Source organism: Callithrix jacchus, chromosome 12 (genome assembly GCF_049354715.1).
Source record: "Callithrix jacchus isolate 240 chromosome 12, calJac240_pri, whole genome shotgun sequence".
Classification (NCBI taxonomy): Eukaryota; Metazoa; Chordata; class Mammalia; order Primates; family Cebidae; genus Callithrix; species Callithrix jacchus.
The window spans coordinates 61,028,564-61,172,106 of record NC_133513.1 but is presented as its reverse complement, the minus strand read 5'-3'; the positions used below and the strand labels follow the sequence as shown (position 1 = coordinate 61,172,106).

Sequence of the window (143,543 nt, the reverse complement as noted above, 5' to 3'; positions counted from 1 at the left end):
CTCAGTCCCAAATCTCCTTAAACTGATAAGCAACTTTAGCAAAGTCTCAGGATACAAAATCAATGTGCAGAAATCACAAGCATTCCTACACACCAATAGCAGACTAACAGAGAGCCAAATTATGAGCGAACTCCCATTCACAATTGCTACAAAGAGAATAAAATACCTAGGAATACAACTAACAAAGGATGTAAAGGACCTTTTCAAGAAGAACTACAAACCACTGCTCAAGGAAATAAGAGAGGACACAAACAGATGGAAAAACATTCCATGCTCATGGTTAAGAAGAATCAATATCTTGAAAATGACCATACTGCCCAAAGTAATTTATAGATTCAACGCTATCCCCATCAAGCTACTAATGACCTTCTTCACAGAACTGGAAAAAATAAATCTTAAACTTCATATGGAACCAAAAGAGAGCCCACACAGCCAAGACAATCCTAAGCAAAAAGAACAAAGCCAGAGGCATCATGCTACCTGACTTCAAACTATACTACAAGGCTACAGTAGTATACCAAGTATATAATTTGGCTCTCTATTACTCTGTTACTGGTGTATAGGAATGCTTGTGTTTTCTGCACATTGATTTTATATCCTGAGACTTTGCTAAAGTTACTTATACTTTGATTACTATCAAAACAGCATGGTACTGGTACCAAAACAGAGATATAGACCAATGGAACAGAACAGAGGCCTCAGAGGCAATGCCACATATCCATGATCATCTGATCTTTGACAAACCAGACAAAAACAACAATAAGAAAAGGATTCCCTGTTTAATAAATGGTGTTGGGACAACTGGCTAGCCATGTGCAGAAAGCTGAAACTGGACCCCTTCCTTACACCTTACACTAAAATTAACTCCAGATGAATTAAAGACTTAAACATAAGACCTAACAGCATAAAAATCCTAGAAGAAAACCTGGCAAAAGATTCAGGACATAGGCATAGGCAAGGGCTTCATGACTAAAACACCAAAAGCATTGGCAAGAAAAGCCAAAATAGACAAATGGGACCTAATGAAACTCCAGAGTTTCTACACAGTAAAAGAAATAGTCATTAGAGTGGACCGGCAACCAACAGAATGGGAAAAAAATTTTTGCAATCTACCCATCTGACAAAGAGCTAATATCCAGAATCTACAACGAACTAAAACAGATTTACAAGAAAAAAACAAACCCATCCAAAAGTGGGCAAAGAATATGAACAGACACTTTTCAGAAGAAGACATATATGAGACCAACAAACATGAAAAAATGCTCATCTCACGCCAGTTAGAATGGTGATCATTAAAAAATCTGGAGACAACAGATGCTGGAGAGGATGTGGAGAAATAGGAACACTTTTACACTGTTGGTGGGAGTGTAAATTAGTTCAACCATTGTGGAAGGCAATGCAGCACTTCCTCAAGGACCTAGAAATAGAAATTCCATTTGACCCAACAATCCCATTACTGGGTATATACTCAAAGGATTATAAATCATTCTGTTATAAAGACACCTGCACACATATGTTCATTGCGGCACTGTTTACAATAGCAAAGACCTGGAACCAACCCAAATGCCCATTGATGATAGACTGGACAAGGAAAATGTGGCACATATATACCATGGAATACTATGCAGCCATAAAAAATGATGAGTTTGTGTCCTTTGTAGGGACATGGATGAATCTGGAAACCATTATTCTCAGCAAACTGACACAAGAACAGAAAACCAAAACCATATGTTCTCACTCATAAGCAGGTGTTGAACAATGAGAACACATGGACACAGGGAGGGGAGCATCACACACTGGGGTTTGTTGGGGGGGTCAGGGGTGGGACAGTGGGGTGGGGTGAGGAGGTTGAAGAGGGATAACATGGGGAGAAATGCCAGATATAGGTGATGGGGGGATGGAGGCAACAAACCACATTGCCATATATGTACCTATGTAACAGTCCTACGTGATCTGCACATATACCCCAGAACCTAAAGTACAATTACAAACAAACAAAAAAAATATTCGATATCATTAAACAGTAAGAAAATGCACATCAAAACCACAAAATGAATCCTGGCACGGTGGCTCACACCTGTAATCCTAGCACTTTGAGAGGCCGAAGCTTGATGTCAGAGTTCAAGACTAACCTGGCTAACATAGCAAGACCCCATCTCAAAAAATAAATAAATAAATAAAACCCACAAATGATACGATGTCACCCCTCACTAGAATGACTGTAAGTTTTTTTAAAAAACCAATGTGTTGGCAAGGATGTAAAGAAACTGAAACCCTTATACATCTCTGGTGAGAATGTACAATGGTGAAGCCGAAGGTGGAAAACAATTTGGCAGTTCCTCGAAAGAGTTAAATATAAAGTTACCATACAACCCAGCACTTCCCATAGTAGATATATACCTAAGGAAGCTAAACAAGCTCGGTGTGGTGGCTCACACCTGTAATCCCAGCACTTTGGGTGGTCAAGGTGGGCAGATCACCAGATCAGGAGTTCACAACCAGCCTGGCCAACATAGTGAATCCCCATTTCTCCTAAAAATACAGAAAAATTAGCCATGGTGGCATGTGCCTACAGTCCCAGCTACTCAGGAGGCTGAGGCAGGAGAATCACTTGAACCCAGGAGGCAGAGGTTGTGGTGAGCCAAGATCACACCACTGCACTCTAGCCTGGGCAACAAAGCAAGACTCCATCTCAAAAAAAAAAAAAAAAAAAAAAGAAAGAAAGAAAAGGAAAATCCACAGCTAACATCATGCTCAACAGTAAAAAACTGACAGCTTTTCCTCTCAGGTAAGGAAAAGGCAAGGATGTCCACTCTTGCCACTTCCATTCAACATAGACTGGAAGCCCTAGCCGGAGCAATTAGAGAAGAAAAAGAAATAAAAAGACTTTCAAATTGGAAAGAAGAAGTAAAGTTATCTGTTTACAAACGACGTGGTCTCATAAATAGAAAAACTTAAAGCTATTAGAATTAACTAATTCAAAGTTACAGGATTTTAAAAAAATCAGTATACAGAAATCAAGTGTGTTTCTATACGTTAACAATCTGAAAATTATCTCATTATGAAAGCATCAAAAAGATCACATAGTTGTGCTTAACTATAAAAAAAAGCTTTAAGAGAAATCAAATATTTAAGTATAAACTTACAAAGGGGCAAAAGACTTGTATACTGAAAATTTCAAAACACTGAGTCAAATTTAACAAAACACAAATAAATGAAAGCAATCTTGTTCATGAATTTAAAGATTTAATATTGCTAACATGCAATCCCTATCAAAATTTCAATGGCATTTTTTATAGAAATAGGAAAAACTATCTTAAAATTCCAATGGAATCTGAGCCTGGTGCGGTGGTTCACACTGTAATCCCAGCACTTCGGGAGTCGGAGGCTGGTGGATCACTTGAGGCCAGGAGTTCAAGACCAGCCTGGCCAACATGGTGAAAACCCATCTCTACTAAAACTACAAAAATTAGCTGGATGTGTTGGTGCATGCCTGTAATCCCAGCAACTTGAGAGGGTGAGGCAGGGAAATCACTTGAACCCAGAAGTGGAAGTTGCAGTGAGCCAAGATGGTGCCAGTGCACTCCAGCCTGGGCTACAGAGTGAGACTGTCTCAAAAAACAAAAACAAAAACGGAATTCCTATGGAATCTCAGAGAAAAGCTAAATAGCCAAAAACCATCTTGAACGAAGTTGGAGATCTCACAGTTTCTGATTTCAAAACGAATTATAAATCGATAGTAATCGGCCGCCGGGAGAGTCGGCGACGCCGCCAGCTCTGCGCGCGAACTCCCGTCCATGGTATGCAGGGCGGCGGTCATCCGAGCTGCTCGAGTCCCGCCCGCCGCCGCGCCGCACTTTTAGGCGAGTGCGGAGGTCGAGGGCGGAGGGGAAGTTAAGCGCGGAGCTGCAGCCCCCGTCAGCCGCCGCCGCGCGGCGAGAGGGAGTTCCCAGAGCTGCCGCGGCCCCGGCCCGGCCCCCTCCCTGCGCCTCCCCCTCGCGGCGAGGCTGCCCCGCGCCCGCGCCCGTGCCCGTCGCCCGCAGCGATGATCTTCCCCAGCAGCAGCGGCAACCCCGGGGGCAGCTGCAACTGCAGGACGCCCTATCGCAAGCAGACTCCGGTCCCAGCCCACCCCATGGCCCCTCCCAGTCCCAGCACCACCTGCAATAATAACAACAGTAGCAGCAGTAGCAACTCAGGATGGGATCAGATCAGCGAAATGAACCTCTATATCCGAGGACTGCCTCCCCACACCACCGACCAGGACCTGGTGAAGCTCTGTCAACCATATGGGAAAATAGTCTCCACAAAGGCAATATTGGATAAGACAACGAACAAATGCAAAGGTTACGGTTTTGTGGACTTTGACAGCCCTGCCGCAGCTCAAAAAGCTGTGTCTGCCCTGAAGGCCAGTGGGGTTCAAGCTCAAATGGCAAAGCAACAGGAACAAGATCCTACGAACCTGTGCATTTCTAATTTGCCACTCTCCATGGATGAGCAAGAACTGGAAAATATGCTCAAACCATTTGGACAGGTTATTTCTACAAGGATACTGCGTGATTCCAGTGGTACAAGTCGTGGTGTTGGCTTTGCTAGGATGGAATCAACAGAAAAATGCGAAGCTGTTATTGGTCATTTTAATGGAAAATTTATTAAGACACCACCAGGAGTTTCTGCCCCCACAGAACCTTTATTGTGTAAGTTCGCGGATGGAGGACAGAAAAAGAGACAGAACCCAAACAAATACATCCCTAATGGAAGACCATGGCATAGAGAAGGAGAGGCTGGAATGACACTTGCTTACGACCCAACTACAGCCGCCCTACAGAACGGATTTTATCCTTCACCATACAGTATTGCTACAAACCGAATGATCACTCAAACTTCTATTACACCCTATATTGCATCTCCTGTATCTGCCTACCAGGTGCAAAGTCCTTCTTGGATGCAACCCCAGCCATATATTCTACAACACCCCGGTGCCGTGCTAACTCCCTCAATGGAGCACACCATGTCACTACAGCCCGCATTCATGATCAGCCCTCTGGTCCAGCGGATGAGTCATCTGTCGCTAGGCAGCACTGGAACATACATGCCTGCAAGGTCAGCTATGCAAGGAGCCTACTTGCCACAGTATGCACATATGCAGACGACAGCGGTTCCTGTTGAGGAGGCAAGTGGTCAACAGCAGGTGGCTGTCGAAACGTCTAATGACCGTTCTCCATATACCTTTCAACCCAATAAGTAACTGTTAGATGTACAGAAAGGTGTTCTTACATGAAGAAGGGTGTGAAGGCTGAACAATCATGGATTTTTCTGATCAATTGTGCTTTAGGAAATTATTGACAGTTTTGCACAGGTTCTTGAAAACGTTATTTATAATGAAATCAACTAAAACTATTTTTGCTATAAGTTCGATAAGGTGCATAAAACCCTTAAATTCATCTAGTAGCTGTTCCCCCGAACAGGTTTATTTTAGTAATAAAACAAAAACAAAAAACAAAAAGATTTTTATCAAATGTTATGATGCAAAAAAAGAAAAAAAAAGAAAACTTCAATTTTCTGGGTATGCACAAAGATCATGAAGACTTATCCAAGTGCATGACCGGATTTTTGTGGTTTTGTTCATTTTGTGTTTAATTTGTGGGGGTTTTTTCCCAGCTGTATGAAATGGGCTTTCTGGAGTTCAAATAGTCCGACTTCACCCATGGTGTTCTGTGCTTGCAGTGTGAGTGTCGCTGTAATTCAGTGTTGCCATCAGTGTTACTTTTCTTAGCTTTCTGTCTTTCAACGTAGTGTGAAGTGTCTTATCCTTTTCTATGAATTCCAATTTGCCTTAACTCTTTTGATGCTGTAGCTGTTTCAGTAAAAGTTAGTTCAAACTAATGATGTAGAATGCTTTGGCCAAATGAGCTGGTCTATTATGCCTTGTAAAACAGCAGCATAGGGCTTTTAAAAGGTAGTCAATAAAAGTTGCTGAAATTTTGGCTTTTAAAAAAAATTGATAGTAATCAACACAGCACGATACTGGCATAAAGACAAACATATAGACCAATAGAACAGAATACAGAGATCAGAAATAAACTCAGGAATACGTGGTCAAAGGGTCTTCAACAAGGGGGCCAAGATCAGACAATGCAGAAAGGACAGTGTCTTCAAGATGTAGAGTTGGGAAAATTGAATATCTACATGCAAAAGAATGAAGTTGGATCCTTACCTTTAATGAAAATTTACATTTATGTCTTCCATTCATTTTGAGTTAATTTTCATATTCTAAATTTCATATTATACTTTTAGGTCTTACATTTAAATCTCCCATTCATTTTGAGTTAGACCTAAAAGTATAACACTCCTATAAGAAATATATGAGAGGATGGTTTGTCCTCACTTGTAAAGTGGAAAAAATGGAAATCATAAGAGCAGCCAAGCATGGTGGCTCACGCCAATAATCCCAACATTTTGGGAGGCCAAGGCAGGATGATTACTTGAGCCCAAGACTTCGAGACCAGCCTGGGCAACATAGGGAAGCCTCCTCTTTATAAGTAAAAATAAATAGGCCGGGCATGGTGGCTCACACCTGTAATCTCGGCACTTTGGGAGGCCGAGGCAGGCAGATCACAGTGTTCAGGAGATCGAGACCCTCCTGGCTAACACGGTGAAACTTAAAAATTCTAAAAATACAAAATATTTTATATTTATAAAATCTCTACTAAAAATACAAAACATTAGCCGGGTGTGGTGGCAAATGCCTGTAGTCCCAGCTACTCAGGAGGCTGAGGCAGGAGAATCGCTTGAACCTGGGAGGTGGAAGTTGCAGTGAGCCAAGATTGTGCCACTGTACCCCAGCCTTGGTGGCAGAGCAAGACTCAGTCTCAAAATAAATAATAAATAAAAAGAAATCATAAGGAAAAAGTGTCATAAGGTTAAATTGTCCATGATTTCTTGGATTGACACTAAAAGCTCAGGCAACAAAAGCAAAAATAGACAAATAGGACTCTATCCAATGTTAAAACCTATGTGGATCAAAGAACACAAAGTGAAAAGGTTACCTATGGAATGGGAGAAAATGTTTGCAATTATATCTGATAATGTGTTAATATCAAGAATATATAAAGAATTCCAACTGAGCACTGTGGCTCACACCTATAGTCCCAGCATTTTGGAAGGCCAAAGTGGGCAGATTACTTGAGCCCAAGAGTTCTAGATCAGCCTGGCCAACATGACAAAACCCTGTCTCTACAAAAAATACAAAAATTAACCAGGTGTGATTACACACACCTGTAGTCCCAGCTACTCGGGAGGCTTAGGTGGGAGGATCACTCGAGCTCAAAGAGGTTGAGGCTGCAGTGAGCCAAGATCGCAGTACATCACTCCAGCGTGGGCATAGCAAGAGACCCTGTCTCAAAAAATAATATATAAGAATGCCTATAACTCGACAACAAAAAACTTGAACAATGAGCAAAGAAGTTGAATAGATATTTATCCAAAAAAGGCATACATATGAAATGATGCTCAATATCACTAATCATTAGGGAATTGCAAATCAAAAACACAGTGAGATATCACCTGACACCCATGAGGATGACCACTATTGACACAACAAAAAATAATGTGTTCATAAGGATGTAGATAAATGAGAATTCTTGTACAATGTTGGTGGGAATGTAAAATGGTACCGCTGCTATGGGAAACAGTAGGAAGTTTCCTCAAAGAATGGAAAATAGAATGATTATGTCCAGCAATCCCACTTCTGGATATGTAACCAATTGAATTAAAAGTAGGATCTCAAAGACATATTTGACCATCCATGTTCATTGCAGCATTATTCATGATAACCAAGAGGAGAAGCAACCCAAATGTCCATTGATAAATGAATGGATAAACAAAACGTGTCATATACATTAAATGGAATATTATTCAGCCTTTAACAAAGGAAATCCTATCACAGGCCACAACATAGAAGAACCTTGAGCATATTATACCAAATAAAATAAGCCAGTTACATAAAACAGTTGCTGTATGAATCCACTTATGTGAGGTACGTAGAGCAATCAAACTCAGAAACAGGAATAGAATGGTGGTTGCCATGGGGTAAGAAAAAGGGAAATCAGGAGTTATAATTCAAGAGTGTTACAGACCAAATTGTGTCCCTCCTAAAGTCATGTGTTGAAGTCCCAACCTCAACAGGATTGTATTTGCAAAGACCTTTACAGAACTAACTAGGATTAAATGAGGTTATAACTGGCCAGGCATGGTGGCTCAAGCCTGTAATCCCAGTACTTTGGGAGGCCAAGGCAGGTGAATCACCTGAGGTCTGGAGTTCGAGACCAGTCTGGCCAACATGGTGAAACCCTGTCTCGACTAAAAATACAAAAATTAGCTAGGCATGGTGGTAGACACCAGTAATCCCAGCTACTCATTAGACTGAGGCAGGAGAATTGCTTAAACCTGGGAGGCAGAGGTTACAGTGAGCCAAGATCGTGCCATTGCACTCCAGCCTAGGCAAAAAGAGCAAAACTCCATCTCAAAAAAAAAGGTTATAACTATGGGGCCCTAATCCAATATGGCTGATGTCCTTATTGGCAGAGAAAGAAAACACCAAGAATGTACATGAACAGAGAAAATGTCCCGTGAGAATGAAGTCGCAAGACAGCTATCTGCAAGCCAAGGAGATGCCTCAGGACCCCTAGCTCCAAAACTGAGAAAATAAATTTCAGTTCTTTAGGCTACCCAGTCTGTGGAATTATGCTATAGTCACCAGGACAAGCAAACGCACATAAAAAACTATAGTTTCAGGTTGAAAGATAAAAAGTTATTGCCATCTGTGGCACAACAACGTGTTAACATTACAGAACTAGACACTTATACTTTGTCAAGATTGTAAATTAAATGTTTTATTTATTTATTTAAAGACGGGATTTCACCATGTTGGTCAGGCTGATCTTGAACTCCCGATGTCAAGTAATCCACCCACCTTGGACTCCAAAGTGCTTGGATTACAGGCGTGAGCCACCACGCCCGGCCATGTTTCATTTTCTTCTTTTTTTATTGGGTGAAGGGACTCTTACAAGGCCAGAGTCCTTCTGCTCTTAAATGTTTTATTTTTACAATTAAAAATAATTTAAAAAACACTCCCCTTTGGGCTTGAAGGATAGGTGCTTCTTTCACTAGTACCACTCCAGAACTCAATGTGCTTACTGTTCATTCTCCTTTCTATCACACTGATTTTGCATCCAAGGAAAGAAGGCCTGGAATAAAGTCATAATTTAAAAAAATCTTCCTCCTCCTAAATCTGAAGCCCTGGTGAGCTTCCCAGCATGTGGAGCATTATCTGAAAATCTTCACTAAGAGGTTATTAGGTCATGTACTGTCATCTGCCTGTGAATCTGGATTTAGAAAGATGATTTTTTTTTTTTTTTTTTTTGAGACAGAGTTTTGGTCTTGTTGCCCAGGCTGGAGTGCACTGGCGCAATCTCAGCTCACCACAACCTCTGCCTCCCAGGTTCAAGTGATTCTCCTGCCTCAGCCTCTGGAGTAGCTGGGATTACAGCCATGGGCCACCACACCCAGCTAATTTTGTATTTTTAGTAGAGATGGAGTTTCTCCATGTTGGTCAGGCTGGTCTTGAACCCTCGACCTCAGGTGATCCGCCCACCTTGGCCTCCCAAAGTGCTGGGATTATAGGCATGAGCCACCACGCCCAGCTAAAGATGTTATCTTTTCCTAAGAATCTGTGGCAGACAGGAGTTAACGTAAAAGCTTGAGGTTGGCATGGTTAGTCAAGTGGTGTGATGGCTTTTCAGGGGCTAGGGCCTGCGCTGCCACCAGTGTCTGAGTTTGCCCAGGAGATGCAGGTCCATCAGCAATAAGGGACTGGAGACACCCATTCCAACATTGCATAGAGAGAGCTGCGTCTTGCTGGCCCAGATCCCATTATTGCTGTTTAGGGTCACCAAGCTGAGGCTGAGCCAGATTCTTAAACGGCAGCACTGCCAGGCCAGTGTGCTTGTTCCCCTTGTCACCTTGGCATCTTCCTTGGTATGGGGGTCAGAAAGGAGTCTGCATATGTGACAGTCCCACTCATAGAAGTGGTACTATTGACACAAAATTTCTAAGTGTCAAAGGAGGGAGGAGGGTGAGAGCCCTCTCTCTGCACAGCCTGGGTAGGCTAAAGCATCATGATTCCTGGTGCCTGACTCACGTAGCCCCCAGAGGGATCCCAAGGAACCAAGTACATATAGAATGGGAGAAAAACCAGTGCAAAGGACTGTTTGCTGCTGTTTCACTTGGAAGGAGAAAAGGGACCAGAGCTACATGGGGCAGTAGACAGGCTGCTTTGCTCCATCCTCACAGTCACATGAGGTCTCTGACTTGGGCCTGCTGCCAGGGAATCCACAGATCCACCTCTGCTCGAGTCAGGGTGCTGAGCTCTTCGGTTCTGAAACCATATCTAAGACCGGAAAAGAGATACCTAGACATCAGCAGATGTAAAATTTCAGCTGTTTCTCATAATCTGTTAAGCAAGGAGATTATCAGTGTAAGGCCTAATCTCAGGATTATCTGAGGTATGTAAATTGTTCTTCAAAATATACCCAAATTAAGGGTCACTGTTTACTACTTTTTTTTTTTCTGAGACTGAGTCTCACTCTGTCACTTAGGCTGGAGTACGGTGGTGAGATCTCAGCTCACTGCAACCTACGCCTCCCAGGTTCAAGCGATTCTCCTGCCTCAGCCACTCAAGTAGCTGGGATTACAGGTGCCCGCCATCATGCCCAGCCAATTTTTGTATTTTTTGTAGAGACAGAGTTTCACCATGTTGACCAAGCTGGTCTTGAACTTCTGACCTCAAGTGATCCATTCGCCTCAGCCTCCCAAAATGCTGGGATTATAGGCATGAGCCACAGCACCCAACCAGTTTACTTCTGCTTTAAGATGTATTCTCCATTGATTTTCTGAAATCCCAAAGTTGTGAAACTGTATCCATGAATTCTTTTCCCTTTATATTTCTGGAATTACATAATTTTATATTACTCTCATTCTGTGTTGTGGAACAGGTGTTCCCAACCCCATGGCTGCTGAACAGGAAGTGAGCAGTAGGCAAGCAAGTATTCCCACCTGAGCTCTGCCTCCTGTCAGATCAGCGGCAGCATTAGATTCTCATAGGAGCGCAAACCCTATTGTGAACTGTGCATGTGAGGGATCTGGGTCTTATAATAATCCAACTAATGCCTGATGATCTGAGGTGGAGCAGTTTCATCCTCAAACTATTACCCCCAACCCCATCCTTGAAAAATTGTCTTCCATGCCAGGCACAGTGGCTCATGACTGTAATCCCAGCACTTTGGGAGTCTGAGACAAGCAAATCATCTGAGATCAGAAGTTCAAGACCAGACTGGACAGCATGGTAAAACCCTATCTCTTCTAACAAATACAAAAATTAGGCAGGCATGGTGGTGCACGCCTGTAGTCCCAGCTACTCAAGAGGCTAAGGCATGAGAATCACTTGAATCCAGGAGGCAGAGGTTGCAGCGAGCCGAGATGGCACCAATGCACTCACTCCAGCCTGGGCAACAGAGTGAGACTACATCTCAAAAAAAAAAGAAAAAAGAAAAAAAGAAAAGTTGTCTTCCACAAAAATGGTCCCTGACCACTCTTGTACAACATATAATTTATAAATCCTTCACCCTCGCCACAGAAACTGCATGAAATTTATACAAGCATTCATTCCTCAAGACTTTTTCCCCTCTCAACAATTCCTGTAATCCAAATCTACTTCTGGTCAAGATGTTCCTTTCCCGATTTTTAATGTTTTCTTATTTTTTGAGATGGAGTTTCACTCTTGGCATCCAGGCTGGAATGCAATAGCATGATCTCAGCTCACTGCAACCTCCACCTCCTGGATTCAAGTGATTCTCCTGCCTCAGCCTCCCAAAGCTGGGATTACAGGCATGTGCCACCATAGCTAATTTTGCATTTTTCATAGAGACAAGGTTTCACCATATTGGCCAGGCTGGTCTCGAACTCCTGACTTCAGGTGACCCACCCACCTTGGCCTCCCAAAGCGCTAGGATTACAGGCATGGGCCACTATGCCTGGCTCCTTTCTAATTTTGAAGTCAAAATAGTATCTCTGGGCCATATGTGCAGCTGATACATATACAAACACATCGATCAAGGATGGAGGTCATGACATATGCAGCCATGAACTGTAGATGAAATAATACTTTGGCTGAAAAGACATAAGATCTAAAATCTACCTTTTAGCTTCAATGCTGGATCAGGAAAAGAGCTCTCTTGACCAGGCTGAATTTCTCTCTTCTCTACCAGGGAGCACATAAGAACACAAGGCTTCTGAACAGGTATAAGTATGATCATAGATATTCAACAATACAGGCTGGTCATGGTGGCTCATGCCTGTAATCCCAGCACTTTGGGAGACTGAGGCAGGTGGATCACCTGAGGTCAGGAGTTCGAGACAAGCTTGGCCAACATGGTGAAACTCTGTCTCTACTAAAAATACAAAAATTAGCTGGGCATGGTAGTGCGTGCCTGTAAGGAAGTGGAGGTTACAGTGAGCTGAGGTCACACCATTGCATTACAGCCTGGGCAACAGAGCAAGACTCCATCTCATTAAAAAAAAAAAAAAAGAAAGAAATACAAATGAAGGTTTTTAAAGTTTCTGCCTAGATTACCCTATAAATGTGCTTCAGAAATTACTAAAATTTAATGTACACTTAACCACAATCCCCATAATTTGCAAAGGACAGGGATCTTTAACTGGGGCAATCTTATCCTTAACCTGATGGCAGGTCATTGGAAATATTCCTAGACTTTTTAGGTTATTACAATAGCGGGTGGGATGAGGTCAGTGTCTCTACTGGCATTCTGTAGACCCTGGATGCTGATGAACATCCCACGACACACAGGAGAAAGCCCTCATAACTGTCAGGCTGAATCAACACTGCCAAGGCTTAGCAACCCTAACATTGACTCTGTTCTCAAAATATGTCAACTTTCACGTTTCCACTTCTGTCCTGCTATTGTTTCTCAATGTATGCAATGTGATTAGAAAATACATCCCTTTGCCAGACTCTAACTTGCAATGCCATATGTTTACTATCCCATGCCTTTGCCCTAGATCACTGAGATAACCCAAAACAGCTCAAATATATCCAGCAGCATCTCAGGAGGCAATACCACTCCTAGGTAGGCCAAATTTGGTGCCAAAAACATAAAATTTACCTGAATTCTGGATTCTGGAAGGCTGGTTTGTTTAGCCAGTTCTTCCCTGGTAGCAATTCCAGGGAACTGATTCTTCCCAAAGGCTTGAACTAGGATACTGGCTTGAGATCTTGTGATAGATGTTCGAATTCATCCAGCTTCTTTAGCTACAGAGAACATGGGCACAAAATAGGATTTTTAGGCCAGTTTTCACATTCGAACCTGAAAAATCAAATTTTTGAATACCATTCTGACAACCTTTACTTTCTCTGAACATCCCCTCTGGAACTCAGCAGCCAGTCCTGTCCCTGGGATAGAACCCCAGAGATGACAGGAGAGCAGGACACTGCACTGCTCAGCAGCTGCAGAAATGGGAGGTTCAAAACCCTTCTTTCTTTGTGATAGAGTTTTGCTCAGGCTGGAGTCTACTAGCAAGGATCTTGGCTCCCTGCAACCTCCCCCTCCCAGGTTCAACGATTCTCCTGCCCCAAGTAGCTGAAATTACAGGCAAGTGCCACCACACTCAGCTAATTTTTGTATTTTTAGTAGAGATGGGGTTTCACCATGTTGGCCAGGCTGGTCTCAAACTCCTGACCTCAGGTGATCTGCCCGTCTCAGCTTCCCAAAGTGCTGGGATTACAGGCGTGAGCTACCACACCCAGCCCAAAACTCTTCTTGGTAAGAACCTATGTTTCCCCTGAGACAGGAATACAGGGTGGTCACAGGAGAATAAAAAATTCCAGGCAGAAGTTACATGCGAGTAGAGGCTATAGGCTGACTAGACCCTGAAAAACTGGGTGTTGGCCAGGCATAGTGGCTCACATCTATATTCCCAACACTTTGGGAGACAGAGGTAGGAGGATCCCCCTTTTTTTTTTTAATGGAGAGAGTTGTGTTTTTTCAACCATGTACAATGCACGTATAGGGAACCTCCATTTAGGAGCTGGCAGCCTACACTCAGCATTGCACAGATAAAAATATACGACTTTCAACACAGATCCAAATACCTTCACATTTTAAAAATCAGAATATCCTACACAAGATTTAACCTGACAGGACTCAAGTTCTGAGTTTTCATATATAGCTTTAATTTGTATTAAACATACGTTTATTTACAGCGAGAAGAGAGAATAAGTGGCAAATAAGGCCATTTTCTATCATGAAACACTGTAAAATATGTACATAAGTTCAAGACCAGCCTGGGCAACATGACAAAATTAACCAGGTGTGATGGCATGTACCTGTAGTCCCAGCTACTTGCGATGGTGAGATGGGAGAACTGATTGAACCCAGGAGGTCAAGGATGCAGTGAGCCATAATCACGCCACTGTACTTCAGCCTGGGTGACAAAGTATGACCGTAGCTCAAAAAATAAAAATAAAAACCAAATATGTGGCCAGGCACAGTGGCTCACACCTCTAATCCCAGCACTTTGGGAGGCCAAGGTGGGTGGATCATGTAAGTACAGGAGTTCAAGTCTAGCCTGGACAACATGGGAAAATATCATCTCTATAAAAAAAAAATGTGAAGAAACAAAAAATTAAAAAAAAACAAGAAAAAACAGACATGGACAAAGCTGGATGAGGTCAACTGGACCTAACTTGGCACTGGATTTGAGCTAGGTTTCCCCTAGGACCTCTTTGTATGCTCATTAATTCCCTAAATTACACACCCACCAGTGTCATGATAGTTCTGGGAACAGCCATATTTAATGTAAAAAGAGGTGACACCATAGTTCTAAGAAATCTCCACCTTTTTCCAAGAATCTTCATAAATATTCCATCCCTTGGATAAGAAACCCATAAAGGTAGCGGCCCAAACCCCTTGCACACGACTCGAGTACACCCACACTTCCCTTTCCTGAGTGAATACTGAAACTGAAACAGAACAGGGTCTGGAGACATGCCAACTCCCTGGAACTAGATCATAGGGAAAACCCCACCTCTATGCCCAAGTAACAGGGGACCAGAAGCTACTTCTCCTCCATAGTCCCCACCCAACTCCACTGTCTCACAAATGCAAAGTATCTCTGATTGATAGCAGGCCGCTCTTATTTGCATAAGGTGCCAATTCACTCAATCCTCTGATTGGCAGAGGGCTGCTCCTTTGTTTGCATAGTGTGCCAACTCTGACCGCCTCTGGTCAATTCACTTCTGCCTCTATTAGCTGCAGGCCAAATCCTTCATTCACATGGTGGATAACCAACAGAAAATCTCTAAAGGGTGCTTAAATTCCACAGCACTTTGCAATCAGGACTCTTGCACCGGTGAGTCCCACTCACACCCTGTAGAGTATACTCTCATTACAACAAGTCTCTGCTTTTGCTGTTTTATTCTTTTGTTGCTTTATTTGTGCGTTTTGTTCAATTCTTTGTTGAAGATGCCAAAAACCTGGATAACTCACACTCAAGACCTTCCTTCCAGGCACATAACTGCCATTAGAGAATTATAACTGACACAGTGATAGACCTTACCTAACCAACTCCATCTTGCTTCTAACATCCAAGATGTCCTTGTTCATTAATGGGTGTAGGCCAAATTAACTTTGGGAGGAACTTAGTTTATAGTTTAAAACAAAGATGATAACAGCCCTTTCCCAAAACAAACCCCCTTCTTGCCTGGGGACTAGACTGCATTTGTAGAACTAACAAGTTAGCCACAAGATTAGAAATTATGGTTTAGAAGCCAAGCAGCTAGAGGCTACAAGGTTCTGACCCTCCCCAAATTGCTCCTGGGGATAACATCACTATTCTAAAACCTAAGATCAGTGCTTGAGACACTTTGCAGACCCTGTACTTGATGGATCAGCTGGCACCACCCAGATCAATAAATGGTATATATAATGGCTTAATCTGATCCTGTGGCCCCTACCCAGGAACAGACTGACCCCAAGAGGACAGCTTCGATTCCCTAAGATTTCATCTCTGACCTGATCAATCAGCACTCCTGATTCACTGTGGTCCCACCCACCAAATTATCCTTAAAAATGCTGATCCCTGAATTCTCAGGGAGATTGATTTGAGTTAGTAAAACTCCAGTCTCCCACATAGCTGGCTCTGTGAAAATAACTCTGTGTTGTAATTCCTCTGTATTGATAAATTGGCTGTTGAGGAAGTGGGCAAGGTGAACCCATTGGGCAGTTACAAGACTTTTCACTTTGCAATGAATCTTCCTGCTTTTACTATTTTCTGACTCATTCTTGAATTCCTTCATGCAGTGGTGTCAACAGCCTAAATACCTGCTGGGTTCAAGGTCCCACCTGCATTTGAGGACCACCCCCAGGCAACCAGTATCACCCCTACTCCAAATAGAGAGATGATGTCTATATCTCTGACACTAGGATGCCCAGAACTCCTAGTCTAAACATTCTTTGCAGAAAAATGTGAACACACCATGCATAGTTGTTTATACACTCAAGGAGATCCATTGAGGAATTGTATTTGGACTGGTGGCTTCATACCTTGCGTCCTAAACTGAGGATTAGTCTGTCCCTGGGTTTGATATTCCTCAGAGGAGCATTTTAACCCCAGTCATCTCTGTCTTGATCTGTGGTTCCAAAACCAAACCTAAGTGACCCAAGATGATGTGGGGAAAGAAGAGGACGTAACTCAGATCACTCCACACAACAATCCAATCAAACAAAACTGATCTGGCATCTGCCCTTGGGGTAATATTCATGAGAAAAGCAACGTATTATTTTAAGAATGATGCAATTGCCTTGAATTATTAGCATGAAATTCAGGACAGCATCACTACGATCCCTAATTAGCATGTCTTCTAATGGTCTCTCCAGTGGTATCCAAAGTCAATTTTCTTGATTTAAGACACTGTTTTCAGCTAGGCACAGTGGCTCACACCTGTAATCTCAGCGCTTTGGGAGCTGAGGCAGGTGGATCACCTGAGGTGAGGCATTCAAGACCAGCCTGGCCAACATGGTGAGAAAAACCCTGTCTCTACTAAAAATACAAAAACTAGCCAGGTATGTTAGTGGGTACCTATAATCCCAGCTATTAGGGAGGCTGAGGCACAAGAACTTCTTGAAGCCTGGCAGAGGACTCTATCTCAAAAAAAAAAAAAAAAAAAAAAAAAAAGAGTTTTTTCTCTCTCTATCTCTCTCTCTCTCTCATTTGTCAAGTAGGTATTCAACATTTGGGTGGTGTGTGTTGTGTGTGTGTGTGTGTGACCAGCCTGGCCAACATGGTGAAAAAACCCTGTCTCTACTAAAAATACAGAAATTAGCCATGTTTGGTGGTGGGTGCCTATAATCATAGCTACTAGGGGAGCTGAGGCACAAGAATTGCCTGAGGATTAGTCTGAAGATAGGGAGGCAGAATTGGCCACAGAAAATGGCTAGACTAACATATCTTCACACTTATATCTTACTTATTTTATTCCAGAGCCAGCAATAAATAAAAAGACTCCTGGAAACCCAGATACCTAGCTTTGAAATTATTTTCACTAACATAACCAATTGGATTTTTGCTTTTTTCCTTTTTATAGTAGAAATTGCCATGTTTTAAAATTATTTCTGAACACTGTATGTGGATATGAAGGAAATTAAAATATTTTACCCCCAAATATATTTATTTGACATATTTTTAAATGGATGCCATTTGGTCAGCAGGCAGAAGGGGCTGCTGTAAAGAGTGTAAAGATTTTCATCTGTAAAGAGTGTCCATTAATGTAATCATTACCCCTCCCCTTTCTATGCCCTTCCCAGATCTAGGAGAATGAGAGTCTGACACCTTTGAAAGTCTAAAAATAATCATCTACTGCTGAGTGCAGTGACTCGTGCCTGTAATGCCAGGACTTTGGGAGGCCAAGGCAGGCTGATCACTTGAGTTTGAGACAAGCTGGGGCAATATAGCAAAACCTCATCTCTACCAAAAAAAAAACAAAAATGAGAAAAAATTAGTCACATGCATGTGGCATGCTCCTGTAGTCCCAGCTACTCAGAAGGCTGAGGTGGGCAGATTGATTGAACCTGGGAGGTCAAGGCCACAGTAAGCAAAGATCACACCACCTCACTCCAACCTGGGTGACAAACTGAGGTCTTGTCTCAAAACAAAACAAAAAATAACCATTTACCATCTATTCTCTTTGAGGGAGGCATCGTCCATATATCTAGGCCACCTCTCCTAGCCCAGCTTCTTCTCTTTCTTAACCTGTCTTGCCACTAAACCTGATTTACTTGTTTCGGGCCATGCTCCAAATCTATATTCTTTAGTGGCCTCAGAATGGTATATATAGTTTCTATAACTCTTTGGGAAGTTGGGTCTTCACTCTGAAGGCTCCTGTATATACATTAAATTTCTATGTCATTTCTCCTGTTGTCTGAGGCATTTGAACTAGAGTGACTCCATCTGGATGGAATAGGTACTGGTTAAAAGGAGGCTGAGACCTACTGAGCTGCATTCCCAGGCATTCTTAGTCACACGATGAGATGGAAGTCAGCACAAGATACAGGTTGCAAAGAACTTGCTGATAGAACAGCCTGCAGTAAAGAAGTCAACCAAAACCAAGATGGTCATGAAAGTGCCTTTTTTTTTTCTTTTGAGATGGAGTCTCTCTCTGTGGGCCAGGCTGGAGTGCAATGGTGCCATCTTAGCTCATTGCAACCTCCGCCTCCTGGGTTCAAGTGATTCTCATGCCTCAGCCTCCCGAGTAGCTGGGATTACAGGCAGGCACCACAACACTCAGCTAATTTTTTATATTTTTACTAGAGACCGGACGAATCATGTTGCCCAGGCCAGTCTCCAGCTCCTCAGCTCAGGTGATCTGCTGGCCTCAGCCTCCTGAAGTGCTGAGATTACAGGCTTGAGCCACTGCCCCAGTCTAATTAAAATATATTGGCATCCCAAAAGACACTCCCACCAGCGGCCTGACAGTTTACAAATTCCATGGGAACATCAGGAAGTTACCCTATATGGTCAAAAAAGGGGAAGAATCCTCAGTTCTGAAAAATCTCCACCCCTTTCCTGGAAAACTCATGAATAATGCACCCCTTGTTTAGCATATAATCAAGAAATAACTATAATTAGTTGAGTAGCCTACTTTGCTGCTCTGCCTATGGAGTAGCTAGCTATTCTTTTTTTCCTTTACTTTCTTAATAAACTTGCTTTCATTTGATGGATTCACCTCCAACTCTTTCTTTTGGAGATCCAAGAACTCTCTTGGGGGTCTGGATCAGGACCTCTTTCCAGTACACTATTAATCAATTGGCCTCAAGTCATTCCATTGTAAGATTTGTAACTTCATAATGACCAATGTCTGTTATAAACCAAATATAAAATCCTAAGGCCCCCCGAGCCATCTGAATGGACTTCCTTCTCCATCAGGGCTCTCTTAAAACTTAACCCTACTAGGCGAAGTGGCTCAGTAATCCCAGCAGTTTGGAAGTCCGAGGCAGGCGGATCACGAGGTCAGGAATTCAAGACCTGTCTGACCAACATGGTGATACCCTGTCTCTATGATAGAACAATTAGCAGGTGTGGTGGCATATGCCTGTAATCCCAGCTACTCAGGAGGCTGAGACAGGAGAATTGCTTGAACCCGGGAGGCAGAGGTTGCAGAGAGCCAAGATTGCACCATTGAACTCCAACCTGGGGGACAGAATGAGACTCCATCCTCAAAAAAAAAAAAAAAAAATTTTAACCTAAGAGACTGGTTCAGGCCCGCATTAACATCAACATAGACCTTAAGTCTGATGAGAAGTATTTACAATCTATTCTCTCTGCATGATAAAACACTGATCTCCACAAAGTCTTCTGGCAGCCCAGACATTTTCTTTTTTCTTTCTTTTTGAGATGGAGTTTCACTCTGGTCACCCAGGCTGGAGTGCAATGTTGCTATCTCAGCTCACTGCAACCTGCACCTCCCAGGTTCAAGCAATTATCCTGCCTCAGCCTCCCAAGTAGCTGGGATTACAGGGACCTGCCACCATGCCCAGCTAATTTTTGTATCTTTAGTAGAGATGAGGTTTCACCATGTTGACCAGGCTGGTCTTGAACTCCTGAACTTCAAATGATCTGCCTGCCTCAGCCTCCCAGAATTTCTTGGATTACAGGCGTGAGCCACCATAGCTGGTCCTGTATTGCTTAAATGTACTTAATTGAAGTCTCATATTTCCCTAGAATGTATAAAACCAAGTTGTATCCCAATTATCTGGGGCACATGTTCTCAGGACTTCTTAAGGGCTGCATCATGAGCCAGGATTACTCAGATTTGGCTCAGTAAATTTCTTTATTTCACAGAAATTACGCAGAAGTTAAAAAACTAAAAGTGAAAAAAGAAAGGCTGGCTGCGGTGGCGTATGCCTGTAATCCTTAATCTTTAGGAGACTGAGGCGGCTGGATCACCTGAGGTCAAGAGTTTGAGACCAGCCTGGCCAACATAAGAAAACCCCATCTCTACTAAAAATACAAAAATTAGCTGGGCCTGGTGGTGGGCACCTGTAATCCCAGCTACTCAGGAGGCTGAGGCAGGAGAATCACTTGAACTTGGGAGACAGAGGTTGCAGTGAACTGAGATCGTGCCACTGCACTCCAGCCTGGGCAACAGAGCAAAAATTCTGTCTCAAAAGAAAAAAAAAAAAAAAAAAAAAAAGGGAAAAAAGACAATAGAAGAAAAAGGAAAAAATAAGAAAAAAAGACCAAAAGTTAAAAAACAACAAATACTAAATATTTTACAGAGTTTGACTCTTTTTGTTGGCACTACTGAGCAGCTCTCCATTCCCAAGCATTGTGCTTGAAAGCTGTATTTGTTCTCTAAATTAATCAAAATATTTTCAGTTAAAAAGTCTTACACACAGCTGGAATCTAAACCAATGAAGACATTTGTAAATTCCCTATGAGAGCTAACAGCACCTTACATTGTTTCCTGGTCTTTCCTTCTCATTACAGGTTCCAGTGAGCTCAGAGCCTCTCAGGCAGCAAATCACCAAGTGTTCTCACATGCAGCAATTTTATTACTGGAATATGAGTAAACCCTCTCTCTCATACCCAGAACAGATCATCTAAACATGAAACTGCCTTTGTAAAACTTATAACAGTGAGAAAATTATGACAGTGAAAGAGATCTGACCTAACCAGCCTCCATCTTGCCTTTATTAATTAACTTATTTTTGAGACAGAGTCTTGTGGTTGTTGCCCAGGCTAGAGTGCAGTGGTGCAATATTGGCTCTCTGCAACCTACGCCTCCAGGGTTGAGGCTATTCTCCTGCCTCAATCTCTCAAGTATCTGAGACTACAGGTGCATGCTATCACACCCAGCCCCAGCTTTCCTTTAATCTCCAAACTGCCCTTAGGCATTCCTGGGCTTGGGCCAAGCTAACTTTGAGAGAAATTTAGTTTATAGTTTAAATGATAATAGCCCTTCCCCAAAACAGCCTTTGTAAAGCTAGTGAAAGACCACTAGGATAGGAGGAGCCTGAATTCTGCTGAGGTGTGGACTGAAGAGATCACCAGCCACGGTTCCACAACTTCCCCAATTACTCCTCCAGATAACACCACAATTGTAGAACCTAAGATTGGCCTTTTGAGATGCCTTTCCAGGTTTTTGCACTTCTGACAACTGACAGCTCCACCCAGATGCAGACTCAGCACAGGACCATATTCCACACTCCTATGATTGCATCCCCAACCAATCAGGTATATATCATCCATTCCCTTACCTGCCAAACTATCCTTGAGAAATCCTAGCCTCTGAATTTTCAGGGAGGTTGATTTAAGTAGTAACTACATATCCACATGGTGTGGCCAACCTCATGTCAATTAAATTCTTTATTGCAAAGCCATAGTTTCAGTCAATTGGTTTCATCTGCACAGTAGGCAGGACAAACTCATCAGGCAATTAAAAACATAAGGCAATTTTATTCTCTTGAGTATTTTCAAAAATTGGGGTTATTATAACCAACTAATCAGAGATTATAGATTAGATGCTAAAACCTGAACTCAATTTTTACCCCTAAAAAGACTATTCACTTATGGTCATGAGTTTAAATACCATCTCACATGGGACAACATACACTTTATCTTTTTAATAACTTTAAAAATTATATTAATTATTGCATCAATAATTTTATTCAAATAATATAGGATTTTAAACATTCTGGTATATGAATCATATTAGAGACATTAAATTAAAAAAAAAACTAGGGCCAGATGTGGTGGCTCAATCTATAATCTTGGCACTTTGGGAAGCTGAGGTGGGAAGATTGCAGCTGGGTGTGGTGGCTCACACCTGTAATCCCAGCACTTTGGGAGGCTGAGGCAGGCAGATCACCTGAGATCAGGAGTTCCAGACCAGCCTGGCCAACATGGTAAAGCCTCCTCTCTACTAAAACTATGAAAATTAGCTGGGCATGGTGGTGCATGACTGTAGTCCCAGCCACTCGGGAGGCTGAGGCAGCAGGATCATTTGAACCCAGGAGGTGGAGGCTGAAGTGAGCCAAGATGGAGCCAGTGCACTCCAGCCTGGGCAACCGAGTAAGACTCAGTCTCAAAAAAGTAATAAATTAGCTGGACATGATGGCATGTGCCTGTGGACCCAGCTACTCGGAAGGCTGAGATGGGATGATTGATTGAGCCCAGGAAATCAAGGCTGCAGTGAGCTGTGATTGAGCCATTACACTACATCCTGTCTCAAAAAAAAAAAAAAAAAAAACAGAGATAAAAGAAATACACAGAGTTGTTGCTTTTATTTTTTTTTTTTCATTACATAACAGGAATAAACTTCTTGGCAAAATATCAGACCTAAGAGAATTGCTTGAAAGTGCTTAGCCTACCTTTGAGAGAAAATAGAAACCTCATGCCCACCTGAATTCTAGACTCTGGAATGTCAATTTCTTTGGCCAGTTGATCCCTGGTAGCTATACCAGCATAGGGGTTCTTTTCAAACCATGCCTGGAGGGTATCTTTGTGATGCTGGTTCAAAACAATCCTCTTTCCACAGGCCTCTCTTTCTAGTGAAAGAGCAAAGAAAAAAAGGAATAAAAGGAGAGTATGAAGAACGCATTTACAGATTAAAATTGTTGGCATAGACACATACTTTATGTTTATTTCAGATGGAAAGCTAATATATCCATTGATCACTCTATGTTTTTACTTCAGCAACACATTCTAAGTCATGCTAATAAGGATATATAGAGGGATAAATTCATATTTTAGGAAATATGATAGGTAATGATCTAAGTATACAGAGCAAAAGCTTACAGAAATTCCACAATGGTAGTATATGCAAGAAAACAGGAAGCAACAGAATTAGAAAAATACATAAAATTAATAAAACAAGTAAATATCCTGTAAAAAACTAAAAGGTTAAAACATATCCCTCTAATCATGAATCATGATTGTGATTTAAACTTTCATTTTTTTTTTTTTTTTGGAGACAAGAGTCTCTCTCTGTCGCCCAGGCTGGCGTGCAGTGGCGTCATCTCGGCTCACTGCAATCTCCGCCTTCTGGGTTCAAGCAATTATCCTGCCTCAGCCTCCCGGGTAACTGGGATTAAGGGGCCCGCCGCTACGCCCCTTAATCCCAGTTAGCTACTCCTAGCGAATTTTTGTATTTTTAGAAGAGACGGGGTTTCACCATGTTGGGCAGGCTGGCCCTGCACTCCTGACCCCAGGTGATCTGCCCACCTCCGCCTCCCAAAGTGCTGGGGTTACAGGCGTGAGCCCCTGGTCCCGGCTGCGATTTAAACTTTCATAAACTCTGGAAAACAAACAAGTCCTTTGGCATCAACACAGAGAACAGCCAAAGGGCTGATAGGAGCTTACCATTTGAACTTTTGGCCAAATCCATCCTGGGAAGAGTGGCCTGGATTCCAGAGTCTAGTGGCTTCACTGAACAACTGCCAGGAAGGTAAGATACAACAAAATTCGGGGTGCCCCACCCACTTCTCGACCTCTTGACCTCAGGTGAAAGGCCCACCTGACCTCCCAAAATGCCGGAACTACAGGCGGGAGGTGCAGAGCCTAGCTGCACCCATTTCTTAAATACCTTTCCACTTAGTTCCTTATTTAAATATTTGACACCACTTAAATGGATTTTGAAGTAATTAGATGAAGGGTAAGTTGAATTTTAAGTAGAAGTACAGATTCCACTAGGTAATTTTGCATCTATTATACTTCTCCAAATATGACTATGGTTCTGTCCTCTCTAGTTTACACATATTTAAGCATTTGTTCTCTGTGTTCAGGTTCTTTTATTTCTTAATTATTTTGGCTTGGCCATATTATTTAACAAATGGAGAGTATCACCTTATTTTGTACTTTTCACATTTTCCTCAGCCTTTCCTGAAACGTATTTTATTCCATCATCAATGTGGTGGTCTGGCTATGTCAAGCTGGCTAGTCTAAGCGCTGCAGTTTATCAATCGAACATTAATGTAGGTGTTGCCACAAATGCATTTTGCAGGTGTGGTTAACATATAAAATCAATGGGCTTTGCCTAAAGCCAGTTATTCAATATAATGTGAGTGGGACTGATTGAATCAGAGCAAAGCTCTCTTGAGGCAGAGAATCGCACCAGTGGAGAGCAACTTTAGCTCCTGCCTGAGGGTGTCGGCTCACCTTTCCAGGCATCCTTCTTGCCTAGTCAGCCCCCACAACTGTATAAGTCGATTCCTCAAAAACTGATCTGTTTCTCAGGTCAAATTTTGACTGACACAGACTTCAGTGCTGTTAGTGGCTGTATAACAAAAGATATTGTCTGGGAGTGGTGGCTCACGCCTATAATCCCAGCACTTTGTGAGGCTGAGGCGGGCGGATCACTGGAGGTCGGGGGTTTGAGACCAGCCTGACCAACATAGAGAAACCCCATCTCTACTAAAAATACAAAAAATTAGCTGGGCGTGGTGGCAAATGCCTGCATTCCCAGCTACTCAGGAAGCTGAGGCAGGAGAATCACTTGAACCTGGGAGGTGGAGGTTGCAGTGAGCTGAGATTGTGCCATTGCACTCCAGCCTGGGCAACAAGAGCAAAACTCCATCTCAAAAAAAAAAAAGAATCTTAGAGATGAGTTTTCTGAATTGATTCTGGGTTTCTGAAATTGGTTCTCTAATGAAATAAACTTTAAGGGCACTAATGACTAGTTCCAGTAATAGAGAGGGCACTGGGTTCATAACTAAATGTGGTAATTCATCATCATTGGACACTCCTAATCATGCCTACAGAAAGCATCAGGGCTAACACTGAGTCCCTAATATGGCACCATCACCCAGGGTGATAAGCTATATAGCTAGAGGAAAAATAATTACGTTAGACCACTACCATTATGGGAAAAAAAAATGAAGTTTCTTCTTTTCTTTTTCTTTTTTTTTGAGGCAGAGTTTTGCTCTTGTCACCCAGGCTGGAGTGCGATGGCGCGATCTTAGCTCACCGCAACCTCCGCTTCCTGGACTGGAATAGACACGCTGGATATGATTTTGCCTTCCCTGCACTCAACCCTTTGGCCAAAATAACTACCTGTAAATTTACAGAATACCTTATCTACTGTCATGGTACTCCATAAAACATTGCTTCCAACCAAGGAACTCACTTCCTAGCAAATGAGTTAAAGCAATGGGCCCACGTTCATGGATCATGGATTCACTGGTTTTGTCATTTTCCTCAGCATCCTGAAGCAGATGGTTTTTTTGTTTTGTTTCATTTTGTTTTTTGACAGAGTTTTACTCCGTTGCCTAGGCTGGAGTGCAGTGGCATGATCTCAGCTTGCTGCAACCTCCACCTCCCAGGTTCAAGCAATTCTCCTCCCTCAGCATCCCAAGTAGTTGGGATTATAGGCATCCACCACCATGCCCAGCTAATTTTGTATTTTTAGTAGAGACGGGTTTTCACCGTGTTGGCCAGGCTGGTCTCGAACCCCTAACCTCAGGTGACCCACCTCCCTCAAACTCCCAAAGTGCTGGGATTACAGGCGTGAGTCACTGTGCCCAGCTCAAACATCTCTTAAGAAAATACCAAGGGTCAATGGAGAGGCCACACATACACCATGGTTTTAGAGGATGGAAGATCACAGCCTACTTGGAGTTGCCGGGTGGGTGTCATGAGATCTAATATATGGCATAGTGACTATAATAAATAATACAGACTGGGCGTGGTGGCTCACGCCTGGAATCCCAGCACTTCAGGAGGCCAAGGCAGGTGCATCACTTGAGGTCAGGAGTTTGACACCAGCCTGGCTAACATGGCGAAACCCTGTCTCTACTAAAAATACAAAAACTAGTATGGTGGTGAGCACCTGTAATCCCAGCTACTTGGGAGGCTGAGGCAGCAGAATTGCTTGAACCTGGGAGGAGAAGGTTGCAGTGAGCCAAGATCATGCCACTGCACTGCAGCCTGAGAGACAGAGCCAGACCCTGTCTCAAAAATAAATAAATAAATAAATAAATAAAATAATACAATATACTTGAAAGTTGCTAAGAGAGTAGATTTTAAATGTTTTCACCACAATGAAAGATAACTATGTGAGATGATAGATATGTTCATTAACTTCATTGTGGTCATCACCTCACAATATATACATGTATAAAAACATCATGTTGAATACCGTAAATACATACCATTTGTCTCCATGTGTTTTCCAAAACTCATTTCTTTATTTCTAATTTTTCTTTTGCTTTCTTTTTTTTTTTTTTTTTGGATACAGATTTCATTCTTATTTCCCCTGCTGGAGTGCAATGGCACAATCTCAGCTCACTACAACCTCCACCTCCTGGGTTCAAGCGATTCTCCTGCCTCAGCCTCCTGAGTAGCTGGGATTACAAGCATGTGTCACCATGCCTGGCTAATTTTGTATTTTTAGTAGAGATGGGGTTTCACCACGTTGGTCAGGCTGATCTCAAACTCCTGACCTAAGGTGATCTGCCCACCTCAGCCTCCCAAAGTGCTGAGATTACAGGCTTGAGCCAACGCATCTGGCTCTTTTTTTTTTTCCTTTTTCATCATGTAATACATCCATGTAATGAAATTTATTTCTTACATGCTGGAGGCTGGGAGTCCACAGTTAAGGGACCACAGCTGGTCAGCTTCTGGTAAGGGCCTCATCCTGCATCACAACATGGTGGACAGTGTCACATGGAGAGAGGCAGGCAGGAAAGACAGCCAAACAGGCTTTTATAACAGACCCACTCTCATGATAACTCACTCCCCATTATTCCTACTCACCCATCAACCCACTCATTCAGAAATTCACTAATCCATTCATGAAGGCAGAGGCTTCATGCTCCAGTTATCTCTTAAAGGACCCAGCTCTTAATACTGTTACATTGCAGATTAAGTTTCAGCATGAATTTCAGAGAGGACAAACAAATTATAGCACCATTTTTGTCAATTACACTTCAGTAAGAATTTCACAATTTTACTTAATCTTTCCAGTGAGTGTTTGATTTTGCAATTAGATTTTGGTTATGGGATATAATGCACAAAGAAATAAACTTTTGTAGAGACCATAATTGTTTCTTTTTCTTCCATTTATCAGTCTAGGTATTTATAAAACTCAGCTTGAGTTTTCAAAAAAACTGTAGAATGGTCTAGGCATGGTGACTCATGCCTATAATCGCCCACTTTGGGAGGCTGAGGCAGGCAGGCAGATCACAAGATCAAGAGATGGAGACCATCCTGGCCAACATAGTAAAACCCTGTCTCTACTAAAAATGCAAAAATTAGCTGGGTGTGGTGGTGTGTGCCTGTAGTCCGAGCTACTTAGGAGGCTGAGACAGGAGAATCCTTTGAACCCAGGAGGTGGAGGTTGCTGTGAGCCAAGATTACACCACTGCATTCCAGCTTGGCGACAGAGCAAGACTCTATTTCAAAAAAAATTTTTTTTAATTGTAGAATGGACATGCAAATAGGCAGATATTCCCCCTTGAGACTCAGCTTCTCCTATTTTTGAGGAAATCAGAAATCAACACATCTACAGCTGACATTTCAACTATTGTTGTGATGGGCTACCAAAGGCATGAAGCGACAGAAGATCTAAGATCCACATGGAACATTTGTAAGTTGATAGAAAGATCAGTTACATTTCCTATAGGAATTTCTTTTGGCCACATCATATCTGAGCTAAGAACTATAACCCACTTTTCAAGAGAGCAAATACTTTATTCACCTGAAAGAAAACTCTGGACTCCACCTGGACAGGGGAGGCTGCAGAGGGGCAGGCTAGTTCCTTTAAGGAGACACCATGAGATCACTAGAGACTATCCAAACTTCCAAATCCCCACAGCAGGCTCCCCACTGCACCTGGACTGCCACCTGCCACCCTCTTATTTCTCTCCAACCTGTGTCCAGCTGGAGCTGGTTGGAGGGTGGAGCCCTGGAGCCCTGAAGACTCTGTGTGGGATACAAAGTCCTTTGTCTGCAGCCAAATACAAATTATCAAGAGACCATGAGGTCTGTGAAGAAAAAAGTAAAAGCCCTTTTTCCCCCCTTTCTTTGATTCCCAGGCTGGAGTGCAGGGGCACGTTCTTGGCTCACTGCAATCTCTGCTTCCTGGGCTCAAGCAATTCTCCAGCCTCAGCCTCCTGAGCAGCTGGCATTACAAGCACAAACCACCCCACCTGGCTAATTTTTGTATTTTTGGTAGAAATAGGGTTTTGCCGTATTGTCCAGGCTGGTCTCGAATTCCTGAGCTCAAGTGATCTGCCTGCCTTGGCCTTCTAACGTGCTGGGATTACAGGCATGAGCCACTATGCCCGGCCTAAAGGCTTTATTGCCTACAAAAATAAATAAAGCAATCAATCTATGAATCAGGAGACACAGGGTCCAGTGATAAGACACAAATTGAGCTCCAAAGAACAAAAAGAGGTCCTGGCTTAGAGAAAGGTCCTGGCCTAGACCTCAATATGGTCTCTACATGCAAATGAAGGATTGAAACTGGTTCAGACCTGACTGGTTGAAAATAACTGAATCCCAATTGGGTAGTTTCTAAGCCCAAAGCCAGTGGTTTCCATAGGGTGCCACTTTAGGCAGCTGGCAGGAGATTTCCAGCCACGTGTCTCAGCTCTGATTTCAGGAGCCATTTTAGCTCAGAGGTGCAAACAGGATGTGTGCCTGGAGCTGCCCTCTCCTGGAAAGAAGGGCACATGACTCTTCCTCTCACCCCGCCATGGCCACTTGGCTCCCATCATCTTAATTTGAGTGTCTCTTTCAGCCACAAGACATTCATCTCCTCTGGAGAGCTCGGGGTCCCTTTAGAGCTTCATTTCACACTCCCAACATGCACAGAGTCCCAATTGCCCCTGCCAAAAAATGAGGCCCAACTTTCCCACCAGAACCAGGCTCAGACCATTCTCTCCAGGGCCTAAAATACAAACTAAGCAATGATAAGCAAATCCCAATTCCACCTCTAGGCACTAACTCCCTATTTTGGCTCCAAAGACAGTGGCACCTTTTGAAATCTCCTTTGCAAAATTATGACAGGAAGAAAAGTCTGACATAATTGACTCCGTCTTGCTTCTTACCTCTACACTATCCTCAGTTATTCCTAGACATAGGGCAAACTGACTTTGGGAGAAATGTAGTTTATAATTGTTTTTAAGATTGGCCCTTTGATGTTTTTTTGGGCTTTTGCATTTCTGACAACTGGTTGGTCCTACCTAGACCCGTGACTCAACCAGTCCTGTGGCCCCTACCCAGAAGCAGACTCAGCCCAGGAGGACCGGGCCCAATGGAAGAACATTCACACTTATATATTATTTATACATGTATGTGTGTATATATGTACACACATGCACACACAATACATATATCAATTATGTATATATGTATTTATATATCATGTTTATTAACATCTATGAAATGTATATAATATGCATTATGGTGTATGCTTCTTGATTGTATGTCTCTCACTGAAATGCAAGTTCTATGAGGGCATGAGCCTTCCCTGGTTAACTACTGTACTCCCAGGACGTAGAGGACCTAGAGGACCAGAAACAGTCTGCAGGTTGTTCTTACAGCTCTTCTAATATTCTGATAGTTTTTCAGGTGTTCCTCATAATTCTTTTAGCTCTTTCTACCAATATCTGTTGAGTAAATAAATGAATTTGTGAATTAACGTATCCATGAATATATGGATAAATTAAAATAAAATTTTGAAAATTACAGTGGTCTAGATGATATGGAAGCTTCAGGAACAGACAAAAATGCGACTTGGCATGTAACAAGGCTATGCTGGCATTTCTTTCTTCCCAATGATATTAACATTTACCTTATTGACCCCCAGTTTGCAAATGGGGTGTTCAGGTGATGAACTGGAGTAGAGGCATACATTCATTCATGAAGAAGCCTTACTTTTGAGGGGAATGTTTACAGGACAGAAGGGGAAGGGAGCATTATTACAATGCAAGACAACTCCCAGACTTGTTCAGAAACCAGCTTAAAATTCTCCCAGATTAGTTGCTGTTTTAGACTATATTGATAGATCTCGAATAGTTAGAATTAATTTTTTTCTTCTCAAGAAGAAAGAAGTGATCAATGACATTTTCTAGGTTTATTTTAATTGTGTGGCAAAATACCTCTCTCAAATGCTGTCATTTGTGAGGACTTCAATAGAGGACTTAATGAGGGTTTGGAAACATGCAGACAATGATCATCATTTATCTCAGGCTGACAAAAAAAGTGTTAACATATCTAAAAGGGGCCTGAGGTTAATGGATATTTGGCAAAATGAAAACCCTATTTAGAGTATTTCTGTCACAAACTGGAGTACATCAATTTCTTCTTGAACCTCGTATCAGCATAACTCTGCTGCCGCCTTCTGTGTTCGTATGTCTGAGTTTGCATTGCTAATCCCAACGCAGGAGCTAAAAGTTTTTTTAAAACCAGGATTACAGGTCTATTTAGGGTCTACTTTTAGTGTCAAATAATTCATACTTACAGTACAAAATTTGTAGCACACAGAAAATTTGAGCGGAAAAGTGAAAAAAATATTGACCCACAACCAAAATTATCAGGTGTCAGTATTTTGGTGTAGTTTTATAATTTATGATTATACAACTGTATATACAATTTTTAACTTTTTTGAACTAAATTAAAAGATTGTCATCACACTTAGATATTTAGTGCTTAAATAATACATCATATAATAATCTCTTGTATATTTATGATAATCTATTGTGTATTTCAAAATAGCTAGAAAAGAGTTATTGGAATGCTTGTAGCATAAAGAAAAGATAGATATTTAAGGTGCTGGATATCCCAATTACATTGATCTGACCTTCACAAATTATAGGAAAATATTAAATTAGGAGATATACCCTGAAAATATATACATCTATTATGTATCAATTAAAATATAGCTATATGTATATAAAAGTACATTAGAAGCATATTTTTTCAGTCATTCATTTGGTCCTTATTGCTGAGAACTTGGAATTTTCTTTTCTTTGCACTTTTTTCCAGGCTTTATTGAACATTTTTGTGACTGTTTCTAAATTCAATCTAATGTTCTTATTCAAAGATTCAGAGCAATTGTAAAAGTCCATTTCTAAAATTCCAATTTGTTTTAAAAAGTTGGACCATGCATTATTATTTTTGATACTAGAGATACAATAAGATCTGAATACATCACGGAATATATGCCATCATCCTGACCTTGAGTAAGTTTCCCCTACCTACAGTAGATGGGACCTGGGCCAACCTAAGAAAAATCTATTATTTTTAAAAATATTTTGTCCTGTGAAACCAAAAAAACACAACCTCTGTTCCACAATATATGTGGAGTTGGGACCAGTGTCAGGGTTGGTTGATATTACCTCACATGTAAGCCAAAGACGTGGGGACAAGGACACAGAAACCATGGGAGAAACAACAAGCTTTGCAGAAGCAGCCAGTTTGCACTGAGGCAAGAGGCCAGGTTGTCCCAGGAGCAGGGAAAGCCTGTGATAGGTGATCAAGTCAGCCTAAAGAGTTGGAACATCCATGAGACCTGGCTGTACTGTCCAAGATGAGCCCCTCTTCTTACAACCAATGTCCTGTTTCTATAAGCTTCTCTGAGTGCATGCCTGCTTTTTGCAACAAAACATCTCTGTGGAAGCATGTCAGTGCCCAGAATGGCAGCTCTTTAAATTGAACTGTAGGGTTCTTAGTCTTGTGAAATTTGTCTTCCAGAAAGGGAGTTAACAGACCGTGTTGCCCATCACCCCTGCCTGCATTATGTAGGATGACTATTGATCTCCAGCTATTGGATCTTCACTACAGACTACTGTAATGAAAATGAGAAAGAAAAGAAGGAGGAAGGTTTTTTAGAAGGTACTCATAGCACACTGCTTACAAATTATTGGCTTAAAACTTCATGACATGGCCATACCTAACTGCAGGGGAGGTTCAAAAGACAGAATCCTATAGCTAGGGTAATAAATACAGAAGAAACAATTGAATATGGAAAGGAAATAGCATGCTATTCCATAATTGCTAAAGAAATATTAGAAAAGTTTCAGCTTAAACCACGAATAATTGCAATAAAATTTTACAACCCTCTGCAAGCATATATGAAAAACACACAAAAAGTTTGCAATGATCTTTTCTGGTTTTTTTTTTTTTTTTGAGATAGAGTTCCACTCTATCACCCATGCTGGAGTGCAATGGCACTATCTTGGCTCACTGCAACCTCCACCTCCTGGGTTCAAGCGATTCTCCTGCCTCAACCTCCCCAGTAGCTGGGATTACAGGCATCTGCCACCAACACCCAACTAGTTCTGGTATTTTTAGTAGAGACAGGGCTCCACCATGTTGGTCGGGCTGGTCTCAAACTCTTAACCTTGGGTGATCCACCTGCCTTAGCCTCACGAAGTTCTGAGATTACAGGCATGAACCACTGTGCCCGACCTGCAATGAGCTTTTCTTAAGCTAAGAAGATAAGAAAAATGAAAAAAATTAAATTATAAAATGAAACTTTGGTTTAGAGGTAAGAAACACTTTATGACAGCCAAGAGATCAGGGTTGTACTGTATATTATGTGAATGTTGTAGCATAACTTGACATTTTGTAAAAGTTGTTTTTCATGTGAATTGTTTTCAGGTGACTTACAAGGTCCCATCAGAAGTGAGTAATAATCTTCCATATTCTTGAGAAATCTTAATGTCATCTTCTACAGTCTTCCATTGTTCAGTTTAGGTAAACCTGGAAATCATGTTTGTATACTGTCTCATCCAACTTCAGTTACCCCTTCCCCATCATAAGTCAGGAAGATCTTGCAGATTTTTGCTCTAGCAATTAGTTCATCATGAATCCTGGAGTTCTTTACTATTCCAGTCATTGGTCCTCCTTTGCTTCCTGTAAGCATAATGAATTCACCACCATTAACCCCTAAACCATATGTAATTTGTACATCTGATTTTACTTCATGAACAAAAGTTCTATGTATATCCTGTAATTCTTGCCGAGTATAAAATTTGTTTTCAGTACAGACTGTATTTCTGCACTCATGCACCTATGTAAATTTCACTGTTATTGCTGGTTGGGCTTTCCAGGGGTCATCATGACCTCCTGGGTTCTCTGGAAGAGGTAATTTTCAGGATGACACTGTAATATTTTCCTAGTTAAAATTCTATATCTATCTAAATCGACTAATAGTTCCTAACGTCTTGTGTAAGAAGGTTGGTACTTTCTATTTTTATTAACTCTGTGAGTTAATGTGACCAATGCCTGAGGTTGGGTAACCAGGCCAGTGCCAGACTCTGCCAGAACATTTTTCCTAATACGTTTTTCTATTGCTTTCTATGGATCACTGGGTGTTAATATGAGTTCTAGAATTGCAATTTTCAAAACTGTTTTGTGAATGACTAGCAACATAGTTGCCAGAACATTTAATACATGTCTCTATTGCTTTCTATGGGTCACTGGATGTTAATGTGGGTTCTGGAATTGCAATTTTAAAAACTGTTTTGTGAATGACTAGCAAATAGTAATTTACTCTAATTTTCAAATATAATTTGCAAGTGAAATGTGTAGGACTCAATCACCTAGATCCTAAGTATGATGCCCTTGGAAGAGGCAAATAGTGACTTGAGCAAGTGCACTCATGTCTGCTTACACCAGTTACTTCTGAACTGCTCAATGGCAGGCAGGGGGAATGACCTCTGGTTGGCAGATGTCCACTCAGTATGACCCTGGATTAGACATAGAGTTACCTTCTGTCAGGCCAGCCACGTGTTGTTGGACTATTCCTTGGAGATACACTCATCAGTGACTGTTAAAGTACCTGAGTCATTAGGTGCCTGTAGACAATGCCCACTGACATGAGCATTGGGTACAAGCTGCCTAGCTGTGCTGACACTGACTGAAGCTTTGAGATTTCACGGTAACATGGCAGCCAATTATATATACTCAGATTTACCATTTGTCAAGAGGTATTCATTCACACTATCAATTAGGCAATTATCATTCCACACACAGGCAGGAATAAAAGAAATAAAAGACCACAGTGATGGCTCAAGAGACCAATGTACCTCCAGAAGAATCCAGTGGGTCCAGAAGCCCTTTGGATGTTTGTCAGATGCTCCTTTGGGGCAGAGATCATAGCAGCAGCCACCAGGTCTGGAGAAGTCCTTATAGTTCTCATGGGCAAAGCTTCTGAAAATGTCTTAGACAAGATCTTGTCTCTGCTGGTTTTATGATCCCCTGCAGATGGGTCCATTCTCTTGTTCTCAGCCACCTTTCACTTCCTATCAGTTCACTTCAGGTCTCTCATGATCTCAGACAGCAATAATTGTTATCACCTCAGCCCCTTCACATGTGTTTATCTCTTTGGGGATGAGGGGACAACTTTACTGTAGACTTAATTCTACTGGAGATGAGTGACTCCATTTTAAGACATGAGGATCACAAATTATTATCACATATCATCAGGGCAGAGAAGAGCTACCACCTGGGGCTGAAAGCAGATAACTCAATTTATTCTGGAAACACTCGTCTTGATTACGGTGCTGGTTACTGTGAGGGACTTCCTTTTCTCCACCTGTTTTTTACAAAGTTTGAGTCTGGACTGCTAACATTCTACTGACTTCCAGGTGAAGGGACTGACTACACCATCCCAGCCTGTCAGAGCACTTGCCCCAATACTTCCACTTTAAGAGTTTTCCACCTTGTCCAGAACTACAGTCCATTAATCCCCCCATTTTCTCTCTCAGGAGAATGAACAACACATCTCATGTACATACCCATATACCTCTTCCCCCAAATACCAAACACCAAAATCCAATCTGTCTCTTTCCACCTAAGCAATTTTAGACAGTCACTTTCTAATAATTGCCTTAAGCTCCCTGACTTGCTGCTCGTCCTTTCTCTGGCAAAATCTCATTCCTGGATGAGCCTCACTTTGTGTTGGCTCAGTGACACCACTCAGCTGAACCAGAAAAATATCAAAAAATGGTCACAGGTATCATCACAAATTCAAATTTCTTACACAACACACTGGCCCTAAATTTTCCAAAAATCAATAAAAGGTTTGTGTCTCCAACGACATCATTTTTTCTATGTTCTAACTTTTCGACCAATCTTTTCTGTGTTCTTCCTTTATTCAACTTCTCTCTTCTGATATCTTGCCAAATCAATTAAGGAGAAAAGATATCCCATTAGGTAACAGCCGATCATCTTCCCATCACCTAAGAAAATAATATGCACAGAATGCACCCACCTCATCTTTCTCTCCCTCATCATGTCAGAAAAATCATCCCTCCTTTTCTCACAAGGCAAATCTGAGATAAAAGATTTAGATGGCTATCTCTCCCCAACTTCACCCCCACTGTCCCTCCCCTATTCCCCGCAACAGACCCCAGTGTGTAGTGCTCCCCTCCCTGTGTCCATGTGTTCTCATTGTTCAACACCTGCCTAAGAGTGAGAACATGTGGTATTTCATTTTCTTTTCTTGTGTCAGATGGCCTGTAATTCTGGCAATTGGGGAGGCCAATGCAGGCAGATTATTTGAGTCCAGGACTTTGAAACAAGCCTAAGCAACTGAGAGAAATCCCACCTCTAAAACAAATACAGATAAATAATTAGCTGAGCATGGTGGTATGGTGGCACATGCCTATAGTACCAGCTACTGAGGATGGGGAGCACTGAGGTGGGACAATCACCTGGGCCTGGAAGGTTGAGGCTGCAGTGAGCTGTGATCATACCACTGCACTCGAGGCAGGGCAATGGATATTTTTTAAAGGGTCTTCTCTGTGAAAAAAATAATCAAATAAACAGGGGGCCATGAGGCTCAGGATGGCTCCAGTGCAGTGCTCTCAGTTCCACCTTAAACAAACCAAAACTTGACTCAGTGTAAATAAAAGGAACCTTAAGCTTAACCAGTCAGAAACCATCAACTAACATCTACCTAGAGACTTTCCACTGTAATGATCCAAATGAGACCACTGCTGCACTTTACCAGATCAAGCATTTTCTTTTCCTTCTACAATCACAATGTAAGTCTTCTCCTACCCTCCCAAATCCTCTATGTTGGAGCTCTGAGCTGCTTGTAGCCTGGGGCTGCCTGGTTTTAAATTTCTGAATGCTCAAATATACCTCCTAACATTTCATAATGCCTTAATTATATGAGTTTTGCTCTTGTTACCCAGGCTGGAGTGCAATGGCATGATCTCAGCTCACCACAACCTCCGCCTCCTGGGTTCAGGCAGTTCTCCTGCCTCAGCCTCCTGAGTAGCTGGGATTACAGGCATGTGCCACCATGCCCAGCTAATTTTTTGTATTTTTAGTAGAGATGGGGTTTCACCATGTTGACCAGGATGGTCTCGATCTCTTGACCTCGTGATCCACCCACCTCGGCTTCCCAAAGTGCTGGGATTACAGGCTTTAGCCACCACACCCAGCCTAATCATATCTTTTAACAGCTCTCATGGTTACATCATTCTTTCTAGATCCTCAAGTTCTATCTCCTTCAGTGGACTGATTCTTCAGTATGTTAACATGTTCTCCTCTACCATTGTAAAGACTCTCCTATTATGGGCAGTTTCTTATAGAACTACACATACTCTTACTGTGTGATCCAGCAGCTGCAGTCCCTAGGTCTTTATTCAAATGACCAGAAAGCTGATGTCCACACAAAAACCTGAACACAGATGTTTAATAGCAGTTTCTAAAATAGCTACCAAAACGTAGGAAGAACTAAGTTGTCCTTCAGTAGCTTAACTGATAAATAACACTGTGGTATATTTAGAAAATGAAATATTAATCACTTCTAAAAAGAAATGAGCTATTGAGCCATCAGAAGACACTGAGGAATGTTAAATGCATATTACTAACTGAAAGAAGCCAATCTGGAAAGCTATCTGCTCTACGATTCCATGAACATAACGTTCAGAAAAATGCAAAACTATGGAGACTGAAAAGATTAGTGGTTTGCGGTGGTTAGGAAAAGAGAGGATAAATAAATAGAGCACAAGATAATTACCATAGTGAAAATACACTGCAGGATATCATGACAGCTATGATGATACATTCATTATACATATACTTGTTATACATTTCTCCAAACCCTCAGAATGTGCGTCACCAAGGGTATCACTCTGGGTGATGATGACATGTCAGTATAAGTCCATGACTATGACAAATATTCTACTCTGGTATAGGAGGTTGTTAGTGGAGTGACCCAAGAGTGTACAGCAATTGAGGGCATATGGAAACTTTGGAGTCTGTACTCCATTTTGCTGTATATTTGAAACTACTCTAAAAAAAATGTCTATCACATAGCCCTTTTCAGGTCTCCAACTGGTCTGAGCCAGTTCTATTAAAGCTCAAAAAACACTGGTTAATAAGCTAGATCTGACCCAACTGGCAAGAAAAGGCAGGAAAGACCCAGGCCAAGAGAGTATATTCCACATGCATATACAAGGAAACTGGAGGAAGCTTGCAGGCCCTTTAGCCTGTTTCTGAGCCCATTGAAATGGCAGATGCAGGCACAGATGCCATGGGCACCAATGTTAAGCTGCCGACAACCAAGGCCACATGAACACAAATGTGCAGAATCTCCTCAGCAATCGGTAGCTAAGGATGTTAGGCCATGATAGGACTAGGATGGGAGATGAACTGAGAATAGATTCTGTAGGCTTTTGTTGCCTCTTCCCAGCCCCAAGCATTTCACTCTTTGCTCTTGCCACAGGCAACAGGGAGGCTTCCTGTGAATATCATCCCCACAGCCTACAATTGCATCACTCTCAGCCTCTTACACCCTCCTATGGCAGTGTCAGTCAGGACATCCAACCCTGAAAACTCAAGGGTCCACACATGGCCAACATCACGTCAGGGTGAACGGACCCCCTCCTCTGATCTGCAAACAAATGCGCCCTCCCTTCTGGCCCTCTGCCAGCAAATGGAGGCTCTGGAAATTTCCAGACACACAACAGTCTTCTGAACTGCAGGCTGCTGCCCCATCCTATGGCAGAGTAGACCTTTTCTCTACTAGGCTTGGCCTGTTATCCAGTTGAAAGAAATATCTTTTTAACACAGAAACTAGTGTTCTTTGGCCCTGACCCCATCACACAGTTTGTAGGTACACACCAGTCCCAAGTAAATACCACCAAATTGAGGCCTCAGGCCCTAGAGTGTGCACATAGACTCTGCTTTCAGAAAACATCAAGGTACTGTTGGAAAGTCTGCAGACTTTATGCAGAAAAATAAAATGAAAATAAAAGAAGTGATGAACACACACACACACGCCCCCCCCCCCCACACACACACTCCATAGTGACTAACGGGATCTCCCTCCAGGGGATTTGCAGAGAGGGGAGCAGAAAACATCCCAGGGGTCTTTCACAGCTACTTCCTTGAGCCCCTTTTCAGACTGTGCTCTCTAGACCTGTCTCAGCCCAAGCACCACCACCGTGATATGCAGGAGCTAGATTCCTTACCTGAAATTCAACATCAAGAAACAATCTCTTCTACTTAAAACTGATAGGAATATCCTCAATCAACATCCTCATTGGCAGGGGTGAAACTGGGAAGTTTCTTAAAAACTGAGGCCTCTGCCTACCACCAAGAGAACCTGGAAGTTTCCATCTATGCCATGAAATTCAAATCACTGGCCACTGCCCCAGTGTATGGCAGATTAGACCATCTCTCCATCTCATGCCGTTAAAAGGACACAACCAGTCCTTATATGCCTCTCAGTAAGAAAACACCACCACCTGGGAAGAAGTTTCACTGAAAAATAAAAATCAAATTTAAATCCTATCCAACTGCTACATGTGTCATCCATCAGGTAAATACAACCATGTGGCTATTTAAATTCATCTTAATTAAGATTAAATAAAAATTTTAAATTAGTTATCCCATCTCACTAGCCATATTCAAAGTGCCCAGTAGCCACAAGTAGCCACAACCCACACCTTGGATATACATTCCAGTCATTACAGAATTTATATCAGTAATGTTCCGTACCCATGCACAGGAAATACAGGAGGGCCTGAGACATGGCAGAGTGATGCAAAGCAATCCACAAAATCCAGAATACAAGAACCTCTACAGACCAACAACTTGGTTTCTTAAATAAAATGTAATCAAAAAAAGGAAATGTGAAGGAAGATTGTTGACCAAAAATTTTAAAAGATAGACGGAAAACCCATAATGAAAATCAGGTAAAAGTAAACTATGATGCTTATGGAAGCATGGAAGAGGAAACCAGGAAGAAAAAAAAGAGTCGCCACAAGAGGCTGGACCACACCGCCTTCCACAAGAAGAGGACCCTGGCAGGTGTCACAATCAAGCAGCAAAGCTTGATTTCCCAGCCTGAGTGCTGAGTACAGGGGTATTCACCTTCTGGCAGCCCATTAAGTTAAACAATTGTTTTTACGTGGTTTTCTATATCTGTATTAAATTTCACCATTAAAAAATGGTTAAATAAAAATCTCATAAAGAGCATTAAGTGTTACCTGGAAAATTACAATAGGCAGGATGAGAGCAATTGGGCCTCTGTGAGAAGTGACACCTAAGCCAAACTGAATTGATAAAAAAGAAGGCAGCCTTTGGAAGATCAGAACATTCCAGAAGAGAATGTAGAGAAAAGGGGTGACGCAATGGCTCACTCCTGTAATCCCAGCACTCTTGGGAGGGCAAGGCAGGAAGATCACTCTAGCCTAGAGTTTGAGACTAGCTCAACATGGTGAAACATTGTCTCTATAAAAAATGCAAAAAGCAGCCAGGCCTGGTGGCTCGTGCCTATGGTCCCAGCTACTCTGATGGCTGAGGTGGGAAGATCCCTTGAGCCCAGGAGGTCGAGGCTGCAGTGGGCCGTACACTCATGCCACTGCACTCCAGCCTGGAATGTAGAGCAAGACCTTGTCTCAAAAAAGAGAGAGAAAGAGAAAAGGCCTAAGACGAGGATAAGCTGTGTGGCGTTTGAGTACTGAATGAATTCCAGTGTGACTATAAAGTGGTGAGCTGCAGGAAGAACATTTACAGGTATCACAGATTTCTGGATGCTTACGAATAGCAGAAACTATGTTAACTCAGGGATGCTACATATATCCTAGTGATAAGACAAAAAATACATCAGATGTATAAAAATTTATGTGTGATGCTTCAAAATAAAGATTGGCACTGCTATTCAAACTGGAAGCTGAACCTGTCCTCCGTGGGCTGTGCAATGGACTAACTAAACTCAGAATGTGTTATTGCTTAGAATGCATGGAGTGCCCACCACAGTATCTGTGAGGATGACCTGTCATCCAATAAAAATAAGAAACCAACAACAGGTAAGGAATATTGACATCAGATAATCTTATTCTAGAACAACTCTCTAATAAATCAAACGTATTACACAGTCTTACCTCCTCTACATTCCAGTCAGGGGGCACCTCCACAAGAAATCGAAAGCAGTCCAAAGAGTCAGCCTTGTGCTTACACTCTCTGTCAGGCTGGCTGACACAAAACAACCCTCCAAGCTCTTCTCAGGTATCATAATCTTCTTCATTATCTTCTGTCACTAAAGAGAACACCATGGCAGAAAAGTGACAACAAAACCTACAGCCCTACAGGACTCATTGTTTTCAACCAGTTAGGCCACGATTCTTCCAACTCAGTGGAAGAAACGGTCTGTGATAAGTATGGCAATGGCCACATATGAGTCAGACACTGAGAGGGCAGGTCAGCTACAGGTAAAGAGAGGCCAGGAAGCTATTCCTCTACATGTGTGGGGGCTCCTGCAGTCCTGCACGGCAGCAGCTAAGCAGTTGAGGAGGACTTAGAATATTAGGGGTCAAGGAGGGAAGGGACATTTAAAACCAGAGCTTTCAATTATTAAAGAAGAGCTCTAAAGAGTGCTGAGCTTCTCATCACTGAGAGTACCTAGACAAAAGGTGAATGAAAATCAGTACACAACAACCCTCCCAATTCACTGTGCCGAGCCCAAGTGTCTCACCATGTGGCATTGATCTCATCGTGCAGCAACCAGAAAACACGATGTAAAGTTCACCACTCTATGTTTATTTTAACCATTAATTCTACCACAAAGAACATATAGGTAGGTTTAACAAAGCATAAAATCAGAGGACAAGGGCAAAAGGGAGAACAAAATGTGTTATACAGGGTTCTCATTCTCAGAAAGGAACAAATAAATACTTATATGGGCAGAAATATTTTTCTGGCACTAAATTCTACAAAAAAATTTCTCATGAATGACTTTTTAAAAGGGGACATTACATGATGCAACGGACATGACTTGCATTGAGTTTTATAACAAACCCATAAAGGTACTTCACAAGACCAATATGTGGTCCTCGTAAGCTGATGATTAAAGACGTCTGCCAAATGACGGCCAGCAATGATGGATGTCAACAATATCAGCCCAATCCTCCAACCAATTCCCTATCTCCTTTTCAGAAAATAATTACAGAAACTGAAACGTTTCCAGCTCTGAACCAGAATTCTTTACCTGTCCCATAAATAAGCTTTCGGAGGTTTAGAGCTGCTTGTTGCTGCCTCACAAAGGCCTCAGTTGCCTTTCTGGAAAAGGTCTTCCTTCCACTTGAGGGCACCTGAAATGATGAATGCCAACCTCCAGTTAGACTTGTTTACGTGTCTCCCCTCCCCCGAGATCCATCCACAATGCAGCATTTCAACACTTACCAAATCTCAAAATCAACAGACCCCCAAATGTAGACATTCCTTTGGGTACCATTTCTAGAGTCAAGTTCATAGCAGCAACCAACTAAATTGAAGCTTACCTGAGGCTTCGGTGGAATCACTCTTCTCTTCCTTGCAATCTTCTTCTTCTTTGAGTAAATTTCTATATCACTGGTCTCATCAATTAAGTTTCTTCACCCCAGTTCCTGACCACTGCCCACTTGAGAAGGCTCTGAAACTTTTTTCCTAAAAGTGTCCTCATTTTCCAAGTCCTCTTCCTCTGCACTGAGTGAAGAGCTTTCTTCAGATTCATCTTCAGATGAAAATGGCACAGCTGTGCAGTGCCCAGAAACGAAGAGGTGAGGGCTGCTTTCTTCATTGACAGACTTCTCCAGATTTACAGGGTCACTCCGGGGATTAGCTGGTGACAGCTCTGCTTTACTACCTTCTCCAACAGTCTTTGATCCTGAAATGCCCCTCTCTCCTGCAGTGCAGTCCTCTTCCTCACTGCTTTCCCCAGCTTATTTCACTTCCCCTTCTGCTGAGTTCCCCTCAAGCTCATCGTCTCGGTCAGCAAATGCTGGCAAATTAACTTCACTGTCTTCTTCCAACTCCTCAAGTTTTCCTTGTTTGATGCCCTTAGCAGTCATATACTGATCAGCATTTTCCTCCTCTTCTGCTTCCTCATTACTAGAGACGGTTTCCAATCTGTCATGTTCAGAAATTTCTTCTTCATCATCACTATCTCCAGATCCATCTTCATCTGCAAAAATGGCTTTCTGACGCATTCGATCAGAAATGACATGTTAGGTATATCATTTTAGTCTAGATACAGTTAATTAAAAGGTTGTGCAAACAGTACATACTGATTAGTTTATTCCACAGATATTTACTGAATTTCTACTATGTGTGCATCACTATGCTAACCACTGGGGAGTATAGTTGTGAATAAGGCATAATCACTATCCTCAAGGAACTTAGAGTCAATTATTACAGACTAACAAATAAAAGCTAAGATAGTGGTAGGTATAGGATGCTAAGGACCTACTTGGCATGACTTAGGAGGCAGGAAGGCCAAGTGACACCTGGCTGGGCACGTGGCTCATACCTGTAATCCTGGCACTTTGGGAGGCCAAGGTGGGTATATCACCTGAGGTTAGGAGTTTGAGACCAGCCTGGCCAACAATGTGAAATCCCGTCTATACTAAAGATGCAAAAATGAGCTGGGCATGGTGGCATGTGCCTGTAATCCCAGCTACTTGAGAGGCTGAGGCAGGAGAATCGTTTGAACCTGGGAGGCGGAGGCTGCAGCAAGCCATGATTGTGCTACTGCACTCCAGCCTGGGCAACAGAGTGAGACTCCTCAAAAAAAAAAAAAAAAAAAAAAAAAGGAATACCCAACAGAGAAATAGAGCAGTATCCATTGATCTAGCCAACTGTATGTACAGGTAGGAAGAGTTTAGAAGGGAGAGGGCTTGCAGGCAGGGCAAACAGCATATGCAAAGAATAGCAGGTAAGTCCTGAGGTTTCCATGTGATAGAGAAGAGCAATAAGAGACCGGTTTAGTATTTAACAGGGACAGATTTTAAAGGCCATATGTGCATTGTTAAGGAGCTTAAAGCTTTTCTTGAAGACAGTTGATAATCACTTAAGGGCTTAAAGTAAGGAATAACATGATTTGATTTGCATTTTAGAAAGATTGCTGGCCATACTTAGGAGACTGAATTGGAGAAAAGCCATACTGGAGGCCTGGAGACCTCTTAAGATGCCATAGGAGTAATCTATGGTAGAGATGTTGGTGATCTGAACTGAGTCACATATGTTGAGGGATGAGAACTGAGGCACTTGAGAGGTTGTTACTTGTCCAGAGTCATGCAGCTGGATAATGTGAGGTAAGTGAGGATTTGAACCCAGAAAACTGTCTAGCTTCTGAATGAGCACTCTTAACCACTATACTAAACAGTGACAGTGGACACTGAGAAACATGAATGGGTTTCAGAGGTTTTTAGAAGATAGAACTGTTAGGACTCAGTGGATTAGAGGATGAGAGGGAAACAATAAAACCTATATATATATTTTTTAAGATGAGGTCTCTGTTGCCCCAGCTACAGTGCAGTGGCTCAATCCAGGCTCACAGCAACGTCAACCTCCTAGGCTCAAGTGATCCTCCCACCTCAGCCACTCAGTGTCTGAGACTATAGGTGCATGCCACCAAGTCCAGCTAAAAACATAGATTTGTCACTGAGATAGGGTACTAGGAGGAAGAGCAAGAAAAGTTACATGAAGAGGATACGGGAATAGGATTAGTTCAGGATTAGATATTATTTTAATATTAAGTAGCCTATGAAATACGTAAAAGGGAATAACAGTCAACAATTGGGATTTGTAAGTCTGAAGCTCAGGAGAGAGATTTGTTCTAGAGATAGAAGTTTGGGAATGATAGACCAAAAAATGATGTTTGCAGTTAGTAGATGAGATTATCTAAGTATGCTAAGAGCAGAAGACTGAGGAGGGAAGCCAGAGGGCTACCAATGTATTTAATTCATAGCAGAAGAAAGAGGACTCCATCGAGAAGAGATGAGGAAGATAGCCCAGGAGTGTGTGGCTTTCAGAAGAAACAGGAGGAGCTGGAAATGACCATTGGATTTGGGAAAAGAAACTTTATAGGATGCAACCATAGTAATGAGTATTGAGACTAGAAGCTATTTAGCAGTGGGTTCAGTAGGAAATGGGAGATGAAGTGGGGAGAACAAACATGAAGATCTCATTCTGAAATTTGATTGTGAAGAGGGAAGAATAAGCAAAAGCTGGAGCCATAAGAAAGGACATGAAATTCTGGCAAGGATTTTCTGCATATGTATGGGAGGTATAGTATTTGATCATGTTCAAATATGCCATAAAGGAAGAAGCCATAAAGGAGGGAGGGCAACATGAAGTTCCAGGAGAAGGAATAAATGGGATCAAGCACACAACTGGAGATTTTAGCTTTATTTATTCATTTTTTTTTTTTTTTAAGTTTAGTTATTAGGCTGGGCCTAGTGGCTCATGCCTGCAATTCCAGCACTTTGAGAGGCCAAGGTGGGCGGATCACCTGAGGTCAGGAGTTTGAGACCAGCCTGGCCAACATGGTGAAACCCCTCTACTAAAAATATAGAAATTACGGTGGCTCAAGCATGTAATCCCAGCACTTTGGGAGGCCGAAGCGGGTGGATCACGAGGTCAAGAGATTGAGACCATCCTGGTCAACAAGGTGAAACCCCATCTCTACTAAAAATACAAAAAATTAGCTGGGCATGGTGGCGTGTGCCTGTAATCCCAGCTACTCAGGAGGCTGAGGCAGGAGAATCGCCTGAACCCAGGAGGCGGAGGTTGCGGTGAGATGAGATTGCGCCATTGCACTCCAGCCTGGGTAACAAGAGCGAAACTCCATCTCAAAAAAAAAAAAAGATGAATAAATCAAGGCTCCTGGTTCAGGGGTATCAGAGTACAACTTAAAGCATTGTTGCATATTTTCACAAATTGTTTAAAAAAATGTGACTATGAAACATCAAACAATAGTTTAGGTGAAACAAAATTTTTCCTTGAAACTCTCAGATTAAAAAATGTAGTCAGAAATACAGTTCCAACATTTTCCTTTATCATAAAATGTAATTTTTAAATTGTGTTTTCAAACTCTGTGACACACTAAGTTTTAATAGTTCTTGTTGATTGTGCTCTATGTACTAGGCACCACCAGACCGTTTTCTGCCATTATCTTGTTTAATTTTGTCAACTGATGAAGTAGGTTTTGTTATCCTCATTTCATACAAAGGAATCCTGGGTTCAGATTAGGTAATGTGTTTACAAATCACAGAGCAGGCTGGGTATGGTGGCTCATGCCTGTAATCCCAGTACTTTGGGAGGCTGAGGTGGAAAGATCACTTGAGTTTATGAGTTCAAAACCAGCCTGGGCAATATGGTGGAACTCTGTCTCTACAAAAAATTTAAATTAGCCAGGCATGGTGGCACATGCCTGTGTCCCATCCACTCGGGAGGCTGAGGTGGGAGAATTGTTTGAGTCTGGGAGGTCAAGGCTGCAATGAGCTGTAATCATGCCATTGCACTCCACTCGAGCCTGGAGAACAAAGGGAGAACCTGTCTCAGAAAAATAGACTCGGCACAGTGGCTCATGCCTATAATTCCAGCACTTTGGAAGGCCGAGGTGGGTGGGTGGATCACCTGAAGTCAGGAGTTCAAGACCAGCCTGGCCAACATGGTGAAACCCAGTTCTCTAGTAATAATACAAAAACTAGTCAGGCGTTGTACTAATAATACAAATATTAGCCAGGCGTTGTAGCACACGCCTGTAATCTCAGCTACTTGGGAGAATCGCCAGAGGCAGAGGTTGCAGTGAGCTGAGATAGCGCCAGTTCACTGTAGCCTGGGTGACAGAGCAAGACTCTGCCTCAAAACAAAACAAAACAAAACAAAACAAAAAACCTGAGCAAATAAAGGCAGATTTTCAATGTCAGATATGATTCTATGATTCTAACCCATTTTTGAAATTTGTTTTTTTGCGCATATATATTTGAGACATAGGGGTTTTGATTGAAGGCTGGTTTTTAAGGAGGCTGAGGCAGGAGACTCCCTTGAATCCAGGGGACGGAGGTTGCAGTGAGCCCAGGTCGTGCCACTGCACTCCAGCCTGGGTGACAGGGCAAGTCTGTCTCAAAAAAACCCCCACAAAACTTCTCTCTCTCTCTCTCTCGCTAGTCTATAAAGTTTCCTGGGGATAAGGCTTTTCTGTTTGCTAGTGAATCCTGCCGTCTCTCCTACCTGATACGGTGAACGCTGGCAAGATGTTTGAGTGCACGCATGAATGAACGACCAGATCCGACTTAATTCTTTTTTTTCTTCAGAGTCTGCCTGCAGTTTCAGGGTCAATGTTTCCAAAAGATGACTAAGAACACACATCTGGCGTCTGTACGTGCAAACTCGAGCGATAAAGTACTGAAGATGCGCCACTCAAAAACAACTAGAAGCCTTCATTTATCAGACTGGCGCTAGGGAAAATCTGGCCAACGTTGGGGAATACAAAGCTAACCCTTTTGGTTCCTTGTGGTTCTACCGTTCCTTGGTCTAAAAGGAACCACCATCTAGACCAAGGGCCACAAGTGGTCAATTCACTAAATCCAGCCACAGTCAGAGGCCGCTGCTTTCAATTTTCCACGCAGAGAGCACCCTTCCCTTTGCTTCTTGCTTCCGCCGGAAGTGCCTTGTTAAGGGAAGTGACGAGAGCTGGGTGGGCGCCGGGGACGGAACTATCTCTTCCTCTCTCTCCACGCGGTTAAGAAGACCGGTCGGCCTGGGCAATCTGTGCTGAAGATGCCCGGAAAACTCCGTAGTGACGCTGCTTTGGAGTCAGTCACCGCAGTGAAAAAAGTGGAGACACTGCGAAAGCAAACGGAGAAGGTGAAACGGAGGGACCTGGGGCAAGGAGGGACGTTGAGTGGAGCGGAGCCCTGGGGTACAGGAGAAGTGCCTGCGCTGGAATTGTGGGAGCGCGTGGAGGGGAATAGCGAGTCTAGAGACTGGGCGTGGGTCTTAGCGGATGGTCGCCCAGGAGTGGTCCGCTCCTCGGGCAGTGGGCGCGTCGTCGGCCTGACTGAGCCAGGTTCGCCGCGCGCTGACCTCTTCTTCTGAGCTTTTAGGCATCCACATGTCCTAGGAACTCTGGTAGAGAGGCCCTATCCGAGCTCGAGAGAAGGCCGGTGTCCCACGTGGTCCCTGGCTACTGGGCGCGCCTCACACAGTGCGCAGAGTTTGACATTCAGTCAGGCTCCACGTTATTGACTAAGATTTAACTGCCGGCGTGAGCGTGAGCGAAAGGAATTACAAGTCAAGTCATAGTTGGAACTGGAGCTTTATAGCAAACTGGAGACATCATAACCTCATCTGTGCACGTGGGCGGCGTCTTTGTTGCCCCGGTTTTTTTGGGAAGGGGAGATGGAGGCTGAAGTGCGGTGTCGCGATCTCGGCTCACTGCCACCTCTGCCTCCCGGGTTCAAGCAATTCTGCTTCAGCCTCCGGAGTAGTTGGGATTACAGGCGCGAGCCATCACGCCCGGCTAATTTTTGTATTTTTAGTAGAGACGGGGTTTCTCCATTTGGTCAGGCTGGTCTCCAACTCCTGACCTTGTGATCCACCCGGCTCGGCCTCCCAAAGTGCCGGAATTACAGGCTTGAGCCACCGTGCCCGGCCTTTAGTGAGTTTTTAACTTTGGGAAGGGAAGTACAGTTTGTTTTCCGGTAAGCCGCCCTGAGAAGATGATTAGTTCAGTTCTTAATATTATATTGACTAGATTTCCCATGGAAATGTAAAGGCATATGTTGCAGTGCTAAGTGTACATTATTTTTTTATATAGGCCAGCAGTGTGCAGTAGTCTTAACCTTGACAGCCATTTGCTGCTTTGCTGTTGGCTTTCTAGTGATTTAACTTGTGACCGAGTCTCTGTTCTGAGATAAAGTCAATGAGAACAGATTGTCCTTGAACTATTGTACACTACTTAGAATTAACTTTCCTTGTTGGTTTCTCTGTCTTTTGATGTGGAGCTCTTACAACAGCAATATTTTAGAATTGTAGGAAGCTGCAGCAGATTTGTACTCGGGTGCAAGAAGGTAGTGGTTTACGCTGCATCAGTCATTGTGTTCAATTTGGCATACTCAAATCCAGAGGTACATGACCAAACTCTGTTACATTCCAAAAGAGACCACCAGCATGGGAAAACTCAGTCTTATTTGGTGAAACCAAGGGATGAAAAAGAATGAAATTTTGGAAGGAGACTAGCTTGTTTTTCATTGGCAAGGAGATTATTCTTAATCTTTGATTGGAGAACAGACCAGGCCTGACGTTTCCGGGAAGCAGATTTCAGTGTAATATGTACTTCCAAGATTGTTCTGGAGCTCTGCCAGAACAGGCTTCTAAGGAGGCTGCAACACCTGTCTAATTGTTTTCAGTAGTTTGAAAAGGTGTAGAGACTCAGAAAGTTCAAATAGGAGCCATAGTCATCTATCTTACTTGGTTCCGAGATGTCACTCCTTCCATATTCTTGTAACTTATTTATTTTATTTTAAATTAAGTACATCTTTTTTACACAGGGGTGATAGACTGTGAGTTTTTATAGCTTTTTGGTTCATAAAGTATCTCTTATTTTTTGTAGAGACAGAGTTCCACTCTGTCGCCCAAGCTAGAGTGCAGTGGCATGATTATGGGTAACTGCAGCCTTGAATTCCTGGGCTCAAGCAATTCTCCCAACCCAGCCTCCAAAGTAGCTAGTAGTGTAGGTGTGTGCCACTATGCCTGGCTAATTTTTAAATTTTTTATAGAGACTGGGTCTCTATATTGCCCATTCTTGTCTGGGACTTCTGGCCTCAAGCAATCCTCCTGCCATGGCCTCCCAAAGTGCTGTGATTACAGGCATGAACCACTGCACCTGGCCCTAAACTGCCTTTATATAAATTCATTTGCTCTTGTGAGATAGGCAAAGTGCAGAATTCCTGTTTTGGAGTTAGAGACTGCGGTGAGCTATGATCACACCTCTACCACAGCCTGTGAAAAAGTGAACTTGGCCAGGTGCGGTGGCTCACGCCTATAATCCCAGCACTTTGGGAGGCCGAGACGGGTGGATCACGAGGTCAAGAGATCGAGACCATCCTGCTCAACAAGGTGAAACCCTGTCTCTATTAAAAATACAAAAATTAGCTGGGCATGGTGGTGTGCGCCTGTAGTCCCAGCTACTCGGGAGGCTGAGGCAGGAGAATTGCTTGAACCCAGAAGGCGGAGGTTGCGGTGAGCCGAGATCGTGCCATTGCACTCCAGTCTGGGTAACAACAGTGAAACTCCATCTCAAAAAAAAAAAAAAAAAAAAGAAAAAGTGAACTTGTCTCTTAAAAACGAAAAAATCCCTGTTGTTTTACCTGGGATTTTAGCAGGAAGAAAGAAAAGAAACCTGTTTAACACATCATCAATCTGTAGACATACATGACCTTATTCTATTGGGATTGAATTTGGACTTTCTGTATTGAGTTTGGAGCCTGTTGGAGTATACCATGAATTTATCCAAATCCCTTATGAAAAGCTGGGTGCAGTGGCTCACGCCTGTAATCCCTGCACTTTGGGAGGCTGTGGCGGGCGGATCATCTGAGGTTGGGAGTTGGAGACCAGCCTGACCAACATGGAGAAACCCTGTCTCTACTAAAAATACAAAATTAGCTGGGCATGGTGGCACATTGCCTGTAATCCCAGCTACTTGGGAGGCTGAGCAGGAGCCTACTTTGTAGGCTGAACCTGCAAAGCGGAGGTTGTAGTGAGCTGAGATTGCACCATTGCACTCCACCCTGGGCAACAAGAGCAAAACTTCGTTTCAAAAAAAATAAAAGAAAGTCTGGTTTATAGGCCAAGCACCAATCGCAGTGGCTCATGTAATCCTAGCAGTTTGGGAGACTGAGGTGGGTGGATTGCCTGAGCTCAGGAGTTTGAGACCAGCCTGGGCAACATGGCAAAACTCTGCCTCTACTAAAAATACAAAAATTAGCTGGATGTGATGGTCCACACTTGAGAGACTGAGGCAGGAGAATCGCTTGAAACCGGGAGGTGGAGGTTTCAATGAGCTGAGGTTGCGCCACTTCACTCCAGCCTGCGCGACAGAGTGAGGCTGTCTCAAAGCAAAAAGGAAAATCTCTCTTAAAACTGTTTGACCCACGTAAGTTGAATTACTAAGGGGCACCCTTCATTTTCCAAGATAGTGAAACTATTGATACATATCTGTCTCTATAGTTAAGAAGTAATACTAGGAAAAAGCTTACTGTTTTTTACGTTATCACACGTGAAAGTACAAATGTCAAAATGCCCCAAAATTGTATTTTTCAAAGTTGAAAATGATCTTGAAATAATCCAGAATTGATAAATCATGCAAATGTATAAATGTCTTATTCGTGTTTTTATTTTCCTTATGAATTTTTTTAGAAAGAGAAAAAAGAGAAGCCAAAATCTAATAAGATTGAAGAGATAGCAGAGGAGGAAGAAACTATTTCCCCCAAAGCTAAAAAAGTTAAAAAGAAAGCAGAGCCTTCTGAAGTTGACATGAATTCTTCTAAATCCAACAAGGCAAAAAAGAAAGAGGAACCATCTCAAGATGACATTTCTCCTAAAACAAAAAGTTTGAGAAAGAAAAAGGAGCCCATTGAAAAGAAAGCTGTTTCTTCTAAAACCAAAAAAGTGATAAAAAATGAGGAGCCCTCTGAGGAAGAAATAGATGCTCCTAAGCCCAAGAAGATGAAGAAAGAAAAGGAAATGAATGGAGAAACTGGAGAGAAAAGCCCCAAACTGAAGAATGGATTTCCTCGTTCTGAACCTGACTGTAACCCCAATGAAGCTGCCAGTGAAGAAAGTAACAGTGAGATGGAACAGGTAAATTTGGACTTCATCAGTAGAAGATATCTTTCATTGTTGTTTCAGATAAATAAGTAGGTAACTGCTCTGTGTACTGTTTAATAGTAGGAGAAAATGTGATGTTTTAGCACTTCGTGGGTTAGGGGTACCTTAGGCTGAGTGAGACTTCATCTTAAAAATTAGCATAGGACTGGGCATGGTGGCTCACTCCTGTAATCCCAACACTTCAGGAGGCTGAGGTGGGTGGGTCAGCTGAGGTCCAGAGTTTGAGACCAGCCTGGCCAACCGTGGTGAAACACCATCCCTATTGAAAATATAAAAATTAGCCAGGAGTGGTGGTGCATGCCCATGATCCGAGCTAAGACAGAATATTCTTTTTTTTTTGGAGATGGAGGACATGTCGGAGTGCAGTGGTGTGATCTCAGCTCATTGCAACCTCTGCTTCTGGGTTCAAGCAATTCTACCTCAGCTTCCCCAGTAGCTCGGATTGCAGGCATGTGCCAACATGCCTGGGTAATTTTTTATATTTTTCGTAGAGGGGGTTTCACTATGTTGACCAGGCTGGTCTCGAACTCCTAACCTCAGATGCTCTGCGCACCTTGGCGTTTCAGTGTGCTGGGACCACAGGTGTGAGCCATTGTGCCCAGTGGAGTCTGTCTTAAAAAAAAAAAAAATAGTGTCAGAATACCTCCTTTTCTTTTTTTTTCTTAATTGCATTTTAGGTTTTGGGGTACATGTGCAATACCTCCTTTTCAAATAAGCAGATAGTCTTTAAGCTTAGGGAGAGTCTTGGTCTGCTTATTTGCAAGTTAGTCATCAACAGAAGAGATACAGTTGTGCAAATGGTCCCTAGTTTCCCTTTGAGGTGTTTAACCAAATAAATAATAAATAATAATTAATTGAAATCCCTGAAAAGGTTGATTACAGAAGTCTTTTTTGTTAGGCCATTAATCGTCCTGGAGTTGAACAGGATGATAAAATGTCTGTCCAGAACCTAATTCTATTGCCTTTCAGAAACTCAGTCATGAAAGAAAAATACTAGTTGTATTTAAAAAAAATTTTTTTTAGACATGGGATCTTGCTATGTGGCCCAGGCTGGTCTAAAACTTCTGGCCTCAAGTGATAATCTCACCTCACCTAACCTCCTGAGTAGCTGGGATTACAGGCACAAGCCAACACACCCAGCTGAAAAATACTAATTCTAACAAATTTTGCTATAGATCATGGTCAACATTTGTAATTTTTTTCCTGATTATAAAAAATATGTGATCCAGAGAAAATAGAAAGTGTAGACATTTTGCAAAAAGAAATGCTTCCTGGAATTTCATCATTCAGTAAATATTAATACCTATACTTTCCAAGTACAGAATTAATCTTGTTAATTTTTGGTGTTTCCTTTTAGTACTTTTAATATATGCATCTATTATTTTTAATTACATTAGGATTTTACCATGCAATCTTGTATTCTGACTTTTCTGTTTCTAAGCATTTTCCTCTTTAAGTATGTTTCATGGTTACATTATCCTTCCTATAATGTCTTGAAATCTACTTACGACTTTTATTGAGCATTCAGATTTCTTACTATCAAATAATGCCAAAGTGACTGCTACCTCATAAATGTTTGCTCGTTTTCTGTGGGTGTACATACAAGAGATGCTGCTTTGGAAGAGAGCTAATGACATTTTCAACAGTATAGTGTTGGTTATGGTTATGGAGTAGCTCTTAGTTGAGACTGAATCTGCTTTTACTAGTCACGCATAATATACCCAGTATATATTTGCCTCAGATTTTTCTTTTGTTAAGGTTTTATAGATTAAGACAATGTTTCCTTTTCAGATTTTGATTTACCTGTTAAGGCTTTTGTGCCTTTTGGCTGATTTTTAAACTGATGTGTTTAGAATTGCTTTAGGATATCTTGTTTTGTTCCTTTCTCAGAAGATTCTCTGTATTAATTTGTGTAAGTAATTATTTATTTCTTTCTGTGGCCCTTAACTTGATAGGAAATACCTGTGGAACAAAAAGAAGGTGCTTTCTCTAATTTTCCCATATCTGAAGAAACTATTAAGCTTCTCAAAGGTAATATTCTTGGAAATATTGTATGATGTTAGAACTCTTTTTTTTTTTTTTTTTTTTTTTTTTTATGAGATGGAGTCTTGCTCTGTTGCCAGGCTGGACTGCTACCTCCACCCTCCGGGTTCAAGTGATTCTCTTGCCTCAGCCTTCCTAGTAGCTGGGACTATAGGTGCACCACCACGCCCAGCTAATTTTTTTTTTTTGAGATAGAGTCTTGCCCTGTCACGCAGGCTGGAGTGCAGTGGCGCAATCTTGGCTCACTGTGACCTCTGCCTCCCCAGTGTAAGCGATCCTCCCGCCTCAGCCTCTCAAGTAGCTGGGACTACAAGCACCTGCCACCACGGCTGGCTAATTTTTTGTATTTTTAGTAGAGACAGGGTTTCACCATGTCAATAACCAGGATGGTCTCCATTTCCTAACCTTGTGATCTGCCCACCTCAGCCTCCCAAAGTGCTGGGATTACAGGCATGAGGCACTATGCCTGGCCTAATTTTTGTATATTTAGTAGAGACGGGGTTTCACCATATTGGCCAGGATGGTCTTGATCTCTTGACCTCATGATCTGCTCGTCTCAGCCTCCCAAAGTGCTGAGATTACAGGTGTGAGTCACTTCACCCGGCCAAATGTATTATTTTAACAGGAAGCACTCGAACCCGGGATGTATTCTTATTGTAGGGTGATATATGCAATCATATAATGAAGTATGCCTATATATTCAGTATAGTACTATAGTAGTGATGGTCCTTCATGCCTCTTAAATAAGTGGTTAAAACTGCTTCAGGCCCTCTGTGGTGGCTCACACCTGTAATTGATTGAGGCCAGGAATTTAAGATCAGCCTGGGCAACATAGCAAGAACCTGTCCCTACAAAAAGTTTAAAAATTAGCCAGGCACATGGTGACACACATCTATAGTCTTAGCTACTCCAGAGGCTGAGGAAGGAATATCATTTGAGCCTGGGAGTTCACGGCTGTAGTGAATTGTGGTCACACCACTGCACACCACACACCAGCCTAGGTGACAGAATGAAACCGTTTAAAAAAAAAGTACTTAATACAGTATGTATTCAGAAGTATAATGACTAATGGTGCTGGTGAAATTAAGCAATCAGGTGATGCCATGTTAATGTTTTGTTTATGTCTTTCACTTCTGATGCATCTCTAGGTTAATGATGCCAGCCTGACCCAGGATTCAATTAATAATCTGCTTCTGAACTAGTTGACTAGTCACAGTTGCTCAAGTAGGTGCTTCCTAAATTAGGAGCAGCACAGTCGGATTGCAAAGCACCAGATTTTCAGGCTTATGGATGAGACTTAAAATATTTACTATAATTGGGTTCTTTAAATTTTGTTAATATTTTTCAGTCAAGCAAATTCCTTACTATCAATATTTTTGAGCCAGGTATGATGGCTTGCACCTGTAATCCCAGCTGTCCATCAGGCTGAGGCAGGAGGATTACTTGAGCCCAGGAGTTTAAGGCTGCAAGTGAGTTGTGATCACACCACTGTACTCCAGCCTGGGTCTTAAAATATGTATTTTTGAGCCTAACTTTGTAGCTGTTGGCCAGAAGGTAGAATTCCTTAATTCTGCAGGACCAGAAGCATGAGTAGTATACTTCAGTATGTGAGTATGGCTAATATTTTAAGAATTGCAGTGTGAGATAACACAGTTAATTTGTTCACAGGCCGAGGAGTGACCTTCCTATTTCCTATACAAGCAAAGACATTCCATCATGTTTACAACGGGAAGGACTTAATTGCACAGGCGCGGACAGGAACTGGGAAGACATTCTCCTTTGCTATCCCTTTGATTGAGAAACTTCTTGGGGACCTGCAAGACAGGAAGAGAGGCCGTCCCCCTCAGGTAACTGTCTTAAATATAAGGGCTCTCAATCAGCACAGGAAAAAAATACTGCTTAGGCATTGATTGCATACCCTACTATTTTTTATTGAGTTCTTATTGTCACCCGTTGTGTTTACTGTGGATCTTTATGTGAAAGTAATCCAGGATAATTCCTTTATGTTTAATAATTAAGATATACAGATCATTCTCTGTATATTTGAATATTTTAAACTTCCCCATGGTTTTGATCATCTCTATTATTATTAATGCTCATCATATTTCCTTCAAACCATTAGGTGTCCCTGGGACTCATAGCTTTGGTCAAGTGTCTGACCATTTTTGCCTAGATGGAGAAAGCATTTTTAGTAGAAAAGCATGAATGGAAGGCAGGGCAAGTCAGAGAGATGAAAAGGCCAAGCCCCCATATTAGGGTGAGTTCATCAGGCTCATTTCTAGAGAACTTGACATTTGACAAACTTTAACCTCTCTGAAATGACTGCGAATGCCCATGTTGTCACTTTGGCTGTAGATTCTTGCAGTTGTCTTTCTGGCCTAACCTCACTTGTTCACTGGTCTTCCAGTGTCCATGCTCCCCCTTCATTAATTTGTTTATTGTGGTGTCCCTAACATCCAGAATAGTGCTTGGCAAATAGTAGGTAGTCATTAAATATTTTTTAGATGAATGTATTAGGTGTTCTTGAATCATATTTGTTTCATGCCATTTATTACCCTATTTTGAGGACCTCCTATAGCTGTTTTTCTTTTTCTTTCTTTCTTTCTTTTTTTTTTTTTTTTTTTTTTTTTTTTTTTGAGAAAGAGTCTCACGCTGTCACCCAGGCTGGAGTGCAGTGGAGCAGTCTCCATTGACTGTAACCTCCGCCTCCCAGGTTCAAGTGATTCTCCTGCCTCAGCCTCCCAAATAGCTGGGATTACATGTGTGCACCACCTTGCCCAGCTAATTTTTGTACTTTTAGTAAAGATGGGGTTTCACCATCTTGGCCAGGATGGTCTTGAACTCCTGACCTGAAGTGAGCCGCCCACCTTGTCCTCCCAAAGTGCTCGGATTGTAGGCATGAGCCACTGTACCTGGCCAGCAGTTTCATATTATATATCCTATTAGATCATACTCATACTACTCTAGGATTCAAAGCCCCTTACATTGTTGGCTCCACCTTACTTGCCTGAGTTTGTTCTGCTTCAGATTCTCTCTACTGTAACGGTTAAAACTATAGGTTTTGGAGCCCAATTGCTTGAAGGCTCTGCTCCTTCTTAGCCTTTGGGATTTAGTCTATTTATTTATCCTCTAATGCCTAGCTCAAAAGATTGTGAGAATTAAAGCAGAATAATACGTACAAAAAATTTAGTAGAGCCTAAGCTCTATTAGACTAAAGTATTAGCTAGTGTTATCGTCATCATCAGTGTTACCCCTTGTTCAAGTCATTCTTTTCCTACAATGCTATTCTTTAAGGACTAGATTAAGAAATACTACACAGTAATTTGAATTCAAGTATTTTTCTTTATCAGGTACTGGTTCTTGCACCTACAAGAGAGTTGGCAAATCAAGTAAGCAAAGACTTCAGTGACATCACAAAAAAGCTGTCAGTGGCTTGTTTTTATGGTGGAACTCCTTATGGAGGTCAATGTGAGTACATTCAAAATATGAGGAAAGGATAATGCCACCCATTGTTGGTTGCTCTGATTGGATTTCTTTTAACCTTGACATCTGGCTTCTTTACATGAGATAATCGTTTATGGGGATTTTCTTTTGCCATTGTCTCAATGTGGTCAAGAATATCATCCTATATGATAATAGGCAAATCCTGTATGTGGTTCCTAGGACTTCTATCTATTTATATTTATCTAGGGGCTACAAAGGTAACTTAATTAAACCCAAAAACACAGTTCATTTGGGCTCTAGGAAATAGGAAGTTAGAATTCAAGGTTACTCTTATCTGTCAGGACCTTGGGTCTGTCCGTCTTTCTGCATGGTTGCTTCTTTCTTGTAGTAGGCAAACTTTTTGTCCTTGGAGCTCAAGGGCCATATGTTACAGTCTCTGCTCTTATATTTCATTATTTCCCAGTTCAAGACCTTGGAGCTTTATTATGTACAGCAGATGTATAAATTAGGAAGGAATTTAGGGAATTAAGAAATATAATAGTTTTAGTACACAGTCTTATGATGATTTCTTTCCAGCTTTGGCAGAATGAACATAGGGTTTGGCACCAAAAGGCTTGAATCTAGACTCTGCTCACAGAGTAGTTACTGTGTTCAGTAGCTTAATTTTTTTCTGTGCTTTAGTTTCCTAACCTATAGAAAAAGATTACTGAACCCACCCTGCAGGGATGTTGTGAGGATTGTGTTGGATAATGTATGTAAAGTGCCTAGTATTATTTGTAGACTGGTGACAGTCTATGAATAATATTAGACACTTTACATACATTGTATTGAGTCTGTAGCAGCTCAGTACAAAGCCAAATTATTGTTACCATCCCATCCCAGTTGTATTTCATTTTTCCAAATGTCTTTGGAATATTTTCCTTTTCATTATGTCTCATCCTCTCTACACCTGTTTACTTTATAGAAAGTTCCTATTTCTGTAAGATTTTTTTTTTTTTTTGAGACAGAGTTTCTCTCTTGTTACCCAGGCTGGAGTGCAATGGCGCGATCTTGGCTCACTGCAACCTCCGCCTCCTGGGTTCAGGCAATTCTCCTGCCTCAGCCTCCCGAGTAGCTGGGATTACAGGCACGCGCCACCATGCCCAGCTAATTTTTTGTATTTTCAGTAGAAACGGGGTTTCACCATGTTGACCAGGATGGTCTTGATCTCTTGACCTTGTGATCCACCCGCCTCGGCCTCCCAAAGTGCTGGGATTACAGGCTTGAGCCACCGCGCCCGGCTCTGTAAGATTCTTATTTGTACCAAGGAAGTAATTGCTGTTCTTTTTTTTTTTTTTTTTTTTTTTTTTGAGACAGAGTCTTGCTCTGTCACCCAGGCTGGAGTGCAGTGGTATGATCTTGGCTCACTGCAATCTCTGCATCCTGGGTTCAAGGGATTCTCCTGCCTCAGCCTCCTGAGTACCTGGGACTACAGGCACATGCCACCATGCCCGGCTAATTTTTGTATTTGTAGTAGAGATGGGGTTTCACCATATTGGCTAGGCTGATCTCGAACTCCTGACCTTGTGATCTGCCCACCTCAGCCTCCCAAAGTGGTGGGATTACAGGTGTGAACCACCTTGCTTGGCCGGAAGTAATTTCTTTCCTGGTACTATCATCCTCCAGTAGTGCATATTTCTTTTATGTTACTTTGTACACTAGACTATCACTTCTAATGTTTTTTCCACTAGGAGTGCCATAACTTTCATCATTATTACTTAGCATATTACTTTGTATTTCTGCATATTTAACAAATATTTTAAAATAACAGTACAGTTAACTGTCGTACCTCCAATCTGGTAAAGGGACTCACTAAAAACCCAGCAAATCTTGTCATTGTTTTTTATAGTTGAACGCATGAGGAATGGGATTGATATCTTGGTTGGGACACCAGGTCGTATCAAAGACCATATACAGAATGGCAAACTAGATCTCACCAAACTTAAGCATGTTGTCCTGGATGAAGTTGACCAGATGTTGGATATGGGATTTGCTGATCAAGTGGAAGAGATTTTAAGTGTGGCATACAAGAAAGGTAAACCACAAATTCAAGAAGCTGATAAAAAGGACCAAAGGAAGGGTGGTAACTAAATAGTTGTCTTCTTTTTTTTTGAGATGAAGTCTCACTCTCACCCCAGGTGGAGTGTGGTGGCGTGATCTCGGCTTACTGTAACCTCCACCTCCCAGGTTCAAGTGATTCTCCTGTCTCAGCATTGCTAGTAGCTGGGATTACAGGCACTCACCAATTTTTTTGTATTTTTAGTAGAGACAAGGTTTCACCATGTTGGCCAGGCTGGTCTTGAACTTCTGACCTCAACCCGCCTCAGCCTCCCGAAGTGCTGATATTACAGGCGTGAGCCATCGCTCCTGCCTCTTTCCCTCCCTCCCTCCCTCCCTCCCTCTCTTCCTTCCTTCCTTCCTTCCTTCCTTCCTTCCTTCCTTCCTTCCTTCCTTCGTTCTTTTTTAAAATTAATTAATTAATTATTTTTTTTGTTTTTTAAGGCGGAGTTTTGCTGTTGTTACCCAGACTGGAGTGCAATGGCATGATCTCAGCTCACCACAACCTCCGCCTTCTGGGTTCAAGCAGTTCTCCTGCCTCAGCCTCCTGAGTAGTTGGGACTACAGGCGCGCACCACCATGCCCAGCTAATTTTTTGTATTTTTGGTAGAGACAGGGTTTCACCTTGTTGACCAGGATGGTCTCGATCTCTTGACCTCGTGATCCACCCGCCTCGGCCTCCCAAAGTGCTGGGATTATAGGCATGAGCCACCATGCCCAGCTCTTTTTTTTTTTTTTTTTTTTTTTTTTTTTTGAGGCAGAATCTCACTCTGTTGCCCAGCCTGGAGTCTGGTGGCATAGTCTCGGCTCACTGTAACCTCTGTCTCCTGGGTTCAAGAGACTCTTGTACCTTGGCCACCTGAGTAGCTGGGATTACAGGCACCTGCCACCACAGGCTAATTTTGTATTTTTAGTAGAGATTGGGTTTTGCTATGTTGCCCAGGCTGGTCTCAAACTCCCGGCCACAAGTGATCCTCCTGGCTCACCCTTCCAAAGTGCTGGGATTATAGGCTTGAGCCACTACGCCTGGCCTAGTGACTAATTAGTTTTCTAAGAGAAGAATAAAGCCTTGGGAAATCGGAAGGGGCTTATTTTATCTAGAAACTTGGATTTTTTTTGTTTCTTCATGTAATTACTCCTAGAATAAAGCTGATGAGGAAAAGTCATGATTTATCAGATAACTACAATGGGAAAAACTTGGGAAAGTAAAAGAAGAAACATACCATCTTCTGTCAGTCTTGATGTGGTCTGCTTTTGGTGTATTCCTGACATTTTGCATTTTATTATGTGTATGTGTTGATTATATTCTGACTATATGTATAAAAATTCAGCAAAAATATTGTATGAATTGGTTGGCCATTATTTAATTCTACCATCTGCCTGTTTTGATTTTTATTCAATTTAAATAATTCTGTTTAGTCACTTTTATGCAGATAGCTTCTCACCACAATATCAGGCATTGGTATTGGTTCTTTTGTTTTTTTTGAGACAGCGTCTTATTCTGTCACCCAGGCTTGAGTACAATGGTGGGATCTTGGCTCATTGCAACCTTTGCTTCCCAGGTTCAAGCAATCCTCTGAATAGCTGGGACCAAAGGCAGTCTGCCACCATGCTGCCCAGGCTGGTCTTGAATTCCTGGGTTCAAGTGATCTCCCTCCCACCTTGGCTTCCCAAAGTGCTGGGATTACAGGTGTGAGCCACCACAGCTACCCTTTTTAAAATTTTTAAGATAGGCTCTTACCCTGTCACTTAGGCTGGAATACAGTGGCACCATCATAGCTCACTGCATCCCCAAACTCCTGAGCCTTAGCTTCCTGAGTAGTTGGGACTATAGGTGTGTGCCACCATGCCTAGCTAATGTTTTTATTATTCATAGAGACAGGGTTTCACTGTGTGTTGCCCAGGCTTGTCTTGATTCCTGGCCTCAAGTGATCCTCCTGCCTCTATCTCTGAAAGCATTGGAATTACAGGAATGGCCTGGAATTGGTTCTTTAGAATAGATTTCCAGAGTGGAATTACTGAGTTTAAAAGTGTAAATAGTACATGCTCCTCAGTATACGTTGTAAATTTGCTCTGCAAAAGGGTTCTACCACACTTCTATATGGAATGTTTGAGGATGTGATGGCACGTGTAGGTATAAACAAACAAACAAAAAATAGTAGCTGGACTCAATGATTAGACAAGAATTCTAAATTCATAAAATATTGAGAATAGAAATCTTAGAATAGATTTTGTTTGTAAATCAAAAGCCTAATGGTCAGAAAGCAAAATAGATTTAAAGTACTTATTTTAAGGATCTTTTACAGAAATTACCCAGCAGTATTCCTTTGCCTATTGGGAAACCTCTGTCTTCCAATTTTGTGTCCTCTGTGCCTGACTTGGCCTCAGGTGCTGATGAAGACAGACGGTGGAGGTACTAGGTTAGGTAGAATACTATGTAGGCTTGTTTGGATTATTCATACTGACTTTTTTCTCCCCTCCTCAAAGATTCTGAAGACAATCCCCAAACATTGCTTTTTTCTGCAACTTGCCCTCATTGGGTATTTAATGTTGCCAAGAAATACATGAAATCTACATATGAACAGGTGGACCTGATTGGTAAAAAGACTCAGAAAACAGCAATAACCGTGGAGGTAAATTATTTACTTAGTTGCCAGAATATAAAATTGTAGATATTTTTTTCTTGTCTGATAGTAGTAAGACTGGCAAATAGTCTTTTCCAGATAAATACTAAATCCATGTGAAATGCTAAGGAAAGATACTTCTATTTGAGCTGTATATGATACCTGTGTTTTTAAAATTTTATCATCTGGTGGCCTGATTTCATTTCAGAATCATATGGAACTTAAATCTATCGGAATTATGTAAACATAAAGAAATCACACTTAAAATTTAAACATTAGAGGGCAGCAGAGAAACCTAGTGCTTTGTGTTTAAGCTAAAAAGTGTTGAAGCTTAAAATTTCACCTTCAGTTCTGCTACTTAGATGAATTAATTTCACTGAGGAACAGACCTGTACATTAACCTACTACAAATTGCATTTTTAAGTAAATGAAAGGGCAAAACATCAGAAACTTTTTGGTTATTTGGTTTCCTGTAGAAAGCTAGGGAAGGCATTTCCTTTCCCACATTTTCCTGGTTATCAGAAAATAAAGAAGTTAGATGCTCTTTGGAGAAAGGGGAGAGGCATTGGGAGATGGACAGATCTTGTTACTTTATGCTTTAATGGCTTATTTAGGTTTTTTCTCTCAGCAGTGGTGGCTGCAGATAGCTCTTCATCAGGCTTGAGTAGTTGTTTCCCCAGAGCAAGACATTAGACCATTAGTGTTGTGTTCACTGATCATTGTGTTGTGATTTTAGTTTCCAGCCAAGCTTTACTAAATAGATTTAGTTTTTTTCTTCTTCTCATATAAGCATCTGGCTATTCAGTGCCACTGGACTCAGAGGGCAGCAGTTATTGGGGATGTCATCCGAGTATATAGTGGTCATCAAGGACGTACTATCATCTTTTGTGAAACCAAGAAAGAAGCCCAGGAGCTGTCCCAGAATTCGGCTATAAAGCAGGTTGGTCCTTCCGCTTATGCCAGCAAAGCTGGGGATATTAACAAATGTTCATTTTAGGCATACCAGTTCTTGGTCTGATTTTCATTCATTCAATGACTACCAGTTTATTTTAGTTAAGAAATGAGGCAGAGTTTCACTCTGTCACCCAGGCTGGAGTGCAGTGGTACAATCTGAGCTCACTGCAGCCTCTACCTCCTGGGTTCAAGTGATTCTCCCACCTCAGCCTCCCGAGTAGCTGGGATTACAGGTGGGCACCATCATGCCTGGTTAGTTTTTATATTTTTAGTAGATAAGGGGTTTCACTGTGTTGGCCAGACTAGTCTGAAACACTTGACCTCAAATGATCCACCTGTCTTGGCCTCCCAAATTGCTGGGATTGTAGGCATGAGCCACTGTGCCTGGCCTACTTGTTTTTGAGACGGGGTCTCATTCCCTTTGCCTAGGCTGAAATGAAGTGGTGTGACCACGGTTCACTGTAGCCTCACCTCCAGGTAGCATGCACCACCATACCTGCTAATTTTTTTTTTCCTAGATGGTGTTTTATTATTGAGATATAATTCATGGGGCACATAACTTACCATTTTACAATGTACAGTTCAGTGGCTTTTAGCATAATCATGAGGTTGTGCCATAGTCACTACTATCTAATTGGGAAAACTCGTTTTCGAGGGTACATGTGAGGATGTGCAGGTCCGTTACATAGTAAATGTGTGCCATGGTGGTTTGCTGCGTAGATAATCCCATAACCTAGGTATTAAGCCCAACATTTATTAGTTACTCTATCTGATGCTCTTACCACCCACCTCCACTGGCTAATTTTTTTTTTTTGTATTTTTAGTAGAGACCAAGTCTTGCTGTATTGCCCAGGCTGGTCTCAAACTCCAGGCCCAAACAGTCTGCCTCTCTGGGCCTCCCAAAGTGTATGAGCCACTGCACCCGGCCTCACTTCTTTCAACTAATGGTTAGAGTGTACATGTTAGAGCTCACCTAATCTATCATGTCATCTCATTGTACAAATGAGGAAAGGGTGGCTCAGACCTAAGGTTACAGTGACAATAGTTTTGATCGCTCTTGTCTGATATTCTCAACTTCAGTAAGTAAAGTTGGATACAGCTGGAATTGATTATTGCAGATTTGGAAATAATACTGAGGCTTATCCATTCGAGACACATTTTCCCCTTTGTAATATTTTCAACAGGCATATCACCAAAATGTGAATGTGTTTTACAGGCCTAATTCATGATGAGAAAAAGCATTGTTGGATCTGTTGTTCTTACGTCCGTTTATTTATTTGGCAGGATGCCCAGTCATTGCATGGAGACATTCCACAGAAACAAAGGGAAATTACCCTGAAAGGGTTTAGAAATGGTAGTTTTGGAGTTTTGGTGGCAACCAATGTCGCTGCACGTGGGTTAGACATCCCTGAGGTTGATTTGGTTATACAAAGCTCTCCACCAAAGGTATGCGTTGTATGCTTAGATTTTATTTTGTTTTGTTTCTTTGGGGTATTAAACAAATTGGAAATTGTATTATTTACTTGCATGTCATTAGCATATTAATAACTATTTTTCGAGTGCTGGGATGCTAAGGGTGATTTTTAGAATGTACCTGTTATGAGATCCTCCCCTCAGAACTGACGCTAGAATAGAAGCGCAGTCAGCGGACAGAGGTTCAAAAGGTGACTTTTGGGATGTAGTGTGATTTTTGAGCCAAACCTTGAAGATGGGTGGAAGGACTTAGATGGGATAGGGATAAGTAAGATGGATAAATGCATGAGCCTAGAGAACAAGGGAGAGAAAGGGCCTGTAATTAACCTGTGGTTAGAGATACTTAGGTTTGTGAATTATAGAAACCTCTAGAGGAGGACCCTGAAGCATAGTTTACTTGATGTGGATAGTTCTTCAAGTAAGTAAAGGTTGTTCTAAAGGTGTTCCAGTCACTTCCAACATGAAGACCTCATAATCTCATCCAAATTGGCAAATCCCCCATGCTTAAAGGTTGCTTACAACAATGGAGAAAAATACCTGAAGGTTATGAATTCACTGCTTCTTCAAAAGGAAGTCCTATGAGTATGTGATATAAACATTGTTTCATGAGCCTTTAGACTTTGGAACTTTTTGATATGGTAGCCACTAGCTGTTGAACACTTGAAATGTAGGTGATTTGAATTGATCCGTGTACTGCAAGTGTAATATACATGCACTTGACTTTTTATTAGGCAGTCTGGATTTTGAAGACTTAGGAAAGAATAAAAAAATACTGCTTTGGTACCCTGGTTTGTGTAGATCGTATATTGAAATGATAAGACTTGGATATATTGACCAGTGTGGTGGCTCATGCTTGTAATCCCAGCACTATGGGAGGCTGAGGTGACCAGATCACTTGAGGTCAGGAGTTCCAGAACCGCCTGGGAAACCTGGTGAAAACTTGTCTCTACTAAAAATACAAAAATTAGCCAGGCCTGGTGTCAGGTGCCTGTCCTCGCTACTCAGGAGGCTGAGGCAACAGAATCACTTGAACCTGGGAGATAGAGTTTGCAGTGAGCCAAGGTCATGCCACTGCACTCCAGCTTGAGCGACAGAGTGAGACTCCATCTCAAAAGAAAGAAAAAGACAGGGCCGGGCGTGGTGGCTCACACCTGTAATCCCAGCACTTTGGGAGGCTGAGGCGGGTGGATCACGAGGTCAAGAGATTGAGACCATCCTGGTCAACATGGTGAAACCCCGTCTCTACTAAAAATACAAAAAATTAGCTGGGCATGGTGGCACGTGCCTGTAATCCCAGCTACTCAGGAGGCTGAGGCAGGAGAATTGCCTGAACCCAGGAGGCGGAGGTTGCAGTGAGCCGATCGCGCCATTGCACTCCAGCCTGGGTAACAAGAGCAAAACTCCGTCTCAATTTAAAAAAAAAAAAAAAAAAAAAAAAAAAAGGATAGAAAAAGACTTGATATATTGAGTTAAAAATTAAACTTTTTAAAGAAATCTTTTCAGTGTGGCTACTGGAAGATTGCAAATTGGAATTATATATATACCTCTAACGGATAAGCACTATTTAGACAATGCTTTTTGTAAATTTGCCTACAGGACAGGGACCATTGTTGTAGAAGTTTTAAAAATTGCTGGAGATCTTTAAATTGAAGTGCTAAAGGACCCTCTTCCTCATGCCCCCAGGTATATAAGCACAATTGCTAGTGTTCACTGACCTGCTGCTCAGGTGTTTGTTTCTTTTTTTGGTTTAGTGTCACTCATGTATTTTACTTCAATAGGATGTAGAGTCCTACATTCATCGATCTGGGCGGACGGGCAGAGCTGGAAGGACGGGGGTGTGCATCTGCTTTTATCAGCACAAGGAAGAATATCAATTGGTACAAGTGGAACAAAAAGCGGTAAAACTATTATTCTTACCTTTCATTCGGCAAATGTTGAGTTCTAAAGTCAGTCTTTGATTTCTTTGATTTTTGTCCACTTTAAAATCTATATATTTTTCTAGTGTGTGGCCATGACTGAAAGCTTGTTGTTAGGTACATATGCTGTCCTGTGATAAAGGGCCCATTTTGTTGAGGTAACTTTGCGGTTGACAACAGTGGTTTTGTTTTCATATGTTCAACAGGAGGATTTTAGACAATGTTTATATGAACCAGATTGGGGGCTATAGGAATTGCTTGAAAATCAAATGAATGAGATTATATCAGAAGGATAAAGGGGAGAAGAGACTAATTTTTCCTCCAGAAGAATTGGAAGAGTGTATGTAGATACTTGCCCCTTCAGGAGCTTAACTTGTCTCCTTCCTCTTGAGTGGACTGCACTTAGTGACGATTTCAAAGAATAGAGTAAGGTGGGGAGTGAGGACTTTACAGTGGAGAGATGAACAAACACTACCTGGGCCAGGTGATCGTGGGTCACATCATCAGTGACAGGCACATAGTCATGTGCCTCTGATAGAGGTAGTGAGGCGAGCGTTCACCTCCAGTATTCTCCCCCAAATATATAACCCTGAGCATGAGGAAAACACCAGACAACCTCAGATTGAGGGACATTTTACAAAACTGTTGACCAGCACTCCTTAAAACTGTTAAAAGTCTTGAAAAACAAGGAAAGACAGACATGGAATAAAGTCTGGCGTTCAGTTAATAGTTTAGCAATGTCGGTTTCTTAGTTGAAACAAATATACCATAGCAGTGTAAGGTGTTAACAATAGTAGAAACCTGGAGCTCTCTCTACTGTCTTTGTAGCTTTTCTGTAAATCTAAAATTAAAAGTTCATTTTTTAATGTAATAAATTCATTTGGTCTATATTAAAAATTAGAGGACGACTAATCTTACTGGAAACAATTGATGTCCATTGCACATTAAACTGTAGTTCATTTTCTTGTAGGGAATTAAGTTCAAACGAATAGGTGTTCCTTCTGCAACAGAAATAATAAAAGCCTCCAGCAAAGATGCCATCAGGTATGTTCACTACCACAGTTATGGTCTGTTTAGTGTTTGTTCAAATATTGCATGTCTTTGTACAGTAGTAAGATTTGACTTCTTAAAAATTTATGTTATTTTTTTATTTTTGAGATAGGGTCTCGCTCTGTTGCCCATGCTGTCTCAAACTCCTGGTCTCAAGCAGTCCTCCCACCTCAGCCTCCCAAAGTGCTAAGATTACAGGCATGAGCCAGCATGCCCAGCCTAGTCTTTTTAACTGATAACCTGCTTATCAGAAAAACAGTGCTGAAGTAGAATTTCACAAAGTAGATATCCTTGTTTCTACTCATCCTTGCCCAATCCTGTTTACCAGAGGAAACCACTATTAAAACAGTTTGCTTTGTCTAGGATATTTTAAGGGATAATATCTTAGGTATAGTGTAAGTTGGCTTATACTAAATAAATTTGTATTTAGTATAAATATATTTCTATTTATTTCTATCTGGCTGACTGGACCACAGATTACATTCTAAATCTATGTTAATCCAGTTCCTCACCTGGTAGGATGAAAGTTGATTGTTACTTTAGTAGTAAATGTCTAGATGGTGAGGATTGGGTTAATTAACAGTTTGCCAAATGGAGGTGCTATTGGCATTGGAGGCAAGAGAATTATTTTTTATGGGATTGTCCTGCAGATGGAAGGATAATTAGCTGTTTAGGATCCATGGCTGATTCTCCTGTGCAGCATACTCAGGGTAAGTAGGGTTGGCATTATAAAAACCAGAAACCATTTTCTAGATGCCTCCTGGTGGTGAGCTACATTCTCTGTTAAAGAACCACTGAGTCTGGGCATCATTTTTAGAGGGGTTTCCACAGTTACTCTAAATGCTTATTTTACAAACAGACACAGGGAGTCCATGATCAAAGGAAATCCTGGATGTCAGTCAGTATATTAATAGGTCAGGAGCTGGGCACAGTGGCTCCTGCCTGTAATCTCAGCACTTTGGGAGGCCGAGGTGGGCGGATCACGAGGTTAGGAGTTCAAGACACGCCTGGCCAAAATAGCAAAACCCTGACTCTAATAAAAAGACAAAAATTAACTGGCACGGCGGTGTGCACCTGTAGTCCCAGCTACTCAGGAGGCAAAGGCAGGAGAATCGCTTGAACCCGGGAGGTGGAGGTTACATGGAGCTGAGATTGTGCCACTGCACCCCAGCCTGGGTGACAGAGTGACACTCTTGTCTCAAAAAAAAAAAAAAAAGAAGAAAATGGGCCAGGCGTGGTGGCTCACGCCTGTAATCCAAGCACTTTGGAGGCCAAAATGGGCAGATCACTTGAGATTGAGAGTTCAAGACCAGCCTGACCAACATGGTGAAACCCTGTCTTAAAATAAATAAATAAATAAAATAAAAATTAGAAAAAAAAAAGTTCAGGAAAGTTTTGCAAATGAAAAAATTTTGCACTAGGCTTGGTGACCCATGCCTACAATCCCAGCACTTCGAGAGGCTGGGGTAGGCGGCTAGCTTGAGCTCAGGAGTTCGAGACCAGCCTGGGCAACATGGTGAAATTCCGTCTCTAAAAAAAATACAAAGATTAGCCACATGTGGTGGCTCATGCCGGTAGTCCCAGCTACTCTGGAGGCTGAGATGGGAGGATTGCTTGAGCCCAGGAGGTTGAGGCTGTGATGAACTGTGATTGTGCTATTGTACTCCACCCTGGGTGGCAGAGTGATACTGCCTCAAATAAAAGAAAGAGAAGGAAGGAGGAAGACAGGAAAGGAAGGAAGAGTGTATTTAACTGCACTTCTAAAATTTATTTTAGCATGGCATGCTTTTTTTTAAAGTGTTCTGCAGACAGGGTTCCCTTGGGTGCCAGTTAAGGACATTTGGGGTTAGATGGCCAGGAAGGGGAATGGGACAAAGATGCTGGTGGGATACAACAAACAGCCTCCAGAGTGCCAGCCCTGACTGGATGATCTCTTTCATCTTTGAATAGGACATTTATTATTGCCAAGATAATATTGACTCCCTTAAAAATGTACATATAATCCTATAAAGGTGTTTATCATTTTTTTAAACTGACTTTGGAGGTCTTCTTTTTCTTATTTCTCTATTTTTTTTTTAAAGAGATAGTATTTCTTAAAATGATTGTGTGTGGCACAGTCATAGCTCATTGCAACCTCAAAAGCAATCCTCCCACCTCAGCCTCCCAAGTAGCTGGGACTAGAGGCATGCGCCACCACACCCAGCTCTGTTTTTAAACTTTACAATGGAAATAGGTATTTTCTGATCCAAAAAGTAAGACATGAATGTATAAAAACTCTCAACATTGTTCATCATCACATCTAATGGTAGTATGACATTTTATTGTTACCTGTTTTGTGGCTTATATAAGCAGCCCAGATGATGCACATTTTAAGATTATACTTTTTGTATATTATAAGTAACACTGTGGTGAACTTGTTTTATTTCTTTAGGATAGAATGATGAGGTAAGTGGTAAATTAGAATTACATACAGTCAAAGGAATGGATTTATTACGATAAAAATATGATTATATACATTGCATCAAAGTAATGTATTATACATGTGAAAGATTTGGAAAGTTACTGATTTATCTTGAGATGTCTTGGAAATGAAATCTGTCCACTTCTAGTATCCTTTCTAACATACTCTCAAACAACAGGCTTTTGGATTCCGTGCCTCCCACTGCCATTAGTCACTTCAAGCAGTCAGCTGAGAAGCTAATAGAGGAGAAGGGAGCTGTGGAAGCTCTGGCAGCAGCACTGGCCCATATTTCAGGTGCCACATCTGTAGACCAGCGCTCCTTGATCAACTCAAATGTGGTAAAGTTCTCTGGCACATAATCCTGACACTTCATAATTTGGGATATGAGCAGGATGTGAAAGGGTTTCATTTAAACTTCCCAGTTTTCACTTTCTCATGAAGGTAGGAACGTATTAATTGTATTTTACAATTTCTGGCCGGATGTAATCCCAGCCCTTTGGCAGCCACAAGCAGGAGGATAGCTTGAGCCTAGGAGTTTGAGATCACACTGGGCAACCTAGTGATACTCTATCTCTACAAAAGATAAAAATAAAAAATTAGCTGGGCATGGTGGCATGTTGTGGTTTCAGCCACCTGGGAGGCTGGGATGGGAGGAGGGAGGATCACTGAGCCCAGGAGGTCGAGGTTGCAGGGATCCATGATGGTGCCACTGCGCTCCAGCCTGGGAAATAGAGAGTCTGTCTCAAAAAAGAAAAGAACCAATAATTTCTATTTTTAAACACACACACCACATGCAAATCCATAGAGGCAGAAAATATGATTGGTTCCTGGTGGCTGTGGAGGAATGTCAGTGGCTAGTAGGTTTCTTTTGGGTGGATTATGACATGTTCTGAAATTTTGGATAGTGCTGAGTGGTTGCAGATCTTAAGAGTATACTCAAAACAACAACAAAAATAACCCACTGAATTGTATACTTTCAAATGGTAAATTTTGTGGTATGTGATTTTTAATCCTAAAGTAGCCTAAACATATATATGCATAAATGCATATGATACATTTACTCAGCATACCTAGAAACTTTAGAAGATGTATGCTTTTTTCTCTTCCTGTAATTTAAAATTTGTATTGAGATAATTGTAGATTTACATATAGTTGTAAGAAATAATATAGAGAGATCCTTTGTATACTCTGCCCAGCTTCCATAAATGGTAATATTTTGGAAAACTATAATACCACAACCAAGATACTGACATTGGTACAGTCAACCAGTCTTAGAGTTCCCCAAGTAAAACCGGGGACTGTTTGTACTAATTGTGTGTATATGTGAGGTATGTGTTTTTAGGAAGAACTTTTCAAGAAATAGTTTAGATTCATGAAAGCAGGTATTTATCAATTAGGTTTATTTTCAGCACTTTAATTTTATTTCCCTTTCTTCTGTAAGGGTTTTGTGACAATGATTTTGCAGTGCTCAATTGAAATGCCAAATATTAGTTATGCTTGGAAAGAACTTAAAGAGCAGCTGGGCGAGGAGATTGATTCCAAAGTGAAGGGAATGGTTTTTCTCAAAGGAAAGCTGGTAAGGCTGGGGTCTCTGTTGTAACCTTGAAGGGTCTAAATGTGGGAGGAAAACAGTGTGATGTGGGTTTTTTTCTCGGGCATGCTGCATCTCTTAACTCTCTCATCTTCCCTGGGTAATTTCATCCATGATCCTCAGTTGCCACTCTGCCACTGACAACTACTCTACCTCTATCTCCAGCCCGAACCATTATCCTCACAATGCCAGACTTGATCCAGCTGCTTCTCTGACATCTCCACCTAAATAACTTATTTCAAGTAAAGTTTTAGAATCTTTTCTTTTACCAATCCTATTCTAGCACTGGACTTACTCAGAATCTTGAATTCAAATGAAAAATGAAAAATTGGGCCAGGCGCGGTGGCTCAAGCCTGTAATCCCAGCACTTTGGGAGGCCGAGGTGGGTGGATCACGAGGTCAAGAGATCGAGACCATCCTGGTCAACATGGTGAAACCCCGTCTCTGCTAAAAATACAAAAAATTAGCTGGGCATGGTGGCACGTGCCTGTAATCCTAGCTACTCAGGAGGCTGAGGCAGGAGAATTGCCTGAACCCAGGAGGCAGAGGTTGTGGTGAGCCGTGATCATGCCATTGCACTCCAACCTGAGTAACAAGAGTGAAACTTCATCTCAAAAAAAAAGAAAAATGAAAAATTTTGCCTTCCAACCCGGTGTTCTTTCTTCTGAGTCCTTTTCTTGATTAGTGGCATAGACTATCACACACGCAAATCCATAGAAACAGAAAATATGGGTGGTATCACAGCAATGCTCAAACATTTTGGTTTCACAATCCCTTTAGCAAATGCTGGGGAAAGCTTTTGTTTGTATGGATTGTATCTATTGATATTTACATTAGAAATTAATTAAAACTGGAACTCTAAAAAACAATATGTTCATTAGCCATCAGAGTAGTGATGTCATCACATGTCATTTAGTGTCTAGGAAACTCTGCCGTACCCTTGAGAAGAATGAGTATGGAAAGGGCAGCATTATTATGAAAATATCGACTTGGTGGAATCCCCAAAAGATCTTGGATTTCCAGGTTTCCACTGGCCTAGTGAACCAACTCAGGTTTATCTTCAGCTCATTGCATGTCTGGCCATGTTTTTTATCTCCTTAAGTAACTCCACAAAACTTGTGGGATAAAGTCTCAACCCTTTCACAGGAGGATAAGATCCTTCATGTCCTGGCCTCTGCTAGCCTTACAGCTTCATTTCTACCTCATTGCCACCAACAGCATTTACTCCAGCAGTGCCCAGTACGCCATGCTTTATTTCATCCTAAGTGCATGCTGAACCTACTATTTGTAGTAATCTTTTCCTCCAACGTAGCTTTTATGAGTTTGCTTATCCTCAAATCTTACCATGCAATGTTAGGGGCATCTTTATCTGCTCTTCAAAGTCTTTAGGATACAATGTTTATTCAGGTAAACTTTTAGCTTTCTGTGTTTGCTTACTGAGAGCCTCAAGAACACTCAGGCAACAACTGTTTTTCTAGTTACCTCTTCCCAGTGAATGCCTGGTATATTATACTCTGCTTAGTAAATATGTAAGTGAAGACTCCTGTGAATGGCAAAATCCACCAGTAGCTGATGATATGCATGTTATAATTGGGTAAATTTTTGGGTGAAAGGGGTGTTCCTTGTAAAATCTTGCAGTAGAAGACAGCAGGGAGAGGAGTGCATATGTTAGTTAACATGTAGTTTGACTATATTTTTAGATGATGTCCTTGATTGGAGAGGATGACACTTAATATTAAAGATGGTGTCCTGGCTAGGTGCCATGGCTCACACCTGTAATCTCAGCATTTTGGGAAGCTGAGGTGGGAAGATAATTCTTAATACCAGGCTGAACAACACAGTGAGACCCTGTCTCTACAAAAAAAAAAAGCCAGGTGTAGTGGCATGCAACTGTAGGAATTCAAGGTTACAGTGAGTTGTTAATTGTACCACTGTACTCTAGCCTAGACAGTAGAGCAAGACCCTATCTTAAGAGGAAAAAAAAAAGATGGTGTCCTATATTATTTTTTTCGTGCTCTTTTACAGGAGGCTGAATTAAGAAAAACTAGAAAATTAACAATAGAAGATCACTTATTTTTCTGCTTTTAATTAGGTCATCCTGAATAGCTGGCATTGCTTTTGTGATGGAAGGCAGTATATAGTTTAGACTCTAGGTTTTAGAGCCATACAGATCAGATTTTAAATACTTGCTCCATTTAGTAGCTGTGGGGCCTTAGACAAGTCAGCTAACCTTTCCAAGCCTGTTTCCTCAGCAATAAAATGTAGCTCATAGTCACTAGAGGGTTAGCACAGTGTGATAGCTAAGACTCTCTGTAGTTAGAAAGTTCTAAATTATTTGGAGTTGTTTTTTTCAATATTCATTGGCTTTCTGCAGTATACTTTTGGGAGCTATAATGTATTAGCTTTGGTTTAAAGTTCATCTAAAATTATACTGGTTTTTTTTTTCTTTATGTTTTTTGTTTTCTTTTTTTCACAGAATACATGGTCTTTTAAAGGGAGTATCTTTGATGTGTGATGGTTGGATTAACTTCCGTTTGCTTTGATTTCTAGGGCGTTTGCTTTGATGTACCTACCGCGTCAGTAACAGAAATACAGGTATTCTTTCCTTTGAGATTCTAATGTTAACGTACCTAAATTGTAGAATGTTAATCATGAAAATAGAGTATAATAGATTGGGATATAGTAGTTCTGATTCCTTTAGTAAGAGATCATTGATAATTAAATTTTGGAATTTTCCCTCTAGCTTTTTAATTCTGATATTTTTGTAGTTGGATCCACCTGGTTGCTGTATTTCCTTTCTACAAAGTTGTGAACAGTATCCAACTCTCCCTGCCCTTTAACACTATATATGTTATACAGGTGTGTGTGTCGGGGGGGGGGTGGTTTTGAGGCCGAGTCTCACTCTGTTGCCCAGGCTGGAATGCGATAGTGCAATTTCAGCTCACTGCAACCTCTGCCGCCCAGGGTTCAAGTGATTCTCCTGCCTTAACATCCCAAGTAGCTGGGATTATAGGCACCCACGACCACACCTGGCTAATTTTTTGTATTTTTAGTAGAGACGGGGTTTCACCATATTGGCCAGGCTGGTCTTGAACTCCTGACCTCAGATGAGCCACCAACCTCAGCCTCCCAACGTGCTGGGATTACAAGGTGTGAGCCACCACTCCCGGCCTACTGATTATCATAGACATTTAAAATTGCCACATCTTTATTCAGTACTATGAGAAATGTATGCTTTAATATATTTGTTTTATTACTTTTGGCTCTAGATACCCTGTAGCAATTGAGTTGAATAAATGGTTTAATAACTTAATAAATGAAGTAGTGATGAGGGCTGTTTCTCATAATGAAACTTTATTTTCCCACACTTCAGTAACACTGGCTTTTGGACCTTGAAGGTTGGCCAGTGTAATTTTTGACCAGTGACCTATTGAGCACTTTTATGTTATCACCTTGGTTTTTCGTTGAAGAAATGGCAAAATTTTTGTTTTTCTTATGCTTTTTAAAAATTCAGTAGAAATCACAGCACATGAAAACAAAACCTTATCTCAACAGGAAAAATGGCGTGATTCACGACGCTGGCAGCTCTCTGTGGCCACAGAGCAACCAGAGCTCGAAGGACCACGGGAAGGATATGGAGGCTTCAGGGGTCAGCGGGAAGGGAGTCGAAGCTTCAGGGGACAGCGGGATGGAAACAGAAGATTCAGAGGGCAGCGGGGAGGCAATAGAGGACCCCGAGGACAGCGATCAGGAGGTGGCAACAGAAGTAACAGATCCCAAGACAAAGGCCAGAAGCGGAGTTTCAGTAAAGCATTTGGTCGATAATTAGAAATAAAAGATTTATATAGCAAAAAGAGAATGATGTTTGACAGTGTAGAACTGAACATTATTTTCCGTGCAAAGTTAAAAGCATATTGTGCTTCCTTTTGACCACTTGCTGAGTCCCTGTCTCTTTCAGACACAAGCAAGCTTCCTCTAAATTATTTCATCTGATCTTTATCATTTATAACTTTATTTCTACTTCTTCATCAGTTTTTCTTTTTAAAGGGTGTATGAATTCATTACATTTTTATTCTAATGCATTATCTATAGATTAGAAGATAAAATCAAGCATGTATCTGCCTATACTTTGTGAGTTCACCTGTCTTTATACTCTTAAAGTATCTCTTAATAGTGCCCTTCCCTAAAGTAAATACCTAAGGGAGTGTAACAGTCTCTGGGGGACCACTTTGAGCCTTTGGAAGTTAAGGTTTCCTCAGCCACCTGCTGCACAGTTTCTCATGTGGTCCTATTATTTGTCTACTGAGACTTATTACTGAGCAATGTTTTGAAACAAGATTTCAAACTTAGCTGGGTTGTAATACAGTTTATACCAGTGTATGCTCTAGATTTGGAAGATGTAGTATGTTTGATATAGATTCTCTATACTTATGTGCATTTTGATATATTTATAGCTTCTCATTATAAGGTGATTCATGCTTCAGTGAATTCTTCACAGACAGTATACATAAAAGTACATTTTAATAGAAAGCCAGGGTCTTTCAGGTATTTCAGATGTATAAGGTGACTCCATAGCTTTCTTAGTAAGAAAGCTGGGTAAATTGTTCTTAAATGATAATATACTCTACTTCTTCCTATTGGAAGATTAACATTATTTACCAAGAAGGACTTACGGAAGTAGGGGGCATAGATTTGCATTGCTGAAGAGTATGTAAAAAAAACAAAACAAAAAACACACACTGGAAATAATCAAATGCAAAAAGGTAACATTCATAACTGGAGAGCAAAGAGAAGAATAAGTATGATTTGCGTGTATAAAGCATTGTTTTAATGGTGAAAACTTCATAGATCACTAATGTTTCTAGAGGTTAACTTCAAGTGGGCAAGCTGGGGTTTTAGGTAGTCAGTGGCCTAGTTCCTAAAGACACAGTATAGTATCTGTTTGTTAAACTGAATCTCTGTTGAAAGTTTGCTTTAGCTGCTTGGAGGCTTCCTTTTAAGACAAATCATATGTGGCTAAGTTGTTTTGAGGGAACTGAAGAACTTGATGTAGCCCCTGGTCAGATAACTCTGCCTGATTTCTCAGATATTATTTCTCTGGGAAACATTCTACATAGCACAGGAACTTCAGAGTGGCATTATCTTCTTGCCTTAATTCCCAGAGATTCTTTCTGTACTGGGAATCCTGGAACATACTATGCTAGGAAATTTAAAGCCACATGGTCTGTCTTGTTTTCATTTAATTATTGTGAACATCTAGAATCTTCCTAGGTCCTGGTTTCTCTTGCTTAATCCAGTCTTTATCTCTAACTGCTCCGTGTTTGATCACCATGTACTAGGGGCTCTGATAGCCAGCTCACCTCCTTATTCTTGAGGCAACATCCTTTTTCTATTTGAACTTCAGTTCTGTCCTTGAATCCTTTGTAGATGTTTCTTGCCCTCTGGTCTCAGAATTCTCTTGGCTTTTATTGCTTGATTCATTTGACAGTTTTATCACTTTACCCTTGTTCCTCATGGCTTCCCATCAAGCCATGGGTATTAGGTGACAGTGTAATTTATTAGATTCTGATTTTGCCCAAATACTGGGCATGCTTTAATCACAACCAAACTATTTCATTATTTGGATAGGCATGGGTACGTTATCAAGCTGATTAAAAGGATATGGTACCCGTCCTTTAGAGAAGAACAGCTAATACCATGTTGTGGATTATGGATTTAGCATAAAGAAAAATAATCAGACATAGATTAAGAGTAAGAGGGAAGATTAATAGAAATTTCACTTCACATAACTTAAAACATGGCTGTTTTAATAAATGGAACTAAAGTTTCTCCTGGATCCCAGAATTCAGCCTGTATTTATAAATGTATAATGTATTTTGTTACTACTTGACTTGTTGGGCTAGCTTGATAAATGTTACAATTTTTACTATTTTCTACAGAGAATATTTTCTAATTTAAGTTGGAGCTATCTGTGCAGTGGTTTCTCTACAGTTGTACATAGATGTTTTTACTATAAAATGAGCTAATGTATAAAACTCTACACCACAATAAAGATAGTAGTGCTTTGATTTTGGTGGCTTTTGTTTTCTAAAATGAAATTATTATTATAAAAATAATAAAAGCTAGACATAAAAATCTAAACATAAGAGAAAAAAGCAAATAGGCCAGGAATGGCGGCTCACACCTGTAATCCTAGCACTTTGTTTTTTTGTTTTGTTTTGTTTTGTTTTGTTTTTTGTTTTTCACTATCTCCAGTAATGGCTCTAAGCAAAATCCCAGTACTTTGAAAGGCTGAGGTGGGTGGATCACAAGGTCAGGAGTTCCAGACCAGCCTGACCAACATGGTGGAATCCCATCTCTACCAAAAATACAAAAATTAGCCAGGCGTAGTGGCGTGCACCTGTAATCCCAGCTACTCAGGAGGCTGAGGCAGGAGAATTGCTTGAACCTGGGAGGCAGAGGTTGCATTGAGCTGAGATTGCGCCATTGCACTCCAGCCTGGGCTACAGAGTGAGAGTCTGTCTCAAAAAAAAAATAATAATAATAATAGTCACCCTCATATCTAATATTTTAGTGAGCAGTTTTCTATATATTCATTTATAAAATCGGAATCATTTAATTTTGTGAATTGCTTACCCCCCAACATGTTATGCACAATTGTGTACAAGCCTACAAGGACAATTTTGAAGGACATGTTATCTTGTATGGTTATGTCACTATACATTTAACCAGTACTTGATGGCCGTGTTGGTTATTTCTAATTTTTCACCATTATAAACAACCCTAAGTTAACATCCTCATATACGTGTTTGCATACTTGTCTGTCACCTTCAGATATGTTTTTTAAAGGCAGCTTTGAACTCCTGGGCTCAAGTGATCTCTCCTCTCAGCCTCCCAAGTAGCTGAGACTACAGGTGGGCACCACCAAACCTGGCTAATATTTAAATTTTTTGTAGAGCTGGGGTCTCATTCTGTTGACCAGGCTGGTTGTGAACTCCTGGCTTCAAGCAATCCTCCTGCCTTGGCCTCCCAAAGTGCTGGGATTATAGGTGTGAGCCACCATGCCTGGCCTTTTCTAATTATCTGTCATGAGACAGATTTCCAATCATTACATTATGGTTTATGTATTTAATATATTTATTGTTTTCCCTATACCAGGGCATGGATTTTTGTCTTTTTTTTTGAGGCAGGGTCTATCTGTTGCCCAGGATTGAATGTGGTGGCGTGATCATAGCTCATTGCAGCCTTGAACTCCTGAGCTCCAACAGTCCTCTTGCTTTAGTCTCCCACATAGATAAGACTATAGCCATGTGCTGCCACACCTGGCCAATATTTCTTTTAAGAATTTTTTTGTAGAGCTGGGGATCTTACTACATTGCCCAGGTTGGTGAATTTTTGTACATTTTTTACTACGGAATTCCCAGCACCTACAACAGTGCCTGGCAAATGACAGACACTAAATATTGAACAAGTTTTTTTTCCTTTTTTTTTTTTTTTGAGACGGAGTTTCGCTCTTGTTACCCAGGCTGGAGTGCAATGGCGCCATCTCGGCTCACTGCAACCTCCACCTCCTGGGTTCAAGTAATTCTCCTGCCTCAGCCTCCCGAGTAGCTGGGACTACAGGCATGTGCCACCATGCCCAGCTAATTTTTTGTATTTTTAGTAGAGATGGGGTTTCACCATGTTGACCAGGATGGTCTTGATCTCTTGACCTTGTGATCCACCTGCCTCGGCCTCCCAAAGTGCTGGGATTATAGGCATGAGCCACCGCGCCTGGCCTCCTTTTTTTTTTTTTACAGTGTCTCCCTCTGTCTGTCACCCGGGCTGGAGTGCAGTGGCTTGATCACAGCTCACCACAGCCTCCATGTCCCAGGTTCAGGTGATCCTCCCAACCTCAGCCTCCTGAGTAGCTGGGACTATAGGAATCCACCACCATACCTGGTTAATTTTTTTTTTTTTTTTTGTAGACATGGGGTTTTGCCGTGTTGCCCAGGCTGGTCTTTAACTCCTGGGCTCAATCGATCCCCTCCCCTCCCAACTCCAGCCTCCCAAAGCACTAGGATTACAGGTGTGAGCCACCACACCTGGTCCAAATCATTTTAAATGTACTGGGGAATGCACTGATAGGAGGCCAGACTGGCAGGACTGCCTATTAGAAATAATCAGATGAGGCTGGGCACGGTGGCTCATGCCTGCAATCCCAGCATTTTGGGAGGCTGAGGTGGGTGGATCACGAGGTCAGGAGAAGACCAGCCTGGCCAACATGGTCAAACTCCATCTCTACTAAAAATACAAAAAATTAGCCAGGGCATAGTGGTGCGTGCCTGTAATCCCAGCTACTCGGGAGGCTGAGGCAGGAGAATCAATTGAACCCAGGAGGTGGAGATTGCAGTGAGCTGAGAGCATGCTATTGCACTCCAGCCTGGGCGACAGGGTGAGACTTAATCTCAAAAAAAAAAGAGTAATCAGATAATGGTGGCCTAAACTAATGGGAGATAAAAAGATGTACACAGAACTATTTAGAAGGCAGAATAGTACTATTTGGTTTTAGGTTTAATAATAAAAGAGACCTGGTACAGTGGCTCACACCTGTAATCACAGCACTTTGGGAGGCCATGGTGGACAGATTACTTGAGGCCAGGGGTTCGAGACCAGTCTGGCCAACATGGTGAAACCCCATCTCTACCAAAAATACAAATATTAGCCAGGTGTGGTGGTACACACCTGTAATCCCAGCTACTCAGGAGGCTGAGGTTGCAGTGAGCCAAGACCAAGCCAATGCACTCCAGCCTGGGTGACAAAGCAAGACTCCGTCTCATAAATAACAGAAGAGGCTGGGCTTGGTAATCCCAGCACTTTAGGAACCTAAAGTGGGAGGATTGCTTAAGCACAGGACTTCGAGATCAGCACAGGACTTCCTTCCCATTTGCAAATGGGAAGGAAGGGGCATGTGAAGAGGAAGATAATAAATTTAGACTTCAACATACTGACATACAGCAGCTATTGAAACATTCAGGTGTGATTGTTCTAGCTGAATGTTGGATATTCCAGTCTGGAGCTCTGGAAAGCCATCTGGCCTGGAGACAGAGTTGTGGGAGTGAGCAGCACATGTAATGATAGACCTAGAAATGGATAAGATCTCCCAGGGATAAGGTTTAGGAAGGAATTTTTAGGAGCATTAAAGGGACAGACATTTAATTTTATTTATTCTTCAGAATAATTCTGTGGAGGTAAGTAGTAGTATTTACATTTTACTATGAGAAACCTGAAGCTTAAAAAAGCTAACTTGTCAATAAGAAAGCTGGTCGATCTGAGATTCAAACCGTATGTCCATGACCTTCTAAAATCAATGCTCATTTGTATGTCTTGAAGCACTTTACACAGGTAGTTCTTAATAGTTAAAATCTTAAATCACCCCTCCCCATTTGACTTGATAACTTAGGAAGGTTGAAGATCTGAGGTGGCTTTCACAGTTGTGGGACTTAGCTCTTGTTACCGTGGGCAGTTGTACAGATTCCTACGACCTGTATTTCAGGGTCAAAGTGAAAATATTTATCTATCACTGTTTTGTATATTTATGGCTCTCACTCAGGAGATTACATATTAATACTGATAATAATTGCCAGGTGGGGTGGCTCACGCCTATAATCCCAGCATTTTGGGAGGCCCAGGTGGGTGGATCATCTGAGGTCGGGAATTCAAGACCAACCTGACCAACATAAAGAAACCCCGTCTCGGGCCGGGCGCGGTGGCTCAAGCCTGTAATCCCAGCACTTTGGGAGGCTGAGGCGGGTGGATCACAAGGTCAAGAGATCGAGACCATCCTGGTCAACATGGTGAAACCCCGTCTCTACTAAAAATACAAAAAATTAGCTGGGCATGGTGGCGCGTGCCTGTAATCCCAGCTACTTAGGAGGCTGAGGCAGGAGAATTGCCTGAACCCAGGAGGCGGAGGTTGCGGTGATCCGAGATGGCGCCATTGCACTCCAGCCTGGGTAACAAGAGCGAAACTCCGTCTCAAAAAAAAAAAAAAAAAAAAAAAAAGGAAAAGAAACCCCGTCTCTACTAAAAATACAAAATTAGACAGGCGTGGTGGTGCATGCCTGTAATCCCAGCTACTCAGGAGGCTGAGGCAGGAGAATCGCTTGAACCCAGGAGGCAGAAGTTGTGGTGAGCAGAGATCCCGCCATTGCATGCCAACCTGGGCAATAAGAGGGAAACAAACAACAACAAAAAAAGCAGATATTGGCTACATTTCAATCAGATCTTGGCTACATTTCAATTTTTTTTTTGAGACGGAGTTTCGCTCTTGTTACCCAGGCTGGAGTGCAATGGCGCGATCTCGGCTCACTGCAACCTCTGCCTCCTGGGTTCAGGCAATTCTCCTAACTCAGCCTCCTGAGTAGCTGGGATTACAGGCACACACCACCATGCCCAGCTAATTTTTTGTATTTTTAGTAGAGACGGGGTTTCACCATGTTGACCAGGATGGTCTGGATCTCTTGACCTCATGATCCACCCGCCTCGGTCTCCTAAAGTGCTGGGATTACAGGCGTGAGCCACCGCGCCCTGCCCAATCTTTTGTCTTAATTTTTAAGTTCCGGAATACATGTACAGAACATGCAGGTTTGTTACATAGGTATACGTGCGCCATGGTGGTTTGCTGCACCTATCAACCCCTCATCTAGGTTTTATGTCCCACATACATTAGGTATTTGTTCTGAGGCTCGTTTTTTCTTCTTTTCTAAAGCCGTCTCACTGTAACCACCTCTTGAGCTCAAGCGATCCTTCCGCCGCAGCCTCCATGGTAGCTGGGACTACAGTCGCTCGCCACCATGTCCAGCTAAAAAAAATTATTGTAGAGATGGGTCTTGCTATGTTGCCTACGGCAGTGTGGGCATCCCAAAATGTTAGGATTACAGACGTGAGCCAAGGCTCCTGGCCTTTTTTAAAACAGGTTTTTATCCAGTGATAGGCTGGGGTATACACTTAATGTCCAAAGGTTTTTGCCTTTCAGTTAATATCAACGCGAGTAGACTTAGCTAGCCATATTTGTAAAAAATATTCCGATATGCTTCATTGAAGTAAGCCGATTAAACATTTTTATTTTTATTTTATATTTTATTTTTTTGTTTTTGAGACGGGGTTTCCCTCTTGTTACCCAGGCTAGAGTGCAATGGCATGATCTCGGCTCACTGCAACCTCCGCCTCCTGGGTTCAGGCAATTCTCCTGCCTCAGCCTCTTGAGTAGCTGGGATTACAGGCACGCGCCAACATGCCCAGCTAATTTTTGTATTTTTAGTAGAGACGGGGTTCCACCATGTTGACCAGGATGGTCTGGATCTCTTGACCTCGTGATCCACCCGCCTTGGCCTCCCAAAGTGCTGGGATTACAGGCTTGAGCCACCGCGCCCGGCCTTAAACATTTTTATATAAATCCGTCCTCACAGGGTCAATCTAGATATAAACTCACCGCTGCAGGGGGCGGGGAAGGAGGCGGGAACATGCTCATTGACAACTTCATTTCCATGAGAATGGTTGCTGTGGTGACTGCTCCGTCTTCCCATTGGCCGCTGACGAACGTATTGCGGTTTTACGGGCGGGTTTTATTGGTTCCCGTTCAGCAGCGGCCCCGACCTGTCGAGAGCCGTAAGTAAAGTGTCGCAAAGCAGAAGGAAGGCGGGAGTCCCGACTGCAAACGTTGGGGAAAGCCAGGCAGTAGAGGCCGCTATGGCGAACGTTCCGTGGGCCGAGGTCTGCGAGAAATTCCAGGCGGCGCTGGCCCTGTCGCGGGTGGAACTGCATAAAAATCCGGAGAAGGAACCGTACAAGTCCAAATACAGCGCCCGAGCGATGCTCGAAGAGGTCAAGGCGCTGCTCGGCCCCACGTCTGAGGACGAGGATGAGCGGCCTGAGGCCGACGACTGCCCAGGTGCGGATGACCACGCCCTGGGGCTACCGGCTGAGGTGGTGGAGCCCGAGGGGCCTGTAGGCCAGCGAGCGGTGAGGCTGGCGGTCATCGAGTTCCACCTCGGGGTGAACCACATCGACACTGAGGAGCTATCGGCGGGGGAGGAGCACCTGGTGAAATGCCTGCGGCTGCTGCGCAGGTACCGGCTCTCGCACGACTGCATCTCCCTCTGCATCCAGGCGCAGGTGAGAGCAAGCCCCGCCAGGCCGGCCCCTGACGGTGAATGGCGAGGGATGGGGAGGAGCCCTTGCCAAGGCCAAGGGCAGACATTCTAAGGCGCAGTTCGTCTCCATGTTTTTTGAAGCTCTGGACTGAGTCCCAGAGAGCATCTATGATCTTCAACAAGGCGAGTCTAAAGGACTTATTGCTTTGTAACTAGATCTCCCACTGTCGCCCCCAAGCTCCCTGTTCACCCTTGTCGCCCACTCTAACATCGCTTGCTGTTGCTTCACTTAGTTGTGGCGATGCATTGGTGTCGGAGACCCTCCTGAATTGTCATGCATTTTCCTCTCCACCACTCCAACTCCTATTCATTCTATTAAGAAAATCCGAAGTAATTTAAATCTTAACGTTTCAAGGAAATGACAGTGACTGGAGTACATTTTTGTTTTGTTTTCTTAGAGATGGGGTCTCACTGTGTCGCCCAGGCTGGAGTTCAATGGTGCCATCATAGCTCATTGCAGCCTCCACCTCTTGGGCTCAAGCAATCCTCCTGCCTCAGCCTTCATAGTAGCTGGGACCACAAGTGCACCTCACTGCTCCCAGTAATTTTTTAAATTTTCCGTAGAGATGGGGGTCTCACTATATTGCCCAGGCTAGTCTTGAACTCCTGGACTCAAGTGATCCTTCTGTCTCGGCCTCCCAAATTGCTGGGACTACAGGCCAGAGCCGCAGTGCTTAGCTGAGGATACATTCTTTTTTTTTTTTTTTTTTTGAGACTGGAGTGCAATGGCATGATCTCGGCTCACCACCGCAACCTCTGCCCCCTGGGTTCAGGCAATTCTCCTGCCTCAGCCTCCTGAGTAGCTGGGATTACAGGCACGCGCCACCATGCCCAGCTAATTTTTTGTATTTTTAGTAGAGACGGGGTTTCACCATGTTGACCAGGATGGTCTCGATCTCTTGACCTTGTGATCTACCCGCCTCAGCCTCCCAAAGTGCTGGGATTACAGGCTTGAGCCACCGCACCTGGCTTCAGGATACATTCTTAATTCAAAACAAAATGTCCAAAATTTTTAGCTTCCTTTCTTATCAAATTCATTTGTTTGTATCTCAGGGAATTCTTCCCCATTCTTCAAAACCCATCTCAAGAATCACTTCCTTTAGTATTAATAACTTTCTTGGGACCATTTTGAACCAAACTGATCTCTCCTTCCTACCTTTGAATTCTTATAATAACTTTTTGTTTCCCATTTATAAGGTGTTTGGTTTATTCAGTAAATCTGGGCAGGGCAAGTGGCTTACATCTGTAATGCCAGCATTTTGGGAGGCTGAGGTGGGAGGATGGTGTGAGGCCAGGAGTCTGAGACCAGACTAGGCAGCAAGGTCAGACTCTGTCTCTACAGGAAAAAAAAACAAAACAAAAACAATGCCCCCACGCCAAACAAACAAACAAAAAAACCCAAAAAACTAGCCAGGCATAGTGTTACACGCCTGTGGTCCTAGCTACTAGGGAGGCTGAGGCAGGAGAATTGCTTGAAACTGGGAGGCGAAGGTTGCAGTGAGCCAAGATTGCGGCACTGCATTCCAGCCTGGCGACAGAGCAAGACTCTGTGTCAAAAAAAAAAAAAAAAAAAAGAAGAGATTGCAATTATCTGTCCAGAAACTAGAACAAGTTGTCAATGAGGATGTCTCCGAACTAAGAAATAAATAATATTGGAGATACGCACTGGTCCGGAAGCACTTGACAAAGCTAAGGCATTGGCAGCAGGTGCTGGAGGACATCATGTGCAGCACAAAAAGCCAGCCGATATCCGTCAAGCATTCAATATTCCTGCACCTCTGAAGTGGACCTGGACAAAAGGGTAAAGGCTGTTGGCCTGAGAGTGGGCAGGTATGGGAGACAACCCTGTGCAGATGGTTTGCCACACATCCCTTCTGTGGACTTGGCATTTTGGAAGAACCCTTTGCCAGAGGATGAGATGATTTTAATTTTATGCTCCCACCTAAAATTGTTTCACTGTTTTTATAGGGTGTTAATTTCTTGAGTACTTTATAATATGCCTGTAACTTGGGTAAACCAAGTAAACTTATTTTGTCTTAGGCAAAGTTTAGACTGTTAGTGTGGTGACACAGTTTCTTTTTCATGTTTTTTTTTTGTTTTTTTTTTTTGAGACAGAATCTTGCTCTGTTGCCCAGGTTGGATAGCAGTAGCACCTCATGGCTTACTGTAACTTCCACCTACTTGGCTCAAGCGATCCTTCCACCTCAGCCTCCCAAGTAGCTGGGACCACAGTTGTGTGCCACCACACCCAGCTAATTTTTGTATTTTTGTGAAGACTGGGTTTCATTTGATTGCTCAGGCTGGTCTCAAACTCCTGAGCTCAGGCCATCTACCTACCTTAGCATCCTAAAGTGTTGGGATTACCGGTATGAGCCACCATGGCTCGTCTTTTTAAAATTTTAGCATGACTTTTCATCTTCTATGTGTGTTTCCCATTGTTTAATATGAGGGGAAATTTCTAATAGCTTGAGAATCAAGGGGATGGGGATTTTGGTTGTAGGCCTTTTGTGATAATTAACCCTCAGTGGTGGTGTAGAAAAATATGTAAATTTTTTTCTGTTTTAAGACTTCAGACTACATCAAGAAGAGGACTGTAATGCAACAGTATTTGTAATGCTTCCAGAAGTCTCACATGAGGAGTTTTTTGGAAATGGGTTGGAAGAGGATTAAAATATCCTTGGTTAGTGTAGTAATATTACAGTAGGATCCTTAGGTTGATGCTGACTTTTATTTGGGGTAAGTTTATATTTTGTGTGGTATTTATTTACTTTTTTTGAAGAGGAGGATGTAGTAGGAACAGTGTTACAAATCAGTTTCAGTAATGGGGTAGACCTTGTTCTCAGTAGGGGTGACTTATGAGGGCTAAAGCTTGCTCTGATGGTCTCTTTTTGTTTTATTTTCTTTGATTTTATCTTTTTTGTTTTACATTTTGAGAGGAGAGAGATTTTCTATTAAGGAAGGTTATTCCTGGTGAATTTGATTATTGGGGTGTCACAGTGGGGTTGGGGAGGGACTGCAGCATGATCCTTGGCTACTGACCCTCTGCAAAGAGCATGTGGTGCCCCTGCCTTTGGGAAGATAATTTGCTCTCTTGTTAGTTTTGCAGGCCACCTCAGATTCTTTGTTGAATTGCTGTTAAGAAATACAGACCAGTGTTGTTTCTGGACTCTCTCGTTGGGTGAGGTTTTCCTGAGTTTTATGTCTCTTCTTAGTTCACATCGTGCTACTCAGAACAAATGCTTCACTCTCCTCTGAACAGGCAGTACTCCTGTGGTTCTGTGTCTTGGCTTGTTCAGTTTTCTTCAGCTTGAAGGCCCTTTGCCACATTTACTGACATCCACTTATGTTCCTGGTATGACCTGGATTGCCGCCTGGTCCCTGAAACCTTCCAGCGCCCATTCTGCAGCATTCCCAGAGCACAGGACTTTTCTCTTTTCTGCTGACTTTGCTTGGTTCTCCCTTGTGGGTTAGTAACTTCTGTCTCTTTGCCCCTCACTAATTGTTCACCCATGAGAATTAGGTATTATTCCTTTTAAATATACAGGGACCATATAGTCTTTACCTTTTATACATGATATGTATTACTCAATTTTGTGTGTGCAAGGTATCTGCTGGCACATGGACCTGTGATTACTAGCCTGAGGCAAACAGATCTCAGCTAGAATGCATAGGTTAAACAAAGCTTTTCTTTTTTTTTAATTTAATTTTATTTCTCTTTATAGAGAAATAGGGTTCATTTTAGCAGCTACCTGCTGTACTACATAAGGTTAGTATCATTGGGAATTATTAATTCATTGGTAATCCAACTCCACTATTTGATTCGTAAGTATTGACTTTAAAACTATGAAAGTTACTTTAATTGGAAGGCTTATATTATTGTTTGTTTCTCTTTTTCCTTATTTTCTAGAATAACCTGGGTATCCTGTGGTCTGAAAGAGAAGAAATTGAAACTGCACAGGCTTACCTAGAGTCATCAGAAGCACTATATAATCAATATATGAAAGAGGTATGTTACATGTCAGATAATTTTTCAGTTTTGATTGAAAACTAGTCAAGAATTGATAGTAAGAATTCCTCATGCATCATATCGCTGTGACTCTTCACTGTGCCCAGGAACTTCTCTATAGAGCTATTTGGGAAGTCACCTAATAACTGAAATTATTGCATATTAAGGACTTTGGGGTTTTAAAAAAATAATCCTTGGATAGGACATAATGGCAACCTAGTCTAAATACAATTATGAAAGAAACATTATTCTTTTTTTTTTGAGAAGGAGTTTTGCTGTCTTTACCCAAACTGGAGTGCAATGGCACGATCTCGGCTCACTGCAACCTCTGCCTCCTGGGTTCTAGCAATTCTTCTGAGTAGCTGGGACTACAGGCGCACACCACCATGCCCAGCTAATTTTTGTATTTTTAGTAGTGACGGGGTTTCATCTTGTTGACCAGGATGGTCTCGATCTCTTGACCTCATGATCCACCCGCCTCAGCCCAAAGTGCTGGGATTATAGGCGTGAGCCACCGCGCCCGGCTAAAAGAAACGTTATTCTAATGTTATCCCAAAATACTATTTGCATGTTTTTGTATTTATAATCTAAACATTCTATTTTGGTTTTCAATGAAAATACCACTGTTTGACAGAAGCAATAACTTTTAACAAAACATCTGAAATCTTTGAAGCAATGGTTCTCAAACGTTAGCACCCATTAAAATCTCCTGGAGAGCTTGTGAAAGCACAGCAGACTGGGCTTCCAGTCTCTGATTTAGTAGTTCTGGGGTGAGGCCTAGGAATTTGCATTTTTAACAAGGTCCTCAGTGATGCTTATGCTGTTGTCCTAAGTACTGTACTGTACTTTGAGAACCACTGCTTCAGGGCAATGGTTTTTCAATGTTTTTTTTTTTTTTTAACCTGTGAAACCCTTCTGAAAATACAGCGTATAAAAACTGATTTGAAGCTGGGCACGGTGGCTCACGCCTGTAATCCCAACACTTTGGGAGGCCGAGGAGGGCGGATCACCGAGTTCAGGAGTTTGAGACCAGCCTAACCAACATGGAGAAACCCCAACTCTACTAAAAATGCAAAATTAGCAAGCCTGTAATCCCAGCACTTTGGGAGGCCGAGGCGGGTCGATCACGAGGTCAAGAAATCGAGATCATCCTGGTCAACGAGGTGAAACCCCGTCTCTACTAAAAATACAAAAAATTAGCTGGGCATGGTGGCGCATGCCTGTAATCCCAGCTACTCAGGAGGCTGAGGCAGGAGAATTGCCTGAACCCAGGAGGCAGAGGTTGCGGTGAGCCGAGATTGCGCCATTGCACTCCAGCCTGGGTAACGAGAGCGAAACTCAGTCTCAAAAAAATAAAGCAAAATTAGCTGGGTGTGGTGGCGCATGCCTGTAATCCCAGCCAGTCGAGAAGCTAAGGCAGGAGAATTGCTTGAACCTGGGATGTGGAGGTTGTGGTGAGCTGAGATTGTGCAATTGCACTCCAGTCTGGGCAACAAGAGCAAAACTCCATCTCAAAAAAATAAAATAAAATGGATTGAGTTACTCTGGTTAAGGAGGTTAGAAGAACCCAGAGCCCAGTCCACTGCAGATTCTTCCTTCCTCCCCACTTCAGTAGTATAAAAGAGATGCTGTAGAACTTCTAGGGCTCTGGGGAGCTAATGCTGAAAACTCTCACTTTAGGGGTCACAGCCTATAAAGGTGACAAGCCACTGTGTTACATCTGTTTCTTTAATAAACTTTTTTTTAATATGAAAGAGAAATGATCAGGTACAATATTTTGCTGTGGATTACTATTTGTCACATCTGTCTGCTTTAAAAGCCCATTAATATGGCTGGGCATGGTGGCTCATGCCTGTAATTCCAGCACTTTGGGAGGCTGAGGCAGGTAGATCTCTTGAGGTCAGGAGCTCGAGACCAGCTTGGGCAACATGGTGAAACCCCATCTTTACTAAAAATACAAAACAGCCGGGTGTGGTGGCGCATACTTGTAGTCCCAGCTACTCAGGAAACTGAGACAGGAGAATCGCTTGAACCTGGGAGGCAGAGGCTGTAGTGAGCTGAGATCATGCCACTGCACTCCAGCCTGGGCGACAAAGCAGGACCCTGTTTCAAAAAAAAATCCATTAATAAAGTGTTTTTATAACATTAAAAAACTTGAAATAACATTATATATCATATAAAAGAGACTAAACATACAGAATTATGTTTGCTAAATTCAGGCATCAGAATGCTTGACTACAAAATGATATGAGAAGCTTGTATGCCTGTAATCCCAGCACTTTCAGAGGCCGAGGCAGGAGGGTCACATGAGCCCAGGAGTTTGAGACCAGCCTGGGCAACATAGCAAGACCTCATCACTACAAAAAATTTAAAAATTTGCCAGATGTGGCAGCACACACTTATAGTTCTAGTTACTTGGGAGACTGAGGCAGGAGTGTCACTTGATCCCAGGAGTTTGAGGTTGCAGTGAGGTATCATTGAACCACTGTACTCTAGCCTGGGTGACAGAGCAAGATTGGTTTGGTTTTTTTTGAGACGGAGTTTCGCTCTTGTTATCCAGGCTGGAGTGCAATGGTGCCATCTCAGCTCACCACAGCCTCCGCCTCCTGGGTTCAGGCAATTCTCCTGCCTCAGCCTCCTGAGTAGCTGGGATTACAGGCACATGCCACCATGCCCAGCTAATTTTTTGTATTTTTAGTAGAGACAGGGTTTCACCACGTTGACCAGGGTGGTCTGGATCTCTTGACCTCGTGATCCACCCGCCTCGGCCTCCCAAAGTGCTGGGATTACAGGCAAGAGCCACCGTGCCCGGCCTTGGTTTTTTTTTGTTTTTGTTTTTTTTTTAATTTGTTTTTGTATTTTAAAACAAGCTTGGAAAAATTTTATTAAAGGAAAATTTTGTATGGTTCACTTTTCACCAGTCTGTTCTGGCATGCTTCTAATGATGTCAGAATCACCTGGATCAATGATAGCCAATGTGCACATTCTGTAGCATTTTCCACATGCTGTGCCCAGTTGAGTATTATTGCCACTATAGTGATGGACACCAGTTTTGGCTAACATTGCATAGTACTCTATTTTGGATTTCCTCAAAGCTGGGCAGTTGTTAGTGAGAATGACCAATTTTGCTTTGCCTTGTCTGATCATCTTCAGAGTCTGCTTGTACCCCAGCACATACTTTCCACTTTTCATAACGAGTTGGAGCCTAGAGTTGATTGATTCCAGTGACTTCTTTGTCTTCTTTGCGGCCACCATCTTCCTGCCTTAGGTGTGGGACAGCCCCCAATCAAAAGCAGACGCTAAGATGGCCAGGGAACGAGAAAGCTTTTTTTTTTTTAAGGATGGAGTCTCGCTCTGTCACATAGGCTGGAGTGCAGTGGTGCAATCTCTACTTACTCCAACCTCAGCCTCCTAGCTTCAAGCAATTCTTCTGCCTCAGCTTCCTGAGTAGTTGGGATTACAGCGCCACCACGCTCAGCTAATTTCTGTATTTTTTTAGTAGTGATGGGGTTTCACCATGTTAGTCAGGCTGGTCTCAAACTCCTGAACTTGTGATCCATCTGCCTCAGTCTCCCAAAGTGCTAGGGTTACAGGTGTTAGCCACCGTGTCTGGCCAGTTTTTTTTTTTTTTAATAATGAATATTTTACCTTGTCCATCCAGAGCAATATGAAGAAGAAAAATAAAACAGTATTATAAGTATATGAGTACTTGAGTGAATTTAATGGAGATTTTCAGTTTAAAAAATTAGTTTAAAATTTTAATTCATATATGGTTTTGTACTTGTTTGATGTCAAACAATTATTAGTGACCCTGAATAAAAATATTTTTACTATTTTATAGAGCTTATTGACTTAATGGTGGAAGAAGTTACAATGTCATTTTTATTTTTAATTTTTTTTTTTTTTTGAGATGGAGTCTTGCTCTGTCGCCCAGGCTGGAGTTCAGTGGTGTGATCTTGGCTCACTGCAACCTCTGCCTCCCGGGTTCAAGTGATTCTCTTGCCTCAGCCTCCCGAGTAGCTGGGATTACAGGCACCCACCTCCGTGCCTGGCTAATTTTTATATTTTATAGACACCATGTTGGCCAGGCTACTCTCAAACTCCTGACTTAAAGTGATCCGCCCACCTCACCCTCCCAAAGTTCTGGGATTACAGGCATGAGCCACCATGCCTGGCCTTGTACCCTGGCATTTTAACTTTCTTCCTGTGGTACTAAGAAGAGCAGTGTGCCACAAAGCCAAATAGAGATGTTAGTCTCTCCTTTCTTGCTTTTAGGCTCACACTCTTGTATGGTAATTTAAAATGTAACGTTTGAGGCCAGGCACAGTGGCTCACACCTTTAATCCCAGCACTTTGGGAAACTGAGGTGGGTGGATTGCTTGACCTAGAAGTTCAAGATCAGCGTTGGCTACATAGTGGTATTCTGTTTCTACAAAAACTAAAAAAAAAAATTAGCTGGGTGTTATGGCTTGTGCTTGTGATCCCAGCTACTTGGGAGGCTGAGGTGGGAAGATGGCTTGAGTCCGGGAGGTCAGTCCAGGAGGTGAAAGCTGCAGTGAGCCAGGATCCAGCCACTGCACTCCAACCTGGGCAACAGAGCGAGACCCTGTCTCAAAAATAAAATAAATAAACTAAAATGCAAAAGCTGAGCTCGGTGACTTTTACTTATAATCCCAGCACTTTGGGAAGCCAAGGTGGGAAGATTTCTTGATGCCAGGAGTTCAAGACTAAACATGAGCAACAAAGCAAGAACACGTCTTTACAAAAAAAAAAGATACTAAGCATCAATAGTATTTCATTAAAAATAGTATTGATATGGAAACATAACACATACAGCAAAATTCTTTGTGCTTAGTTATACCACTATTTCAGTTGAAAGACTGATTTGACTGTTAATGTTACATACGAAGTGTGAAAGCCGTAACAGTGAAGTATGTACATAAAATAATATATTGATTAATTCCTCTCATCTAGACAGGGGTAAGCATGTTAAGCAGCCCTCAGAATTGTTGAAGAGTTCTCTGAAAAATTACTTATCTGTTGTGTTTGCCTTGGGCCTTGCTTCCTGTCTTAGTTATTTTTACTTTCTGTAAATCCTGGGAGCCCAAGTTATGCCGCTTTTAGTGTTTACATGCATAATGTAAAATCATATTTGTTTTGGAAAGCATTGTTGCTTTTGGAGTTTAATTAATTCAGTTAAAAGCAAGAGTGTGCTTCTAGATGGGACTGTCCTCATAGAAGTAGAATGAGGGGCCGGGCACAGTGGCTCACGCCTGGAGTCCCAGCACTTTGGGAGGCTGAGGCGGGCGGATCACGAGGTCAGGAGTTCAAGACCAAGTCTGGCCAACGTAGTGAAACCCCATCTCTACTAAAAATACAAAAAAATTAGCTGGACATGGTGTTGGTGGCCTGTAATCCCAGCTACTCAGGAGGCTGAGGCAGGAGAGCTGGGAGGTGGAGGGTTGCAGTGAGTGGAGATTGTGCCACTGAATTCTAGCCTGGGCTACAGTGTGAGACTCCATCTCAAAAAAAAAAAAAAAGGATAGAATGAGGCAGAGGTTAGGCAGTTCTGTTCTTTTGGAAAAATTAGGGGGTTGTAAGTGATTTATAAATATTAACTCACTTAATCCTTATAACCTTATGAATAGATACTGTTATTACCCTTATTTTATAGATGAGGAAACAGAAACACAAGAGATCAAGCAACTTGCCCAAGACAATAAATAATGGAATCTGGTTTTAATGTCCCTATATGGAAAGGGACTAATATACTTATTTCTTTGAGAAAAAAATATTAGAATAAATGGTCAGGAGTTCAAGACCAGCCTGACTAACATGATGAAACCCTGTCTCTACTAAAAATACAAAAATTAGCTGGGCATGGTGGCATGTGCCTGTAATCCCAGCTACTCAGGAGGCTGAGGCAGGAGAATCACTTGAACCCAGGAGGTGGAGGTTGCAGTAAACCGAGATTGTGCTGTTGCACTCTATCCTGGGCAACAGAGCAAGACTCTGTCTCAAAAAGACAAAAAACAAAAAAACAAAAAAACACCTCTCATTTGATTTTTATTAGTGGTCAGTTTAGAATAATATTACTGTGGAGATATATACATTTTTCCTATTTCTTATGCTCATGTAGGTTTTTTAAAAAGCCCTTTTACCAGACAAAATTATGATTTAAAATACTTAAAGAGGCTGGGCATAGTGGTTCATGCCTGTAGTCTCAGTACTTTGGGAGGCTGGAGGATCACTGGAGGCTAGGAGTTCAAGACCAGCCTGGGCAACAGAGCAAGACCCCCATCTCTAAATAAATAATAAGAATTAAAAAAAGAAAAAACAAAATACTTAAAGAATTAGATATGTCTAAAAGCAAATTGGTGGATTTTTTTGCATATTTGCAGTTTAATTGCAACAACAGTTAAATTTTTGTCAAATGTGAACTTATAGGATATCTTTTATTTGTTTGACTCAGATTTTATGGTTAAGAAAATTACTTGTTAAGCCAGGTGCAGTGGCTCACGCATATAATTCTAGCACTTTGGGAGGCCAGGGCAGGTCGATTGCTTGAGCCCAGGAGTTCAAGACCAGTCTGGGCAACATAATGAAGCCCTGTCTCTACAAAAAAATATGAAAGTTAGCCAGGTGTGGAGGTGCAGAGCTGTAGTTCCAGCTACTGGGGAGGTTGAGGTAGGAGGATTGCTTGAGGTAGGAGGATTGGGAGGTGGAGGTTACAGTGACCTGAGATTGTGCCACTCTACTCCAGCCTGGGTGACAGAGACCGTCTCAAAAAATAAATAAAAATTTTAAAAATGGAAAATTACTTCTCAAGTAATATAAAAATGAACTAGGATCTCAAAAAAAAAAAAAAAAGGACTAGGAAAAAATGAAATGTATTTGTCTTGTAAAAGTTGATTTCTCCAGGTCCTCCAGAAGAGGGCACTTGGTGTTTACGGTTTAAAACTTTAAAGAGCTTTTGTTTTTCTTAATTGTAGGTTGGGAGTCCTCCTCTTGATCCAACTGAATGTTTTCTTCCTGCAGAAGAGAAACTTACTGAACAAGAGAGATCAAAAAGGTGAGTAGATATAGAAATTAGCCCTTACAAATATTTCCACATAGCATAGATAAGGTGATTGTTCAAAAAGGCACTTATAAAGGTTGCAGAATCTGGATTCTGATGTGAGTAAAACATTCATTTACCACTTACTTGTTATGTGATCTTGTTCAAACCTGAGACTCAGTGTAAAATAGATACAATAAATAAATTCAATTCAAAGGGTTGGTGGATCAAAATAAATATATATGAAATTTACTTATAAAACTTAAACCATTACACAAATATTGATTTACTTTTTCTTTACAGATTTGAAAAAGTTTATACTCATAACCTATATTACCTAGCTCAAGTCTACCAGCATCTGGAAATGTTTGAGAAGGCTGCTCACTATTGCCACAGTACACTAAAGCGGCAGCTTGAGCACAACGCCTACCATCCTATAGAGTGGGCTATCAATGCTGCTACCTTGTCACAGTTTTACATCAATAAGGTATGCTTCTTGAAGTAGTTATCTAACAGAATACCAATAGTAGGTATAAAAATAGAACCAGTAGTACCTTGAATATACCATCTTTTAAAAACAGGTAACTTGTATTTGATGATGTACAACTGGACCCGAAAATGTAGCTCAATTTGCCAGTGTACTAAAATTTTGTAGCTTTTTGTTTTATGAATTCTTTTGAGTTTAAAAATACTGAATTTTATCATTTGTTATACATGTTACTTAAGACTAATGCTTTTTTTAACATAGGCACACTATCTCAACTCATTTTAGTGAGATATTACCTTAAATTGCAGATTTTTCTTGTAGATATAACTTTATCTTTATGTAATGGTAATCTCATAACTCAGAGAATTTGACTGAGGAAGTTGACTGTTAAATGTGGGCTTTGATAAAAGCATGTGATGCATTTCAGTTATTTTTCAGAATTAACTCTAATAATTTTTTGATGTTGGAAATATGTCTGCTGAGTTCCGAAGTTCTAGGTCTTTATGACATACTTCTTTTGCATTGTTACACAGGGACAATTTTTTTTTTTTTTTTTTTGAGACGGAGTTTCGTTCTTGTTACTCAGGCTAGAGTGCAATGGCACGATCTCGGCTCACCGCAGCCTCCGCCTCCTGGGTTCAGGCAATTCTCCTGCCTCAGCATCCTGAGTAGCTGGGATTACAGGCATGCGCCACCATGCCCAGCTAATTTTTTTGTATTTTTAGTAGAGACGGGGTTTCACCATGTTGACCAGGATGGTCTCCATCTCTTGACCTCGTGATCCACCCGCCTTGGCCTCCCAAAGTGCTGGGATTACAGGCGTGAGCCACCGCGCCCGGCTTTGGGACAATGTTTTTTAACTTTTTAGTTGTTTATCAGAATTTCTCATAAAAATTTAAAAAAGCATTGCTCAGATCATGTTGATGTACTCTTGACTCATTTATTCCTTTACTCACTAAAAGTTTTTAATGCTAAAATAATTTTACCTTACCTTTTCTAACTAGATTTTCCTATTAATCCTTAATAAGCCATCTCAGCAATAGAAATTGCTTTTATTCGTATTTCTAATTCACAAGCCTCTGAAATTTTGATGATTCTCTGCTTATCAGAGTTCCTTCTTTCATCTCTCTGGTAACCTGCTGCCTTATCCTTGGGACTTTATCCTTTTTGAGCATTTTGTTAGCATTGGTTCTGTAAATACGTCCTATGATTAAAGTATTGTCCCACAGAGTTTCATTCAGAAAAGCTATTAGCAGGAGAGAAAGGGCTGTGGTGACTGCAACATCGCTTCTAGGACTTTGGTCTAAGATCAAGTGTGTAAGTAACACTACTGCATATATCAGAGTATTCAGTTAACTAATTCTCATGAATCCATTTCATTGTTCTCATCAAAAGTGTTATCAAGTGCCTCTGCTTGTGACATCTTTTTTATAGCTGTTGGAGGCCCCTTGTTCATTTTGTTTAGCAACTTTAAAATTATATAGTCACTGTGACTTTAATACTTAAAACTCCATGGATATTGGCAGTACTAAGATATCTAGATATTAAAGTGTGATTTTAAATTTAAAGTTGTTAAGCATTACTTATGTGGAGCATGCAGTAATTTCCGTGAGCACTTTCCACACCCTGTACTTTTATTTTTTACCAAAATCTTTAAGTTTTTGTTAAAACTAAGTTGTATTGCAAAAAGAGGGATTTGAACCATGTTGTTTAAAATGCAATTTCATTTATATCATTGTCATCTTCATCTGATTCCAGTGATGAGGTTTTGCTACTTGGTGAATCCCTACCTGGCAGCTGCTAAAGTCCCACATTTACCAGCCACCTAGAGGGCATAAGGCACTCACTGTTTTAGCAGTGGTTGCTCACAGGGAGTCAATCTGGACAAAGCTGAAATGATGATAATGGTTAAGGGATTGGCTTGTAGAGGGATAAAGTTTCATTATGTAAACTAACTTTCTTTTGGCTTTTAAGAGTTGACACACTGGCCAGGCATGGTGGCTTCTGCCTGTAATCCCAGCACTTTTGGAGGCTGAGGTGGGTGGATCACAAGGTCAGGAGTTCGAGACCAGCCTGGCCAATATGGTGAAACCCCATCTCTACTAAAAATACAAAATTAGCTGGGCGTGGTGGCTCACGTCTGTAATCCCAACACTTTGGGAGGCGGAGGCAGGCAGATCACAAGGTCAGGAGTTTGAGACCAGCTGGCCAATATGGTGAAATCCGTCTCTACTAAAAATACATAATTAGCCGGGCATGGTGGCGAATGCCTGTAATCCCAGCTACTTGGGAGGCTGAGGCAGGAGAATCACTTGAACCCAGAAGGCAGAGGTTGTGGTGAGCCGAGATTGCGCCATTACACTCCAGTCTGAGCAGCAAGAGTGAAACTCCATCTAAATTTAAAAAAAAAAAAAAAAAAAAAGATTTAATACATTTTTATCTATAGATGTTTAGATGTTGCTGGCCTAATACTACATGTGCCCAGCTATTCTCAAGATGGGGCTTCTGAATTTGCCATAATGAAAAGATACATTTAATGCAGTGATTTTAAAGTTATAGCCAACCATTTAAAGCCTTTCAGGTATTATTAATATTAAGTAGATGTTCTGTTTAATGAGGGTGGCTTCCAACTAAAAGTTGGACTTTAACTTTGAACTTCTGCTGGGTGGTCCTTTGACTTACATAACAAGTACAAAATGTTTCTGTTAACAAGGAGGTCTTCTCTAATTGTTTGAGAAGTTTGCCGTGCCGAGAATTGAATTATGAAGTCTTCAAGAGTGTTGGTAAAGCAGTTCCATAAAGTTCATCTATAGAAATCTGTTGACTTTAAAACTTGGTGGGAAGTTTTATTGTATGTAAATTGTAAAGATTTTAGAACACAGGAATCTCTTCCTATCTGAATTTATCCTATTTGTCTTTGTATATTAGGATGTAAAAGGGCTCTCTAAACCTAATAAAAATTAAATCTTCAGGCTGGGCAAGGTGACTTACATCTATAACCCCAGCACTCTGGGAGGCCAAGGTGGGAGCATCTCTTGAGGCCAGGAGTTGGAGACCTGTCTAGGCAACATAGAGAAACCCCAGAATTAGCCAGGCTTGGTGGCATGTGCCTATATTCCAGCTACTCAGGAGGCTAACGGTGGGAGGATCCCTTAAGCCCAGGAGGTTGAGGCTGCAGTGAGCTATGATTTTGCCACTGCACTCCGCCTTGGGCCAGGGTGAGTACCCTATCTCTTAAAAAAAAAATTTATTTTAATCCTCTGACACAATGTAAAATACTCTAAGAATTTATTGTGCATGGGATTTTGGCTATTTAGACTGAACCTAAAGGACTTTTGAGGCAATTTAAGTGTAGGATGACAGCCATTCCTGTATATTCATTGATTATATAAGGAGAGCTAACTTTTACTTGGTAGTTGTCTTTCAGCCAGACTGGATTATTATTAAAGAGTTTAGGGGCATTATTATTTTAACCTTTGAGGTAACATTTTAAACAGATAATACGATAATATATCTTTTATACCTTCTGAATGATCTGCAGCTCCACAAGGGCTTCCTTTGTGGTATTTTTATCTGATTTTATAGCTTTTCCCATATTAAAAAAAAAAGTATGCAGGTATCAGTTGCAAATAAAGCTGTGTGATAATTGCATTCACTGTTGTTTATTTCCCCAATAGCTATGCTTTATGGAGGCCAGGCACTGTTTATCAGCTGCTAATGTAATTTTTGGTCAAACTGGAAAGATCTCAGCCACAGAAGACAGTAAGTTTATTTATGCATGTTTTAAATAGCTTTTAAAAAATGTTTTATTTTGAAATGATTTTAAACTTTTGAAAAGTTGCAAGAACAGAAGAGCTATCATATGCCTTTCTTCTAAATGCACCAATTTTTAGTGTTTTCCTCACTTGGAATCAAATTTTATTTTTCTCTCTGAACCATTAGAGAAAAGGTTACATACATTAGGGTTCTTTACCATTTCATACTTCAGTATATATTTCCTAAGAAGAATATTTTCTTACATAATCATAGATCATTTATTAAATTCAAGAAATGTAACATTGGCCAGGCATGGTGGCTTATGCCTATAATTGTAGCATTTTGGGAGGCCAAGAATGGAGGCTCGCTTGGGGCTAGGAGTTCAAGACCAGCCTGGTCAACATAGTGAGACCCCCCCATCTCTATTTTTTTAAAGAAATTTTTTTAAAAGTAACATTGATACACTTCTTTTATCAACAGTGCATATTTCTATTTCATCAGTTGTTGCCCTAATATTCCTTTTGGCATTTGTTTTCCAGTACTGGTTTATACAGTTCAAGATTGCATATTGGATTCAGTTGTCACATCTCTTTAGGCATTTTTCATCTGGAATAGTTTCTCAGCCTTTCTTTAGTTTTCATCACATAACATTTTTGAAGAATACAGGCCAGTTATTTCATAGAATTACTGTCAACTGGGGTTTGTGTGATGTTTTCTTATGCCATGATTCAGATGATATATTTTTGGTTGGAATACTACATGCATAAGCGATGTAGCCAAATATCCATCTTTTTAAGTACAGGGTTTCATTTAGTCTTAGAAAATCACAGTTAACATGTCTTTGAGTCGTTTAACAGGTTTTATAATAAGTTCATTATTTATCCTCTATTTGATTCTATAACTCACTGTTGAACAGTTTCCAACCTTCTTAAGATGTTTTAGATTTTGAAACATCATGTCTTCTTTAAAAATGGACATTCTAATTGTGGATCTGAAAAATGCAGAGGCCCTTAAGGGTTAAAGGAATGTACATTATCAAAGTAAATAGTTGCTTTCTCCCCTAATATATTGACTACATTGAATTAATTATAGATTAGTTTAAGTCAAAGAGGCACTTGTCTCAAAAAAAATTAATAAAATAAATTTCTGAGATATTAATATCTCATTTAAAGTAATATTGTGAGGTTTTTTTTTTTAACTCTTCAAAATAGAAAGCTGAAAAAATATCAATGTCCGATGTTTTCAAAATGTTCTTCCTGAGCATTCTCATATATTGTTGGTTGGAGTATTTGTTGAAAATAATTTGGCTGTGGCCGGGCATGGTGGCTCATGCCTGTAATCCCAGCACTTTGGGAGGCCGAGGCAGGTGGATCATGAGGTCAAGAGATCGAGACCATCCTGGTCAACATGGTGAAACCCCGTCTCTACTGAAAATACAAAAAATTAGCTGGGCATGGTGGCGCGTGCCTGTAATCCCAGATACTCGGGAGGCTGAGGCAGGAGAATTGCCTGAACCCAGGAGGCGGAGGTTGCGGTGAGCCGAGATCACACCATTGCACTCCAGCCTGGGTAACAAGAGTGAAACTCCGCCTCAAAAAAAAAAAAAAAAAAAAAGAAAGAAAATAATTTGGCTGTATGTTGTGAATTACTTAAAATTGTATAAACTCTTTTACTCAGTAAATTCCACTTCTAGGAATCTGTCCTAAGGAAGTAATCCAAAATTCAGACAGATTTTTGCACAGATATATTTATGTTTCAAGTTTAAAATAAATAAATAAATAAATAAATAAATATAGCTTTACAAACCTTTGTGTTGAGGGCTGACTTACAATAGATTGCAGCAAGAAAGCTGCTCTGCTATGTATGCCACTCTGACCCAGAAGCAGCTCATCTGTGAATGGTTTAGCACCAGATTCCCCACAACCACGTGTTGTGTGACATAGAGGTTTTTGTGATTAGAATTGGAAACAACAAGTTCCGGGTTAGAACTAGAAGAATGGTTAAATAATGGATTATCTATTTAATTGTATATAATGCTATATTTAAAAATGAAGCTGAGAGTTGATAATGATATGAATAAAGTGATCGTGGTATGAGAATAAATATGCAAAAATAGTAGTGAGTGCTTCTGGGTAGTAGGATTTGGGGTGGGTCTTTCTTCCCTTTCCCCTGAACCCCCTGCTTCAGTGAAGATCTGTTACTTTTACAGTCAGGAAAAAGTGATATAAAAAATATTACAGTACCCAATGGAAATTACAGTTGTGATTATTAACTTAAACAAATCACATGTATATTTTAGCTCCTGAAGCTGAAGGAGAAGTGCCAGAGCTTTATCATCAAAGAAAGGGGGAAATAGCAAGATGCTGGATCAAATATTGTTTGACTCTCATGCAGAATGCCCAACTCTCTATGCAGGTAATACAGTCAAAAGTTGCCTTTTTCTTTCTTAAATGAGCAACTTGTAAGTAAAAACTCATAGTGAGGATTGTGCTCATTAGGCTCACATTGTGTTTAACATGAAAGGCATGTAAAATGCTCTCATAAATATTTCTTTCTTGGTTTTAAATCTTACTCATCCAATTGCTTGAATAGGAGGCAGAGGCTGCAGTGAGGCAAGATTGGGCCACTGCACTTCAGCCTGGGCAACAGAGCAAGACTCCATCTCAAAAATAAATAAATAAAATAAATCGTATTAATTCAAGGCCTATCTTAAATACTACCTCTTCCTTGAAGACTTTTCTTTGGTTAGAATATGTTTTTTAAAGAGCTGGGAACTGTATCATATTCTTTTTTTTTTTTTAAATAGGCTCTCACTCTGGGGTGTGGTGGCATGATCATGGCTCACTGCAGCTTTGATCTCCCTAGCTCACGCAATCCTCCCACGTCATCCTGGGAGTACAGGTGTGTGCCATCATGTCCAGCTAATTTTTAAATTTTTTTGTAGAGACTGGCTCTCACTATATTGCCCAGGCTGGTCTTGAACTCCTGGGCTCAAGTGATCCTCCCTCCTTGGCCTCCCAAAGTGCTGGGATTACAGGCGTGAACCACTGTGCCTGGCCTTACTAATCTTTTTTTTTTTGAGACGGAGTCTTGCTGTGTTGCCCAGGCTAGAGTGCCAGAGTACAGTGGCGTGATCTCAGCTCATTGTAACCTTTTCCCAGGTTCAAAGGATTTTCCTGCCTCCGCTTCCTGAATAACTGGGATTATGGGTCCCTGCCATCACACCTGGCTAATTTTTGTATTTTTAGTAGAGATGGGTTTCACCATGTTGGCCAAGCTGATCTTGAACTCCTGACCTCAAGTGATCCACCCATCTCGGCTTCCCAAAGTGCTGGGATTACAGGCGTGAGCCACTGCACCTGGCCAAGGCCTTATTAATCTTTATATATTTGTCAGTGTTATCTTACACACAGCATGAACTTGATAAAATCTAAAAGGGTAGACTTTTAAGAAATAGCCCATGTAATTGTTCAAAAATAGAAGCAGTGAAGAACATGGAGTCTGGAAACACACTAGGTAGGTGTGAACTCCAGCTCTGCCACTTCGTAGCTGTATCTTTGTGGCAATTTACTTAATATCTTTTTGCGTTTATTTCCTCACAAGTAAGTTGGAGATAATAGTTCTTACTTAATACTGTTGTTATGAGAGTTAAATCAGTATATATTAAGGCCTCTGAAAAGTGCCTGAGACATACTAAGTCCTTAATAAATGTTAACTATCATCATCATTATTAATTTATGCCCAATTCTAGTTCCTAACCAATAGGGAGGATAATAAAACTAATCATTTTGATGCAGTATACTAAGTGTGGATACATAGGAAGCTTTCCTGGGGGAATCATTGTGCTGCTGTTTTTCTTTGTGTGTATCAAAGCGTGATCATTTTTTTTTTTTTATTTTGTAGGACTCTGCTTCATAAAAGTGTAATGATCATTAGTGGTTGTATTAGTCTGTTCTCACACTGTTATAAAGAACTACCTGAGGCCAGGCGCAGCACCTCATACCTGTAATCCCAGCGCTTTGGGAGGCTAAGGTGGGCGGATCACTTGAGTTCATGAGTTTGAGACCAACCTGGGCAACATGTTGAAACCCTGTCTCTACCAAAAATACAAAAAAATTAGCCAGGCATGGTGGTGCGCACCTGTAGTCCCAGCTACTCAGGAGGCTGAGGCAGGAGAATCACTTGAGCTGGGAGGCAGAGGTCGCAGTGAGCCAAGATTGCGCCACTGCACTCCAGTCTGGGTGACAGAGTGAGGCCCTATCTCAAAAAAAAAAGTAATTTTCTTCATAAATTACCTAAAACTGGGTAATTTATGAAGAAAGGAGGTTAGTTGACTCCCATTTCCGCAGGTTTAACAGGAAGCATGACTGGGAGACTTCAGGAAACTCATAATCATGGCAGAAGGTGAAAGGGAAGGCATGTCTTACCATGGCAGAGCAGGAGAGAGAGAGAGCAAACCAGGAAATGCCACACACTTTAAACCCATCAGATCTTGTGAGAGAGCTCTGTCACTACCACAAGAACAGCAAGGAGGAAGTCTGCCCCCATGATCCAGTCACGTCCCACCAGGTCTCTCTGCCAATTTGACATGAGATTTGTTCAGGGACACAAATCCAGACCGTATCAGTGGTAAATAATGTAGAACTTTGTAAAACAAAAGAAAACTAAGCAAATAAACCTCAACACATCATCTTAGGTCTTGAAAAGATAAAGATCATTTTAGAGGCTAGTGGGTAAAGATGAGGCATATTAAGGAAAGACAGGCCTGGTGAGGTGGCTCTTGCCTGTAATCCCAGCACTTTGAGGGGCCAAGGCAGACGAATTACCTAAGGTCAGGAGACCGGCCTGGCCAACGTGGTGAAACCCCGTCTCTGCTGAAAATACAAAAATTAGCCAGGCATAGTGGCAGGTGCCTGTAATCCCAGCTACTCAGGAGGCTGAGGCAGGAGAATCGCTTGAACCAGGGAGGTGGAGGTTTCAGTGAGCCTAGATCATGCCATTACACTCCAGCCTGGGGACAAGAGCGAGACTTTGTCTCAAAAAAAACCAAAAAAACAAAATAGAAGAACTGTTGGGCTTTGTGTCTAGAGAATTTGGAGCCAGGAAGAACTGTCAGGTTTCTTCTCATCAGGTAAGGAAAACTGGAAGCAAAACAGGGACTATTGGAACAAAACAGTGGGCTAATTTAAGAAAGCATCCTAGAGAAAACAAGTAAATAAACAAGCAGCCCAGGAAGGAAGGAAGTATACAAAATTTAGAAACTTACGACCTACATTTGAAGTGACTGTATCAAGTAAAATGCACTGTGATTTGACCCTTATCTTTCATTTAGTTAATGCTTCTAGTCTAGGAACTTAGAACCTCATTACTTGATTAGTTTTAACTCACATATTTGCCATGCTACTAAATTACTCAGATTTTCCTTAAACTGATTTTTTTTTTGCATTATTTCATACTAGTTTATTTAGAGGTTCCGTTTTCACTCCTCAATAGATTTTATGTATTTCTTATATGCTTCTTCACTCATAAGTTCATCTAGTTCTGAAGGGTTACTCAGTGTCATCTTTATCAGCCAACCATCCTCATAACAAGATTTGTTTACATGTCCTGGATTTTCTGCAAGGGCTTCATTAATTTGAGTTACTTCTTCCGATAAAGGAGAATAGAGTTCACTAGCATCTTTCACAGTTTCCAAAGCATCAAATTCATCGTTTGTTCAATTTCGTGCCAACTTTAAGCTGACTACAGTAAACAATGTCTCCCAATGTTTCCTGTGCAAAATTGCTGATTCCCACTATTCCAATACCATTTTCTGTTGTTATCCATTCCTGTTTCTCTGTGAATTTACACACTGAGATCAGAGCGGGTCCCGTGCGCAGCATTGGGATGGCGCCTGCCCCCCAGCTGCCAGGACCAGGACCTTGGCAGGCAGGACGCTGCAGGTGACTGGACTGCGCACAGGGTGCAGAGAACGGCCCACACACTCCACACCACTCGCAGCTTTATGTTCGAAGGGGTACCCAGGTCGCAGCACTACGCCTCCACCACCCACGTGGAGAGGTGGGGCTGGGTGGGGCTGAATTTTGTTTTTTGAGTTGGGTTCTCTCTCACCTAGGCTGGAGTGCAGTGGCATGATCTCGGCTCACTGTAACCTCCACCTCTCTGGCTCAAGCGATCCTCCCACATCGGCCTGCCAAGTAACTGGGACCATCGGTGTGTGCCACTGTGCCTGGCTAATTCTTTGTATTTTTTTAGACCATGTTTCACTATGTTGCACAGGCTGATCTTAAACTCTTGAGCTCAAGCATCCACCCACATCGGCCTCCCAAAGTGCTGGGATTACTGGTGTGAGCCACTGCACTTGGCCCTGACTTTCTTATTTAACCTTAACTTCATTCTTTATCTATCTGTGTATTTATCTGAAAGGCCTTCTTCAGTTGAAGCTTAAAGACATACACAAATTTATTCAATTAAGTATTTATTTATGCCAACACTTTGCTAAATAAAAGTATCATTGGCCAAGGATACTATGATGAACAAAAATGGATTTAGCCTTTGACTTCATGTAAAAGTACAATTTTGTTAAGTTCCACAAAGGAGAGACACATGATATGAGAAGGCACAATAGGAGGAAATAAAAAGCAAGCTCTAGGGATGAGTGAGTAGGAGTTACCTAGACTGAAGAAAAGGAGGCACACCATTCCAAGGAGCTGAAACAGCATGTTTAGGAGTTCCCTAGCGTAAGGGAGGATGGTATCAGAAGGGATGGACCAAAGGCTTTGATGTTGGAGCTGGGGGAGAGGGAGTGTGATATAAGGTAAAGTTAGAGTTAGAAAGGGGTTGGAGCAATCAAGGCTTTGAAGCATTGTTGTCTTCATCTTTTGAACACTTAACCTTGAAGGGTTTGTGGAAAGATCACTAGTGAGACAATGTCAAGTGAAAAGAAGAAAAGGCCTTGGGATCTGTTATTTAATTTTATTGGCCAAGAAGAGCTTACTCTATTTTTTAACCATCTTAGTTCTTTTTTCTTTTCTTTTTTTAATTTGCTCCTCCTGCCAAAAGGCAGGGGAGATAAATAAAACTTTATGAAGTAGATTTAACTCTTTCTTCACTTTGATGTCTTTAAGAGACCTAGAGCATTTCTCTCTGATATATTTCATTAAAAGCTTAACAGCATAAACATGGTAGCATTAATCTTAATTGCATCCTTGTGAAATATTTTTATGTAGATTACAGTCTTATTACAATGTTAAAAAATAAATACTGTTAATATATCATGTGAATGTAATGTTTCACAATTTTCAAAGTACTTTTACATGTAACATTTATCTTACTGGAAGGAGTAACTGTAAATGAATTTCAGTTCCTTAGAATAAATTATATATAAGCAGCTTGTCTAATTTATTTAAATACTCTTTTTTCACATTTGCTGAGTTTTTAATATGATTGGAAGAAAGAAAGTAGTTTTCAAAGGTGTTTAAGATTATGATACCTCCCTAAACCAGGCTGGAAAGTAAGAGACTTTTCTTTACTCTGAAGTTTGCTTTAATATTTTTTAACAACAGGAGGTGAGCGTTCTACTTAACCATAATTTCTTTTTTCTTCAGGACAACATAGGAGAGCTTGACCTAGATAAACAGTCTGAACTTAGAGCTTTAAGGAAAAAAGAACTGGATGAGGAGGAAAGCATTCGGAAAAAAGCTGTGCAATTTGGAACTGGTGAACTGTGTGATGCCATCTCTGCAGTAGAAGAGAAAGTGAGCTACTTGAAACCTTTAGATTTTGAAGAAGCCAGAGAACTTTTCTTATTGGGTCAGCACTATGTCTTTGAGGCCAAACAGTTCTTTCAGATTGATGGTTATGTCACTGACCATATTGAAGTTGTCCAAGACCACAGTGCTCTGTTTAAGGTGCTTGCATTCTTTGAAACTGACATGGAGAGACGGTGCAAGATGCATAAACGCAGAATAGCCATGCTAGAGCCCCTAACTGTAGACCTGAATCCACAGTATTATCTGTTGGTCAACAGACAGATCCAGTTTGAAATTGCACATGCTTACTATGATATGATGGATTTGAAGGTCACCATTGCTGACAGGCTAAGGGATCCTGATTCACACATTGTAAAAAAAATAAATAATCTTAATAAGTCAGCATTGAAGTACTACCAGCTCTTCTTAGACTCCCTGAGAGACCCAAATAAAGTATTTCCTGAGCATATAGGGGAAGATGTTCTTCGCCCTGCCATGTTAGCGAAGTTTCGAGTTGCCAGTCTCTATGGCAAAATCATTACTATGGATCCCAAGAAAGAGCTGGAAAATCTGGCAACATCATTGGAACATTACAAATTTATTGTTGATTACTGTGAAAAGCATCCTGAGGCTGCCCAGGAAATAGAAGTTGAGCTAGAACTTAGTAAAGAGATGGTTAGTCTTCTCCCAGCAAAAATGGAGAGATTCAGAACCAAGATGGCCCTGACTTAATCCCTGCTTTTAAAGAAAGGAAATGCATAATGTTGAAGTGATCTTTTTCCCTAGTCAAACTGGCGCAATTCCATTGTGATGTTTACCTTTATAGCCAGTTGAGTGCAGTTTGAGCTTGAAATACAGTAAACTGAGTGTTTGCTAGGATCCTAAGGAACATAAAGTTAATTAATAATTTACACCTAATTATGTAAATTGCCTTGTTAAAGACATGTGATTTTTGTATTTTCGATGCTTGTTTCTATTTAAATATAAACCTTTTTAAATGTAGATTATTTGTTGGCTAGTACTTGATAGATTCCTTGTAAGAAAAAATGCTGGGTAATATACCTGGTAGTCAAGTCTGTTACTGTATTAAAATTGAAAAAGTAACTCTGTAGTTACTCTTTCTAAAATATTTGATTTCCTAAATTCCCCCCACTCAAAATCTTTCCCTTTTGAAAATACTAAAAACTAAGTTATGTTATTATAAAGTGTAAAATGGTTTGTCTCAATTATAGGAGCAAAAGGCCTTGTTGGAAAGAAAATAAACAGACTTATTTCACTAATAAAAACTTCCATTTCCCCTTTTATTTTCTTGTGAGCATTGGTTTTATTTTTTTGATACCTCAGAGATATTAGCATATTTGAAACTAGAGAGGAATATTTTTTCAATAACATTACAAAGTTAGAAAACATTAAAATATCATTCATGGCTGAGTGCGGTGGCTCATGCCTGTAATCCCAGCACTTTGGGAGGCTGAGGTGGGAGGATCACTTGAACCCATCTCGACAAAACATACAAAAATTAGATGGGGCATGATGCCACCTGCCTGTAATCCCAGCTTCTTGGGAGGCTAAAGTGGGAGGATTGCTTGAGCCCAGGAGGCCAAGGCTGCAGTAAACCATAATTGCCACTACACTCCAGCCTGGATGATAGTGAGATCCTGTCTCAAAAAATAAAAAAGTAAATAAAGTAAAAAGTAAAATAAAATATTATTCACTTAGTAAATGTTTACTGAGCTATTACTGTGTCCCAGGAAACTTTTATTGACTGTGATTTCTCATCAGGGGATCCTGGCATGTTTACAAACTTTTAAGCACTGTTGAGAAGGGATATATATGTTATGACTAAACCTTGGTGTTAGTCATTTTAAGAAATGCAGGATTAAAATAGAATTCCTCTTGGGTGTATTGTCAAGATCAGTTGTAACATTTAATACAGAGAATAGCTCTGGGTGTTAGCTTGCCTGTTAATTTGCTTCTGAAAGCTTAGGTCTGGATCAACGCTAAGGTTCTGTAACATTTATGTTAACATAAACATATGAACATCACCTTGCTTTCCCTTTGAGATCAATTTTCCAGGAAGAAAAATCTTTGAGTATAGCAGTCAGAAGTGTGTAATTCACTCAGTATTTAACTGATATTTATTGAAGTCTTTACTAAGGTCAGGCCCTGTTCTCACTTTTCTAATTATAGATAATATGGTGATAAACAAGGACCTGGTCTCACAGAGCGAGTAAACACTAAGATAATTTCAGGCCATTTAAGTGCTGTTAAGAAAGGAAAACTAAAATGGCAAACTTTTTTTTTACTCTGTTGCCCAGGCTCCCTGGCTGGAATGCAATGGCACGATCTCAGCTCACTACAACCTCTGCCTCCTGAGTTCAAGTGATTCTCCTGCCTCAGTCTCCCAAGTAGCTGGGGCTATAGGTGCACAATACCACACCTGGCTAATTTTTTGTATTTTTAGTAAAGGGGGGGTTTCACCAGGCTGGTCTTGAACTGCTGATCTCAAGTGATCTGCCCACCTCAGCTTCCCAAAGTGCTGGGATTACAGGTATGAGCCACTGCGCCTGGCTGAAAATGGTCAACTTTTAATTGAAGGGGTGCTGTCTTAGCTGTGGTGATCTGCAAAGGTCTTTGAGAAGGTGGGAGGTGACACTGAGCTGAGAACTAAACTGGGGACGAAAGCAGCCAAAGTCATCTTTAGGTAGGGTGTTCCAGGGAAGCCAGGCTGGAACAAGTTCAGGAAGGAGTTTGGCATGAGAAAGACCAGTGTGGCTGGAGCAGATAAGGGTGAGGAGTGGGGACAGCAGTGGGGAGTACAGATGGAGAGGGCTTTGTAGATCAGGGTAAAGAGTTTGGATTTTATTCAAGCTGCAGTGGGAACTTTCATGGAATTTTAAAAAGGGAAGCAGCATGATCTGATTGGAATTTTAAAGAAACTACTCTGGCTGTTAGCGCAAGGAAAGGAGAAAGGGCAGCCAAGAACCAGAGGAAGCAGAGAGACAAGGTTCTGTTCAGATTAATCCAAGTGAGTTGGGCGCTGTGGCTCACACCTGTAATCCCAGCACTTTGGGAGGCCGAGGAGGGCAGATCACGAGGTCAAGAGATCAAGACCATCCTGGCCAACATGGTGAAACCCTGTCTCTACTAAAAATACAAAAATTAGCTGGGCGTGGTGGCGTGTGCCTGTAGTCCCAGCTATTTGGGAGGCTGAGGCAGAAGAATTGCTTGAACCCAGGAGGCGGAGGTTGCAGTGAGCAGAGATCGTGCCACTGCACTCCAGCCTGGAGCCTGGCGACAGAGCGAGACTCTGTCTAAAAAAAAAAAAAAAAAAAAAAAATTCAAGTGAGAGATGAAAGTGGATTTGACTAGGATGAGGGAGTAGAGTTGGAGAAAAGTGGCTTAATTCTGGATGTGTTTTGAGCATGCTATAGAGGGTTAAGTGTGGAGCATGAGGGGAAAAGAAGAACCATGTTAAGTTGAGGAAGTATGCAGGCAAAGCATGTTTTTATGGGGGATATGTGGGGTTAGAATTAAGAGTTTTGTTTAGGCCAAGTTGAGTTTAGGATGTTAAGCTTGAGATGGAATGATTACTATTTAATAATATCTGCTCATCAGACTTTAAAAGGAAAGCAGGAGGACCAAGAAGAGGCAAAGAAGGGAGGGAAGTTTCTTGAGGATAGTGATACATGGCACTTCAGCTCTCTTGAGAACTGATTCTAAGACAAATCCCCCTGTTAAAAGCCTTCCTTCATATGGCCATTTTCCTCTCAACCTTAATCAACTTCATAACTTCATTTATATATGTATTTATTTATTTATTTAGAGACGCAATTTCGCTCTTGTCAAGGCTAGAGTGCAATGGTGAGATCTCAGCTCACTACAATCTCTGCCTCCCAGATTCAAGCGATTCTCCTGCCTCAGCCTCCCGAGTAGCTTGGATTACAGGCATGTGCCACCATGCCTAGCTAATTTTTGTTCTCTTAGTAGAGACGGGTCTCTCCATGTTGGTCAGGCTGGTCTCAAACTCCTGACCTCAGGTGATCCGTCCACCTTGGCCTCCCAAAGTGCTGGGGTTACAGGCTTGTCCATTCATTTAAGAAATACAGTCGGGCGTGGTGGCTCACGGCTGTAATCCCAGCACTTTGGCAGGCCAAGGTGGATGGATCACAAGGTCAGGAGATTGAGACCATCCTGGCCAACATGGTAAAATCCCATCTCTACTAAAAATACAAAAATTAGCTGGGCGTGGTGGCACATGTCTGTAATCTCAGCTCCTCGGGAGGCTGAGGAAGGGGAATCACTTGAATTTAGGGAGTCGGAGGTTACAGTGAGCCGAAAACATGCCACTGCACTCCAGCCTGGTGACAGAGTGATACTCTGTCTCAAAAAAAAAAAAAAAAAAAGAATAGAAAAAGAAATACATAGCTCTTCCCCGCCCCGCCCCCAGCATATCCAATGTATCTTTATTTGTAATAAAAAATAAGAAAATGTTGGGGAGTAAAAAACAGGTCTTAGGCTGGGTGGGGTGGCTCACACCTAAAATTCCAGCACTTTGGGAGGCCACAGTGGGCAGATCACAAGGTCAGGAGATTGAGACCATTCTGGCCAACATGGTGAAACCCAGTCTCTACTAAAAATACAAAAAGAAGCTAGGCACACTGACACACACCTGTAGTCCCAGCTACTCAGGAGGCTGAGGGAGAAGAATCGCTTGAACCCGGGAGGCAGAGGTTGCAGTGAGTTGAGATCACCCCATGCACTCCAGCCTGGCGACAGAGCAAGACTCCATCTCCAAAAAGAAAACAAAAACAAAAAACAGGTCTTGGCTGAGCACGGTGGCTCATGCCTGTAATCCCAGCACTTTGGGAGGCTGAGGTGGGCAGATCACCTGAGGTCAGAAGTTTGAGACCAGCCTGGCCAACACGGCGAAACCCCGCCTCTACTAAAATACAAAAAAAATAATAATAATAAAATTGAACAGGCATGGTGGAGGGCAGTAGTCCCAGCTACTTGGGAGGCTGAGGCAGGAGAATCGCTTGAACCCAGGAAGCAGAAGTTGCCATGAGCCAAGATTGCATCACTGCACTCCAGCCTGGGCAAGAGTGAGACCCTGCCTCAAAAAAATAAAAAATAAAAACAACAGCAATAAAAAAGCAGATCTTATATTAAGGGGGATAAAGATAGCTGTATCAACACAATGGAATATTACTTGTGTGCATATTATAGCATACAAGTATAAGTAATAAAATGTAAAAGCATGGAAAATGCTTAATGTCAAGAAAGAATAGCAACATTAATTTATAGATATTCATTTAACATTTATTTATTTATTTGTTTATTTATTCGAGACACAGTTTCACTCTTGTTGCCCAGGCTGGAGTGCAATGGCATGATCTCAGCTCACCACAACCTCTGCCTCCGAGGTTCAAGCCATTCTCCTGCCTCAGCCTCCCAAGTAGCTAGGATTACAGGCATGCACCACCATGCCCAGCTAATTTTTTGTATTTTTAGTAGAGATGGGGTTTCTCTATGCTGGTCAGGCTGGTCTCGAACTTCCGACCTCAGGTGATCCGCCTACCTCAGCCTCCCAAAGTGCTGGGATTATAGGCATGAGCCACTGTGTCCAGCTAACATGTATTATAATTTAAACAATTAAAAATGTATATTTAACAGGGGGTGGTGATGTGAACCTATAGTCCCAGCTACTTGGGAAGCTGACTGAGGTGGGAGGATTGCTCGACCCTGGGAGGTCAAGACGTCAGTGAGCTGTGATTGTACCACTGCCTTCCAGCCTGGGTGACAGAGTGAGAACCTGTCTCAAAATAAATAAATAGACCAGGTGAAATGGCTCACACCTGTAATCCTAGCACTTTGGGAGGCCAAGGCAGGCAGATTGCTTGAGCCCAGGAGTTTAAGACCAGCATGGGCAACATGGCGAACAAAACCTTGTCTCTACAAAAAATACAAAAATTAGCTGGGCATGGTGGCACACACCTGTGGTCTTAGCCACTCAGGAGGCTGAGGTGAGAGGATCACCTGAGCCTGGGAGGTCAAAGCTGCAGTGAGCCATGATTACACCACTACACTCTAGCCTGGGTGACAAAGTGAGACCCTGTCTCTCAGTAAATAAATAAATGTTTAAAAATATAAAAGTAGCCAGAGATGGCGTCATGTGCCTGTAGTCACAGCTACTCAGGAGGCCGAGACTGGAAGATTGCTTGAGCCCAGGATTTGAGAGGTTAGCCTGAGCAACATAGTGAGATCCCATCTCTTTTTTTTTTTTTGAGACGGAGTTTCACTCTTGTTACCCAGGCTGGAGTGCAATGGTGTGATCTAGGCACGGCAACCTCTGCCTCTTGGGTTCAGGCAATTCTCCTGTCTCAGCCTCCTGAGTAGCTGGGATTACAGGCACGTGCCACCATGCCCAGCTAATTTTTTGTATTTTTAGTAGAGACGGGGTTTTACCATGTTGACCAGGATGGTCTCCATCTCTTGACCTCATGATCCACCTGCCTCGGTCTCCCAAGGTGCTGGGATTATAGGCATGAGCCACTGCGCCCGGCCCGATCCCATCTCTTTAAAAAAAAAAAAGTATACTTGTAAGTGGAAATGTGAAAAAAAATATAGTCATATCATAATAGAATTATAAACCTTTTTTTTAAGATGGAATTTTGCTCTGTCATCCAGGCTGGAGTGCAGTGGTGTGATCTGGGCTCACTGTAACCTTTGCCTCCCAGGTTCAAGCAATTCTTGTGACTCAGCCCCCCAAGCAGTCGGGACTACAGGCACGCACCACCACACCTGGCTGTTTTGTATTTTTAGTAGAGGCGGGGTTTCACCATATCAGCCAGGCTGACCTCAAGCATTCTGCCTGCTTCAGCCTCCCAAAGTGCTGGGATTACAGGCATGAGCCACTGCACCCAGCCAGAATTATAAGCATTTTGTTACTATATCCTTAATATTGTGATCTTTATCTTTCCAATGAGCATTTGAAAATTCCTTGACAACTTCCTAGGTTTTTATTAGAGGTTTTTTTACTGAGCACTTCTCTATGGGCTAGGCACCCTGAGAACATGATCTGTAAGACACAGTCTCTTAAACCATGGCTTTTCGTCTTCTTGACTGTGTTATTCAACTTGAATTCAAAAGATAAAATTCAGACCATCAAGACTGTGTCTGGCCCTCACTCACAGAGCCTTGCCCTTGCTGCTCAGCAGCCGGTCCACTCCGTCTCCAGCTCTCCATGGATGATATTGCCGCTCTGGCATGTACAAGGCCCGCATTGTGGGCAATGATGCCCCCTGGACTGCATTCCCCTCCATCGTGGGGTGACCCCAACCCCAGGGCCTGATGGTAGGCATGGGCCAGAAGGACTCCTATGTAGGCAATGAGGCCCAGAGCAAGAGAGGCCTCCTGACCCTGAAATACCCCATCTCCATGTCGCCTCAGTAGGTGACGAGATAGAGAAGATCTGGCACCACACCTTCTACAATGAACTGTGTGTGGCTTTCGAGGAGCACCCCATGCTGCTGACCAAAGGCTCCTGGAGCCCCATGGCCTACATGAGATTATGTTTGAGACCTTCAACACCCCAGCCATGTATGTGGCCATCCTGGCCATGCTGTTCTTGTAAGCCTCCAGCCGTACCACTAGTATCATGATGGACTCCAGTGGCAGGTCACCCACATGGTACCCATCTATGGGGACACACCCTCCCCAATGCCATCCTGTGTCTGGACCTGGCTGACCAGGACCTGACTGACCACCTCATGAAGATCCTCACAGAAAACAGTCATAGCTTCACCACCATGGCAGAGTGGGAGATCCTGTGTGACATCAAGGAGAAGCTGTGCTAAGTTGTTCTGGACTTTGAGCAGGAGATGGGCACCTTGGCCTCTAGTTCCTCCCTGGAGAAGAGCTATGAGCTGCCTGATGGCCAGGTCATCACCAGCAGCAACGAGTGGTTCCACTGCCTGAGGCGCTCTTCCAGCCTTCTTTCCTGGGCATGGAATCCTGTGGCATCCATGAAACTACCTTCAAGTCTGTCATGAAGTGTGACACGGTGCTGTCTGGCAGCGCTACCGTGTACCCTGGCATCGCCGGGCAGGATGCAGAAGGGGATCACTGCCCTGGCGCCCAGCATGAGGATCAAGATCATTGCTCCTGAGGATCAAGGTCATTGCTCTGGCTTCACTGTCCACCTTCTAGCAGATGTGGTTGAGCAAGCAGGAATAGGATGACTCCAGTCCCTCCATTGTCCACCGAAAATGCTCCTGAATGGACTGTTACTTAGTTGCGTTACACCCTTTCTTGACAAAAACCTAATTCCCAGAGAACAAGATGTGATTGGCATGGCTTTTTGTGTGTGTGTGTGTATTTGTTTTTGTTTTTGGCTTGACTCAGGATTTAAAAGCAAATAGCGAAGGTGACAGCAGTCGGAGTGAGCATCCCCCAAATTCTACAGTAGGGCCAAGGACTTTGTACATTGTTCTTTTTTCTTTTTTAATATTTATTTTATTTATTTTTTTGAGATGGAGTATCTCTGTCATCCAGGCTGGAGTGCAGTGATGTGATCTCGGTTTACTGAAACCTCTGCCTCCTGAGTAGCTGGGACTACAGGCATGTGCCACCACGTCTAGCTAATTTTTTTTTTTCTGAGGTGACCTCTCGCTCTGCTGCCAGGCTGGGGTGCAATGGCACAATCTTGGCTCACTGCAACCTCCGACTCCCAGGTTCAAGCGATTCTCCTGCCTCACCCTCCCAAGTAGCTGGGACTATAGGCGAGCGCCACCACACCCAGCTAATTTTTGTATTTTTAGTAGAGATGGGGTTTCACTGTGTTAGCCAGGATGGTCTTGATCTCCTGACCTCATGATCCACCCATCTTGGCCTCCCAAAGTGCTGGGATTACAGCATTGAGCCACTGTGCCTGGCCAAATTTAATTAAGAGACACCCTAAATTTAAAATAATAGTTGCAAAAAGTTTTGAATGAAAATTACCAGTCCCAGCCCCTAGTACTGTTGTTTCCTGCTCATCCCCTCCACCGCTCCCAGGAGAAAATCTGTTTAAGCGTCTTTTGGTGGTTACCTGGACATATTGTAATAACATGTTCATATCCCTATTTCATGATTTATCAATTTAAAACATTATCTGTTGATTCCTACAATGATAGTAAAGGATTTAATTCACTTACAACACTCCACTTCCCCCCTCACTTCTTTCAATATATCTCCCAATATAGTTGAACACTTGTTTGTTAAGCCATGTATGTTATATACATATATCTACTTGCATATGTATAATACATACAGTACATTTATAGATACAGGATTGTATTGTTCAGTTTCTTGACCATCCATAAGATAAGGATACTAGTGCACCATACCCTTCAAACTTTCCTATCTTCAACCTCACAAATCCTCTGTATTCTTATTTATACATTGTCAGGGGTTAAGTATACATTCTATTATGCAGTCATAATTTCTAGTGTACCTCTTAGCCAGGCATTATAGTGGGCACCTGTAATAATCCCAGCTACTTGGGAGGCTGAGGCAGGAGAATCGTGTGAACCTGCGAGGTGGAGGTTTCAGTGAGCCGAGATCGTGCCACTACGCTCCAGCCTGGGCTGCAGAGTGAGACTCCTTCTCAAGAAAAAAAATTATTACTGTATCTCTGTTTATAGGGAGATCCTGAAGGTTAGTATCAACACACATTATCTACATTATGACTGTGTATCTATTGCCCAATGCAGAATCAAGTAAAATATATGTCATCATTGTTGTTATTATTGTGGTTTTGAGACAGGGTCTTACTGTTTGCCTAGGCTGGAGTTCAGTGAGGTAATCGTGACTCACTGCAACCTCGACCTCCCAGGCTCAAGTGATCTTCCCAGCTCAGCCTCCCAAACAGCTGAGACTATAGGCACACACCACCACACCCGGCTAACTGATTTTTATTTTTTGTAGAGATAGAGGTCTCCCTATGTTGCCCAGGCTAGTCTCCAACTTCTGGGCTCAAGCAATCCTCCCACCTTGGCCTCCCAAGGTGCTGAGATTACAGGCATGAGCCACTGTGCCTAGCCTGAAATATATTTGATTATATTCCTTTCCTGTACAGATTTGTGTTCTTCCTGGAGTTCCTAACTTTGCTTTTTTTTTCCCTTCAGTATTTGCCCTTATTATCTTCAGATTGTCAAACTCACCATCATCATAACCAATTCTAGAGTCATTTTCTCCCTCAAAGACCTCCCTCAGGAGCTCCCTTTCCTGCGCTACGCCAGGATGATTGTTCTCTGACTGCTGCTCAGCTACCACCCTGGGACGTGGAGGTGGAGGTAAGGTGCGTTTCTAAGAAAATGAGCTGGGGCTGGGCAAGGTGGCTCACGCCTGTAATCCCAGCACTTTGGGAGGCTGAGGTAGGTGGATCACTTGGGGTCAGGAGTTCAAGTCCAGCCTGGCCAACATGGTGAAACTCCACGTCTGCTAAATACAAAAATTAGCTGGGCGTGGTGGTGGGCACCTGTAGTCTCTGCTACTTGGGAGGCTGAGGCACAAGAATCACTTGAACCTGGGAGGTGGAGGTTGCAGGGAGCTGAGATAGTGCCACTGTATTCCAGCCCGGGTGACAGAATGAGAATCTGTCTTGAAAAAAAAAACAAGAAGATGAGCTGGTGAGGTGCACAGTTTGGGAAGGAGGCAAGCCCTCTTGGATCTGCAATCCAGTAGGTACACCCAAAATGAGTCTTGTGTGTTGGCACTGAGGAATGAAGGTCACCTGGTGGAGCTGGGATGAAGGAAGAGACAGGTGGGGTTATGACAGGCAGAGGAAAGCATGGCATGTTTTGTGGGGAGAGATGGAAAGAAGAGTTGGGTTAGTCTTAGCACCAAAGGCTCAGAGAGAAAAATGAGGAGAGCAACCCTGACTGAAGAACCTGAAAGAAGTACTGATAAAGATACGAGGCCAGGCTTCGCTCAATGGTTCATGCCTGTCATCCCAGCACTTTGAGAAGCTGAGGCAGGAGGATTGCCTGAGCCCAGAAGTTCGAGACCAGCCTGGGCAACATAGGGAGACCCCTATCTCTGCAAAGAAAAAAAATTAATAGATTAGCCAGGCATCGTGGCACATGCCTGTGGACCCAGCTACTCGGGAGGCTGAGGTGGGAGGATTGCTTGAGCCTGGGAGATTGCACCATGAGGCTGGAGGGTAGATTGGACCAGACAGAGCAGCCCACAGAGGACCTGAATTCCAGGTGTGGAATGTGGGCTTGTCCTGCAGGCAGACAGGTGGAGTCACTGGCTGTGCTTATATAGTGGAGTGTTATGAACCAACTGGTGAAATACGGGATGTTTTAGTTTTCCATTTGCTGTAACAGATTACCACAAACTTGGTGGTTAAAACTACATGAATTTATTATCTTACAGTTCTGAAGGTATGTAAGTCTGACACGGGTCTTGGTGGTGTAAACTTAGGTGTTGGCAGGGCTGCAGCCCTCTCTGGAGGCTCTAGAGAGTGTTTTCTTACCTTCTCCAGCCTCTAGAGGCTGCCCACATTCCTTGGCTTGTGGCCTCTTCTGTTGTCTTCAAGCTGGCAAAGGAAAGTGTAGCCCCTTTCACACCACATCACTCGGACCTTATCTTTTGTCTTCCTCTTCCACCTCTGTGGGGAAGGGCCTCTGTGATGACCTTGGGCCCACCTGGATGATCCAGGAGAATCTCTCGATTTTAAGGGCATATGATTGGCAGCCTTAATCCACCTGCATCCCTAGTTTCCCTTTGCTGCGTAAGGCAACAGTCACTATTTCCAGGATTTAGGACCATTAGGACATGGACATCCTTGAGGAGGTGATGGTGTTATTACTCTCACCACCACATTGTGTTAGTTAGGTCTCTTTGCAAGCAAAAAAGAAAGAAAAAAGAAAAGAGCCATGTATTGACTTAAATAACTGAGGGCTCAGCATCTTTCTTGCTTTACCTCTTGGATCTGCTTTCCTTGCTGTTGGTTTTTGGGCAGTCTCCTTCCATGAGTGGCCCTGGGAGCCCCAGGCATATATCCTACCAGCTTAGCAATGTTAACAAAGGGTCCCCTTTCCTGGTAGTTTTAGCACAACCCAGGATGATGAGTATTGACTCTCATTGATCCAACTTCTGTCCAAGCCTGTCCTTGAACCAAACCCTGTGGCTTAGAAGAAATTCTCATGGGTCAGGCATGAATTTCATATGTGTCCCTGAAGCTGAAACTTCAGAAGCTCCCCTAAACTACAGGGAATGAGAACTGGGGGCTGGTGATTCCTTAGAGGAAAACTGGAAGATTGCTATCCCCAAAACAGCAATGGCGGTGATAATTGCACAACAGCGTGAATGTACTTAATGCCACAGAACTGTACAGTTACAAATGACTAAGGCTGGACATGGTGGCTCACACCTGTAATACCACAACTTTGGGAGGCCAAGGTGGGAGGATCACTTGAGCCCAGGAGTTCAAGACTAGCGTGGTCAACGTGGTGAAACCTTGTCTCTACTAAAAATATGAAAATTAGCCAGGCGTGGCAGTGCACACCTGTAGTCCCAGCTACTCAGGAGGCTGAGGCAGGAGAATTGCCTGAACCCAGGAGGCAGAGATTGCAGTGAGCCATGATTGTGTCGCTGCACTCCAGCCTGGGTGACAGAACCAGACCCTGTCTCAAAAAAAGAAAAAAGGTTAAAATGCTAAACTTTATGTTATGTGTACTTTACTACACACAGAAACAGAGACTAGATTTAAGCTATAGCATCAACCCATGGACTTTTGATGAATCTGCTAAAAAAGAGGATCTTTCTCTTTCTCCTGAGGATGCTAGGCTGGGCTGAGCCTAGGATGGAGCTGTTGGAGCTGTCATGTCCCCAGATGAGGAGAGAACCTGCCTGAGAGCAAAGACAACATGAGGAAAGCAGAGTCCAGAGATTCAGGCAGTCAGGTTCCTGATGATGATTGGGACACCTGGACCCAGCTGTGCCTGAAGCCCTCATCTGACCAACAAATTACTTCTTATGCTTAGATCAATTCAATATGAGTTTGCCACTGGCAATTAAAAGACTCTAGACTTATAAAAACAAAAAGTACAAGGGATGGTGGCTAGTAAGCAGCAAGAGAAATCCACAAACAGCAATTCCTGGACAAGGGTGAAGCAAGGACAGTCTAAAGGCAGAATGTTCTCAAACAAATGTAGATGTGATATGTCAAGAAAATGGAAAGAAAAGACAGTATGCTTTCAATCAGCAGTCTTCAAACTTTCTGGTCTTAGGACCTCTTTACACTTTAAAAAATTATCAAATTTTGGGTGTGGTGGCTCATGCCTGTAATCCCAACATTTTGGGTGGCTGAGAGGATCACTTTCATCCAGGAGTTAGAGACCAACCTGGGAAACAGAGATCTTATCTCTACAAAATAAATAAATTAGTAAAAATTATTGAATTATTTTGCATGGGATATTGTCTACTGATATTTGCCATGTTAGAAATTAAAACAGAATATTTTATTTTTATTGTTATGTGTCTATTTATTTTGAGACAGGGTCTGGCTCTGTCACACAGGCTGGAGTGCAGTGGTGCTATTATGACTCACTGCAGCCTCCCACTTCCAGGTTCAAGTGGGTCTTCCCACCTCAGCCTCCTGAGCAGCTGGAACTACAGGTACACATCACCATGCTCAGCTAATTTTTTTTTATTTTTTGTAGAGATGGAGTCCTGCCATGTTGCCCAGGCTGGACTTGAACTCCTGGAATCAAGCGATCTGCCTGCCTTTGCCTCTCAAAGTGCTGGGATTACAGGTCTGAACCACTGTGCCTGGCTGAGAATAATTTTAAATAGCAATGACAAACCGATTATATGTTAACATAATTAATATACTTTAAGACAAATAGCTATATAGCCTTTCTTTTTCTTTAAGACAGTCTTGCTCTGTCACACTGGCTGGAGTGCAGTGGTGTGATCTTGGCTCATGGCAACCTTCGCCTCTTGGGTTCAAGTGAATCTTATGCCTCAGCCTCCCTAGTAGCTGGGATTACAGGAGCATGCCATGATGCCCAGCTAATTTTTCTATTTTTAGTAGAGACAGGGTTTCGCCATGCTGGCCAAGCTGGTCTCGAACTCCTGGTCTCAAGTGATCTACCTGTCTCAGCCTCCCAAAGTGCTGGGATTACAAGTATGAGCCACTGGCCTGGCCCATATACATTCTAAAATTTTTAAAAATTACTGAGAAGAGTGGCATTATTTTATAGTTTTTCAAGTCTCTTTGATGTCCAGTTTAAGAGAAATTCAGCTTGCTGGATTTTCTTATCTGTCTCCTCATTTTTCTCTGTCTCCTATTCTGACACTTACCTATCTCCTCATTTCTTTTTTTTTTTTTTTTTTTTTTGAGACGGAGTTTCACTCTTGTTACCCAGGCTGGAGTGCAATGGCGCGATCTTGGCTCACCGCAATCTCCACCTCCTGGGTTTAGGCAATTCTCCTGCCTCAGTCTCCTGAGTAGCTGGGATTACAGGCATGCGCCACCATGCCCAGCTAATTTTTTGTATTTTTAGTAGAGACGGGGTTTCACCATGTTGACCAGGATGGTCTCAATCTCTTGATGTCATGATCCACCTGCCTTGGCCTCCCAAAGTGCTGGGATTATAGGTGTGAGCCACCGCGCCCGGATCTATCTCCTCATTTCTTATCTGGCTTCTATTTTGACACCACATATCACAAAGCTTCTGAAATTCTACTGTACCCTTTTGAGAGAAAGGGTAAAATAACATCTTAGTATTATTGTGAAAATAGTTGCGGCCTTATAAACCCCCTGAAAAGGTCTTGGGGATCCCAAGCATCCGCAGACTCACTAAAAAAACCCAGCTGTTCATTGAAAAGACATCTGGATTTGAGTTCTGGCTATGTGGCTTTCTAGCAGTATGACCTTGGGCAAATTATTTAACCTTTCGGAGCTTCTCTTTTCTCTTCCGTAATGAAGCCCATCTCATAGATTTGTGTTGAGGGTGAAATTAGACAATATTCGTGCTGGGCTCATGTTCAGTACTCAGTAGATGGGATCCAATTCTATTGTTATTGAGGTCTGGGGCTGGGGTGGCAGGGTGAATGGCAGTGTCACTGGCAGTAATAGGGACATAAAGGGCTGGAGCTGTTGTGGGGGTAAGAAAAGTTCGGTTAGGTTGTGGTGAGTCTGAGCTGATGTTTGGCCACCCAGGTGGAGCAGCTGGGCTAGAGCTCTGGGATTGGGTCTCAACTGGAGATCAAGATTTGTGAGTTGTAGGTTTCAAGGTGGACATGGAAGATGGGAGGGCCAAGAATGTTAGTGCTGCGAGGACAGGAAGGGCGTTGGAGCTCCAAGTCTAAGAACAGTGCCTGGCACAAAGGAGGCTTTTACTTATTTACCTGTATTTTTTAAGAAATACAGGTCTTGCTCTGTTGCCCAACCTGGATGGCAGTGGTGTGATCACAGCTCACTGCAGCCTCCAATTCCTGGGTTTGATCAAACAATCCTCCTACCTCAGCCTCCCCAGTAACTGGGACTACAGGCACAGGCCACCAGCCTGGCTTATTTATTTATTAGTTTATTTTTGAGATGGAGTTCATTGTGTCACCCAGGCTGGAATGCAGTGGTGCAATCTCAACTCACTGCAACCTACCCCTCTCAGGTTCAAGCGATTCTCCTGCCTTAGCCTCCCGAGTAGCTGGGATTATAGGTGCCCCCCACCATACCCGGTACTTTTTGTAGTTTTAGTAGAGATGAGGTTTTACCAGGCTGGTCTTAAACTCCTGACCTCAGGCAATCTGCCTACCTCAGCCTCCCAGAATGCTTGGATTGAGTCACTTTGCCTGGCTGGAAGGGACATTTTAAAGGTGAGTATGATTTCAACAAAGTCATCCTTTCTTTTAACTTTTGTTTCAGGTGTTTAAGGTCAGTGTCAATGGTTGAAAACTATTGGACAGAGGAGATCTGGGAATGTATGCAGACTGCACATTAATGCTTAGGGGAAGAGTTCTCCTTTGCCCATGGTTTGGCTGTAAGTTGTGCTTTTTTGGGTTTAACCTTGTCATACACAACATGGACTCTTTGCCAACGGCCTCTTGGTGGTCCTCAAGGCTTTCTCAGATGGCTGACTCTCGGGGCCTGGTCCCTCCTTTAGCTTGTCAAAGGACACGGAGATGGGTCACTGGAGCCAGCCCTCCTCGGGATACAATCCAGTCTCCCTCAACCAGTGCATTTGCATCATGGCCCTTGGGTGGGGCTCAGCCATGATCAGACCATCTGGAAACAGGCTGCTGGCACCTGGGGCTTCTGTGCTGCCAGGAGGAATAGGGCATGAGGATGTGTCCCTGCACCTAGGCTGCCCTCCAAGCCTGTGCAATGCAGCCCCTGGTCAGAGAGGCGGCTCAGCTGTTGCTGACATGTATGGGAATCCAGAGGCCGGGGTCCCCTTCATACTACCAGGGCCCCACGCAGACCTGAGCTGACCCATCATATGCCAGATGGTACAGAGCGCTCACATGGGCCACTTGCCAGACCTCTGAGGCCTTTATGAAGCAGGTGTCTTCACCGTGACCACGCCCAATGCTAGTAAGTGCCTGTGATGGTTAATTTGATGTGTCAGCCTGGCTAGGCTCTGGTGCTCAGTTGGTCAATCGTTCTTTGAGATGTTGCTCTGAGTGTATTTTTTTGGACAAGATTAACGTTTAAATCAGTAGACTCTGAGTAAAGCACATTACCTCCCCTCCCCACACACACAACACAATGTGGATGGGGCCTCACCCAATCAGTTGAAGGCCTTGAGAGAAAAGACTGAGGAGGAAGGACTTAATCTCTAGACCACCTTAGGATTTAAGGCTGCAACATCAACTTCTGCTAGAATTTCCAGCCTCCTGGCCTGCCCTGCAGATTTCAAACTTGCCTGCCCCGATCATCGCATGAGCCAGTTCCTCAAAGTCTCTCACTCTGTTTCTCTGGAAAATCCCTACTACTGCAGTACCTGAGATGGGATCCAATTACCCCACTCTGCCTTCCAGCTGCTGGCAGTGCATGTCTCTGCCTGGAAGGGTGATCCAGGGCTTGATCAGGCAAAGCATCAGGGATGGAAAATCTGGTGACTCTTGTGGCCTTGCCTGGTGAGGGGCACCCCTGAAGTGAACCCCATTTCCTAATGATTCCATGTCAGCACTGCTTTTTCTGCTGGCAGAAATTAAATCAAGCCAGTTGCCATGGCTCATACCTGTAATCCTAGCAGTTTCAGAGGCTGTGGGGGGAGCGGACCACCTGAGGTCAGGAGTTCAAGACCAGCCTGGCCATCATGACGAAACGCTGTCTCTACTCAAAATACAAAAAACTAGTTGGGTGTGGTGGTGGGAGCCTGTAATTCCAGCTGCTTGGGAGGCTGAGGCAGGAGAATCATGCAGTGAGCCAAGATAGCACCACTGCCCTCCAGCCTGGGCAACAGAGAGAGACTATCTCAAAGAAAAAAAAATATTCTAGTCATCTAGGCATGAACTGTCTACTGAATTCCCTCAAATATCCTGCCTTACCCTGGATGCAGACCTGTTTTTATTTTTATTTCTGTTTACAAAAGCAGCTAGGTGGATGGACACAGTGGCTCATGCTTGTAATCCTAACACTTTGGGAGGCTGAGGCGGCCGGATCATGAGGTCAGGAGTTTGAGACCAGCCTAACCAGCATGGTGAAACCCCATCTCTACAAAAAAAAAAAAAAAAAAAATTAGCTGGGTGTGGTGGTGCACACCTGTAATTCCAGCTGCTGAGAAGGCTGAGGCAGGAGAATCCCTTGAACTCGGGAGGCAGAGGTTGCAGTGAGCTGGGATTGTGCCACTGCACTCCAGTCTAGGCGACAGACCGAGACTCCATCTCAAAAAAAAAAAAAAAAAGTAGCTAGTTTACTATATCTTTCCTTTTTATTGAAATTTGAAAAACTGCATATCACTTATGTGAGCCACATTATAATGGAAAAGGCAGGTGCCTCCAGAGGAGACACACAGAGTGGCATGTGTGATGTGTGTCATCAAAATACATGTGTGTGGGTTTGCATCTATCTGCCTTCATCTGCACGGTGCCAACAGTGATTGTGAAGTATCTGTGAGCCATGCGTTCCTTTATTAATGCATCACATGCTATGCAGGCCCTCCTCTGTGCCAGGCACCACACTGGGTCCTGGGGACCCAACAGGGAACAAGACACAGTCCCCGCACTCAGGGAATGTGCAATCTAAGTGTAATCCCTGCGGCTGGGTTTGAAGGGAAGGGAGGAGCATTAGAATTGGGGCCTGTAGCGTCTTCATTACTTAGCTATTTATAGTTACAACTGGGGCTCTGTGAACCTAGTAATATTGTCTGAGTCAAAGACATTAGCATTTTTTAGAGCCGGACAGTCAGAATTGGGCTCTCCAACCCTGCCTTCCACAGCCTCTATGTGAATTTCACCATGGCTCCTTCACTTTCTGCCCCTCCCATGTGATTCTGGAGATGTAGTGTCCACGAGCCGAGCTTTGGCCCCACCCAGACCTGGGATTGGATCCCAGCTACACCATTTCTAGCCGTATGATTTTGGCCTCACCACTTAGCCTTTCTCAGCTTCCCTTTCCTCATCTATAATGCTAATTTGGAGGAAAATAACGGTTCTGTACTTTTATTGGTGGGGCTGTTAGGGAAACTAGTGAGATGATACATACCACAATCCCTTGCAAAAGTGCTAAATAAATGTTGACATCCTTTTTTAAAAAAGAATTTTTTTTTTAAGATCGAGTCTCACTCTGTCGCCCAAGATGGAGTACAGTGGCAGGATCTCGGCTCACTGCAATCTTCACCTCCCAGGTTTGAAGGATTCTCCTACCTCAGTCTCCTGAGTAGCTGGGATTATAGGTGCCTCCCACCACACCCAGCTAATTTTTGTATTTTTAGTGGAGACAGGGTTTCACCATGTTGGCCAGGCTGGTCTCAAACGTCTGACTTCAGGTGATCCACCTGCCTTGGCCTCCCAAAGTGCTGGGATTACAGGTGTGAGCCACCACGTTCAGCCATAAATATTAACTTCCATAATATTATTTTTGTTATTGTTACCTATCTCCTTACTTATGTATTTTTCATTATTCAAGGGCAAGGACCATTTTTCCCCTTTTCCTTTTACCCTCCTCCTTATTCTAAATTGGACTTATGGCAAATTTCAGCAAGTTGATGAGAAAAATAGAGGGAAAATCAAGATATAAACATAAAATGGAGCCAGCAGAGACTAATACAGAAAGTACATCCTGACTTTAGTGGGTCACAGGATTGGCTCTGAGCTTCCTAGTACCCAATGAGATAAGGGAAATGGAATTAGTTACATAATGAAACACTGTTGTCCATAAAATAAGTGAATAGCTCAGGAGAACACACCTGGGCAGCATTCTTTCTTTCCTTCTCACTTCCTTCTTCTTCTTTTTTTTTTTCTTTTCTCCCTTCCTTCTTGACCTTGTGGTTCATTTTGCTGAAGAGAAGACCATTGTGGGAAAGTGTTCGTGAATGTGATGGGAGTCCCAGTTCTTGGCAAGGCCCACCCCTCACTGTTTTCAGGTGATCTGTTAATGATAGAGAAGATTTAGTTCCTGGCTCTGATCACTAGTCTTGCAACAGGGCTGTGTTTTTGAAACCAAAAGCGTCATACAGATAACAAACAAGATGTGTCTCACTGTGGTTAGGCTATTTTGTAGCAACACTTGTTTCCTCTCTTTTGCAATTTCAGGTTCTGTGGGACTTGATCTAAACATGAGATGTGCAAGTCCAGGGCTCAGGCTGACATACCTGTCTGCACCCCGGGTTGATTTGAATTTCCCCTTCCAGTTTGTGGTGCAATGTATTGAATGCAGCAGTCAGTAAGGCTTTATTGAGCACTTTCTTCGTCCAAGGCCCCTGTCCCAGGCCCTCCCTGGGAACCCTGCATCCAGCTTGCAGTAATGGGGGTCAAGAAGGACGGGCAGACAATCCTGGTTTTGAGAAGTCAGGAGGGAGCTTGCAAACTCAGGGAGCTAGAGAGGCCTGTAAATGGAGGAGATGGGATTTGAAGGATGAGGGAAGCAGGAAGAAGAAGAGGTTGTGTGTGATCGCAAGGACTCCAGCTGGCATGGTCCAGTGGTGTTCAGACGCCAGGAGGAATCTGACCTGCTTGGAGTGGAGGGGAGGAGGGAGAAAGTGTGTGGATGTCAAGATGTCCTGGAGGTCAAGGCTGCTACAGCTGCTCCCTGCTCCCCCACATCAGCTACCTGGCACTGGAGTCAGGAGCTGATGAAATCCTTGCTCCTCCTGTTGCCCCCTTCAGGGGATCCTTGGGAAAAATCCAATATGAGACTTTTTTTTTGAGATGTAGTCTTGCTATGTTGCCCAGGCTGGAGTGCAATGGCATGGTCTCAGCTCACTACAACCTCCGCCTCCCAGGTTCAAGAGATTCTCCTGCCTCAGCCTTTTGAGAAGCTGGGATTACAGGCATTCGTCGCCATGCCTGGCTAGTTTTTGTATTTTTAGTAGAGATGGGGTTTCACCATATTGGCCAGGCTGATCTGAAATACCTGACCTCAAGTGATCCACCCACCTTGGCCTCCCAAAGTGCTGGGATTACAGGTGTGAGCCAATGTGCCCAGCCCAATATGGGACTTTCTGAAGCAATTTGCTACTTTGGGATTTATAAACTTTAAAAAATATATGATGTGGCCAGGTGTGGTGGCTCGCATGTGTGATCCCAGCACTTCTGGAGCCGAGACAGGAGGACCACTTGAGGGCAGGAGTTCGAAATCAGCCTGGACAACACGGCTGCTAAGTGTGGCAAAACATCATCTCTACAAAACATGCAAAAATTAGCTGGGTGTGGCGGTGAGCGCCTGTAGTCCCAGCTATTCAGAAGGCTAATGTGGGAGGATCGACTGACCCTGGGAGGCACAGGTTGCAGTGAGCTGAGATTGTACCACTGCACTCCAGCCCAGGGTAACAGAGTAAGACTCTGCCTCAAAAAAAAAACAACTCTAAGTGAGTGTGGCTAGTAGTCAACATTCACATCTCAGTTCCGACGGAAATTGCTAGATCCCAGCTGCAGGCTTTGTAGAACACCTTCAGGTGAGCATTGCATTCCATGTTTGCAGGTGGAGCTAGACCATGACCTTCACTTGGGATCATGTCAAGATTCTGAAGTTGGTTGCAGAAATATTTCTTTTCCCATTCATTGAAGAAAATAACCGTACTGTGGTTGTGTTTATTTTGGCATCTTGGGAGAAACTGAAGGAAAAATGTTGATCCAACATGTGCTGGTATCTGAAACACTTGGTTACTCCTCAAACCATCAGACAACATGTCCCTGATAGATGGTGGGGCCACTGAGGAGGGAGCTGGGGGGATGAGAAGCAGAGGGTGGGCCCAGAGGGCCAGCGTCCGTGAGGACGAGAGCAGGGCTCTTGCATCTGTGAGTTGCTTATTCTCATATTCTCTCTATTCTGCATATAAGGACATGGAGACTCAAGAAGTTAAAGAAAATTTACCCAAGGTCACAGAGTTAGAAAATGCCAGGAGTCCGGCTTCAAAATTCAGATGACTGCCAAGGCCAGTTCCCTCTCAGTCAGGCTACCTTCCTCAGAGAACAACCAAACCCATGCCCAAAGGCGAACACAAGCCAAATCACCAGGACCCAAGCCAAATCACCAGGACCCATCAGCAGCAGAGGCTTCCGGGGTCCTTTCTCCAGAGATTCAGGTTAGTGGCTCTGGGGCCTGTGCACCTGGGTTTCCACCCTCGCCTCTCTTCCCAGTTGATTCTCCTGACCAGCCAGATATTGGGACCACCTTATAAAGAGCCTTCACTCTACATTCCTGGATGTGGATGAGGATTTTTTTTTTTTTTTTTTTTTTTTGAGATGGAGTTACACTCTTCTTGCCCAGGCTGGAGGGCAATGGTGTGATCTTGGCCCACCGCAACCTCCTCCTCCTGGGTTCAGGCGATTCTCCTGCCTCAGCCTCCTGAATAACCAGGATTACAGGCATGCGCCACCACACCCAGCTAATTTTGTGTTTTTAGTAGAGAATACAAAATACAACAATGTCTCACCATGTTGGTCAGGTTGGTCTCAAACTCCTGACCTCAGGTGATCCGCCTGCCTCAGCCTCCCAAAGTGCTGGGATTACAGGCGTGAGCCACCTCGCTCAGCCTGGGATGAAGGGTTTCTACTGGGAGCCTCTCTCTGAGTGGCAGGGTGGAGACTCTGACCAATGGTAGAGTCAGATGGGGAAGAGCAAACAACAGGAAGTTGTGTCCTTTCTGTGGAAACTTCTTTGAGAACTGAGTAGATGGCAGCCTGTGTCACTCTTGTAGGTGCAAGAAGCTGTGGAAACTGCTGCTTGCTGACTTCAGCTCCCCACACGCCCTCCACTCTCTGGCAGCTGATGTCAACAAAGAATCTTAAGGCTGGGCACAGTGTTTCACACTTTAATCTCAGCACTTTGAGAGGCAGAGGTGGGTGGATTACTTGAGGTCAGGAGTTCGAGACCAGCCTGGCCAACATGGTGAAATTTTCTAAGTAAAAATAAAAAAATTAGCCCAGCATGGAGGTGGATGCCTGTAATTCCAGGTACTCTGGAGGCTGAGGCAGGAGAATTGCTTGAACCGGGGAGGCGGAGGTTACAGTGAGCCAACATCGTGCCATTGCACTCCAGCCTAAGTGATGGAGCAAGACCCTGCCTCAAAAAAAAGAAAAAAGAAAAGAAAGAAAGAATCTTAGCTGCCCGCCAGAGTTGGGGGCAGTGAGGGGAACTGATTGAGTCCTGAGCTGGGCTTCAAGTGCAAGCTGTGCCTCAAAGCCATTGTGATCCCTTGAGTAAGACACCCTGCCCCTCCTCTGTCCACAGGTTCCCATACTGAAAGAAATGAAGGAGCTGGATGCAGTCTTCAGCCCATAAATCTGTACCTACTGCAGGGTCCTGAATCTTTTGTGGTTGGCAAACCCCTTTGAAAATCTAATAAAACGATCAGCCCTCTCCTGAGGAAAAAATGCAGACATCCAAATTTTGGCTGACAATTTCAGGAAATGAATGGACTTCCCCAAGCTCATTCAGGAAGCTCTGGGGGGTCCCTGGCCTATGTTTAGCACTGCTGGTCTGTCCGGAAGCCTCTATGACTGCGCCTTTCAGCGCCACAGCCTCTCATCACATGATGCCCTGAGCACGTGCAGTGTGGCAGGTCTGAACTGAGAGGTGCTATCAACATGAAATGCACACTGAGTTTTGAAGACTTCGTAGGGAAGAAGAAGGTAAAATATCTCGTGAGTGATTTTTATACTAATTATATACGAAAAGATAAGCTGGTTATTTGGGGTCAAATAAAATATGTTATTAAAATTAATTTCACCTGCTTCTGTTTACTTTTTAAAAGTGTGGCTTGAACATTTGAAATGCAGTGTGTGGCTGACATCGTGTGTGGACTGGACTGAGCCTCTGCGATGATACCCTGGAGGCATGGCCTCACGTCAGTGTAGTCCCTTCACTCAAAGCCCGGCACTTCCTCTTTCTGGAAGATGTAGTTACAAGAACGGGTAGGGAAATCTTTGCAAGAACAAGCTTTAAGTTGTGTTTTCCCAACAAGATTGAAAGCTCTAGCCAGGCACAGTGGTGCGTGCCTAAAGTCCCAGCTACTGGGAAGGTTGAGGCAGGAGGAGTGTTTGAACCCTGTAGTCTGAGTCTGCAGTGAGCTGTGATTGTGCCACTACACTCATGCATCTCAGTGGAGCAAGATCCTTCATTAAAAAAAAAAAAAAGAATTGAAAGCTCCTAGCTGGGTGTAGTGGTGCACACCTATAATCCCAGCTACTTGGGAGGCTGAGGCAGGAGGATCGCTTGAGTCCAGGAGTCGGAGTCTAGCCTGGGTAACATAGCAGGACCCCCATCTCTTAAAAAAAAAAAACCACACTTTTCAGGCAAGGACATGCCTAATGGTCTAATGTCTCAGGCTTCTGGGTCCTCTCCAGGGATGGGCACCTGGCAGATAGAGTGACCCATCTTTGGCCACTTATGGGACTAGTGCTCCAGGTAACATTGCTGTGTTATTTTCCTAGGACTGAGCCAACAAAGTGCCACAAACTGGGTGGCTTACAGTGACATCCCTCACAATTCTAGAGGCGAGAAGTCTGAAATCAAATTGCTGGCAGGGCCGTGCTGTCACCGAAGGCTCTGCGGGGGGTGCGTCCATTCCTTCTCCTGACTTCTGATGTTGCTGGCAATCCTTGATGCTCTGTGGCTTGCAGACACCCTGCTCTCATCTTGGCCCCTGTGGTCACATGGTGTCCTCCCTCTGTCTCACATCCTCTTCCTTCTGGGTCCAAATTTCCTTCTTGCTAACAGGACATCAGCTATTGGATTAGGCTTCATCTTCATTCATTATTACCTCATTTTAACTTGATGACATCTACAAATAGACTATTTCCTAATAAGGTCACATTCTGGAGTTCTAGCACACATGAATTTTGCAGGGACACTATTCAATCCAGTATGATTGATGAGTACATTTTGCGAGAAAGATATTTCCAAAGAGTCCGGGTAGAGCTTAATTTCTCCAGCATCTTCTAACCCTACATAGGGACAGAACAGAGTGCTTATGTGTGCCAAGGAATGTCCTTGATGCCAGGGACACAATGATGGACATGACACAGTTCTTGCCCACATGGAGCTCACATCCCAGTGATGGAGGCAGACAGTCAATACACAGATATCTGTCAGTATGTAAATGATGTTGGGTTGCATGGGCAGAGTAGGGGCAGTGGAGAGGTGGTGGGCTATTTTTGACAGGAAAGAATGGCAGGGAAGACCACTGTCAACTGTGAGGCGACATTAAGTCACAGAAGTATCTGGATTAGATATTCAGTGACGAGAAAAAGTACCAAACCCCTGAGGCAGGAATATGATTGGTAAGTTCAAAGCAGAAGGAAGGGGACAGATGATGTGGGCACCCACCATGGCCTGGGCTGGGACCCTGGGGAAGGCGGTGAGGAGGAGCTTTCTCCAGCTTCTGGTCAAGGGTTTCACTTCCTCCATTGGAGGAAGCCCAGCAACCCCCATTGTTTGGCTGGGGTGGAGGCCGGTTACCCTTGGCTCTGGCTGGAGCAGTCCAATGCCATTGTCATTGTCTTTTTCAGACAATAAGAACAGAATTCGGTCTTGTCTTTGCTGCTGGCTTTGAAGCTCAAGGTCCTAAAGCCCCTTCTCTTGCTTCTTTATCTCAGGGTATGCCTGAGGCTTTTCACTCTGTCTCTATTTTCACCTTTGCAGGTGGCAGGTGAATGGGCTTCTTACCTGGCTCCCTCCTTCACCTGCTGCAAGTCTGCCTTCTTGGATGAGCACCCTGACCATCTTTTTTTTTTTAATTTATTTTTTGTTTTTTAAATTTTTTAAATGATTTTCTTTTCCCGACCATCTTACTTACAGCGTACGCTCCTCTCCCAGCTACCTCTGTACTTTGCTTCTTTCACCCACATGCTGTAGAATTTCCTTAGCCATTGTGTCGCTTAGTGTTTCTCTCACCCTCAATGCCATCTATTAGATTGTAAGCTCCATGAGGGCAGAGATGGATACCTTTTGTTCATGAATACAGCTCAAGCACCTAGAGCAATGCTTGCCACAAAGTAGATACTCAAAAAGTATTTGTGGACCGAAATGAATAAATAAGTGAATGAGTGTGGGGTAGAATCCTAAATGGCTGCACTGGGAGAGCTCAGCACAGGAATTCTCCTGTGCCACCCCTGCAAGAGAACTGAGATGCAAAGAACAGAAAGGAATTTTTTTTTTTTTTTTTTGAGATGAAGTTTCGCTCTTGTTACCCAGGCTGGAGTGCAATGGCACAATTTTGGCTCACCGCGACCTCCGCCTCCTGGGTTCAGGCAATTCTCCTGCCTCAGCCTCCTGAGTAGCTGGGATTACAGGCACGTGCCACCATGCCCAGCTAATTTTTTGTGTTTTTAGTAGAGACGGGGTTTCACCATGTTGACCAGGATGGTCTTGATCTCTTGACCTCGTGATCCACCCGCCTTGGCCTCCGAAAGTGCTGGGATTACAGGCGTGAGCCACCGCGCCCAGCCGAGGAATTTTTTAGATCAGGTGGGAGGAGAACTGGACAGAGCTTGCCCTCAGGAAATTTACACAAATTGGGGGTGGGATGGGCAGTGCCACCTCCTTGCACAACTCCAGGGGGTGTTTTTATTGAACAGAGTGTAGGCAGTGCCCCTGAAGTGGTGCCTGGCCTGGGGGTGAGGTAGATTGAGAAGAAATTGTAGCTGGACCATGGTGTGGAGCTCAGAAGAGAGAGTGCAGGTGTGACAGCTCGAAGGGCCCAACCCAAGAAAGAACACCAGGAGCCCAGGGCCAGGAGGGGTGCGGGTAGAGGGTCGCCTCCATGGTCAACACACAGAGACTCAACACACACACTCCCAGCACCATCTCTGGTGTTCTCTGTGCCCAGCACAAGGCCTGGCCAAGCCAGTAGGTGAAGTTGCCCAAGGCATCCAGTAGGTGAAGTCTTTTGTTGTTGAACTTGTTAGAGGCAGAGTCTTGCTCTGCTTCCAGGCTGGAGTGCACTGATGCAAACAGGGCTCACTGAAGCCTCGATCTCCCAGGCTCACGCGATCCTCCCACCTCAGCCTTGTGAGTCTCTGGAACAACAGCTGCGGGCCACTATGCCCAGCTAATTTTTTTTGTAGAGACGAGATTTCGCCATCTTGCCCAGGCTAGTCTTGAACTCCTGGGCTCAAGCGATCCTCCCACCTCAGCCTCCCAAGGTGCTGGGATTACAGTCATGAGCACTGTGCCAGGCCTAGTAGGTGAAGTCTTGATGAGGGGGCTGTGATGTTCTGGCTCAGAGCAGAGCTGAGGTTTGCTTTAGCACCCGGCTCTCTCACCCAGCGGGGCTCATTCCTCTTGACTCTGTTCCCCTTGCTTCTGGCTCTTCGCTTTGCTGCCTGGTAGAATCTAAAATCCCCTGGGGAATTTTAGAAAACATGGAATTCGAAGGAGTGCAGGGGGCACATCCTCGGGGATTTCCATTCAGGTGGTGAGGAGCGGGACTGGGCATCCCTTCACCAAGAGATAGTTGTGTTAGCCAGGCTTGAGAACCCCTGCTCCAGAAGCTGTCCCAGTGATGTGGAAGAACCCAGGTAAAAGGTTCATAACCCTGTAGTTTTACCCACACAAGCGGTGGGTTCAGCCACTTGGTATCAGGTCAGTGATCATTACCATGGAGGATGTAGCAAGGGGATTTTATGACTTGCAACAAGTCCCAGAGCAGCGCCTTCCTGAGCCGGGAACTGGGTCAGGTGTTTTTTTGTTTTGTTTTGTTTTGTTTTGAGATGGAGTCTCTCTCTGTCGCCCATGCTGGAGTGCAGTGGCGTGATCTTGGCTCACTGAAACCTCTGCCTCCCAGATTCAAGCAATTTCCTGCCTCAGCCTCCTGAATAGTTGGTACTATAGGCATCTGGCACCACACCCCACTAATTTTTGTATTTTTAGTGGAGATGGGGTTTCACCATCTCGGCCAGTCCTGACATCGTGATTTACCCACTTCAGCCTCCCAAAGTGCTGGGATTACAGGCATGAGCCATGTGTCTGCTTCTTAATTCAGCCCCCACTTGGGTTCCCCCTGTGGTTGCAGGCTTGGCTCATCTGGGCATGCTTAGGTTATGTGACCTGAGGGTCTGAGGCAACTGGAAAACAACTCACACCTTTGTTACATAAAAGCTAAACCAGACTGATCTGATACAGTACAGTGGCTCTAACAGAGAGAATTCAAAGGAATTGATGAAGTTGAATGGGAATAAATGACACCTTAGTTTTCACAAACCTCCAACTGAAATTGATTGTTTTCTTCCGTTATGAATGTAAATGTCAAACCACAACAGTGTCAACAGTACCTATGACTTTGTCACTCATAGAAATCACAGATATTTTCATATCATTTTATGGTTGTTGTGGGTATCTTGAAATATCACTTAAGCTCATCTGCACTTAAAAAGTAAAGGTGATTATTAGATTCCTCCTAGAGTTTGTTACTTAATGCATTAATGAAGATGCATATATATCACTACATCACAATTTTACAATATTTTGGTTACTGGCATTCAACATAGTTGTTTCAATCAAAATCCTATGCATCTTAGATGTATTTTAAGACAGCATTCTGGCTGGGCACAGTGGCTCATGCCTGTAATCCCAGCACTTTGAGAGGCTGAGGCGGGTGGATCACCTGAGGTTGGGCATTCAAGACCAGCCTGACCAACATGAAGAAACCCCCATCTCTACTAAAAATACAAAATTACCCAGGCATGGTTGTACATGCTTGTAATCTCAGCTACTTGGGAGGCTGAGGCAAGAGAATACCTTGAACTCAAGAGGCAGAGGTTGCCGTGGCTGAGATCATGCCATTGAGCTCCAGCCCGGTCAACAACAGCAAAAAAAGAAAAAGCATTCTGAAAAGGGGGTTTGTTTTGGGCTTGCCAGATGGCCAAAGGGGTCCCTGATCAAAGCAGAGATCTTCAGAAGGGAAAGAACCTTCAGAGGAGGCTCCTTGTGGCCCCCAGAGAGGCAGAGTGGCGTGTAGTGAACACAGTAACTCCTCTCTTCCTGTGTGGTCTGCAGGCAAAGGTTATACCGCTCATGGTCAGGGATGTCTCACCTCCCTTTGGGGTGAGAGCACCCCCTCACTTACTTGTTTCTCATTTTTTGGCAGAAGTGCCCCTTGGCCTCCCATGGCAGCCCTGGAGGAGGGCTATAGGGCTTTTTTCCAGCCTTGTTAACCCGATGTGGAGGGGGAAATCCAGACAGTGAGGGAATGAGAAGAGCTTGGATTGGAGGAGAGCAGTCACTCCCTGAGCCTCCACAGGTGGATGCTGACCGCTGGCTCCTCGCTGCTCCTCACAATTCCTTCCTGCCCTGATTGTTAGTATTCCCTCCAGAAGAGCCTGGGAGACCCTCTGATTCCTGCCAGTGATCCTTTCGAGCTCTTCTGCAGCTCAACAGACGCTTGGCCCCTGCAGACACCCCTGTGATCCAAGCCCAACCCAGGCACAGTCCCCATCTGCAGGGAGCTCACAGTCTGGCCAGGGGATCTGAGCCAATAACTCAGAGTAGGAAGAGATGAAAACCTTAGAACGGTTTGGAGCTGGGGCCTGGCACAGGTGTGTAGAGCAAACCAGAAACAAGTGGGTTAACTTCGGATGATGCTTCCATTCTCTCACGCCTACCCCGGGTTGTCTGGCGCTGGTACATGGCTGAGCTGTCTTAGAGGCTAGAGAGAGCCTTAGCTGCCCAGCTCACAGCAGTGCCCTGTGGGTCCACCTGCCCCTGTGGGTGGGCACACATGCTGTGTTGAGTGTGCACATCAGTGACCAGTTGGTGAGAGGTGGTGGTGTCCCCACAGGGGACCTTGACCTCCTGGCCCAGCAACCTAAAACAAAGGTTTGTTAAAGCAAAAAGAATAATAGTTGTGGGTGGCTGCAGACCTGGGCGTCTGAGGAGATGTCTGAGCTGCGAGTGACAGGTGCCTGAAGTAAAAGGCTGCAGATGACAGAGCCAGGAAGTGGCTGCCGTGCTGTTCAGAGCCACCGAACAAGGCCCTTTGACTGGATCTTTTTTCTCTTGGAGTCCAGGAACTCTTTTAGCCGCTGGTGAAAGCTGCAGAGCCATCTCCCCAGGAAAATGCACATGTGTCATCCAAATTCTGCACCCCATTGTGGAGGTTCTCTTCTCTAGGTTTGGAGGAGGAAGAGGCAAAGCTAGAGAAGTGGATGAATTCCCCAAGACTGATGGTTCGGTGGCGGGGTGGGGGGGTGGTGGCAGCAGAGCCAGGACCTCAGGCAGGTTTAGGGTGCCACCCTTTCCCTTCCCCTCATTGTCTCCCTGGAGAGGAGGAAGTAGGATGGGGCCGAGGGCAGCCCTCATGCACTTCCAGTTCCACACCATGCTATGGGAAACTAACTGGCAGGTAAATAAGCACGGGTTACATGCAGGTTCAAAGGGCAGCAGAGGCCTTGGGTCTTCCCCAGTTCTCACCTTCTCCCTGACTTCTTGATTCCAGCGCAAAAGACCAGCAGGTCTTCTCCCTGAGGCTTAACCTGTGGCCTCCTCCTCTTGGGGTAGGTAGAAAGACTTGTCTTCTGGTCTCTTCTCTAAGACCTCTCTTCTCAAGCAGTGGAAGTGTTCAGAACTTTAACAGGAGCCAACCACAGTGACCCCACAGTGTCTGTCCTCACTGAACTCAAAGCAAAGTGGTCAGAGTCATTCGTGCCCATGTTTCCTGGAAGTGGTGTCTTCTCAGTGCGAGCCGAGCAGCCCACGACAGACTCTTCTCCCCGACTCCTCTTGACTTTAGAGAAGAGGCTGCTGGTGACAAAAGGAACCTACTGGAAATGAGTGAAGGATCACCCACAATCTCCCAGCTGCCTCCACCTACGGATAAGGAGGAAAAGGTGGGGAACATGCTTCTAGTGAGCCGAATCCCAGCCTGGACTCAGGGCTGATCCCCATCCCCAAAGGGCTCAGAAGTGATTCACGTCTGGGCACGGTGGCTCACGCCTGTAATCACAGCACTTTAGGAGGCTGAGGTGGGCGGATCACCTGAGGCCGGGAGTTCAAGACCAGCCTGACCAACACGGAAAAACCTCGTCTCTACTAAAAATACAAAAAGTAGCCGGGTGTGGTGATGGATGCCTGTAATCCCAGCTACTTGGGAGGCTGAGGCAGGAGAATCGCTTGAACCCTTGAACCCAGGAGCTGGAGGTTGCCATGAGCCGAGATCGTACCACTGTACTCCAGCCTGGGCAACAAGGGTGAAACTCTGTCTCAAAAAAAAAAAAAAAAAAAAAAAAGTGATTCAGGCTGTAGGCATCCCAGGTTGAGATTCACGAGAGCTATGCCCAGGAACCCTGTATTTTCTGAGTTGTTATTCATTTCATATAGGTGATTTCCCTTTTGTTACTGGGTTGTGGTTACTGATTTGAAAAAAGTTGTCATTATTAAGGGTTTAGGACAAAGTCCTGGGGTGCCTGGTATGGGTGGGGGTTAGTGGTTTCCTTGGGAATGCATGGCTTTGAGAGTTCTGTCCCCAGCCTTCCCTCTCGGGGCTTAACTGGTTTCTGTTAATATCACTTCAGTGTGGACCAGTTCATTCTTCTCTATTTTCTGTTTTCACTCCTGTCCAACTTTACCTAGCACCACAGGGATGCCAACTCCTACTACCTGGCTCCAACCAGTTTTTATTTCATGGTCAAATTTTACCAATTTGGAGCAAACACACAGATTGAGTAGTGAAGAGTTTGTTATTTTAAGTTTTCTTAAGTCATTTAGAAATTCTCACTGGCAAGGCACAGTGCCTCATACCTGTAATCCCAGCACTCTGGGAGGCTGAGATAGGAGGATAGCTGGAGCCTAGGAGTTCGAGACCAGCCTGGGCAACATGTCAAAAACTCATCTCTACCAAAAGAAAAAAAAAGTTAGCTGGGTGTGGTGGTGCACACCTCAGCTATTTGGGAGGCTGAGGCAGGAGGATCACCTGAGTCCTGGGGCTGTGATCGTGCCCCTGCACTCCAGCCTGGGCAACAGAATGAGACCCTGTCTCAAAATAAATAAATAAAAATAAAGAAACTCTACCTTAGCAGGGCACGGTGGCTCTTGCGTGTAATCCCAGTACTTTTCAGGGCCGAGGTGGGCGGATCATGAGGTTAGGAGTTTGAGACCAGCCTGGCCAACATAGGGAAACCCCGTCTCTACTAGAAAAAAAAAAAAATTAGTCAGGCATGGTGGCTGGTGTCTGTAATCCCAGCTATTCAGAAGGCTGAGGCAGGAGAATCACTTGAACCCAGGAGGCAGAGGTTACAGTGAACCAAGATTGCGCCACAGACTAGGTGACAGAGCAAGACAACGTCGGGAAAAAAAAAAGCCCCATTTTGACCTTCTTTGCATAATTCATTTACCCTGTCTGAGGAGTATGCTAAGTAAGGTAAATTTGAGCTGCATCCCTACCAAAAGGAGTGAGAACTTCCTGAGTCTTGGGTTATATTTGGGGACTCCGTTTGCACATTATTCTCCTGGTGTATAAGTGCCTCTGAAGGAAAAAATAAAGATGAAGTGGGAGCTGCCACCACCAAGTTTTATTTTATTGTTATTATTATGTTTGAGACTGTTGGAGTGCAGTGGCATGACCATAGCTCACTGCAGCCTGGAGCTCCTGAGCTCAAGTGATCCTCCCACCTTGGCCTTCCAAAGTGTTGGCATTACAGGTGTGAGCCACGGCACCCAGCCCCATGATCTCTTTTTAACACCCAAGAAAGCTCAGGGGTAATAACCTGACATGCCTCTTGAAATTGCCCCAGAAAGAAAATGGAAAGCCACTTTTAAAAATAAAAAGGCTCAAGTCTGTAATTGCAACATTTGGGAGGCTGAGGTACACAGACTGCTTGAGCCCAGGAGTTTGAGACCAATCTGGGCAACTTCATGAGACCCTGTCTCTAGAAAAAATTAAATTAAAATATTAGCCAGATGTAGTTGTGGCATGTGTCTGCAGTCCCAGCCTCTCGGGAGGCTGAGATGGGAGGATCACTTGAGCTCATGAGGTCCAGGCAACAGAGCAAGATCCTGCCTCAAAAAAAAAAAAAAGAAAGAAAAGAAAAAGAAAAAAAGAGAGAGAGAGAAAAAAAAGAAAAGGCTGTGTGGGTTGGCATGCATTTGAAATCTCAGCTAATTGGGAGGATGAGGCAAGAAGACAGCTTGAGTCCAGGCGTAGAATCCAGCCTGGGCAACACAGTGAGACTCTGTCTCAAATGAAAAACAAAAATAACAAGACATTTTAAAACTTCAATAATCTTTAAAAATATGACTTTTAGTTTAAGATTCTCGCTTAATGCAGTAGAAAAGTTCAGTGACTCCCCCCACCTTTTCTTTCTTTCTTTTCTGAGAATGGAGTCTCACTGTATTGCTCAGGAAGATTTCGAATGCCTGGGCAATGCAGTATCCTCCAGCCCTCTTTTTAACACGAATAAGCAACTCATCCTTAATGAAGTTTACTTGAAGACAAGGCATCTTTCAAAAGCAAACATGTTATTCCTCACACACCTTCTGAAGATTAAACGTGGGATGGACGCTACTGGTGTGTGGTCAGCTTGGCAGGGCTCACTGAGTGGGAGGGATTTTTTTTAATATCCTCTGTCATAACTCTCAAAGAATGTGTTAAAGCCAACCCAGGAAATTTCTTAGGAATAGAGGTCAACTTGGCCGTTATAGTCGGACTTGCGGCTGATGACAAGGCACAGCAGCTTGGGAATTACACAATCTCCGCTCTTATGCATTTCTTCATCATTCACTGGATATAGTTGCATGAATACTTTCTGTTCCTGTTCGCGTTTAGTAAAAATAGCAAAATAGAAGCGTCTATGGGTTTAGGAGAGAAGAAACACTCTAGCAGCAAATTCTGTACCATTCGACCCAATGTACACGATAGTGATCAGAGGACGTCTCTGGAGAGCGCGTTTTCCTATTGACCTTGTGTACTTCCTGTACTTCGCTGCCTCTGCTGGGCGTGCTGCCCAGGCAGGGCTCCAGCTCCTTGGCAGCACCAAGGCAGCAGCAGCACCAGGTACCTGGCACTCACCGTGCACCACCAGCTTCTTCAGGTCACAGCTGATCCTCACCAGCTCTGAGGGGCAGCTGCTCCTTCTGCATTTCACAGATGATTGAAGAAAGCTCCCCAAGGAAGCTGTCCTGGTCAGGTGGTTACAGGTGGCAGAGCAGGTGTGATGGCCTCAGGGCCGTCTGGTTCCAGAGCCTGTGCTTTCTCAACACTATCACCACACTTTGTGACTTTACCTCCACTTATTTTTCTGTCAAAAGCTTTTAGCATTACAGGAGAAAGCAAGCCTGGCTTCAGGTTCCTCACAGTCCAGTGAAGGAGAAAAGACGGATACTTAAAAAACATTTTCTGGCTAGGCACGGTTGCTCATGCCTGTAATCCCAGAACTTTGGCAGGCTGAGGTGAGCGGATCACCTGAGGTTGGGAGTTGGAGACCAGCCTGACCAACATGGAGAAACCTGTCTCTACTAAAGATACAAAATTAGCTAGGCATGGTGGTGCAAGCCTGTAATCCCAGCTACTCAGGAGGCTGAGGCAGGAGAATCGCTTGAACCTGGGAGGTAGAGGTTGCAATGAGCTGAGATCATGCCACTGCACTCCAGCCTGGACAACAAGAGCAAAACTACATCTCAAAAAAAAAAAATGTTTTTTTTCTTTGTGCAATGAGGAACCTGGCATTCAGGGATTCTAATTGGAGCATCAAACCAGAAGAGCTCAATGCAGGATGTGCACAGTGGGAATTCTGCTTACTGTGAGTTTGCATATAGGTAGTGGGGAATGGGGAGGAGGTGGGAAACAGTGAAAATTGGAGGGACCAGGATTCATACCCCAGAGTGCTGGGTAATGTGTAGATAGTATAATAGCAACCTCAACAGCTTGTATTAATTTTGGACTTTCCAGAGCCAGGTTTGAAGTGCCTTCTAGATTTTGATGCATTGACTCCACCCTGTAAACCTTAAAATAGGTACGACTGCCCATTTCCTCATGGAAAATGGAGACATAGGGAGGTTAGGGAAATTGCCCAGGGCTCCCAGTTCATAAGTGGCAAGTACTTGAACCTGGATGGGCTGACTTCCAGCCCAAGTTCTTGATCACCATACAAAGCACAGGACAAGTTGGCAAATACTCTCATAGACTTTGCCATTATGCTTATCGAAATTGTACTTATTTGCTTACTGTCTGTTTTCCCTTCTGACCTATGTCTCCAAGAGGGCAGGAACTATGTCTGTCTGGCTCTCTGAGGAAATTTCAGCACCTAGACTAGTGACTGGCACTCGAAGGTTTTGAAGAATGGATGAAATGCATTGAGGGAAGCAGAGGATTCCTTTCCATGAGCAGCCCCCACCCTCTGAGTCCACCATTCAATCAATAGCTGAAGAATATAAAACTCACTTCGCTTCTTCCCTCGCCATCAGCAAAACGGGGTTGATAACAGCAGTGAAGCTCTAGAAAACTGTCTGGAAGTTCCTAAAAAGTTAAAAATAGGGTTATCATAGGACTCAGCAATTCCACTCATAGGACTCAGCAATACTCAGGAGAATTGAGAATATAGTTATGTCCACACAGAATCTTGTGCAAGAACGTTCACAGTAGCATTATCCATGATAGCCAGAAAGTGGAAACAACTCAAATGCCCATCCACAGGTGAGGGCATAAACAAAACCCCAGAGATCCATAGAAGGACATATTTGGTCATAAAAAGAAGCAAATGCCGATACCTGTAACAACATGGGTGAACCTCAAAAACATGATTCTAAGTAAAGAAGCCGGTCACAAAAGGCCACATAGTGTATGGTTCCATTTACATGAAATGCTCAGATGTCCATGGAGGCAGAAAGTAGATTTGTGGTTGACAGGAGCTGGGCAGAGGGAGAAATGGGAGTGAATGAGCACAGGGTATTTTTTGGAGTGATGAGAATGTTCTGGAATTAGATAGTGGTGATGGTTACAAATATACTAAAAATCACTTAGTTGTGAGGCAGGAGAGCAGGATTTGGAGACAGGGAACATAAAGATTCCTAGGACTAAATCAAATGGAAACACTTCAGCTGTGACAGGAAATATCCCCTCCACGCACATCGGGCGAACGCTGAGTAAATTACGTTGTAACTTTGCTTCTTCCTCTTCTTTTACACAGGGTGTACACCAAGTAACCAATGGAAACCTCTAGAGGGTATTTAAACCCCAGAAAATTCTGTAACGGGGGTCTTGGACCCTTATGCTGGGGCCCACTCCCACCCTGTGGAGGGTCCTTTCATTTTCAATAAATCTCTGCTTTTGTTGCTTCGTTCTTTCCTTGCTTTGTTTGTGCGTTTTGTCCAATTCTTTGTTCAGGAAGCCAAGAACCTGGACACCGTTCCCTGGTAACAGTTGTACACTTTGAAATGGTAGATGTAGGGTCAGGCACAGTGGCTCATGCCTGTAATTCCAACTCTTTGGGAGGCAGAGATGGGCGGATCACCTGAGGTCAGGAGTTTGAGACCAGTCTGGCCCACATGGCAAAACCCCATCTCTACTAAAAATACAAAAAATAGTGGGGCATGGTGGTGCATGCCTGTAGTCCCAGCTACTTAGGAGGCTGAGGCAGGAGAATCGCTTGAACCTGAAAGGTGGATGTTGCAGTGAGCTGAGATCGCGGCACTGCACTCCAGCTCGGGTGACAGAGCAAGACTGTCTCAAAAAAAATTTTTTTTTTTTAAAAAGGGTAGATATGATATGTGAATTATATCCTTTCAAAATAATGGAAATGAAAACAATATACTGTGGGGTCGGGGCAGATTTAGGCTGGCTACTTATTTATACTCTGCAGGTAACTAGAGGGTCTGGGCATAGTCTCAAAAGTGACTCTTGTTTTTCCTCCTCTGATCCTGTTGATGTGATGATGCCAAATAGCGTTTTTAGTAGAGACGGGGGTTTCACCATGTTGTCCCGGCTGGTCTCAAACTCCTGACCTTGTGATCCACCTGCCTTGGCCTCCCAAAGTGCTGGGATTACAGGCATGAGCCACCACACCCAGCCATAAAAGACTCTTAACTTTTCCCTGTCTGACTTCGCTTGGTGTCAAGAAACCCAACCTCTTTCTCTGGAAAGCAGGATCCCTAGCAAGCCAGAGACACTCCTCAGCTCCCAGCCCGGGCAGCACAGCAACAGCATGGCCAGGGCCAGACACAGGTGTCAGAGAGAGGTGTGAACCTAGAAGCTGGAGCTTTCCTGCTTTTTCCAGATATGCCACAGTG

The 143,543-nt window shown here is 42.9% G+C and overlaps 4 protein-coding genes, 2 long non-coding RNA genes and 4 pseudogenes across 8 annotated transcripts; 5 read left to right on the top strand and 5 right to left on the bottom strand.

The window, feature by feature from the left end:
• Window positions 1-3,745: 3,745 nt before the first annotated feature.
• Window positions 3,746-5,552, top strand: LOC118146315 (RNA-binding motif, single-stranded-interacting protein 1 pseudogene; annotated as a pseudogene). Its single transcript, XR_013524934.1, has one exon. The product of XR_013524934.1 is annotated as an RNA-binding motif, single-stranded-interacting protein 1 pseudogene (transcript).
• A 3,480-nt stretch (window positions 5,553-9,032) lies between these two features.
• On the bottom strand, window positions 9,033-13,370 carry LOC118142821 (double homeobox protein B-like; the record flags this gene model as incomplete). The annotated part of the gene is given in 3 exon segments (XM_078346853.1): window positions 9,033-10,267; window positions 10,301-10,450; window positions 13,242-13,370. Coding segments are annotated over 3 exon segments (435 nt in total), but the record flags the coding sequence as incomplete, so codon positions are not given.
• Window positions 13,371-30,696: 17,326 nt separating this feature from the next.
• LOC144578678 (uncharacterized) lies at window positions 30,697-35,894 on the bottom strand. The gene is made up of 2 exons (XR_013524935.1): window positions 34,668-35,894; window positions 30,697-33,492 (listed from the first exon to the last, which is right to left on the bottom strand). It is a non-coding gene; the product is annotated as an uncharacterized LOC144578678 (long non-coding RNA).
• Window positions 35,895-35,985: 91 nt separating this feature from the next.
• On the bottom strand, window positions 35,986-47,507 carry LOC100388015 (uncharacterized). 2 transcript variants are annotated; one of them, XM_078345696.1, is made up of 4 exons: window positions 47,098-47,507; window positions 42,384-43,061; window positions 42,092-42,194; window positions 35,986-41,143 (listed from the first exon to the last, which is right to left on the bottom strand). In XM_078345696.1, exons 1-2 carry the CDS (start codon window positions 47,233-47,235, stop codon window positions 42,804-42,806), a joined length of 396 nt encoding a protein of 131 aa, XP_078201822.1. In that variant the 5' UTR covers window positions 47,236-47,507; the 3' UTR covers window positions 35,986-41,143; window positions 42,092-42,194; window positions 42,384-42,803. The 2 variants fall into 2 exon arrangements, with proteins under 2 accessions (XP_078201822.1, XP_078201821.1); XM_078345695.1 differs by lacking the exon at window positions 35,986-41,143 and having other exon boundaries at window positions 41,623-42,194.
• Window positions 47,508-47,548: 41 nt separating this feature from the next.
• Window positions 47,549-77,477, top strand: DDX21 (DExD-box helicase 21). Its single transcript, XM_035268143.3, has 15 exons — window positions 47,549-47,733; window positions 51,286-51,729; window positions 53,712-53,787; window positions 55,468-55,646; window positions 57,150-57,267; window positions 59,132-59,317; window positions 61,828-61,973; window positions 62,755-62,904; window positions 64,203-64,364; window positions 66,170-66,289; window positions 67,278-67,351; window positions 69,997-70,156; window positions 71,260-71,394; window positions 73,960-74,004; window positions 74,965-77,477. Exons 1-15 carry the CDS (start codon window positions 47,647-47,649, stop codon window positions 75,232-75,234), a joined length of 2,352 nt encoding a protein of 783 aa, XP_035124034.1. The 5' UTR covers window positions 47,549-47,646; the 3' UTR covers window positions 75,235-77,477.
• Window positions 77,478-83,090: 5,613 nt separating this feature from the next.
• Window positions 83,091-107,964, top strand: KIFBP (kinesin family binding protein). Its single transcript, XM_002756295.7, has 7 exons — window positions 83,091-83,565; window positions 87,511-87,609; window positions 94,602-94,681; window positions 94,970-95,153; window positions 98,831-98,915; window positions 101,209-101,324; window positions 106,517-107,964. The coding sequence occupies exons 1-7, from the start codon at window positions 83,140-83,142 to the stop codon at window positions 107,390-107,392; spliced, it is 1,866 nt and encodes a 621-aa protein (XP_002756341.2). The 5' UTR covers window positions 83,091-83,139; the 3' UTR covers window positions 107,393-107,964.
• Window positions 89,887-91,225, bottom strand: LOC100386218 (ribosomal protein L30 pseudogene; annotated as a pseudogene).
• On the bottom strand, window positions 104,047-105,631 carry LOC144578531 (glycine cleavage system H protein, mitochondrial pseudogene; annotated as a pseudogene).
• A 5,953-nt stretch (window positions 107,965-113,917) lies between the features above and the next one.
• Window positions 113,918-115,019, top strand: LOC144578804 (actin, cytoplasmic 1 pseudogene; annotated as a pseudogene).
• Window positions 115,020-126,203: 11,184 nt separating this feature from the next.
• Window positions 126,204-137,619, top strand: LOC144578679 (uncharacterized). The gene is made up of 3 exons (XR_013524936.1): window positions 126,204-127,970; window positions 128,165-128,409; window positions 129,558-137,619. It is a non-coding gene; the product is annotated as an uncharacterized LOC144578679 (long non-coding RNA).
• Window positions 137,620-143,543: the final 5,924 nt, after the last annotated feature.

Excerpts from the sequence above, each read along its gene's own strand:
- LOC100388015 (XM_078345696.1), bottom strand. The coding sequence starts at position 47,235 with ATGTGTGTTCTTAGTCATCTTTTGGAAACATTGACCCTGAAACTGCAG. Across the intron at positions 43,062-47,097 it reads GCCAGCGTTCACCGTATCAG|AAAGCCATTTTTGCAGATGA; the intron begins GTAGGAGAGACG and ends CGAATGCGTCAG.
- DDX21 (XM_035268143.3), top strand. The coding sequence starts at position 47,647 with ATGCCCGGAAAACTCCGTAGTGACGCTGCTTTGGAGTCAGTCACCGCA. Across the intron at positions 57,268-59,131 it reads AACTCCTTATGGAGGTCAAT|TTGAACGCATGAGGAATGGG; the intron begins GTGAGTACATTC and ends TGTTTTTTATAG. Across the intron at positions 64,365-66,169 it reads TACAAAGCTCTCCACCAAAG|GATGTAGAGTCCTACATTCA; the intron begins GTATGCGTTGTA and ends TTACTTCAATAG.
- KIFBP (XM_002756295.7), top strand. The coding sequence starts at position 83,140 with ATGGCGAACGTTCCGTGGGCCGAGGTCTGCGAGAAATTCCAGGCGGCG. Across the intron at positions 95,154-98,830 it reads CACAGTTTTACATCAATAAG|CTATGCTTTATGGAGGCCAG; the intron begins GTATGCTTCTTG and ends TTTCCCCAATAG. Across the intron at positions 101,325-106,516 it reads ATGCCCAACTCTCTATGCAG|GACAACATAGGAGAGCTTGA; the intron begins GTAATACAGTCA and ends TTTTTTCTTCAG.